Source organism: Sinohyriopsis cumingii, chromosome 9 (assembly GCF_028554795.1).
Source record: "Sinohyriopsis cumingii isolate HCF-2022 chromosome 9, ASM2855479v2, whole genome shotgun sequence".
Classification (NCBI taxonomy): Eukaryota; Metazoa; Mollusca; class Bivalvia; order Unionida; family Unionidae; genus Sinohyriopsis; species Sinohyriopsis cumingii.
Genome location: NC_142969.1, coordinates 109,441,808 through 109,585,986, shown reverse-complemented (window position 1 = coordinate 109,585,986; position 144,179 = coordinate 109,441,808). Strand labels below are relative to the sequence as shown.

Here is a 144,179-nt window from a genome sequence, read left to right as displayed (position 1 = left end):
TTGTTGTAGCAACATCGACATCCTTTTGAATTGATTCAATATTTTTTCCATCAATCATGTAGATAGCACTATCAAACAAGGCCATAATTCCGTTATTGACAAAACCGATTTTAATATTGGGTCCGTATTCTGTGTCATCGGTTTTTATAATTTCACCTTCTACCTCAATAAATGCTTCAGCGGGCAGGAAATATCTACTTGTATCCTGAACCTGAAGTTCAATTCGTCCTCGTTTATTTGGTTCTCGTGCGTCATAAGATTAATACTGATAATCACGCACTGATTCATTTTTAAGAACCGGTTCGTCTATGTCGAATGCTGGGTCGGATTCCCGTTTAAACATTTTATTACAGAAGTTATCGTCTAAAACGAAGACCACTTCCCGCAATCAAACTTGTGTTTATTTGTTCAGGATTTATCAGCGCTGCTAGTTTTTGATTTGCGGCTTCATTTATTACTTTACTAACATTTGCTGGCATGTCTGCGGTGGCTGGTAATTTTACCGGTGGAGGTTTTTTACGTATCAGTCGTGCTAGTCTGTCCTTGATTGCCAGGAATGCTTTACCGGCAGCGCTACCAACAGCGCCAGTAGCTTTATCTTTAATAACATCAATGGCTTTCATTGATAATTGTTTTGCGATCGGTATTGCTTTAGGTGCCATCCTCGCAAATAAACCCTGAACAACATCGCCTAATCCGTTTCCATAAGTCATCCTGTATTCAGGTACTCGTGAATTTACCACCCTGACCATGACTGGTCTACGATGAGAATTGTGTACAATCATTTTATTTAATTGTTATTTCTCTAATCACTGTCGACGAGTTTATCAATAAGTTCTCGATAGATGTGAGTATCCATGATGCCGCCGCGAAATAGTCGCTGACAGATATCAGCTGCTTCATTAATTATTTCTGGTGAGTTATTTCCGGCACGCCTTCCTCCTAAGAGAAGTTCTAGCCGTGATACATCATTGATGATATTATCAGGACAAGTAATGTGACCACCAAGACCACTACCAGTAGCACCGGGAGGTCCCCCTTCTTCAAATTCCTTAGCTAACTCCCGCCGTCGTTTTTCTAATGGTGACCGAGGGGTAGTAGGTTGATATGAAGACGGTAGAGGTGTATCAAGGTAGCTGTCTTTCTACTGATGGCGGAGGTGACTGAGTGGATAGTTGTTGTTCTACTTGTTTCACTTTCTCATTATAAAGTTTCTCTACTTTCTCAAAAAAAACTCTGAATTCTAAATCATCATCTCTGGCTTGCTTTTTATTTTTATATATACTATATATCCATTTGATAAGACTATCATCGTTTATTTTTTCAAAGCCAGGCTTTAAAATACTGGATTTATTAAATATACTAATTAATGTTTTTTCAGGTAGTTCTTCACTTTTAGTATTTCTAATATCTTCGACAGACCCTTCTCTAAATTTTTTAATCATTGCAACATTTTCTTTTATTGGTTTAGGTGTAAGTTTTTCTTTTACTCCAGCTACTTCAGTATGAATTTCACTGACCCCTTTAAGTATTTCTTCGCCGACGGGCGGAGGTTGAGCTGCAGCTATATCAGTTGGAAGCTCTCGTAAAATCTTTTTTGTTTGTTTAGTTCTTCTAGCAATCTTTTCAGTCTGCTCAGCGGTTTGTTTTAGCACTGGAAGAATACCCTTTTCATCTCCCAATAAAGCTCTTTCAGTGACCGCCGCAGCTTTCTCAGTAGCTGTTGTAACGGGTTTAAATAATTCTTCTGCACCTGTTGCAAATTCAACTTGTGCTTGCTGCCGTGCTTGTAATTTTTGTCTTACAGAATCTCTCACAGGAAGAAATTTTTTTATTGCTTCTAGTCGCTCTCGAGCCAGTCTAGCAGAATGTGCTTCTCCAATGTTGGCCATTATTGTTAACTTAAATTTTTAATTCACAGCAGAAATCCTAGAATTTTTAAATCAATAGCAGCAGAGAGACTAGGCCACCAAGTGTTTCGTCTAGTAGACCCCGGAGTCAAGAAGTATTTTTATAGTTAGTTATTTTTCATGAAATAACTCTTCTAGTCAGCAGAGAAGGCTTATTTATCATAGTTTTCTGAATAGAGGGTTTATTTTGTGAAATAAGACCCTCTATCAAGAGTGTTCTCGATAGAGGGTTCTGTTGGACGGAATAGTTGGTGGGCTCAGTCTCTCTGCTACTGCTAATTTTTAATTTGAGTGAGAAACGGTTGATTCTACAAAAAGGAAAAAAAACCCACAATATCCTAGTGTTTTACGTGTGTGCTAATTTTGAGACGTTTCTCATTTTTCATCGCAGTAATACAAGAGTGAAAAGGCCATATTCTATTTAATGAGCTGCATTTCTTTTACTATATATTCATCATGCTTCTCTTAATCTGCGGGCATAACCTTGTCTGTCGTCTTGAAAGTTATATTCAAACCTCCACACTAGTATGGCCAGACAGTTTAAATTTAGAATTTCGTGGCTTATCTGGAACAACCATCCCACGTATCATGCAGGATATTTTCCACTGGGAGGGTGCCCCGATGCCGTCTTCCTTCAAATCGGGGAAAACGACCCCATTTCGCCCCACCCCCACCCCACTTCTCCATCGCACTCAGCCACATAACATGCCTCACAAAAAGTATATGTGAATTGTAAGCCGTGTCATTCAAATCTCAGCGGATATGTTCCGTTTTTATCCCAAAGTTATCTTTTGCAACCATACGAATTCAAGTATTACTACCTTTCTCCAGATGGCGTACATCTGAGTCCCGCTGGGCAAAATTGGCTTTTATTTAGAATCTTATTTTTTTATTCGACCATATCTATTGTAGATGTTTCTTCCTAAGACAAGAAAAAAGGCTCCGAAAGGGCCTAAACTTTAAAAAAAGATTTAAAAAAAGATTTCGCTTCTATATTAGTTGGAGGCCGATACATCTGCCCTTCACCCGTGAATTTTCGGGTGAGGGGCTGATATCACCTATTCATTAAAAGCTGCAATTAAATGCATGCACATTTAGATGCACACATCGATGTACATGCTATACACTTACCGGTATTTCGTGGCTTGGCAGCTACCGTCGGCTGAAGGGTTCTTTTGGTGACATGTAGATGATATTTACTGAGCAAATCATTTGTTTGGTGACTTGTACATCCACCTGCAATAGCACAACCAATATGTCCTGTGGCCATCTTGAATTCGCGCTTGATATGGCTGTTACCAATTACCGGTATGTGTCTAAAGTGTACGCGGGTTTGTTCCGGAATCATTTGCATGCAGCAAAATTGCACATTTTAATGAACATGTGACATCATACCCACAACATCGTCCATCAGTATCAATACATATATGTGGGGTTGATTTATCGGACTATATTTGTTCTATCCCTAAACTTTAGTTTGGGTAACCCATTATTGTTAAGGTTAATCCTGTATCCCCGTCTATTTGTTATATTTGTCCGTTTCCTACATATGGGCTTTTCTGAGACTCTTTCGCGGGCCTGTTCACCTCTCGTAGCGCCCTGTAACTTAGCCCTGCGATGTCTGTGCCTCATACTTCTTCCAATGTGCAGGTTCACTGTATCCCTCTATATTTCTGAAGGGGGTGGAGAATGAAGAAAAGAGTGTTAGGTTTATTATTTTATTAGTCAACTATTTGGGTTTCCCATTTCTTACATATTGTTGGTTACATTTATGTTAGTTGTATTATTGTTAGAGGTACTGAATGACTCTATTCGTATTCTGCTAAGTAGGTTGTAATTAATTAATTTGTTCGTTTATGTCCACGAGGGAGGTTAAAGGTCCAGCCCGCGCTCAGGCCGGTGCATACCCCTTCTTGGGCTGTAAGCTGAATCCTCCCCCTCCCCCCTCGTTGTGATGTCATGTTTCGTCACGCTACTTCTTAATCGTAATCACCTGACCATATGCCATCATCGTTTTGGTGTGATAATCTGTAATTTTCAAAATCTCCATCCAAAAATAATAGGTTGTTCCTCCAGTACCTCTCCCTTTTATATGTTTTTATGATTAAATTTATCATTTCATTTTTTTTTTCTTTTTTCACACTGCGCTGTTGCACGATACTTTGTAAAGTTTGCTATTTTGTACGTTGGGCATTTCGGTATTGTTTTAATCATGTGCCTTCTAAGGGCTACCTCCCCTGTTAACCATACATTGTGCATATATTTGAAAATTAAACTTAGTATTTTTAGGGATCTGTTGTTGGCCCAGTACCCCCATGCCTTATAATAATAATAATAATAATAATAATAATAATAATGAGGACTTTGTATAGCGCCTAATCTTTAGAAGCTCTAAGCGCTTTACAACATTAGACAACACCTATATAGATAAATAAATATATAATGATATGAGTACAAACACAAACACCATTAAATTAGACAATTAGAAAACATAGAAAAAACATGCTGAGAATATTATAAGGTAGGAAACATTATTAGGTCTTTAAGTTTGTTCTTGCAGTCGAAATAAGTGAGCTTTGAGAGCACTCTTGAATGTGATCACTGTGTATTTGTGTCTAAGTTCAGTGGGCAATTCATTCCACGTTGCTGGGCCCTGATATGCAAAAGAACGCTGACTTTGTTTTCATAGTGGGAATGAGTATACGATTGTCAGAAGAGAAGCGTAAGTATCTTGTTGGTGTATACACATGGATGAGGTCGGATAGGTATGTTGGACTAGAGTTCGTCAGTGAAACGTAGCACAGAGAACAAATTTTGTGTTTGATTCTGGATCGAATGGATAGTCAGAACAGCGGGGAGGCGTACTCTGATCGTGGTACTCTAAGTGTAATACGAGCAGCTGTGTTTTGAACTTTTTGAAGTTTCTGGAGTAGATATTGAGATGAAGCAGACAGAATTAAGTTACAATAGTCCAGTCTTGAAAATACTAATGTTTTAGTGGCATCATCTGAAAGATATATATATATATATATATATATATATATATATATATATATATATATATATATATATATATATATATATATATATATATATATATATATATATGGATATGGTCTCCCATGGTGTTTAAGTTTTTGAGTCTATTTAACATATTTGTGCAATTTAATAGTATCGGGCTATGCAATGCTAGCCCCCGCCCCCTTTTTGCCTAATATAAAGTTTTGTTTTTTGCATCATGAGTTGTGTAGCCCCATATATATATATATATATATATATATATATATATATATATATATATATATATATATATATATATATATATATTAATTATTTCATTGTCTATTTTATCTAGCATTTTGTTTTCTATGTCAATTGATTTTAATGTATTATTTATATTTGAATACAGTTATGTCTTGGCCACTTGAGCCCGTTACATTATGCATGGTGCCCATATATGGATGTTTATTTGATATTTTAAAATCATGTTTCTATAGTTTTCGTATTCCTCTTCCCTTCCCAAAAAGACTCCTAATGCTGGGGGGGGGGGGGGGCAGGATAACTTGCCCGTCAGTTTCCTACTTTTAATAACTCGGTTTTATCGTGATTTTTTGTTGGGACCCAGTGGCTTTTCCGAATGATTCAAATTATTTTACTAGGTGCTTAAAGGATTTTGGGTCCCTTATAAAGTTTGTACAATCACCTGCATGCTGGAGCATCTTGAATTCTTCTTTTAAATTGGTGTTTTTTTATTCCCTCAATTTCTCTGTTGTTTCTTTTTTTAATACTTCGCTTTCAATTGATATCACGTATAATAGCATTGATAGTGGGCACCATTGCCTCACTGATTTCTGTATACCGAAGTTTCCCGTGACTGACCTATTTACCTGTACTCTTGAAGATATTTTATTATACAGGATTTCAACCTTCTTTGTAAGTAATTTCCAAATCCAATTTTTTTCCAGAACTTTCTGTATATAGTTATGTTCCAATCTATCAAAAGCTTTTTCTTGGTCGAAAAGTAACATGGCACCTTTCTGAGCCGTTTCCTGTATGAAATCTATCACTGTTCTTATACTAAAAGTATTATTTTTTTTATCGCGCCATTTTGCCCCACATGTTTGATTTATATTTATCATTTTATCCATTCCTTTCTTTATCCTATTTGCTAAAATTCTATATGTTCTAATATGTCTCATGATTTTCGTTTTCCCTGTTAACTGCATTTTATTACCCTTTAATTGTTCGAGATGTTTTCCCTTCCTCTCCTTAGTTCTCCTCTCTTGTATAAGCCCTCTGTTTTTGTTGTATAGTTTTGTTAATTTCCCTGCTGCTTGCTCTTATTTCCCTTCCTTTATTTTCTTCTTCTAAAATTACATTTGATCTTTCTTTTAGATTTTCTCCACTTTCTTCTGTATTTATTTTCCCTAATTGTTTTTTATTTCCTCCTTCTCCATTTTTGTAACTCCCTTCTTTTAGAATATTTACTGCCATTTGATCTTTCTTTTATATATTTCCCCCTTTTTCTGTATTTATTTTCCCTAATTGTATTTTATTTCCTCCTTCTCCATTTTTGTAACTCCCTTCTTTTAGAATATTTACTGCCATTTGATCTTTCTTTTATATATTTCCCCCTTTTTTCTGTATTTATTTTCCCTAATTGTATTTTATTTCCTCCTTCTCCATTTTTGTAACTCCTTTCTTCTTTTAGAATATTTACTGGCAGTGTTCTTAAATTTGGCCTTTAAACTGTCCCACTCTTTAATGATATCTGTATTTCCTTTTTGGTTGAATTCCACTACTTCTTAATTTATTATCTCTACCAATTCATTTTCCTCTCAAATTTTATTATTACGTTTCCAAATCCCTTTTCTTCAGTTGAACCTACTTTTTTGTAAAACTTTCTATATTTATTAATTTATGAACTGATATTTTAACCTGTGATTGCAGTATGTTTATATATATATAAACCAGATTATGTTTACCTAATAAGTTTAACGTTAATGGCCTCTTGTTCAATTCCAGGAGACATGGAAAATCATAAAGTATATTGTGCTCTGCTAAGGTAAAGTAGATGTTAACTTAAACTTATTACTATAGAATATGGGATACCTATTAATATAGAATATGGGATACCTATTAATATAGAATGTGGGATACCTATTAATATATAATGTGGGATACCTATTAATATAGAATATGGGATACCTATTAATATAGAATGTGGGATACCTATTAATATATAATGTGGGATACCTATTAATATAGAATATGGGATACCTATTAATATAGAATGTGGGATACCTGTTAATATAGAATGTGGGATACCTATTAATATAGAGTGTGAGATACCTATTAATATAGAATGTGGGATACCTGTTAATATAGAATGTGGGATACCTATTAATATAGAGTGTGAGATACCTATTAATATAGAATGTGGGATACCTATTTTACATAATCTCTTCGCCAGAACAGATTTGCTTGTGTTTCTTTTGTTGTATTTCGATTAAATAATTTCCCTGAAAGCACTAGATTATACCTGTTACTTTCGAGCTCAACGGTAGGCTGTCTGTAATGTAACGAGGTCAGTTAGTCGGATTAAAATCGACCGCGTAGGGGTAATGTTCTGGTGACCTTTGAATTAGCCAATGGAAATGCAGCTTTCAAAAATCTGAAAGTGAATCAAATTGTTCGGTACACATTAATGGTCTTTATCCACACTGCTCAGTCTCCAAACGCGAAGATGTAAGACTTCATCCGATTGGCTCATAAAATTAGTGATTATGGTAATAACATATGTTGCCAGAACATGACCGCTGGGCGGTCGCTGTCAGATCTTCATGTATAACAGTGGAGATCTGATTTTAATGAGATCAGATTGTGAGGTCAGTATGGCTAAATCTATTGCGTAATTGAAACTTGTGATTATTTCCCACCGGCAATAATCCGTTTTACTCCCTTTAACACCCGTGACCACCTGTGCAGAGATTATTTCATTTCTCCTGATACCCGTAAACCTGCTTAACCAATCAGCAATAACTTCCTCTCTCAACCCAGCAGGACCTCTCTTTCACCATCTGGGTATCTTTCATTGAATCCAGATCTCAGCGGTTACATCATCGTCATACCATTGCATTACTGTGTCAATTAATTGGCGTACTATGACTGTTTTCTTACATGCGCCACCCGTCTGTTTGATCCTGTTGACCATAAGCGATCTAACGCACCATCTTCAGTTTATAATCAGGAGCTATGGCAGTTACATTTCGGGCATGTGTCGTATTCTTTGGTAAGGTAATGGGAAAGTCATAATCGGTTTTAAATTTGGTTCTTTATTGAGGTGTAGGTGATACGATCCCGTCAATCCTGTGTAGCCTCTTCCTCGACCTCTACTTAGGGGAGACGAGTTCTCAGAGAAGCAGCCTCACTTGCGAAAAACTCAACTCTTGCAGACAGATGTGAGTCTTGTACAAGTTCCATTTTCAGTTGTTTCCTTTGAAATAATCAAGAGAAACATATTTTTTTCATCCGGGCATAATATTCTCTTCTATTTTCTTGTAAATGCTGAATAAGAAAATGCGGAATGCGGAATTTTTCCTATTTGTCAGTGTCTTTATAATCGTCTGCCGTCCGGCCTCTTAACAGCGCTGGAGGCATCTCCAGTTTTCAGAGTCCCTTACATTTTCACTCTTGCAGGAAAAATGCAGACTGATTAGATTTTTCGATTGGGGGCAATTTAAGCCCAAGACATTTCGTGTGGTAAACACGCCCCTTACTTAGCGTAACCAATAATGATCATATATATATATATATATATATATATATATATATATATATATATATATATATATATATATATATATATATATATATATATATATATATATATATATATATATATATATATATCGCTTTGTATAACATGCGCCAAAATTGCGGTCAGACTGCCTTCTTGATTTCCAAACCTGGTTCTGGTCAATTTCATATCTGACAGTTCAGATTCAAAATCGAAGTTAACCTTCCCTTTTCTAGTCGGTCTGACGGTTACATAAACGAAGGCTTAATTAAAAATCACTTCCTCTCCCGACACAGACATTAGAAATCATCGCAGTATAGCTATTTAACAAGCATCTGTCCCCACAAATCTAATTACTTGTTCTCTGGCCCCAAGTTAATGTGTTCTTCATAGATCGACAGAAATTTGCATCCTGCATATACATACATACATACATACATACATACATACATTCATACATACATACAGACATGCATACATACATGCATACATACATACATACATACATACATACATACATACATACATACATACATACATACATTCATACATACATACATACATACATACATACATACATACATACATACATACACCCTGAAAACGGACCCTGATATGTGTGCAGTTATTTTACCTATATTGGGCCTATTAGTAGTTTAACACATATACATGGTTTATTTAAACACAAGTAATTTTATCCACGGCATCCAGGGAGTCCCTCTTTCAGCCCCACCTTAAACCATCATTGAGAACATTAAAATACAGAACTTATTTATATACCACCATAAGCCTGGTCGAACAAAGTCTTGTATTGTAATAAAATTGTTTGTAGTTTTCCCCAGAGTTGTTTACCTTAAATAAAATATCAAGCACACACTACAGAACTAAATGGGCACATCCTCAGTATCATTCGGGTCTGGTGAACGCTTTACACAAACGAATTTACGAGATTATAGCACTGTTAATCCCCACCACCACCACCCCACCCCCCCCAAAGAAAAAGAAAACCAAGTGAAAAAACATGCTAGCTAATTTGTGAGTTACAAATAAAAACGTATATATCCACAGCGGCCACCGGGTCTCTCTTATGTATGTATCTCTTATTTGGGATTTGAGATTTATTTCAGTTCGGGCTCAACTAGCATCATCATGCAAGAAAGTTAGGTATAGGCTGTGAAAGAAACGGACAGCCATAAGAAAAATGCCCGTTATTAATGGAAAAGATCAGATCCGTGGCCATGTGGGCTTTTCAATTTGCACTCGGAATGACATTTTTGCAGTTCGAATTTGCATTCATTTGATCACTGTAAGGTTCAGTGAAACTGTATTAATTTACTGGAATTTAATTTTCCGTTCGATTACCTTCCTCTGGTAGAATTAATTAGCCTAATCACTAACGAAGACCGATCACGAGTACTTAGCGCAACATATACGATGACGGCGAAAGATTTTGTTGTCGTCGTCGTCGTCGTCGTTGCTGTTGTGTGTGTGTGTGTGTGTGTGTGTGTGTGTGTGTGTGTGTGTGTGTTTGAATAGATACCATCTAAACTTGCGTAAAGTCTAGTTCAACAGCAAACAGCATATAGTCGATTAATCAGAACCCCAAATCTGCAAACTTTTCCTCGATTTTATCAAAAGGTAGAACCATACATACAAGTAATCCATCAGTATAAACACAGATCTGGGGTATGATTTATCGGATTCAAAAAGATATAACCCGATCCGCTTCGCATAATTTTCCGGCATATCAAATCCTATGTTGTTTGTTATATTACACGTAACAAACTATATAGACCCGGATATGCTGGCACATTATCCGACGACAGATGTGCGTCTGCGCAGCTAGCATCTGAATTCGACTTATTAGTGAGTGCAGACGGTACTGATTCTTTATGACACGAGGGAGTAACCACTTTCTAGACATTTGCTCAATTCAGTTTGCTATAATGTAAATACAAATTAAGACCTTAATAGGGGACGCTTCTTACGTGATCAAGTCCATTGCAATGATGGCTACCTTTATTCAAACAGCAAAGTAATAACGTGGTAGTTTATTTAATTATAGATAAATCACGCCATAATTGTAACTAGCACGTATCTTTTTGCAGGTGCCATGACAGATCTGTATATCCATGAACACAAGTCGCGGGATCATTACTGCATTTTATCAGACGATGCATTTGATTTGATTTGATTAGATTTTTGTAGTTTAGCTTCATTTCCGCACTAGACTATACATTTAGGCCAGCGTATTTGGTGGAAAAAGAACTCCAGAAGACCTTGGAAAGAACCACCGACCCACAAGTCGTTTCTTGCAATTTTGTTCACACACCAACTTGGTCGAGGCGAGTCTCAAACTCGTGCGGACTGATGTGAAATGTATAAGTGATTTGTAAACTCGAACGCCTTAGAATACTTGGCCACACGGGGACTCGAACATAGGATGAAAGTACACGCAGCACAACTACTGTACCATTTAAATCTGTTCAATTCTTAGTTATCTCTATGCTAAAGGCAGATGGGTCGTGGGGAACGATTCGAGGTTACGATCCTTGGATCTAAGTATGGACGAAATTGGCGGGGGGGTGGGGGGGCGGGCAATGCATACAAAAATGTGGGAACATGCCTTGGTGAGTTGTGAAAGAATTTCTAGTTGGTTTAAAAAAAAGTATTTATTTGTAAACAGCGACCATAAACGTACATACGGTATCAAATTAAATGATACAGAAGAATGAGCAATGTGTTTAACCTTATTTCGGGCTCTCTCTTCTTAACAATAAGCTTTATTTAAATTCAAAGAGAACCAGACATTCAATATTTATAAGGTATCATATATTAATTTACATGTATTGATAGCAGAAACGTGATGGTGTATATTGATAAAACAGATATAAAAATGTTGGTATCGATGGGGATGGGGTTGGGGTGGGGATGTATGGAACTTTTTCACTTCAACTCAGGTGATATACGTAAAATACTGATACATACATGCCGGAATCATTTCAGGAAAACACAGAAAGGCAAGATTTTTTTAGGTGTTACTATGAGCATGTTAGGAATGTGCTAAATATATCCTACTTGGCTTCAGGGTTACCTAACAGTAACTACGATATGTCTGTGGGGATTTATTTGGGGTGGGGGACAATGTTCCTATTGTAGAGCCCCTGCTAATAACATATTTAGTTAAATTTGAAAGAAAAAAGAACTACCATTTGGCGGTGTCTGGTTTTCCACATGAGCAACTTTGTTCAATGACAAATACTTTTATTTAGATCATACTGCAATGATCAAAAGGATCGTCGAAGTCTTAAATATAAATCTGTGCTAATCGCTCACCGTAACAGACTGTAACCATCTATAGGATCGTCGAAGTCTTGTATATAAATCTGTGCTAATCGCTCACCGTAACAGACTGTAATCATCTATAGGATCGTCGAAGTCTTGTATATAAATCTGTGCTAATCGCTCACCGTAACAGACTGTAATCATCTATAAGATCGTCGAAGTCTTGTATATAAATCTGTGCTAATCGCTCACCGTAACAGACTGTAATCATCTATAGGATCGTCGAAGTCTTGTATATAAATCTGTGCTAATCGCTCACCGTAACAGACTGTAATCATCAATAGGATCGTCGAAGTCTTAAATATAGATCTGTGCTTATCTCTCACCGTAACAGACTGTAATCATTTAAAGGATCGTCGAAGTCTTGTATATAAATCTGTGCTTATCTCTCACCGTAACAGTGATATACTTTTCTAGATTCCTATTTAGGTGTAACTTCAAATAACACGAAGAAGCTTTGTTTGTTATTTTCAACAAGAAAAATCCATTTCGTAACAGACTTAAAAGTTTCAATATTTTTTATTTATAAGTTTGTCCTGACAAAACTCTAGTTTTAAAATGTATCAGCAGCAGCACCCCATCACCCGACCCCACCCACCCACTTCCACACACAATCCCCCACCCAATACTCACCACGTCTTCCTCATTTATCTGAAATTTATCTATAATGACTCTCGGACAGCCTAGTACGGAATGAAGATGAAACAGCAAATGTACGCATGCGTATCATGAAATAAAATTCCTAATACTAATTTATAACTCTGTAACGAAGTATACAACCTCCAGTACTCAACAGTCGTTACAACCTCCAGTACTCAACAGTCGTTCAATGTTTAGTGGTAAAGCCATGAAAATCAACATCACAAACACGTATATGAATATGTTTTTATAGCACATAAAGGCAGTTTGCTTTAATGGGTTACCTCTTATTAACTCTTTATGGGGATTTTGCAACAAAAAACCGGGACCTAACGAGGGTAATGCCATTTTATACTACATTTAATATTAAGAGCATACGACAAAAGCCTGATACCTGTAAGGTATAGCTGTGGATTTTTCAGTTAGGCCGATCGACTGGAATAAATTCAAACAAACCAGGAATAAAGAAACAAAACGTATGCTAAAAAAGCAATACATAGATAATATGTATGCGCATCTTTCAGATTCTGTAAGTAATGCTCCTAAACCATTTCGGAAAATTGAAAAATAACTTTTTAAATAGATACATTTTCAAAATTCGATTCCACCACTTATAATCGCAAGAAATAATGTTTCATTTTGCATTGTATAATGAAAAACGAAAAAGCTAACTTATTAAATGAATATTTCACTTCGGTTTCAGCTACTGCTGATAGTAATCATTCTCTTCCGATATATGTTTCAAATAAGAAGGCTCTGATACCCAAAACAATATCACTATCATTGAAAAAGTAATTGAAAAATAGTATTCATTCCATTTCTGTCAATAAAACCACTGTGCAAGATGGCTTAAGCCACAGTATGCTTAAAGGCTTCAGTGAAATAATAGGAGTACTAAAAACAATGCTTTTTAATCGGTCATTGAAGGAAACATTTCTACACAAAAAGAAACTTTCGCACATTCAACCCATTCATAAAAAGGTGACTCACGCGAGGTTTCCAAGTATGGACTAATATCTACTTAGCTGTGTCGCAATAATTTTTGAAAGATGCATTTTTAAACAAACATATAAGTACTTTCACGAAAACCGTCTTTTTTATAAGTATCAATCAGGATTCCTTCTTGGACACTCCACTGTTTTTCAAGTTACTGAAATTTGTCGTAATCACTAGAACAAGTCACTGGAACAATTTCTAAATCAACATTTTTTAACTGTATTTTTGTGATCTATCAAAAGCCATTGAATGAGTCTGGCACATTGGTTTGTTATTTAAATCGACCGAATACAGTGTTTCAGGTAATTTGATAAAATGGTTTGAAAGTTATGTAAAGACAACAACTAGTCATTTTGCACGATTCTCTTTCGCAAGAAATGATTATAAATTATGGTGTCCCACATAGATCATTGATTGGCCTCTCTCGTTTCTAATTTATGTAAACGATATTGCCGATTATATCAACTCTCTCAGTCGTCTTTTTACAGATGACTCATCTCTGAATTATTCATCCACTTATTACGTGGAAATTGTCATGAATAATTATTTAATAAATCATTGGTCCAATCAATACCTCTTGTAGTTTAATCTAGAAAAAACGATGGCTATGTTTTTCACAAAAAAACCTAAAAAATATTCCTGATCTTGTTATTGTAAATATTAATCTTAAGTATGTTGATTCTCATCGCCATCTGGGGTTCTGCTTTTAGCAAATATAAATTGGACTTGTCACAGATATATCATTTTACTAATTTATCTTTTACACCCTCTACGGTAGTCTTGTGGAACAACATCAAACAGGATACTCAGTGTAGCATGTCTCACTTTATCCTTGTGGAACAACATCAAACAGGATACTCAGTGTGAGATGTCTCACGGTAGTCTTGTGGAACAACATCAAACAGGATACTCAGTGTGAGATGTCTCACCGTAATCTTGTGAAAAAACATCAACAGGATACTCAATTTAGCATGTCTTACGGTAATCTTATTGAACATCAAACATGATACTCAGTGTAGCATGTCTCTCAGTAGTCTTGTGGAAGAACATCAAAGATAATACTCAATTTAGCATGTCTTACGGTAATCTTGTGGAACATCAAACAGGATACTCAGTGTATTATGTCTCACGGTAGTCTTTTGGAACAACATCAAACAGGATACTCAGTGTTGCATCTCACCGCAGTCTTGTGGAACAGCATCAAACAGGATACTCAGTGCAGGAAGTCTCACGGTAGTCTTGTGGAACAACATCAAACAGGATACTCAGGGTAGCATATCTCACGGTAGTTTTGTGGAACAAGATCAAACAGGATACTCAGTGTAGCATGTCTCACGGTAGTCTTGTGGAACAACATCAAACAGGATACTCAGTGTAAGATGTCTCACGGTAGTTTTGTGGAACAACATCAAACAGGATACTCAGTGTAGTATGTCTCATGATATTCTAGTGGAACACCATCAACAGGATACTCATTGTAGCATGTTTGACGGTATTCCTGTGGAACAACATCACCAGGATACTCAGTGTAGCATGTCTCACGATATTCTTGTTGAAGAATATGAAACCGGATGCTCAGTATGAAATGTCTCACTTTAGTCTTGCGGAACAACATCAAACAGGATACTCAGTGTAGCATGTTTCACGGTATTCCTGTGGAACCAGATCAACAGGATACTCATTGTAGCATGTCTCAGTAGTCTTGTGGAACAATATCAAACCGGATGCTCAGTATGAAATGTCTCACGGTATTCTAGTGGAACAACATTAAACAGGATACTCGGTGTAGCATGTCTCACGGTGCTGAAAAAACCTTTACATCCAAACGTTGTCTCTAGCACAATTCCCAGTTTTATTAACCGAACGCTAGATATTTCTCATACTAGACTACAACATAATGTAAGTTAATATAAAGCTGATCTTTACAGTGTTCAACTTAATGACACACCCTTTTGTTCCGGCAATGGAATTGAAACCGCCATGCTTTACGTCTTAAGCACAGTAGATAAAGAACTTAGCTGATAAAAAAATTACTCTCAGTATCATATGTAACTGCTTTGAGGAAATCGCGATATAACCGATACCGGACGATTTAAATGCCTTACTCAAACTGTGATTACTGGCATTGTGCTCTCTCTCTCTCTCTCATTTGACATTATGAGTCACTGTTATGATGTTGAATATGTTGTAATACTTGTATTATGTAGGGATCGGGCAATTTAAATTGTGAGAACTTGTGTCCAATCTCACTGTGACAATAACATATCTTTGAACTGAGCACGAAGTATTTGTTAGCTTTTGAAAGCACGAACCCATTTTCGATTCCAGGAATGCATGCAAGCAGTCTAAGACATTTCTTCTTTTTATCTTCTTTACCTACAGGTAGAAACTAAACACGTAAACATTCAGAATTAAAACCAAAGCAACATTAAACGAAGGTATGGTAGATGACAAGAAATAGAAAATAAACCAGGAAAGCCATTAAAATGCATACATTTTGCAATTGTTTTCTTAGTCTGCATACCAACAACAGAAAGTGATGAATGCTATTTCATCAAGTGTTGTATATGACAGCATGCACGGTAGAGAAACAACACAGAATGCGATGAATGTTATTCTATCAAGTGTTGTATATGAAAGCATACACGGTAGAGAAACAACACAGAAAGCGATGAATGTTATTCTATCAAGTGTTGTATATGACAGCATACACGGTAGAGAAACAACACAGAATGCGATGAATGTTATTCTATCAAGTGTTGTATATGACAGCATACTCGGTAGAGAAACAACACAGAAAGCGATGAATGTTATTCTATCAAGTGTTGTATATGACAGCATACTCGGTAGAGAAACAACTTGGAATAACAAATGTTACACTGTCAAGTGTAGTACATGACAGCATATACGGTAGATAAACAACATAATAAGCTTATCAGATAAACTACTCAAATTACATTGTAAATCTTACTCCGATGGTATCATCTTGACGTAAACAAACTCCAAGTAAAACTTGATTCGCACAGCACTAGATGTAGTTTATTTAATGTTTATGCAACGTAGGTCAAGTACCTTGCGCAAGCGCACCACGAATTAACACGGGTTGATTCGTAGGAAAGAGTGGAAACCATCCCCATTTGGTCTCAATCGGGCACGCTGACAACTCAGTCACAGCGGTTCCTGTCTCCAATAATCGCCTATTATGACATGAAGGAAAGTACTTGAGACCGCGTGGGTTAGAGAACATGCGGGATAGCCCACTAGGCATAATCTGCATCCCTGGACCCACAGGGGATTAGAGTACTTGAACATGATGCTAAGCTTCGGAAATCCACATAAGAATATTACAGGTGAATATCACCTTTGATTATATGGGGTGAATGCCGCATTGTAATAATCTCACCTGGCTAATTGATCTGAAGAAAAAAAACTATGTAAGTTGTTTCTTCCTGTATTTCTTTCTTTCGCCAATCAAAATGCCACTATCTCGCCCCCACCACCCACCCCTTGCTGGACTTGGGCTTGAGGTTGTAGAAAGGCCCGAGGTGCACACCTCCCCCACAACACACACACACACCGTTTGCATGCCGTAAAAGGCACCAAATACAAACATAGGCTAAAAGGCACCAAATACAAACAGTGGCTCAGTGGGTAGTGTGCCAAATTCGTGTGCTCTAAAGGGTACACGTTCGAATCCTACTAATGGAATCATTCATGAGAACCAGCGTTAATTCAGGAAAAGGATCCGGGACATGGTCTTTGGAGCTCGTCAACTCCAGAAGAAATGACAAGAATATAATTCCAACCTGGACACGACACTCGTCGACGTGACCTTTGACACAGTCAGGTCGTGGGGTGTCTTGGTAGGTCATTGCAATATTTGGTTGCCCAGAGAATTCGTCGTGATTATTTGGCAGTTCCATGATAACATATTTGCTCATGTCGTGCACGACGGTGAGTCCTCTGAACAATTCCAGTCACCAGTGAAGCCAAGCACGGTTGTGCATTGGACTCAACTCTCTTTAGTACGATTGTTACGGCTGCCTTCCATGACTATGACACTGAGATCGACACCGTTCGTGATCTTCAACAAAATGTGGACTATTTTGATTCAGACCAGGTTATTGTACTACTGACCACTTATTTGCAATAATGACCATGATGGGTCATTACTTACATAAGCGAAAGAAAACTTTTGTATTTCTGTTTTCTGATTTGGATTTTATACCATTCTTTAGCACATTCTTTAGCATACGTTGTTGCCGGTATATTTGGTGGATAAGGAACCCAGGAAGAACTATGGACCCAAAGGATGCTGCTGGCAAGTACCAATACTGGTCGAGCAGACGGGACTCACGCGGACCGTCGTGAGATGTATGAATGATCTGTAAGGGCGAGCACTCGACCATCCGGGTCCCATACTGTTTGGTTGACTTATTTTTGGTACAGTAGAGGGAAATGGTTTTTGCATTAAAATAGTATATCTTGGTATAGTCTGTAAGATATTTCAAACCTGCAATAGTATGAACCCTAACACAAAATAAAGAATAAATCAAAAATTCATATATAGACCCGATATAGATGCATGAACATGAGTAAAACATTTATATTTATAAATTATATTCAAGAAATTGTTATTGTGGAAATTTGTAAGCCTTTATTAGTTGAATACCTTACTATGCCATTTCTCGTATATGCTGATGACTTGTTGATGTAATCAGAGAGTTCAAAATGTCTAATGTCCTCTTTTGATGCTCTACAAAGTATTGTAGTAAATAAAACTCATTTTCATCCTAAATAAAAACATAATAACCATAAATTGTTTTTAAAGACGGACTTGTCTACTTGATTGTGTGTTAAGACCTAACAAGCGGAAACTATTTATGTTCGAATACCTTGGAATAAACCGATTATCAAAGGCAATATCAAAGAGTTCGCACATAACTTACCATTCGAATCAGTTAAGGCTTCTTGCTTTAAACTTTCAGGACTTGCCAAAAATGCTTCTTTAAAATTAACTGATACGCTAATTATACTAATTCTAGTAAATGTCAATACAAAACTAAATGGTACGCTAATTATACCAATTCTAGTAAATGTCAATACAATATGGTTTTCATGCTATACAATATGGTTTTCATACTATACAACATGGTTTTCATACTATGAGGTTAATTCCTTCAATGATAAGTTTCCCTTAAAATACCAAATTGAAGACAATATAATGCATGCGTGGTCTACGCAACAAAGCATGTATGTATGTATGCATGTATATATGAATGTGTGTGTGTGTGTAAAGCTAATGTATTACAGGGCCTGCTTGAGCCTCATACTAATAAATTTCAGTTAAAAATTATTTTAAAAATGAAATAAAGGTGGAGAATTGACTAATATAGACGTATTAGAAGGTCATGGTTCAGAGCTCTGAAGAGTTTAAGGGAATGCGTTCATTTAAGTTAGTTTGACAACGTTCCATTTTCGACTTTCATAGATGGATTAAGAGACATTCAATGTATCAGAGCTTAAGAGACACTCGATGATTAGATTGTAAAGTGTCGAATTTTCAGTAAGTATTGAACCTTAAAGTCTAATGCACTGAGCATTGAAATTGTATCACATTTAAGCCAGAAAAGTCTTTGTGAAGGGTCACTTCGACTTTTCTTCGCCCCCCCCCCCATGTTAGTGTTAAACTTGAAAGGCCAGCATCTACGACTCAAAGAGATTTGCCTGGGGCATCGCAACGCTATGCTGAGAAAGTAAACATTTGAGCTACCAACCATAACCGCTTGATAGGAACCTATATCAAATAGTCATGTTCAACGTGAAGTTGAGATGCAACGTAGTTCAGAGATTTTAGGCTGTCCAACATCTGACGAAAGAAATTATTATCTTGGGAAAAGGTTTAGGAACCGCTGTGTACGATTGGTCAGAGTAAATTAAGGCGTACGCTTTGGAAGTAATGTGACTTTAAAGTGAAGACCTTGGTCGAGATTCTTTAGTCCAAAAATTCCTGAGAGAGAAGTTTGGATCCGAGGAAGCCTAAAGAGAATAGTGCTTACCTCGTTAAGCAAGAAAAGGGGACCAGGTTGCTGTCTTGTAAGAAAAGACAGGTTCTAGTGCGAGGACGCACAATTTCTTAAAGAGAACAGCATGAAGGTACGCAATTTAAATTTTTCAGATAATTTTCTGTTTTTGATTGTTTGTTTATGCAAATGTGTTTGATACGAATAGGATCCATATTAGGTATCGTTTATTCCATTTCGAGGAATTCTTTTGATGCTAGAGTTGTTATGGACTGTATCTCTTTAATTTTACAGTTACTAGTTCATTGATAGAATTGACCGATTGCATGCGATCCAATTTTTTATATGTGTAGGACTTTGTAGGGTTATATGAAATAATTTCCTTTGTCTGTTAGAACGATACTGAGTATCGTGAGTTAACGATAATCATATATTTATATATATTTTCTTAATGTTTAAATAATTTTGTAAGTTAGGGATTGCTGTGAGCTAGAATTTTGTGAATTGTGTGCAATATCGAGCATGTGGTAGCGTAGGTAAAGAGATGCGGTAATGTTAGATACACCGCTCACGTGTTAATTTATAGTTGGTCGCTGTGAAGCGGGAGTGATGATCTACCGAATTAGGTCAGAATTTATGCAGTATTTGGATAGCTAGTTATGTTTCTGAGTAATGTAAGTAAGGGAATTTTATGTAAGCACAGAAAGTGATCCATACAGAGATTTAGGGGTAATTTTGTCCTTTAAGGAAATAGCTTTCTGGGAATGACGGGATAGTCCGAAGACGGAAGTCCGGAAATGGATGACATGATCAGAATAAAAGACAGAAAGTCCAGAAAGAGGTGAACCGTTCAGAATAGGAACACTAGAGAGAATAGGAAGACGTGTGATGCACGATCAGGAGGGGAAAGTGATGCAATCAGCCGTGGACATTGCGCTCTTTTCACCACTCATTATTATGATGAAATACATCCAAATTAGACACTGTTATTAAATTATGTTGACATAAGTTTGGTTGAACTGGAATTGCCGCTATGAATTGTTATTGATTAAAACTTTTCTTTTTTCTTTTTTTTTTCTTTTTTTTATTTTTTCTTATTCTTGTCTAAGGGGGCTCGTATTACATTATTTCATCCCAATAGTCTTGGTCAGTTCTCTGTTGATGTTCTATCTATCCACTCACAACTGGTTATATAATCGAGTCCGGTCATCTCCTAGATAATGCCAATTAAATCCAATTAACCACCCCTTTTACTAAGAGAGCGACGTTACACAGATAATATTGAAAAGCTAAGTAAAGCAAAGGATAACAAGTATTATTCTGATTAGGATATTTACCATTGCCAATTATCTTGATTGTCTAAATACTGAAACCGGATGATACCCAAACATTCAAATGTCATACTGGGTCATTAATTGTTGTCCTGTATTTATTAGTAGGATCATGATGGTGCATTCTACTAAAAGGTTTCAACTATCTTGAACTGATAAATGTATTACTCTTCATCACTCAGCCCTACAGAGCTCAAGCCAAGAGACACTTTCTGATTAAAAATACCCAACTTAATTCTGCATAGTATAATGTTAGACGCATGTCACACTTATATCAAAAAGGAATTAAAAGAAACTTCATTTATATAACATATTGTTTTCATTTCATTTTATGGCACGTTATCCGCTCCCCAAAACAAAAAAGGGACTAACTTGACTACCGTGTCTCAATCGAGCTTCCATCCAGATCATTCCTGCGAGACTAAACTCACTTTTATGTTTATCAATGGTTTAAAATTAAGTTTTATTCTTAGATCTATGAAAAGCGTATGATACTATTAATAATACAGTTTTACATAATAAATTATCATCATATAATATTGCAAAACCCTCTCATTTTTTCATATTTTATGTAAATGATTTTCCAAAAGCGCTTGAAGCGTTGTTCAGTCTCTTTGTATTGATCGTACATCACAATATATAGATGATACATCACAATATGTAGATGGTACATCAAAATACGAAGATGGTACATCACAATATGTAGATGGTACATCACAATATGTAGATGGTACATCACAATACGTAGATGGTGCATCACAATTTGTAGATGGTATATCACAATAGATAAATGGTACATCACAATATGTAGATGGTACATCCCAATATGTAGATGGTACATCCCAATATGTAGATGATACATCACAATATGTAGATGGTAGATCACAATACGTAGATGATACATCACAATATGTAGATGGTACATCGTAATACGTAGATGGTACATCACAATATGTAGATGGTACATCACAATATGTTAATGATAATACTAATAGCATTTTTGAGAGAAGGCTAGCAAGCCTAGTGGTTAGAGCGTCCGCCTTGGATGCGAGAGGTCGCGGGTTCGAACCCCAGCTGAATCATACCAAGGACTTATACAATTGGAACTAAAAGCTAGGCGCTTAGCATTAAAAGGTTAGTGTTAAAAGGTTTGTGTCGGGATGATGTGACTGGGTTAGACATGACGCACATGTCTGCGGTATGATGTCCCAGTGCTAAACATCACTATAAACTGCCACACTGCAGACATCGTAGCGGTATGACTGAAAAATTGTTAAAGCAAAGTTAAAAATCCACACACACACACACACACACGCACACACACACACACACACACACGCACACACACAGGCCATTTTTGAGAGCAGTGGCGTCATTAGGATTGGTGTCACCCAGTGCGGCATCTCATGGTGTCACCCCCCCCCCCCCCCCCCGACCGCCTTCCTGCACACAAATTCAAGAAGTTTAGAGAAAGACATTTTGGAGTCACCCCCTCTGATGGTGTCACCCGGTGCGGCCCGCACACCCGCACCCCCTTAGTGACGCCACTGTTTGAGGGCAAAATCTATGAAAATTTTAATGTACTTTAACATTCATATATGACAATAAACATACTTTACATTTGAAGAAAACTCAGTTAGCTTAGCTCTTATAAGCTCGGCACAGAAGGAAATGGTACAAAACTTTAAACCGTTAAATGCGCCCAACATTTATGTATCCTGACTGATAGAACCTCTACTTGATCGTCTTGATACGACTTGATCTTATCAGCCTGAATCTCATTATAAATGTTTTTTATATATAAAAAAACAATTTATTAATCTACTAATATTGTGTAGGAAGTACACCAAATTCCTCGTACACACAGAGTCTACACAGCTTACAGAAAAAAGAATGAGAAAAAAAAAACTGCCAAGGTGATTCCAGATATTGAGGATACCTACAATGCATTTTTGCAACTCTCTTAGGTGTATGAAGGTCAAGGATTGTATTAGTTTTAGGAAAGCTATTTTTAATTTCAAGGTCACAATTTAACGCCAGAGTATATTTAAGTAGTTTTAAGTTGTAAGGAACAATATGTACAAAGAGTTCACGACAGAGTATCAGCAGTAACCTACACATACGAGAAATTCAGACAAAGTATTTTAAGAAATCTTTTGCTTACACTACTACAGTTTTAAGGAAGGTATATACTAAACAAGCACATAATGTTTCAGTTTTTATGAAACTATATCCTAGTTTATGTCTTAAGGAACAGTCTCGATTTTATTAATGCATGACATTTGTAAATAGTAGTTGTGATTTATGGCTGTGATAAGATTACGTTAACCTTGTACAATCTTTATCATCTTATATTTGTTTTCGTTTTTGTTGTAGACGTCAACCTTGCAGAGAATGTCTAATTACACGTATATTTGTAATACATTTTTGTAACTGCAGGGTCAAAATGAAAACTAGCTTTTATCTAATCATGTCACACTGGATAAATTATTTATTATTATTATTATTATTATTATTATTATTATTTGCATAAACATGTCACTTAACATTTTAAAGCAGGCCCTAAGTGACTGATGCTATGAAATGCGTTATTTGCGACAAAGATTTTGGTTTGTATTTAAAAAGCAACCTGTCTGTAACAACCGCTTCTGTGTGATTCCCTAAGCGGTATGAAAGCAGAGGTTTATATATAAATATCAACCTGTCTATAAAGACTGTTTTAGCATGGTTCCCTAAGCGGTATGAAAGCAGAGTTTTATATATATACCGCTTTTGTGTGGTTCCCTAAGCGGTATGAAAACAGAGGTTTATATAAAGATCAACCTGTCTATAAAGACCGCTTTTGTATGGTTCCCACAGCGGTTGGTATGCACATATGTATATATAAAGATCAACCTGTGTATAAAAAACGGTTTTTGTGTGATCCTTTGATTATTTGTTGGACAGATTTGCAAATGAAGACCAGCGGGACTATAACGACAGCTTATATGTAGTCTCCTTGAGCTGTTTTATACACAGATTTCACTGAATATTTACTCCAGTTATTGACATTTCGCATGGAAAATTTTGCTGACCTAGCTCCTTTAATGGTGAAACCTGACACTAAATCTTGGGACGATACAGAAATGTAAACATATATATATATATATATATATATATATATATATATATATATATATATATATATATATATATATATATATATATATATATATATATATATATATATGTATCTGTATATGTATCTATATATATGTATATATGTATCTGTATATATATATATATATATATATATATATATATATATATATAGTAGGTGTCCATTACATGACATGATGCTAGATGTGCTATGATTAATAAACGATAGAACGATCTTTTTTTAATGCCACGAGGGAGTAGCTTTGATAATGAGGTATTGGATACATTTTTGTAGTATGACTGGCGAAAAATGGTGCGCTGGAGTTGCTGGTTTATTTCCTGTTCGTATCTGAACTCTTTGAAGAAGAAATGTCTCATCTCCTCTCAGTTCGTCCTGGTGTGCATATATACAACTATCATGTAGAGCACTGTTGCACTAAGTAGGTGCATAAGGGGTGTTTTGGATAGCCCATGTTGTAAATACAATTATCATATAGGGCACTGTTGCACTAAGTAGGTGCATAAGGGGTGTTTTGGATAGTCCATGTCGTAAATACAATTATCATATAGGGCAATGTTGTACTAAGTAGGTGCATAAGAGGTGTTTTGGATAGTCCTTGTCGTAAATACTATGATATAGGGTACTGTTGCACTAAGTAGGTGCATAATGGGTGCTTTGGATAATCCTTGTCGTAAATACAATTATCATGTAGGGCACTGTTGCACTACGTAGGTGCATAAGGGGTGTTTTGGATAATTCTTGTCGTAAATACAATCATATAGGGTACTGTTGCACTAAGTAGGTGCATAAGGTGTGTTTTGGATAATCCTTGTCGTAAATACAATTATCACGGAGGGCACTGTTGCACTAAGTAGGTGCATAAAGGGTGTTTTGGATAATCCTCGTTTTAAACACAAGCATTAATACAGTCATCTTGAGCTCGCAAAGACCAGTAAGTCTTGCAGCTTTGTTTTCGCCAGCAGGTTCTGTGATCATATTGTAAACATGGGTATGACAAAATGTCATTGTTTTTAGAAACAGTGGTTGACTTAAGAAGCCTGAAAAAAAAAAAAATGAAAAATTTTAAGTTAATACAACTATGGTGGATATCCACCGGATTTAAGTGGTCAAATGCAGCTGAAAGACCTGGTAAGAAATTAGTTCTAAAAATTCGGATCTCCATCACCGAAATTTGTGTTCAAAAACGTTGATATTGTCATTAAGACAATTCTCCTCTACACGTTAGAGATTTTGGGGATACAAGAAATTCCATTAACAGCTCTGTAATTTTTATTTGTCTCTTGGAAGACAATCTTCAAGCACAGAGCTCTCGGTGACAAAAAAGTGTCCATAGGGCATATGATAATGTTATTTATACGACAGCGGTGAATTTGAAGATGAACTCCAATTTTAATTAAAATGCCAAAAAACGCGCAAAATTAACCTTTAAGTTTATTCGAAATTACTTTTACCTATACACATCTTATGAAATGTTCTGTAATAAACCTGAATTGGTAATCAGAAAAACAACACTGTTTATGAATTTGGCACCAAGCTAAGGAAAAACATACTTTATAATTTGCGTTATTATGTATATTCTGTCAAATCTATGTGATCATATTATCATAAAATAGACTTAGAAATTGCCCACCCCAATTATATATTTTCTTTATTATATAAGTTTGTGCTTGAGACAATGACCTTATAGGAAAATAATAACTGCTCCGGTGGCCTAGTGGTTAGAGCGTCCGCCTCGGATGCGGGAGATTGCGGGTTCGAACCCCGGCCGAGTCATAACAAAGACTTATAGAAATGGTACTAACTGCTGCTTCGCTAGGCGCTAAACATTAAGAGGTTGGTGTTAGGGCTGGTCGGACTGGTGTCAGGATAATGTGACTAGGTGGGACATCATGCTACATGTCTGCGGCATGATGCCCCAGTGCTAGACATCACTACAAACTGCCACACTGCAGACATCGTAGCGATATAACTGAAAAATTATTAAAAGCTACGTTAAAAATCCAAATCACACACACATACACACACACATAGGAAAATAATGAAGTTTATCAGATAGTGCATCTAGAATACTCGGCCCCAGGCATCGCTGGGGTCTATAAAGAAGCGTCGGAGAAGGAGATGGTGTGGATTACGACCTACTTTGACATCATTGCTACTGCAATCATCAGCACCAGAACAGCGTAGTTAACAAGGTCAACGCAGGCGTATAAATCTGGATTAAGAAGAACACGCACAAGGGATCCGGCTAGATGTTTGTGCGCTGCACTGACCTGATTGTACAGGTATCGCAGTATCGTCCGTTCCACATCATCAGCTACGTACCAACCCCAAGACCATCCTAGCGGGGTTGATAATAAATGTCTAGAACAGCGACAACCGTGGATGAGAATGAGCCGTCTTGTGCGCCATCCAAACAGCAGCCGACAACGTGGGCTACCAAGACATTAAGAGCACTTGGGCGTGTTTTCCTGCAGCGGGATTGACATTCATGTCAGAGTATCAGACATCGGCAGCTTTAAGCGACTGAATCCAACGATCTCGGTCAATATCTCTTGATGTGGCAATGAGCACCACTACCCATCATGGTGAGTATTGGAGTTCTGTCACATGAAGCTGACCTTTTACTGTTGGTCGACGGTGCCAGAGCTGACTAAGCGTTCGCAAAGGTTCTTTCTCGCACGATCTGCCAACACAAACACATAGATAAAAAGCACACATGCAGGCAGTGCATGCACGTTTACAGTTGCGCTGAACTGCTTGTGGCCTACAAGGCTGGGATGGGTACACAGGTGTGCGGAAATATAGTTGAAGAGTTGAGTTGGGTTGGCATAAACAGCCATTGTCACATACGAGCAGTATGGACGTTTGAAGAATCTCTCCGAGGAGTGGACTTGAAAATGGGAGAGCATCGAGCATCGCACAGGACAAGTATCAAAATACCGATGCTTCAGCCCGCATCGCCGGGTTGCTAACGATAGTTTAAAAAGTTGATAAGGTCCTGAACCTTACTTCGGCTGGGTGGGTTCGTAAGTAACGCGGGCGTATGTCCCCGTTTTGCCGGTGATGCGGATTCGGAGATGTGTCCGCAAATAATCGGGATCTTGGTCGGCTATCTCGTTAACCCGGTCTCAGTGTTCAATGCGGAGAGGAGTCAGTCAGACACAGAGCTGAATTCCATCATTGCACATATCGCTTTTATGCAGTTTTCAGATGACAACGGGAGTCAGATCGCTTCGGCCCATGGCACTATGCAATCACCTCAGGAGTATGACCACCTTAGGCTAGGGACGCCACCTATCAGTGATTATACGCTTCGCTTAGTTATCAACAAGTGTGATATGCTTCAGGGTCGCAAGAAGTACCACTACCATACAGACAGCAGAACCCGCGAAGGTACAGCCCGCGGCACGCTGTACTGTACAGATGGCTGTAGTGTGTTGCACCGGGAACGGTCAGTGCCCGGTCTCCACCAGTTGTTGTGCGATCTCCCAGCCCGGTGCCATCGACCCAGCCCGTTAACGCGCTTGTTGGCCCTAAAAACTGTCCGATTTCACAGAGATCTACTAACGCGTCTACGTCCTCAGCTATCTTTTGTTTATATGCAGACAAGAAGATTTCACTCAGGGTGGCGTTTGTGGATGGCGTGTCCGCGTAGCTACACAGCGTTAGGTAAGGGCCGCGAGCCCAGTCGTGCGGGCCGTGAGAAATAAGCGCTTTACCGCCTATGCCTCCACGTACACTAGCAGTTTTTGTTCAGATGCGTTCAGTTGCGGCCCTGCGAGTAGTCGTACCGATCCAAGTCAGGTTTGCCATAGGTCGAGGCATATATTGGCGGCTGCCTGAAATATGTTCTCAAGCATTTTCTGGCTGTGGTGGTATTCTGTGTTCGAACTCGTCGCAGAGGTCGCCTTTGTCGTACCTGGCGGCATCATATGCGACAGCTTTTGTCGTCTTCAGACTCAAACCCCTGCTTCATGCCGCCATATGACCCACACCGATACATGTTGCCCATACTCATTATTGTTATCCACTGGCGTGTCCGTCTTCATTTGCGTATCTGCTGTCTACATTGTACAGGCCATGTTGTTCGATACTGGTTTTCTGCGTCATACATTGACGTCTGTGGTGGTGATACAGGTTGTAATAGTTTTATCTACCCTACATATGTTCCCCAAGTGGTTGAATTCCATGGTATGCAATCTGACACTAAGTATGTTGCACCAGTGGTTGAATTACATGGCTTGCAATCTGAGCCTAAATATGTTGTCCCAGTGGTTGAATTCCATGGTATGCAATCTGTCCCTAAATATGTTGTCCCAGTGGTTGAATTCCATGGTATGCAATCTGTCCCAAAACAGGTTGTCCCATTGGTTGAATTACATGGTTTTGCAGTCTGACCCTAAACATGTTGTCCCAGTGGTTGAGTTACATGTTTTGCAATCTGACCCTAAATATGTTGTCCCAGTGGTTGAATTCCATGGTATGCAATCTGACTCTGCTTTCCCAGTGGTTGAATTACATGGTATACAATCTAACCATACATGTATTGTCCCAGTAGTTGAATTACATGGTGTGCAATCTGACCCTAAATATGTTGTCCGAGTGGTTGAATTCCATGGTATGCAATCTGACCCTAAATATGTTGTCCCAGTGGTTGAATTACATGGTATACAATCTAACCCTACATGTATTGTCCCAGTAGTTGAATTACATGGTTTTCAATCTGACCCTAAATATGTTCTCCCAGTGGTTGAATTACATGGCATACAATCTGACCCTACATATGCTGTCTCCTTTGTTGAATTACATGGTATGCAATCTGACCCTAAATATGTTGACCCACTGGTTGAACTACATGGTTTGCAATCTGACCCTAAACATGTTGACCCATTGGTTGAATTACATGGTTTTCAAACTGACCCTAAATATGTTGTCCCAGTGGTTGAATTTCATGGTATGCAATCAGAGCCTAAATATGTTGTCCCAGTGGTTGAAATACATGGTATGCAATCTGTCCCTAAACATGCTGTCCCAATGGTTGAATTACATGTTTTGGAATCTGACCCTAAATATGTTGTCCCATTGATAGAATTACATGGTTTTCAATCTGACCCTAAAGATGTTGTCCCAGTGGTTGAATTACATGGTATGCAATCCGACCCTAAATATGTTGTCCCAGTGGTTGCATTACATGGTTTGCCATCTGACCCTAAATATGTTGTACCAGGGGTAGAATTATATGGTATGCAATCTTACTCTAAATATGCTGTCAAAGTGGTTGAATTCCATGGTATGCAATCCGAACCTAAACATGTTGTCCCATGGGTTGAATTACATGGTTTGCAATCTGACCCTAAATATGTTGTCTCAATGGTTGAATTCCATGGTATACAATCTGTACCTAAACATGTTGTCCCATTGGCTGGACTTACATGGTTTTACAATCTGACCCTAAATATGTTGTCCCAGTGGTTGAGTTACATTATCTGCAATCTGACCCTAAATATGTTGTCCCAGTGGTTGAATTCCATGGTATGCAATCTGACTCTAAGTATGTTTTCCCAGTGGTTGAATTTCATGGTATGCTATCTAACCCTACATGTGTTGTCCCAGTGGTTGAATTACATGGTGTGCAATCTGACCCTAAATATGTTGTCTCAGTGGTTGAATTACATGGTACGCAATCTAACCCTACATATGTTGTCCCAGTGATTGAATTTCATGGTTTGAAATTTGACCCTAAATATTTTGTCCCTGTGGTTGAATTCCATGGTATGCAATCTGACCCAACACATGTTGTCCCAGTAGTTGAATTTTATGGTATGCAATCTGACCATAAATATGTTGTCCCAGTGGTTGAATTACATCGGTTGCAATCTGACCCTAAATAGGTTGTCCCAGTAGTTGAATTTTATGGTTTGCAATCAGACCCTAAGTATGTTGTACCAGGGGTAGAATTATATGGTATGCAATCTTACTCTAAATATGCTGTCAAAGTGGTTGAATTCTATGGTATGCAAACTGTCCCTAAACACGTTGTCTCAGTGGTTGAATTACATGGTAAGCAATTCGACCCTAAATATGTTGCCAATTCCATGGTTTGCAATCTGAGCCTAAATATGTTGTCCCAGTGGTTGCATTACATGGTTTGCAATCTGTCCCTAAATATGTTGTACCATGGGTAGAATTATATGGTATTCAATCTGGCCCTAAATATGCTGTCCCAGTAGTCGAATTACATGGTATGCAATCTTACTCTAAATATGCTGTCAAAGTGGTTGAATTCCATGGCATGCAATCCGAACCTAAACATGTTGTCCCATGGGTTGAATTACATGGTTTTCAATCTGACCCTAAATATGTTGTCTCAATGGTTGAATTCCATGGTATACAATCTGTACCTAAACATGTTGTCCCATTGGCTGGACTTACTTGGTTTTGCAATCTGACCCTAAATATGTTGTCCCAGTGGTTGAGTTACATGGTTTGCAATCTGACCCTAAATATGTTGTCCCAGTGGTTGAAGTCCATGGTATGCAATCTGACTCTAAGTATGTTTTCCCAGTGGTTGAATTTCATGGTATGCAATCTAACCCTACATGTGTTGTCCCAGTGGTTGAATTACATGGTGTGCAATCTGACCCTAAATATGTTGTCTCAGTGGTTGAATTACATGGTACGCAATCTGACCCTACATATGTTGCCCCAGTGATTGAATTCCATGGTTTCAAATTTGACCCTAAATATTTTGTCCCTGTGGTTGAATTCCATGGTATGCAATCTGACCCAACACATGTTGTCCCAGTAGTTGAATTTTATGGTATGCAATCTGACCCTAAATATGTTCTCCCTGTGGTTGAATTACATTGGTTGCAATCTGACCCTAAATAGGTTGTCCCAGTGGTTGAATTTTATGATATGCAATCTGACCATAAATATGTTGTCCCAGTGGTTGAATTACATCGGTTGCAATCTGACCCTAAATAGGTTGTCCCAGTAGTTGAATTTTATGGTATGCAATCTGACCATAAATATGTTGTCCCAGTGGTTGAATTACATGGTATGCAGTCCGACCCTAAATATGTTTCCCCAGTGGTTGAATTCCATGGTTTCCAATCTGAGCCTAAATATGTTGTCCCAGTGGTTGCATTACATGGTTTGCAATCTGTCCCTAAATATGTTGTACCAGGGGTAGAATTATATGGTATTCGATCTGACCCTAAATATGTTGTCCCAGTGGTCTAATTACATGGTATGCAATCTTACATCTTACTCTAAATATGCTGTCAAAGTGGTTGAATTCAATGGTATGCAATCCGAACCTAAACATGTTGTCCCATGGGTTGAATTACATGGTTTTCAATCTGACCCTAAATATGTTGTCTCAATGGTTGAATTCCATGGTATACAATCTGTACCTAAACATGTTGTCCCATTGGCTGGACTTACATGGTTTTGCAATCTGACCCTAAATATGTTGTCCCAGTGGTTGAATTACATGGTGTGCAACCTGACCCTAAATATGTTGTCTCAGTGGTTGAATTACATGTTACGCAATCTAACCCTACATATGTTGTCCCAGTGGTTGAATTTCATGGTTTGAAATTTGACCCTAAATATTTTGTCCCTGTGGTTGAATTCCATGATATGCAATCTGACCCAACACATGTTGTCTCAGTAGTTGAATTTTATGGTATGCAATCTGACCATAAATATGTTCTCCCTGTGGTTGAATTACATCGGTTGTAATCTGACCCTAAATAGGTTTTCCCAGTGGTTGAATTTTATGGTATGCAATCTGACCATAAATATGTTGTCCCAGTGGTTGAATTACATCGGTTGCAATCTGACCCTAAATAGGTTGTCCCAGTAGTTGAATTTTATGGTATGCAATCTGACCATAAATATGTTGTCCCAGTGGTTGAATTACATGGTTGCACTGTACTGGCTAAGGTGACCAAGTTATACAAGTTCCTTGCTAATTTAATTTTTAGGTCCTTCTGATGACGTCTTCGGTAGACATATTAGAAGATAACTGAATGATTTTTGTAAAGATTATAAAAAGAATCTTATACTTCAAACGTTTCTTTTTCTTCATCTCAGTACAAGGTTATAAAGCATTCGTCAGTAGAACGGACATAATATGGGTTATATGTAGGTGTTTTAGTAATTTTTGTACTGATTTATTCTCAGTACATGTCATGAGAAGAGTAAATCTTGAAGGACTTGTATAGGACATCCTACAACTCATCGGCTGTGTCTAACCTTAAACTTAAGAAAATATGGCTAGTAGACGACTTATATTGATACAAAGCAAAGCGCAGCTCGTTTTCCATCATACACGTTTCCAAAGGTTTATATTAATGATATAGATTATATGTAATGCACACATTTATAATGCAGACAAAATTAAAAAGTGATACTCGGAAGATTACCATGTCAGGATTTACTGAGCAATATATTAAACTAGCTAAACCAAGAATATTCCGTTTTTTGTGTTATACCTGAAGTTATTATTTGTCCACAGCCCCATCCCACCTCATCATATTTCATATTTTATCCACTCTTTGACATTTTATGCCCCCACCCTAGTTTTGATTGGATTCTGTTATTACTCCCGCAACACAAGTACACATTCAGAAAAAAAAAAGGAAATCGAAACAACTTGCTACATTGAAAAAGTTGTGTATATATGGAACTCAGGTGGACGTAAAACATAGTTGTTATTCGTACAAGCTGTACTGTGCTCTCGATTGACAGTATTCAGATTCTTCCATTCATTGTAAGGTTGAATACCATCATCAATCTCAGCAATACCAATGGCGGCCAGAATTTAAGCGTTTTGAATTGTGTAGTTTCGCCAGAAAGCTGCTACATTTAGGAATCTGTGAACTTTCTGACAGAGAACAATGCAGAGAATAACCAAGATCAATAAAAGAGATCGATCGGTTCAAAAGAGTAATGAGGTTACAAGATGTTACACTGCAAGATGTTGACCTTCCGCTCCTACCGATAAACAAAGGAAGTAACACTAATCCTGTCAAGATATTTATGAAAGATTTATGCAGTATACGTTATCGAAAACAGTCCAGGTTCTGTTGAAAATTAAAACATAAATTGAAAAATATATGTAGGGTAGCTTTTGCAAACATGTACATTATATATTTCATAATAAGATAATGAAATATATCAGTGGTAGAAAAAATTAAATCGCCCTTACGTATGTTATTCATGCGTATATTTTGGCATTAGGTCTATTTTGTTCTCTCTCATCAAGATGCATAGATATCTTAAACTGAATCAAGACTGTAGACTCTCAGGTCTATGATTATGTATTCAATGAGAATGCTCCAAGCGCTATCAAGTATGCTGATATATAAACCCCGAACAATAAAATGCACTCGACTGGGGATCGAACCCCGAACAATAAAATGCACTCGACTGGGGATCGAACCCCGAACAATACAATGCACTCGACTGGGGATCGAACCCCAAACAATAAAATGCACTCGACTGGGGATCGAACCCCGAACAATAAAATGCACTCGACTGGGGATCGAACCCCGAACAATACAATGCACTCGACTGGGGATCGAACCCCGAACAATACAATGCACTCGACTGGGGATCGAACCCCGAACAATACAATGCACTCGACTGGGGATCGAACCCCGAACAATACAATGCACTCGACTGGGGATCGAAACCCGAACAATAAAATGCACTCTCTAGTGAATAAATTTACATTACAATATCATGTATTGAAAAATAAAAAAGTAAAACTTACAAACTAAATTGAAATAAATATATATTAAATCAGATATAATTGAATCAAATATACATAACACATAGTAGTAAAAAATAAACAACTCGAGATTACATAATAGTACAAAATAAACAACTCGAGAATACATATTAGTACAAAATAAACAACTCGAGATTACATAATTGTACAAAATAAACAACACGCGATTACATAATAGTGCAAAAAACAACTCGAGATTACATAATAGTGCAAAAAAAAAAAACTGGAGATTACATAATAGTACAAAATAAACAGCTCGAGATTACATAATAGTACAAAATTGTTTAAGTAGCATTTTCACTGTAGTCACCTTCATGTTATGTCTCAGACCGATAGTTCTACTTTCCACTCAAAATCATGGTCTCGATAGAGGATTCTTTTCTTTGTCTGGCCTGAAGACAAACACAGAGTGGGTTCGGGTCTCCGCGGACCATTGGGATAATCTGGACACTTTCGAACTTGGTTGATAATGCTAATGTTTCTCATCATGCACATCAACATAAAAGTGTAGACCTCGTTGTATTTATGCATTACCTGCTTAAGATCATAGGAACAATCACCGTGCAGCAGTTTGAGGAGAGAAAAAAACAGTGCAGCAGTCTGAGGAGAAAATAATAGTGAACACAAGAACAAAGTGTTAATTCCCACTATAACAAATACGTGTAAAATAAAATTTATTCAGTAACAATTAATGACTGAATAGACGTAACTCGGATGATTAGTATAGTGTTCAGTGTTATATTGTTATGTTTTCAATATCTAAACTATCTGATGATACCTGACATCGAATCTGAAAATGTGAAAAATCGCGTGATTAATCAATTAGTTTTGATAAACTTTAGAAACACATTAAGTGGAACCTACAACATCTACTACAAAAATGTTCAGTACTTCTGTATCACAAGTATGTGCAGATAAAACATAAATGGCTTTGATGTCCGATAACCCTCAACCCCTCTCTGATAAATAATGAGATACAGGTTGATCAAACTGACGCCAGATTCGTAATCGGTAATGATGTAAAAGGCAATAAAACAAGTTGGCTATTTAATATGTGCTGCTTTAGCGTCACGTGTAAACCTTTATTGACATTATAAAGCAAAGAAAATGAAGCTTATTGCATTACCCACGCCAATGATATACCAGAGTGGTTGAACATGCACCCTATGAATTGTGAATCTCGTGCTTTACCGAGTGATCCGAATTCCCCAAATATACTGTATCATGTTTCTTAAATTTAAGTTTAGACTTCAGATTTGTTGGTGATTTCCGAGGCTTAGTTGGCTAAGCTTTGTCATTATGTGTCAGTGGTACAGAGTATTTGAAATTCAAGGGATTACTCTAAGCTTTGAACTATGCTGAAACATACAAAAATGGCATCTTTTCGGGTCTCCTTTCCACATTCAATCACTTACAAATCTTAAATCTACAATCCATTATTTGTCCAGTTATTAGAGAAACATGACATTCTCATGCAATGTGGACAAAAAGCATTCTTTACTTTTGGCGGCCAGTGATATTCTCTGTGCTACGTTTCACTGTCCGACTCTAGTCCAACATACCTTTCCGACTTCACCCACGTGTATACACCAGCAATATACTTACGCTCCTCTTCTGACAAAAAGCATTCTTTACTGTTGGCGGCCACAGTGATATAAGGAGTTATGAGAAGGCAGATGATGCTGCCAAAGCTGCCTTTTGGTCACTTATTTCCAAAACAGATGATTGCATATACTGACAGTGCTAAAAAAAATCCGATATTCCGACGCTCGGGGCCCTTCTAATTATTGTTCGGGGCCTGTCCTGTATTCAAAGTGAGGTACCCGTCGGGCTTGTCGAAAAAAAACATAGTTTGCCAGAGGAAACTTTGATCGCACTGATGAAATGAATATATCTACTTTCAAGATGTTGACATACATGCCATAATCTAAGATTACCACTGTCCTAGGTGAAATTGAGATCTGATTTTAATCAAATGATACCTTCGCTAAAATTACAATTTTGTATTTCCAAACCCTCTGGCTGACAATAGCTAGTGAGATGTTTACAAGGTTGCAGTGGTTGAACCCATTGTGCTAATTTGCACAGGTAGGATCCGAAAGTGGGACAACCTATTATACGTACATCAAATGGATGATATATGCGTGAACAAAAGTTATTACATATCATTATGAGACTGTTTAAGCCATATGTATTATATTTTTAACACGTTTGTGAACAGCGGTAATTTTTTTAATTTTAATTTTTTTTAGTACTGCATATATAGAATGCAAAGCATGATCATTTCAGTTATCGGAATAGTGTTTAAATGAAATTCATTTTATTAAATTTATATTCGAATTGTAGCTATAACAACGTTGTGGGACAATAATAAAGAAGGGGAAATTTGTTGGCATGTGGAAATTGGAGTCCAACATACCTGTCAACTTTTCAAAATCAAAGTAGGGCGAATACCAAATAAAACAGCAAGATCAGGACCTAAATTGGGTAAGTCGTTACGAGGCATTTTTTAAGCGCCGGTTAAAATAAATATTCACCGATCCTCCAGGTCCAATAAAGTTGAAATTCTCAAATGACGCACAAGAGGCGCCCTTAGAAACCTTTTTTTTGTTGGGGGGGGGGGGGCAGAACGTAGCAGTCAGCCATGAAATTTGATGAATGCAGGCCAAAACAAATTTAAAGGTGAAGTTGTGGGAGGCGACTATTGCACCCAACCCCTTGCCCCAATGTGTGAGCGTCCCTGGGACGCGCCATTTCTCCCTGGGACACGCCATATTTTTCCCCAGGGCAAGCACCCTTTTTCATATTCTGGTCAGCTGTGGCTAAGCTGCGCAGATAGTTAAAGTTTAGACTTAAGTACACAAACAATAAAGCAGCCAGTGTGACTAATTACCAGTTAATCCTTGTCACTGCATTTATCTTGTGAAAAGGACTACCCTTTGGACAAACTTCAAAGAGACCATATTCTACAGTGTGTGTATGTAAGCACCAGCCATTGATCGGCAAATACACGATGCCCTATTTTGTTGCCATGAACTTCATTTTCACAGTTCAAATCTGCAGTCACAAGTTACCGTATATGTGGCAACTGTTTTTTCCCCCGTTTTATACCCCACCTTTTTTCCTTAGGTTTAACTCTTAAGGCATGTATCACTGTTTACTAAAATATTTACTCTGAATTAGTTCTTGGGGGGGGGGGGCACATTTACTGCGTGGTATATTTCGTTCTGTTCCTTCTTGTAATTATTTAATAATGGTAATTGAAGTTTACATATACAGTAGATGAATGCCAGTTGTTTTACTAGCTGAGTTTCTTTGGCGGAAATGGAGATGCGATTTTGTTTATTTAAGTCACCACCTCAGGGTCTGTGCCTAACACTGTTTCAAGCACTGACTGACTTTAAATATAAAAATCAGCATCTTTATCTTAACTGGCAAACTGTGTTGAATGAAACTTAACACTATCAAACATATGATATTGGGGAATGGTATCCCTTAATACCTATGCCTGACTCATGCATACATATTGGAGAATAGTAGTTAATTGAGGCTGTTTACGGACAATGGACAAATACATAACAGACCCCCCTTGAGCACGTTTACAGACAAGCCTTTTCAGTACTCCCTGGGCACGTTTACGGACAATGGGAATTCAGCATCGGGAATATTGGGCCTGTTTACAGACAAGGGAAAGTTGGGTTGAATAGGAATGGAACAGGTGAGGTGGCGTCACGGTACTGGAGATTGGTAACAAATGTGGCAAGAGTCTGACCTGAATACGCGCTACTGTATGGAGAGAGACAAACACAGTATGTGTGTGTATATATATATATATATATATATATATATATATATATATATATATATATATATATATATATATATACATAGACTGATGAACATCTATCTATCATACCTTACCTATAAAATTGACTAAAAAATGTTTTGGGCAAGAAAGCAAATTGTTTTCGAAGCAATTGGGTGGCCCTGAAAAGGGCCTCTGGTTTTTCTTGTTAACATCATTTTGTTAACACAGAGGGCATCGCATAGGTTTCCTTCTGTTCCTCAAACGTCTTCTAACTTCTGGACCGTAGATGGACTCGCTTCAGAGAGCCTTGTCTCTCCATATAAACTTTTCTTTTCCAAACGCTCGTATGATTATCCACGATGTTCTGGCATACCTGGGTAAGTCAGTGAGGAACAGCATCGACGTTACGAGGGTAGATGATTCTACTATGTTGACACCTGTTAGCCTCATCCCAACACATTTAATTGGTTTAGACTTAGAAGTGACACCCTGGTTTTCTAATAATGTTTTATGCTTTGTGTATCCCTGTTACACCCATAAGGTGTTATAAGTTTGTTTGTCTCCTATAAGAATAAAGATAAAAATTTAGTCAGGGTTAGTCTAAGTTTTGTTCATCATATGATAGAGTTTAAATTATCCCATTAAAGTTTGGTCGGTTGTACTCCCTTCCCTATGCCAGGGCTGGCATTGGGCCTGGTTTATATCCTTCCTTACTTTGAAACCTAGGGGAGTACTATCCACCATGGGGACTATTTAAGTCCCATGGTAGTTTTCCTTTCCTTCATCCTGTTATTTTAATATTGAGTAGTGACTCTACGTTATTCCACATCTTGTCATGAGAACAGGTTGTTGTTGTTGTTCTAGGGTTTAACGCCCTTTTCAGCACAAGAGACTATACATGGCGGTCAGTATAACTGGTGGAGGGTGTAACAAGATAACCGGGTGGGATATTTCGGATTAACAGCAGAACACGTAATGACGACACATATATATGATTTAATGTGGCGATTTATATGAATAGTGGATTATGAAGATGTGTGCGTATTTATAATCCAAATATTGGATCTATTTAACATAAAAAAACGCACAGTTTCAAAGATGGAAAAAATATACAAATAAATTAGTTCAGTAACCCTAAAATACAGGATAAATGATTTCACAAATGATTCAATAATGGAAAGATGAATATAGTTCACTCAAATAGTAAACAATGTAAGCCAAATGATTCAATAATGGAAAGATGAATATAGTTCACTCAAATAGTAAAAAATGTATTCGTTTACACATAGTAAAAAAAATGTATTCGCTCAGGTAGCGAAATTATGTCACTAAGAACGGATATACAATCTATCCTTCCAGTCCTGAATAATACGCTGGGTCTTACTAACCCAAAATTAGCATACAGCTAAAAATACATGTGTGGAGATGCACTCCGTCACCCGTGCACCTTATCCGCTCCACAGCTCCTCTGAATCAATTTCACAACCAATATAGACTCCGGACCCTCGGAATACTATGATCACTTGAAACATTAGACCCTCCGGACACTTGAAATATTAGACCCTCCGGTCACCCTGGTCCTTTGACGGCTCTACAGCTGGGTCACCTTAGTCCCTCTGGACACTCCGGACGCTAGACATTAGACGCTCCGGCACCTTAAACGCTCCGGACACACGGACGTTTCTATCCTCTGACAACACCGGACACCCCGGATATTCCTACCATCAAAAACTCACTCACTCAGCTGAAAATATACCCGATACAGTGTACTACACTTGTTACAGACATAACGTAAGGACGTTATACATGGTAAGTTAAAAAGATTATATTATAATGGCAATTACAAAACAGAGGTTCAATAGTAAACCTAACCCTGCTTGATAAGACAATAGTAAACAATTCTTTTAAAAAATGTAGCTTTACATTACCAATATAAATCTACGTCGCAACAAGAATAAAAAATGCACGCATTATGGTATGTAAAGAAAACTATAACATACATGCAAAGGCAAATATGGTAATACACTAGTTATCACTTAAAACCCAAAACATTACCTACCCCTACAGCTGGAGTTGTGCGATTCCTTTTAGCAGGCCGCTTGCTGACAAAACCATTAGTATTGTAAAGGTCCTTTACATGTAGTAACGTATTTATACCTTTAGAATTTTCGTTATTCTTTATCAAAAGCACCTTGCACGTGTGGCACAGGACGAATCGTACTCACGATTTCGAAATACACAGACCATATTAAAATCACCCTCGGGTATCGTTGTACAGAGAAAAGAAACGAAACCCGAGTACATGTATTTAATTAACAACATTTACACCATTCCGTGACAGAGGGAGAACCTAGGGAAGAACCACCGACCCACGAGGAGCTACTGGCAGGCTTTCCCACGTACCCACGCTAGCGGAGCCTTGGATTCGAACCTACGCAGACAGAGCTGGGATGGCAGTGATCCGGAATGGTGAGCGCTTTAGACCACTCGGCAACTCGGGGCCCCATGAGAACAGGTAAAGGGAATGAAGCGAACCGCTGTTATTTATAGTGGAAGAGCAGATCGAAACGGATTGAGTTTTTCACCAATCCTAACACGCGTTTCAAAATTCAGTTGTCGTGCTGTTCGGTATTCCAATTCCAAGAGAGTGGACTGTGACGTCACATTCTCTATATAGATGCGCTCTAGTCTGTGCAAGTGGATCAATGCGACAGAGTTTTCAAACACGACGGAAACTAAAAAGAAAATGAATCGGGGTCATTCTGACTTGAGAGATAAAAGCGATGGCATAGCAGCTGCTACCAATATTAACACAGGCCTATTTCTAGAAGAGACCGATTTTAATTGGGATTTAGTGGATTTCTCCTCTTCTTCGTAAGAATTTGTTACGAAACCAGTACCTTCGCCACCTTTTCCTTCCTTACCACACGTCGATGCCTGTAAAGAGACAGAAAGAATAATTTGAGAAATTTTTAAAAGAGCAGAAAGAAGCATAGCAAGCTTTTATCTTTCAACAACAGCAGCAACAGCGAGAAGAAGAGGCAAGAAGAAGGAAACAACAGGAAGAAGAAGCAGCAACAGAGAAGAAACAAGGTCCAGGAGGGAAGGAGGACTGTGAAAATCAAACGGTGATGGTACTCTTATAAATTTTGGCAGAGTTACGGAGTCTGAAACACATGTATCGGACTTCTTTAATACGACCCAAGAGAAAAAGAACATCTCGAGCCAAACAGCCCAACCCTGTTACTACGCCTGAGATACACACCTTAGTGATTTCTACCAAATCATCGACAGGAGCTAGTCCAGAAGCAGACCTTGGCCGTGGCAGAGGGATAAGGCAGTAAAAGCTGATTACATTCCGTTCATTATTTTTTTTTATATATAATAAAAACAAAAACAAGCACCAAATGGTCCTTTTCAGGGCCACCCACCTTCCTCGAAAAGAGATAGCAATTCATTTGCCAATATAAATTAAAACTCAAAATCCATTCTTTTTTGTCCATGTTGCACGTGTGTGAATGCGTGAATGTATGTCCTTATGCTAAAAAATCAAAACCAAGAGACAATTACTTTTTCTGTCTGGTCTATACTGGTGCAAATTTGACAAAGCAATATCACAACACAACCCTTTACAAAGTTCATAGGATTCTTCTGTGTTTTTGTTCACTCTCTCCGATTTTGAATTTCTTCACTTTCACAGATTTTCCTCTTCTTCCTAAGTTTGTTCTCGTCTTCCTTTCTTCTCTTTTTATTTCTCCTTCTGGACGTGTCTGGGTTCGTCCTTTTTGGAGGGAACCTCTTCTTCTTCCTGCTCTGAACCCCTCTCTTCCTCCTTCTACTGTTGTTTCTTAGGGCAATCAGAAGACCAATGTCCTTTCTCTTGACCATGATAACAGGTATCTTGACTTTTTTCTCTTCTGACACCTGTTTTGCAATTTTGACGGTCTGGACATTCTGTAGCCCAATGCCTTTTCGTCTTACAGATATAGCAAGTATCTTGACTTTTATCTTGAAAGGAGGGTGAGTAGTCCGTCGGCAGGTCTGAAGAAAACTTTCGTATGACACCTCGCTAAGCTCTAAGCAGACGTTCGATCTGTGATGGCTCTTCCATCGTTTTGATAGGTTTGAGAGTAAAATGAATACTGGAAGGAAAGACACTAACCTTTATATAGGGAAGACATGGATATGGAGCCAATAATGTTTAAAATGTAGTCATTTGACATTTTGCAGTCAAGATGAAACGATCGTATCGAACGTTACGGAGATTGTCGTCGCCTTGCCACGGTGATGGCTCACAATTTCTCGGGATACGATGGACAATTTCGTCTCAGATACTATTCCGAACAAAGTAACGAACGTCTGAATGTGACTTTGAACGGAGCAAAATCATTTCCATGCAGGTGGAACAAGTAAAGTTTAAACAATCGAAGATTTACGTGCCCATGCCTTTGAGTCGAATGCCTAAAACATTAGAAGTGACAGAAATGGCCAAAGCCCCCCCCCCCCCTTTTTCAACAGCGAAGCCAATCTTCTCGTCATTCTACCACATTTGCATGAGGATCACTAATACGATCCCGACAACATGCGTACTGAACACAGAGAAGTTTTCTACGCTTGGTACCAGACTCCCGCCTCGGACCCCTTCAACTATCAGGAAGAAATGTTAAAGTATTGTCGTTCCAACGTGAACACTTTACGACATTGCTGTGGAAAATGTGGATAATTGTTCAAAGAACACGGAGGATCGATCTTTTGAAAGGAGCCTGCACCATTGCAAAGCGTGTCCCTTAGTGTACCGCCAACGATTCATACCAGAAAACACCCTCGCTGTCGTAGGCCCTCAAACGAGGAACTTTGTCACACGTCAATACTCGATCAAAGCCCTACTCTGGCTACATTACTTATGTGAAAAGGAAGATAAATTGATCCAACACGCCCGCAAAGTAGGAGGCGAAAAGAGCATTCGATTGATGGTTGGGACTTAGAAAACCCCAAGATCGTGTAGGAGTTTAACGGATGCTTATGTCACGGATGTCCTATCTGCTACCCTCAATGTGACACTACAAATCAGTTTTTACAACGTACCTTGGAAGACTTGTACGAGGCCACTTGTTAGCGGCGCTTGAAAATAGAACAGCAAGGATACCAAGTGGTGTAAATGTGGGAACACGAGTACGATCACCGTTTGAAAATCGATCCCGAGTTTAAACGCATCGAGGAAAGTTACAAGCTGGTGGATCCACTGAACCCGAGAGACAGATCGTATGGAGGACGTACAAATGCTACCTCTTTGCTGTACCAAGCCGAAAAGAGAATAAAGAAGAAATCAAATACTTGGACGTGTGTTCGTTGTATCGTTACGTGTGCAACTATTGTACCGTCTCTGCAGGGAACCCGCAATTGCCGACGGAACACATTAAAGTTGACAACATTTGACAATAAAAATGGTTGATCAAGTGCAAAGTCTTGCCACGCACTGTCTTGTACCATCCCGTTTTACCCCACCATTGCGAAGGAAAACTGATGTTTCCATTGTGCCGTAATTGTGTCATTGCGTGCAACCAATACCAGCCTTGTCAACACACCCAGGAAGAACGAGCCTTGAAAGGAACGTGGCTCAGCGTGGAATTGTTAAAAGTTATGGACTTCAGATACAAACTGTTAGAAGTGTTCGAAATTTACCACTTGTCCTAATACAAAACAAACAAACAAAAGGGCGACGGGACTCAGAATGGCATTTTCGCAGACAACGTGGATACAGCCTGCGATTATTTTACTTGTTGCCACACTCCCGACCGAAGACCAAAATATATTTAAAGAGAAGTACTGGGAGCAGGAATGCATCAATTTAGACCACATCGAGAAAAAATGAAGGAAGACGATCACTTGCTAAAGTGATGTTGAACCTTTTGTGAGGCAGTATGACACAACAAACGTGTTTACCCAAGATAGAGTATTTGTTCAATCCTTCCCGCTACTTCCAGATAATTCACAACAAAACCATCTACATGAAACACGTGGGCGTCCTTCCTGAGGACTTGATTCTAGTCAATTACGAAGAAGAACTGGACTTTGTAGAAGCCGACGAATTTGGAAATGTCATCATTGCCGCTTACATGAGAGCCCATGCTCACTTAAAATTGTACGAAGTTTTAGAACTGTTAGGAGAACGTGTGCTGTATTTTGACACGGACACCTACATACACGTCGATAGCCTGGGTCACTGTTACCATAAAATCGAAGGAGACCGTTTAGGAGCCTGGACGGATGAGCACCAGCGACAAGATTTTAGGATTTGCTAGTGGCGGTCCAAAAACTACGGCTACGAATACCGGGACAAACAAGGAGAAGTGCAAAACGGAGTGTAAAGTGATACAATTGATTCTCAATTGTCGCATCAGTCGAGTGGTGAACTGTGGATTGATGAAAGAAGCTTTGTAGTCTGGACAGGATGGAAACTGTAAAGTAACCATCTAAGTGCCGCACAAGATTGTACGCTTACCCGCACACTAAACTGTCTGTCGGTCTTTGGAAAAGGTGTACCAAATCGTGTGCCAGAAGAGAGTGTGACTTCCCAACCACATCACTTTAGCATACCGTCACCTCGATATTAGTCAGCATATAAAAAGGGACAACGTTCAAGACCGATAGTTCATTGTAGCTACGAAGACCAAGTGAGAAAGATGAATACTTTTAAACAGACATCATTCAAGTTCGAGGATTCTCAAGTGGAGTGCGATGCTGTACCTTGTGGTTGCATGGATGACTTACGCTGTTATCTCAGAGATTCAGTACCACAACATGGGAACTTTGCGATGACTACTCCAGCAGTACATCATGGAATCTTTGCTATGACTACTACCACTACACTTACCATGGAAAGTGATAATGTGCGTGTTAAACTTCGCGGATGCGAAAGCGATGCTACTCGTTATCGGGGACTCTTTACTAGTTTTCATTGTCAATGTCATCCTCCACGTGAAACCATGCAGCTACCACCCTACAGATGTTATCCAACCCGAAGTAAACTCCTGCGGATGACACCGCACCCTCATAAAAATGAGCATGTGAAAGACAAATATTCGTTCCCTGTGCGTCTGCCTGAATACTGCAACTTTGAAAGTGGGTTCCAAACCTTCAAAGGAAAATGGCCTAAATATCTGGGAGGACATACCCCCGAAGAATTAGCCAGAGCCGGATTTTTCTGCTTGGGCAAAGGGGATAAATTCAAGTGCTTCAGATGATGTAGTCACTTTACGAATGGGAGAACAAAGATTCGGTTTACCTGGAATGTGCTCAATGGTCTCCGGATTGTCACTACCTACGTTTTGTGGGACGACCTAAGTAATCACTGGATTGATACTCTACAAGAGAACATTCGTGGTTTCCAACAGTAATTGCCACAAAATAAAATTTGAAAGTGGTCCTTTTAAATGTCAACGAGAGACTCATTCTGTTAAAAGCCTTGCGCTTTCATGTCAATACGTCTCGACCACTACGATAGAAAAAGATTCGTCAACTTGTAGGTACTGAAGATGTGTACGACGATGTGTTAATAGCTTATGACTAACACTGTCACTGGACAGATGTACTGACTGGAAAAGTTTGGGTTTCGAGGCTTGGACCAAACAAGTGGCCAATTATGCCCAAGAGTTCCGATCCTAAACTTCCAGTGACAAAAGTAACTTTTATAATGTGTTAGTGACAGTGCCAGACAAAGAACCCGACACCGAGAAAACCCATTCACTTCAGGACAGGAGTGTCATGGAGGACACCTGTGTGACTGTATCCTATGAAGAGACTTTAAGAACATTACACTCTGTCCCAAGGACACTTTTGTTACCAAAACCATGTTGTACAGTGACTTGTTTATATTCCATTTTGATCGTTGATGTTAATTTTATCGCTGTATTTAACCTTTTGGCATTTATATGTGTTTTTCTTTCGTGTTGTCCCATTTTTAAAATCAATAAACGTGTCCTGAAAAAAATTATACAGGTTTGTCTTGTCTGTCTTCGTGACGAACCTGACATTCTCGGCACCATGGGTATCTCTGCTGTCTCTACTCCCTCTTTATCTACTTCCAAAGTCATCGCGAACACTTTAGAGCGTGCTAGTTGGGAGGCCTTGTATTTTCGCCGTCCCATTTACATATTAATTGCCGGACTCATTGGTTCAAGCAAAACCGAATTTGTCAAAATGTTTGATCTAATATAAACATAATTTAATCGATTGCTCACCTCAGAGGATCGTGCGGTGTTACTAAGAGTGGCAATTGACGTACAGTCGCTTGCACGAAAGTCAGGGCGTTTCTATCGTGTTTGTGGAAGGCATTCCTGTCGACGACGACGACGCGATCGTGCCTGACTGCAGTCCAACCCATGTGGTCATCTTTGACGACATGTTAGGGGAAGACGAAGACAAATTAAACTCAGTTTTACGCGCAAAAGGCACCATCGTAATGCCAGTGTCATTTACATCACTCAAAATAAAGTCCATCGCGCCACCGGTCCCAGTGCTCATTACGTGGCCTTGTTTAAAAGCCCTAGAGACAAATCACAAGTGAATGTCTTAGCCGAACAGTTAGGAACGCCCTGGCTCATTCGTACGACGATGCCACTCAAATCATAAACACCTATTTACTCGGGGATAAAAATCTCGCTCACCCACCCGGATTAATTGCGATTTCGTACCCATCTGTTTTACCACTGGTGCCAAGACGGAGGGCCTGTCGTGTACATGTCTCCGTCGTCGACTTAACAACAACAACACAAAGTCACTTTGAGTCTGTCTCGCACAGTGTCAACGTGACGTACCTTCAGTCTTATCTTTCCGTCAACGTGATTCGTGCATTATGCGGAATCAGTCGCGAACAAAATCCACAAATACGTGCTCGTGTCTTAAAAGCCAGTCTGAAAGAAGTCTTACTATGGTTTACGGTGACAGCACGTCAATTACTGTAAGGCATGAGTCACATTCCACATCAAATCAATCAAACGCTTTTTTGTGAAAAACAAAGTAGCATTGACGCAACTGGCCGATACCCGCTTTGACATGCAAAGCAAAAGCAAATCATTTTGAAACCTGGAGGCAGCGGATCTCTATGAGGTGTTATCATTTCATCCCTCTTAAAATGGGATCCCAATCTCCAAAATGTCCTCCCCAAGAAAAAAGCCACTCCCAAGAAAGCCAAATAGACCCAGAAGAAGAGTAGTGGTGTTAAGACCAGGTCAAAGCAACAGAAAAAAGCCAAATTGGTGTTCAGACCAGGTCAAGGCAACAGAAAAACAAAAGCCCAAAGAAAAAGAAAACCCTCAGAAAACACCTACAGATACAGTAACCGCGTCTCCAGTAGCCTCATGTGTTTCCACTTTTCCGCTGCTAGTAATGGCAGCCAAGCCTACTTTGACACCCGTTCTTCCTTATTTGATGAAACCATGAAAACCCTCGTTTCCACGAACTTCTCCTCCATCGGTGACACCCTCCTCCTCTTTAGCTGCAGTAGCAGCTGCTCAAAAAATACCTGCCCCCACAATCAAAGTCCAAGAGGGATCTTTCGTGTTACAGATTTGACTGGATTCGCCCTAGCAAGAACTCCCCAGGACGTGTGATGCCTGCCATCAAGTTGACACGACGTAGAGACAATCAGTGTTGACGCATTCCAGTATAAAAAAGACCTTTAGTAAAATATGGGGGAATCAGTGTTTTTTGTTTTTGTTGTTGTTTTTTGTGCTCCAAATGATGTCATCTAAAAGAAGTGCACACCACTCTCTGGCAAAAACAAAAGGAAAGGAAAGAAAAGGACTTTCTCTTCTTTTAGCCAAATATTGGGACATGTTGTCTGTCCTGTCCTGTCCAAAGCTTCTTCACCCATGCGAAAACTACTCATTAAAACGGCCTCAAATTATATCTCATCGATACTGTGAGCGAATGTTCTCTGAATGTCTTGAAAGCATGATACCTTTGTCTAAAGATCAGAAATATTGCTTACCCAAACATTGACACGTTCTTCTCCAAATTGTCAAAATGAAAATCCCCATCCGACGAAAGAAAAAGACGATGTTGTCAAAGGATTAGAGGGAGCAAAGCTGGAAGGACTGTTGGGAGGTGTTTTACCCATAAGTCCTAGATAAAAGGAACAAGAAGATAAAAGGGACTTCTAGAGTCAGAAGATCTCAGATGTGACCTTTGGAATCGAATGGAGGACGAAAACTGGCTTTAGTACCTTACAAACGATTAATGGAATATCATCATTGGCAAGAAATATGGATCCTGCATTTGCCCTCCAATCCTCATCTGACCAAGATGTCCGAGAAACAACACGAACTGCAATTGTTGATGGGTCGCAACGATTTGTCCGATACAGAAAAATCACAAAGGTATGGTCAACAATCGCAACGACGGCAACTCTTTCACCAGAAAGCTATAGACGAAACAGCTCAGCCGATTCTGAAAGATTGTAAGACCCTGATGAAAAGTAAACTAACAACACAATCACCAGTGACCAGGACAGAAAAAGGAGAAGAAGAAGAGTTTCAAACACCACGAGGAAAAGTACGCAATTTAACAACAACGCCTACACATAGGAAAGGATGGTTTTTAAGTAAATGATGGCCACCCCATCAGACTGAAGTGAAACAAGAACCGATTACCCTTGTTCAGACATACTCCTCCTCCTCGACATATATCGCCAAAATACCACACGAAAAAAAGAGTAGCATCAGTGAAGAGTGGTTGACATTTTAACTAAAATGGATAAGGTGTTAGCCAGCATTTGCTACGATCCATTCCATCCTGTGGGATACTACGAAGTTTAGAAATTGTATCGTGCTACCAAAACCCGTCTGAAAAGTCCGTTTACCTTAATTGCAACGATGGTTACAAGAACAAACCATGTACGCTTAACACAAACCCATTCGACGAAATATTTTCCAGAAGTCGCACCCTGATAGTGGGCATCGATCATCAGTTGCAAGCCGATTTAGCCTAAGTGTCTCATTTGGCCACCTACAGTCGTGGCTATTTATTTTGTTGTCATCGAAACCTTTTTGAAAAATTTGCCTGGGTCGTGTCACTGACTTCCAAATCGAGCAGTGAGTTAATGCGAGCCTTAACACTGGTGTTAAAACAACGTGGTCGTCACCTTCTTCGATGGCAAACCGACAAAGGCACCGAATTTCTGAACCAAGCTTTCCAAAAGAAATGAAAGAAACCTGACATTCATTTTTTTCACCACCGCGAATCACGAAACCAAAGCCAGTACATCGACGACTTGCCACACTTTGTCAAAGCGTTCAACAAATCATAACATTAAGGCATCGAATGTGCCCCCCCCCCCCCAAGAAGTTATTCCCCACAACGAAGTAGCTGTTTTTGAGCGCCTGTTTGGTACGTTCCCGACGGTGACTGTCCCTAAGAAAGTTGGAGTGTTAGCAGCAGGAGATTTAGTGCGCATTGGCGAAACCAAACGCACTTTCGACAAAGGTTACTTACCCAACTGGATCAACGAACTCTTTCGTGTCACTCAACGGGTGCGTGGCCGTCATCATGCAGTATATAAATGGGAAGACATAAACAGGGAAGTTTTTAAAGGAACGTTTTGCTTGCCCGAGATACAACGTGTGACCAAATAAGATGAACTGTGCGACATCGAAAACATTCTCGAACGAAGAAACCGAAAAGTGGGAAAACGAAGTGTCGAAGACGTCAAAGTATGTTGAAAAGATATCCACCCAGTTTTGATTGTTGGATGGACGCTTCTCAAGTCATCGACTATAAAACTAAGTAACCATCATGCCCTTGAACACAGCTGCCACTACCACTGTGACCACTTCTTCAACAAGTTCCTGTCTGCAAGGTCTACAAAAGGAACCCATGTGGCAGTGGTGTGGAATACGTGTGCCTGAAATACAAATCGTCTTTTACTGTCAAATCTTTTTGGTGTAAGTGTCATCTGTGCGGACATTGCCAATTTGAGTTTGCAAAAAGAAGACAAACAATTCTGACCATTTTATTGAGCAGTTTCATCCGTTACCTTCTTCCTAATCCGTCCCTGAAATACTCCTCAAACGGGAACAACGGGAGTCTTGTGTCCAACATCAGTCACCAGTCCCACAATAACCACTCCGACAAGAATCCTCTTTACGGACACTCCTCTGACTTCTGACCCCTCGGACAGCAGCAGAACTCTGATATTATGAACAACATTAACCAATTTTACTTAACGTTACCCAGTGACAGTTCCATGGCGGTGTTTCCCATAAATATTTTGTGTTGTTACACGGCCAACTTACTTCAGGCCAGACCACGAAGCCCATTGGGAAGTGACTTCGGTGGAAATAATTTACCCTACACAAATCAAAAACATCAATGAAACTCAAACTCATTTTCAGGCCGAAATCCGGAACGTCCAATTGCAAGAATGGATGAATAAAATCGGGTTCACAGGTGAAACAAAACCAGAAAGCAATCCATTATTAAGCATTTATACTGTGAAACGTCCCTCATGCTGTTATTTAACATGAGCATTTGGGGTCACACTTGCTGACAAGTTCGAGGCACCGTTAGGCAAATCCCTGAACAGAGCCAAAAAGTGCTAAGATTGAGTACCATAAAGTGGCTCGTCACCTGCTAATGAAATGTCAGGCTACCGAAACTGTCATCAGGTTTAATGGTAGTTTAAAATTTTGGATGGACATCCTCAGATGGTACTACATAATTAGAGCCCGAAGATCAACAATACTCTAGACTTTTACAGGGCTTTTGGATCCCTTGTAGAACTGAACGAAGGACTCAATTTGATCTTTGTATCCTCGAATGTGGTGGAGTACAATGTGGTGGGACACACCACCGTACTGTTACTGAGTGTCATTCCTTCCAAAGTGAATTCTACCACGGTCGCTGACGAGGAAGTTGGAAACACCTATCACGCTCACCTCGAATTTGTACATCCTCACTATTTGCCCGTCAGTAAGTCGTATCTCAACACTGTCACATTGATATGAAAGGAGATCTGGGACAAAATTATCCAGTCTCCAAAGGGAAAGTCACGGTGAAACTCGATTTTTGAAAACGATTCTCTAACGAGTTGTAAGGCATGTATTCAGTGTACCAAGGAGTCTATAGACAGCGGGGACATGGTTTAGGAGTTATGTTAAAATCGGCCTTTTGTTCAGTGTCACCCGTTTTGAAACCGTTGTTGACACGAGGATAGCATACCTTGAAAGATGCCGCATTTACGCACGGCAAAAAGAAATTCTCCAAAATGCCATCATCGGCAAACAAAACCCTTAAGAAGCTTTCTTGGGACCAGGCAAAAATGTCATGCTTCAAACGGGTAAGGAAATTTTGGGTCTGTGAGAAACTACTATAAATGCCCTGGACGGTGCCGAATCAGGCATTCCTGCTTCCCTGACGCCACAGCAAGGATAATGCAGACATAGACGACGAATACACCCATCCATAGGACTTCACACTCCCAGAGCTAGAAAGAGTGAGAAACGAAGAGCTATCTGAGTCTAAGAAGTTTTTGATTATTTAAAGAATCACTGAGAAAGAAAAAAAGACAATGATGCACCGAGAGACTTGCGTCTGTTCCAAGTCGGAACAGGATCTGTTTGCCATGCCACCCACCATGATGACGATGTAAGAATCAGCTCCCGTCGAGTTTGAAATCAAATTACAGCTCGAAAATTACATCTATCTGAACAGCAGTCACATGTACCTGACAGTCAAAGTGAACGAAACGGATGGTATCGATCTAGATGCCTATGAGGCAGTACCTCCCGTCAACAATTTCACGCATTCCTTGTTCAGAGAGGTGGATTTCTACTTTATTAACAAACTGGTCAGCAGCAGCATGGATGCTTACCCTTTACGAGCATACCTGGAAAATCTCTTGAAATAAGGAAAAGAAGCCAAAACACCCATCTGGATTCTTGCGTGTTATGGAAAGCTGACACTGCGGGAAAGTTCGCTGAGATGGCAGATAACGATTGCACCAGTAAGGGATTCAACGCGCGTCTAAAGAAAATTGCTGAAAGCTGAAGTTTAGAACTGATGCACCGCTTACATTTGGACATGTGGTTAAAAGAGAAGAATTTGCTGAACGGCGTGGATGTTCGCCTGAGACTCAATCTCAGCAGCACCGCTTTCCATTTGATGACTGAAGCTGCCGATTACTAAACCATCATCGAGGAAGCCAGACTCTACATGCAACGCGTGGAAGTGTTACCTAAAGTGGGAAACGAGTTCAGCCACACTTTGAGCAGAGAGACCGCCAAGTATCCGATACGACGCGTGGAAGTGAAAACCTATCATTTGCCACTGGACTCCGACCTAAGATTGAAGATCATCTGTTCCATCCAAGGACGGGTACCTTAGCGATTAATCATTGGTTTTGTTAGAAATGCAGCCTTCAACGGATCTCCCAATCAAAATCCTTTCGAATTTCAGCACTACGACGTGTCAAAAATGTAATCCAGTCGCGTTGGCAAAACCATTTGTACCAGACCCTTTGAACGTAACTTTAATATCAAGATGAACTCCTTGAGGTCGTACTTATCCATGAACGAAGCCACCGGACAGTTAGGAACCAACACCAGTCACGGTATCACGTACGAAGATTATGCAGGAAGCTACGCGTTGATGTCTTTTGATTTCCCTCCAGACCAAAGCAGCGACGAGGGACATTTCCACTCTATAAAATCCCCCCTGACTTGTGTGGAACTTCAGTTTGATAAAGCTCTACCTGAGGCGATGAACGTCATCCTGTATGGCGAAGTTGATAATACGATGGAAATTAACAGTTTGAGAAAAGTCATTTTAGATTATTAGAAGCAATGGAAGACTGTAATCTCTCTTTGAATAGTGGAGAATCTTTGGAAATGGAATGGGAGGAGACCGTGGAAGCAGAACCCAAATGCAAAGACGAAAAGGACATGATGAGGTCTAGATCGCCAGAAGAAGAACAACATTTAGTCTCCTGTTTTGCATCGATTGGCCCAGAGTGTGGCGATGAAGCAAAGAGACGATTACTTGACAGAGATTTGCAAGCAAGAAAACTCAGGATTGAAATGATGACTTATCATTATCTTTGGGGTAAAAAACAAGGGAAAAAACACAAAATATGGATACCTTGAAACTTTATTTCCTTATTGGAATCCTGTCGTGTGTGCTAAAGATGAACTTCCTCATCGCAAACCTCAAGACCATCAAGCTTATGTCATCAACACAGACGACTGTCGTGTCCCAGGAACCCATTGGGTAGCCGTCTACTTTCCCCGTGATGGTTGTGTGGAGTATTTTGATTCACATTGATTGCTACCTTAGGAAGACAACATCATCGACTTTTTGATAAGAAATGCCCAGACGACACGAATCAATAATATGATATTACAAGGCACAGATTCCATGGTGTGTGGACAATATTGTGTGTATTTTCTTCATCAACGCAGTCATGGATATTCCTTATAGCATTTAGTGACTTATTTTGATCGTCACTCTTCAAGAAACGATGACAAAGTGGACCTATGGTTTGGATACCGTTATGGTTCTCTCTTGTCTTTAGCTAGGAAACGTTGTGTACATCAATGGTCTAATGACCTACCTCAGTGGAAGTCTAGCTTGACTTCACAACGTTGTCAACCTTGTCAAAAATAGTTTGTTATTTGAAAAATTGTTTGTTTGTTTGAGAAAAAAAATGTTTTATGGTTGATTGTTTGTTGTCTGTCTGATGCCAGTCGGGGATGTAATTTTGGACCATAATTGATTGCCATAACTCCTCGTCAACAAAAACAGTCCTTTTCATGGTTCCCCAATACTCGAGAAAAGACATACTAGTTCAACAGCCAAACATTTGTGCATTTGTGTTTGTCTGTAAGTGAAACTATTGAACTGTGTCTTCAAGCACTTCGTTTCTTTGTTTTACGTCGAAACATATGTGTGTATAAGCACTTAGGTTTCTTAGCTTGGCAAATAGTCCGTATGTGTTGGTGTTTGTAGTTAGTGTTTGTAGGTAAAAAGTGAGTGAGTGTTTCCTTTAGGTCCGCGCGTTCCATATTATTTCGGTGATGATATGGGCAATGTAAGTCTTAGTATTAGTGAATGTTTTCCCCTTCATATCTTTGCTTCACAAATATAAAGGGAAGCGTTTGTCAGTCTGGCTATGCATCATCAACGAGACAAAGTGGGCAACAGAATAGCGAAACTATTAGAACTCAAAAAAGACCTGGATTACACCAGGTGTATTTTAGATGAGCTGGCTATGGAGGCCAGATCCCGACAAGCTAGGATAGAGGAGAAAGAAGAGGGAAAAAAGAAAACAGAAGATGAAAAGAAGAGATGGATCCTGCCTCACCTCATGCTGAGACCTATGTGTGAGTTGAAGCCTGAGGTGACGACACATCCACAGGCAATAGCAGCAGCACAGCCACAGCCTATACCACCAGCACAAAGACCAGTGGTTCGCCAGACTGAAAACTGGGTAGAGAAAATAAGGAGGCCACAGCATCCGCGCGTGTGGCATAGGAGAAGACTGGGGGAATTCTTCACTGTCCGTGAATGTGAAGACAGGGGAGCGAAGCCAGTCAATTCCCCTCAGCGTTACCAGCCAGAACATTAAATCTGGAGCAGGACTGTGTCTTTGGTGCCAGGCCTGGGAGACGTAACCATTAGTCAAGTGTAATTGGAGTTTTTTAAATAAAAAAACAGCCCTTCTTAGAGCTAACCTAAGAAAGGAAGATATTCAAGTTTCTGGGAGTACATGACATCCATGGCCTGCTTGCCGAGTTCCTTGCCGGAGTTCACTGACGGAGATGTGGAACCATTTCCACCTGTCAGATAACCAGGTGTCATAATGTGACGTAATCGCTGCCGACCTATCGTAGCGGATGTTACATACTGCTTGGGTTGACACTTGGTGCTTTCAATCGAAACTGAATACTAACATCCTTACCATGAGTGCGTGTTGGGTTCATTCCCACTCATGACTGCCCTACATTCAGGTCATTAGGGACTAATTCGACCCACGACCTGATGGCCAAATTAATCAGTGTTCTTTGAACACATGAATGCCTGGGGGATGCTGCACCAATTCCTTCCCCCAGGAGTAATTAAACATCCAGCTTTGCTGTAATAAAGCGTCGTACATGCACAGTCGGGCGAAAACGACGTAAATTTAAATAATCAATCAATCAAACTATCGCAATTCAACATTGAATAATCTAGGAAGATGGCTTCTAACACAATGGATAAAGTGTTGACGTTGCAGGAAGTTGTGGACATTTTGGGGATGATAGAAGAGATGCTGGTCAAACTGGATGGGGATTACTATTCTTAATGCCCACATCGAGTTAAAATGAAAATAAACAATTTGAGAAAATCCATGGAAAGACTAAGGGAGCTGATGAAACAAGAAAAGGAGAAAAAGGAGGTCGAAAAAGATAGAATAAGAATGAGAGCATGGAACGAAACAAATATAAAAAGAAGAGAATGAGAGGACGAAGAATGATGAAGAGAAGGAGAAACAGGAAGGGAAAATGAATGAGAAGAAGAGAAAAATGTGATGCACAAATTGAGATGCTGGTGGAGAAAAAGAAGGAATTAGAAAATAGAAGAAGACCAAAGGCCCATTTCAGGGCTGCACATATGCCCCGAAGAGATTTGCTTTCTTGTCTAAAATTTTGTTTAGTCGATCTTCTAGGCAAGGTATTAAAGACTGATGTTCATCAATATATATATATATATATATATATATATATATATATATATATATATATATATATATATATATATATATATATATATATATATATATATATATATATATATATATATATATATATATATATACTGCGAAGCTTAAAGTGGTAAATGTGAATTTCTCAATAGACATTTTCATCCTTCCAGGAGGGCTGGAACATATAGGTGGAGCATATTCCTAACTTTAATGGTGAGGTAAGTTTTCACAGGTAAGTTTGCACATAGAAATATAATCAAATATCAGATTTACATTCCATGGAAATTGGAGCTTTGTGTAAATACATCACTCGCTTTATAAACGAAGTCTTTCTACACCAATAAAGGTTTTATATTAATTGTAGTTATATCCCCAGTACTTTCCTATATGATGTTGTGTCTAATTATCTTTTTTTTTATAGTATTCCTTGTAAACTGAACTCCTGTGCAGATGCGGATGGAATACTCACTACCATAAACATTTTGCATGCTTTGTTTATTTACAGGGCCATGAATGGTTTGTATGTCTTTGTTTGATTATATTTTGGCCCCAGTTGCTTGAAGTGAAATCGGACAAACATATATTTGCACATTAAATCTAGTTTTCAGCTTTAAGCTAACTTTCATCTCAGTTTGTGGTCCTTTTTGTAAATAATCCAAAACAGTGTTCTATTCTCTGTGTCAATTAACTGAGGATTTTCTGCAGTTCTCTTCATTCTTGTGGTTGTGTGGGCATAACTCACTTCAAAAAATAGATGAAAATATTTCAGCTGTTTGTAAGTGTCTGTCACCACAAGAAGCATACTTGTAGAATATTACTTATATGTAGTTAAAACTGACTGAACTCCCATTAAGACCAAGATGTTAATCCCCACTGGTTGTATAGTATGTAACTGTTAGATGATATCAAATTAAGTTCTATATCTAAAAACAGTGCTGCTAGAGAGAACTGGATCAGATTAAAAATTTCCTTTATCTGATATTTAACACAATAGATGTTGTGGTCAGATAATATAAAATGCTTAGACAAGATGGAATCTATATGATTATAGATATCCCTAAAGTGGTTTTTTATTCTCACTTGGAATTCCCTTTTAGTCGCACATATATTTCATGCAGATGAGTAACTTGATGACATTGCGTGTGGTACAGTGTCCTCTTAGTTTTGAAACTTCTCGGAGGATAGTGTTTCAATCAATGACGAAATCGGGAGAATTCATTGCGTGTGGTACAGTGTCCTCTTAGTTTTGAAACTTCTCGGAGGATAGTGTTTCAATCAATGACGAAATCGGGAGAATTAGGGAATCTCGTTATGAAGTTTCCTAATGGATTTTCCACATACTTTGGATCAATCATCATGAATTCATTCTTAAGATTTATACTTGAAGACAAGGTCACAGAGAAAATGAGCACTAATTATTTTGTTAAACTTTTTTGGTTTTCGTATATCTGAGACGAATAATTATGAAGCTAAGATAGTTCATTCTGTAGCATGTTTTCTTGTCCTTTTGTAATTTGACCCCATCATCATAAAATATTTGCACTACAGTTTTGCCAACAGGTGTTTTATTTGCTTCTGTTTCCAATATGCCTTGATGGGTTGTCTTCATACATGCTATGGAGCAAATATGACGGTAAGACAATTACGTCTGCATATTGCTCATTGAATCTTGTGACCTTTGGGTCAAGGTCACATTTTAGGGCGGACCTTCTTCATTGAAAATTGTATTTTTACTTCACATCTCTGTAAGTGTTTAAGTTTTCTTTATCATGCTTGTTATGCTATTATATAAATTTTAAAACAGACATGTCAAATTATGGGTTCTGTTTGATTGGTCAATATAAAAATTAAAAAAGGATGGGTTTTGTTTGATTGGTCAATACAAATTTAAAATAGAGACATTTACATGTATGGGTTCTGTTTGATTGGTCAATATATCCTGAACCTTTTGACAAATCGAAACGAAACGTTGCATGCATTTGTGTCATGACCAGAGGTCATCACATATAAAAAGTGTATTTTCAGAGTATTACTTTTAGAACTATATCTCTCTGTCTTAATTGCCAGCCATAAGGCAGACTATATTATGTTACGAGGTCTGTATGCCATTGTTATTAATTTAGTTTCCACATAATAACTCAAAATGTCCACTAGATAACATTATCAAATTTTGTGTATGGCTTGCACTTGGGGCAGGGAAGAAGCTCAAACGTCAGAGTTGATGTTGTTGTTGTTGTTGTTGTGGGGTTTAACGCCATTTTTCAGCACACTATACATGGCGGCTGGAATTAATGGTGGAGGATGAACCGGGAAAACCCGGAAAAGAGCAACCGACACACGAGAAGCTACTGGCAAGCTTTCTCACATACCCACATTGGCCGAATCCGAGACTCGAACCGGCGCAGACAGAGGTGAGATGGCAGTGATCAGTAACGGAGAGTGCTTTAGACCATTCGACCACTCGGGGCCCCCAGACGTTAGTCACTAATAAAACAAAGCTTATTTCTGGACATCAATTCGAGTTCTCTATTATGTATATTTATCAAACTTTGTTGATAACTTGCATTTGGGGTAAGGAACACAGTCAACAGGGTGGCGGTCGAGATCAATCTGACTGAATGAAGAAAAATGATTTTTGCACACTGAAGAACTAGGAGGTCAAGGTCACTGACTGAATTGTTTATGACTGGTTAAATTACGTTTTTAGCACATGAGAAGCTATATACAGCAGCCAGCATATTTGGTAGAGGAAGAACCTGATTTGAACCTGTACAGACAGAGTTGAGATGTCAGTGGCCTCTAAAAGTGATGCCCTAAGCACTCAGCCACCTGGCACGCCATCACTGCCTGAAACAATGTAAACGGTGTTTTCATAATAACATCTGCTCAGTACCTGATACCTGAACCAAATGGCTTGCTTTTGGGATAAGGAAGAAGCTACTTATCTTTGAGAAAGGTTAAATTCACTATGAAAGAAAGAAAAAAGTTTCAACACAATAACATTTAGGATCAAAGGTCAAATGTTAGGCTCACTGTGGCTAAAAGAAGAAAATGGTTTCTACACAAAAATTAAGTTATCTAAATAAAGAACTTGAAATGGCACAAAGTACACTAGCTTCGCCATTTGGAATATAGAAAAGGATATTCACAATTAGGTATTGCTATTTTCACAGTTAGGTACTGCTTTGTTCTGAAATTGCACCTATGAAAGTTTAAAATATGCCAAGACTATACAATTAAAAGTATCGTCTCGCTATTTTTTCTTTCCATTTAGTAATTTACCTCCTAAGTTCAGAATGTGAAAATGGTTATTCTGTTATAGCTGTCTTCTAGATGCACATAAAACTTAACTCTGTTATAGCTGTCTTCTAGATGCACATAAAACTTAATTCTGTTATAGCTGTCTTCTAGATGCACATAAAACTTAACTGTTATAGCTGTCTTCTAGATGCACATAAAACTTAATTCTGTTATAGCTGTCTTCTAGATGCACATAAAACTTAATTCTGTTATAGCTGTCTTCTAGATGCACATAAGACGTAATTCTGTTTTAGCTGTCTTCTAGATGCACATAAGACGTAATGCCTAGTTGTGTAATTATGAACACAAATCAATCCCACATCATTTAGATATAAAAAAATAACATATACGTTAATTAAACACTCTCGTCTTCCGATTGCTACTTCTTATGAAAGGAGGTATATACCGACTTGGAACTTTCGGCAGGACATGTGACTAACTGCTCTAATCCAACGTTCGATAGGATGCCATCGTGGCCATTATCTGACATCCACCATAGGCGTCACTGTGGCCATATTAAAACTCTTGCTATTGCTGCTTCTCAAAGGGCAGTTGCATTGCGATGGAGTTTTCATCAAACCACTTCCTACGATACGTAAAGGTTCCAAAATGAAAACGGTGCTGATTTTATGTTACTTATGTTTGCCATGGTAACTATCTTGAAACTGGATATTGTCTCATTTCCTCCTCTTAATATCGATGTGGGTTTTAGGTGTTAAATTGACACACGAATCTTAAGGCAGGATGAAACAAAGTTATCTCTGTTATAACTATAGTGCTTTCTGAATCAAAGATAATCTAACATCTCCAGGCTAGTTGAAATAATACTTAAATGGTTACTCGCTGACGTGGTCGGGTAGTCTCCCTCCTGTTCAGTTCCCGTTGCAACCTATCGACGATATCATATTTTCCATAAGTATCTTTGTTGACCGTGCGAATGTTTATGTCCTATAAAACGGTACATTTAAAAAATATTCTGCTTCACTTGCATGCACCTGAAGTATAAGGTGAACGTTAGTTCATAGCAGAAAAAATATGATGGTTGACTCTGAGTTCCAGAGGTTTGCTCTTTCCGCTACCTATCCTGATTAGCACAAGAAAATCGATTTTAACATATCAATTATGTAAAACCTTTCCAAACATGTTACTTCACGTAAAAGAATAGAAACATATTCATTTAAACTTAATTCCAGTAAGTGTTTATACAAGTTTTGTTATATTTTAGAGCTGGGACCTCTGGCTAACAGGTAGGACCACCATGCTAAAATATCACTAATGGGACATATTGCTAACAGCTAGGACTAAAATACTAAATCATAATCCTTCGGACATGTGACTGACAGTTACGACTCACATATTAGGGGCCATCCATATTAGGCGCCATCCATTTAGTACGTACGCAGACATCTCACAAATTTTACCCTCCCCCTCCCTGCACATATGCGTACCTTTTCACACACACACCCCACCTGTCTACATACGCTTGACGCACCACCACCCGTCCACCCGAATTCTATAGAACGGTCTATATTTAATCCACGCAAAAACGACCAAGGATTAATAATATTAACGTGTTTAGTAAAACAGATAGTCCACCGACGTTGAATTCTGGCTGCATCAAAGAAATAAGCTTCGTAGCTTTAAAAAGTTTGTCTAGTGTCCGCTAAAATTCAAACGCCAGTCGAATAAACAAATTATTATCGAAGTTTCACCCCCACCCACCGTTTCCTATGCGTACGTACATTATCAGTAGACCCCCCCCCCCCATACGCAAGCGTATGCATTTGGGTTAACTCCTCCCACCCACGTGTACGTATTAAATGGACGGCCCCTTATGTCATCCTACTTGGCTAACAACTAGAACTAACATACTAAATCATGTTCCTTGGGTGTCAAAGACAGTCCAGTTCGTAACAATAAGATAACTGCATTTTCAGAACACGTTTATTATTATTATTATTATTATTAGTAGTAGTAGTAGTAGTAGTAGTATAAGGGCTTTAAATAAGTGAACTCATTGTTTCACGAGATGCCACATCGATGGGTAGTCGTTCGCAGACCCAAATATTGTATATTGTTTCACGTGATCGCATGCGCGGAGTGTGTTTGTATGTGTGTTATTTAAGCATAATGTCTATTGGATGGGGGGGGGGGGGTGAGATTGCAAATTTAAATGGGTGGATCCATCATCCGGTAGACTGGTGATGGGTACATTGCGACTTGGATGGAACAGCAAAAACTAATCTATGAACCAAAATAATAAGGTTTCCAGCAATTTATGCACTATAAGAATAGCAGAATTGTATTTAAACAAAAATAATCTCTGATCGTATTTCATAAGATTAATACTGTAGCTATTGATACATTTACTCTCCATGTACATGTATTTAATGTTGTACTGACAAGACAACACACTTGCCAAGTAGCAAAGCAATCATGGTAAAGCTTTCAGAACATAAACACTTTTCTTAGAATCCGATACTTTTCTTCAGTTAAATTATTATCTGTAAGTAAGTAATAATAATAATGATTATTGATTTTTTCCTTAAGAGGCTACAAAGGTAGCATGGAAACCTCTGTTCCTCCAACCATCTACTCTCCATTTTGCCACTGCGTTAGTCCATCATGCCATCCTCTCCAACATTATCCTGCAGAATAAAAAAAAAAATGTGATAATACATTTTCTCACGTTCAAATATGGTATAGAGATCATGCATTTTTCAAACCCTTGACAAATTTTCCCCCTTCCCTCCCAGTTTGTATCCCGTCCATTTTGTCGGTCACTCGTGCCGAATTGGCAGCAAAATTACACTAAAGGTTTTGATGACTGAAGCAAAATGCAGACTTTTTCATGATTCCTTTCGAAAAAGGTTTCGTTACATGTGACTAATTGCATTACAGATTCCATGCCAAAACAGAGGAGCATCGGTTCAAGCCACGAACAAAATCCACCATCTCCTTTATCAACCATGGCTGCCTGCTGAGATTTTCATACGTACGCATCAACAGAACTACATCGTAAAGAATTTAGAGCTACAGTCTCCTACATATTAATGAGAGTACGTTATATCGATCAGTACGTGGTTGTGCCTGAAAGAAAGACTTTGATTGGTTCATTCAAACAGCGTGGAAGGGGTTATTGGGTCACAATGCCTAGAAAAATGTGCTCGCGTTCGCAGTGATTGATTAAACAGGTTCATGCTTATTGATTAGAAACGAGAAATTCTTGGCACATGACAGTCACGGGTGATAAAAGGAGTGTAGTTGATTATCGCTCGTGGCTTGAACTATGACAGAAGGAACGTATCGCCTGATCCACCTATAGAAACAGAAATGAAGCTATATAGAAATTCTTCATTATCTTTAAAAATATGAAACATATTGGATAGCTATATTTTGTCGCTCAACAGTAATATATCTATGAACCCAGGTCCCAGCTTATCGTACTCTCTCTCTCTCTCTCTCTCTCTCTCTCTCTCTCACACACACACACACACATGCACACGCCTATCATGTTTTCATTCAATATGGTTAATTTAAAACGGGTATAAATATGAAGATTTCATATTACAGATGACCAACGTTCCCTCTGAGCGAATGGTAGAAACGCGCTATTTTTGCTGCAATTGTACAAGCGTTATGGTGACTTGAGCACATTTTTTAGATCTTCTTCGATTGCAATGCGCGGGGATGTCTGAGCAGCTGCGCGGCCGCGCGCGCGCACAGCTTAGAGGGAACGTTGCAAATGACTCGAAAAATCACCTGTCTTAATATAGTGGTATTCTGCCCCATTCCTTTTTTGTGTTTCCTCACATAGGTGTATGGAATATATAATTATTTACGATTTATGCACGTATAATATGACGCCCCATCGATGCAACTAATTTCTGAAATGAAAATATGTCATAACGAGGAAATACACATTAATAACATTATTAGATAATTTTTCAACCATGAAAGAATATAAGATGGAAAGACATTTAGTAAAGTCGTTGACTGTGAAATACAGAAATATATATTAGCAATTTTCATAGATATTTTTCTAACGGGGTAGAACCAGTGAAACAAATGCTTTTAAGCAATTCGTTGCCTGTGAAATTGCATTAGACGGCGAAATTGCATTTAACGGTTATTAAATAAAACATTAAATTTTAATATCTTTATAATTTTCATTTTTTTATATATATTCTTCATGGGAATGAAACTCATTGTCTATGTACAACATGTTAGAAAATTATATTTTTGTCGCCCACCTGGATTATAGCTAATAACCCAAGAATGAAGTTATTGTACTCTCTCTCTCTCTCTCTCTCTCTCTCTCTCTCTCTATATATATATATATATATATATATATATATATATATATATATATATATATATATATATATATATATATATATATATATATATATATATATATATATATATATATATATATAAGGAAAACTGCATTAAAGCAAATCGTTGTCTGTCAATTGAACGCATGAATATGCATTAGACAGTTATGTAAATACATTGTTTTCGTGATAACATTGAATAATATGGAATATCATAAATAATTTTTCCATATTGTGTACAATGTCGCTCAGAACATGTACTGCGAATCCAACTCCAGTTCAAACACGTATTGGAACGATAACTGAAATCTTTGTTTCTTTGTGGAGCAAAGAACTTATGTTTATTATTTTAAAGTCGGCGGTGATATCGCGGTTGCAGTAACAAAGTTACCAGAAAGACTGTGGAGTAAATTTCACCGCGAAAAACACATACAATTACTATGGGCATGGTACATGATTGAATATAAGACTAGATTCTTACAGCCAACCAAAGCCTGGTGAAGTATCTGTGATGCTGTGTGTTACCGACATGGCCTTGCTTATCCATGACTAGTCTGGTTCCCTGACCTCTCTTCACTCCTCATAACGGAGTGGAGAGAGGTCAGGGAACCAGACTAATCCATTACCTGAATGCGATTGAGGGAACAGGTACTAGAGAACGAATCGCAAGATGGATCACCCAAAGAGGTATGAAGGCCAAGATTGTACCTAGAGAACCAAAGATCATCTCGTAAAAAAAAACTCCAATCATTAAAAGTAAATCATACTGATAATAACAAACACTGGAAACAAGCCGAACATTATCAAAATTATTCTACAGTCAGGATGGGTATTGGAGACGTGAAGCCGATGTGGATAGTTAGCAAGTGTGGCAAAGGTCACTCATGTGGTAGCTCGAACAAGGTTGGTCAAGCAAGTGTTGTGGCAAATTTACCTACCAGTATCAAGAAAGATGTCATGGGATTGGTTTCATGTCCAAACACGGAATGAGATTCATCTAGCTGATCTCATTTCTTTCGCATGATCATGTTCGATTGCCCACATACAAATTTACGTTATCCTTCATTGTCATCAATGGCATCATTGTCCACTGCGGTTTCTCACTGATACCACCACAATGCAAGTCATGGTTGGTGAGCAGTTGTTGCTTGCTACATACATGCATGCAACGTCTACATGAATATTCATTTCTTACTTTAGTTCTTACTGTGTCGGTTGAGCAACTGAGCAGGAGTTTTTATCTGTAATTACTGCGATACTGACTTCGATGTTTTCACTGCACTCAGCAACATCAAGGCAGGTCTTGGTTATCACTTGCCGGATATAACGCTGACAAAATTATCCATTTAAAACAGCTGTTGTCAAAATTATTTTTGTTTTTCTGGATCAACAAAACGGGTGATATGGAGAGATATGTACGTTAACATGGGGGCATCTTTCGAGAGTTCACGGCGATCCTCCTTGGTGTATTTTTCTAATGTCTCAAGAACCTTTTCGATACGTTTGTCAATTTCGTCACTGATGGCGCTGGTGTCGATCAGGTCAACGATTTGCGGGCTTCGCTGTGGATCCAAGGTGTAGTTTTAAATCCATCCTTGTCGCGACTTCGCAGCATAACCAGATGCGCGCTAAGGAAAATGCTTTAATTCCAGTGTGGCTAAAGTTTTGTAAAACCGATGTGATTCCAAGAATCGTATTTGTTAACCGATGTCAAACACATTTACCTGGGTTGTTTGTGGATGGAATAATTCCCACGTGGTTTTCTAAGTTACTACTACGTGTGTGAAATTTATGTTCAGGTACTTGTGATTACTGTGTTTTTGCACGACTATACTTAACCGCTTCAGTAGCAGCAGGACATGCAATGCGTTTTTGTTCACCATTAATACGACAACGGTTTTGTCCATCCTCAATACGACAACGGTTTTGTCCATCCTCAATACGACAACGGTTTTGTCCATCCTCAATACGACGACTGTTTTGTCCATCCTCAATACGACGACTGTTTTGTCCATCCTCAATACGACAACGGTTTTGTCCATCCTCAATACGACGACTGTTTTGTCCATCCTCAATACGACGACTGTTTTGTCCATCCTCAATACGACGACTGTTTTGTCCATCCTCAATACGACAACGGTTTTGTCCATCCTCAAGACGACAACGGTTTTGTCCATCCTCAATACGACGACTGTTTTGTCCATCCTCAATACGACGACTGTTTTGTCCATCCTCAATACGACGACTGTTTTGTCCATCCTCAATACGACAACGGTTTTGTCCATCCTCAAGACGACAACGGTTTTGTCCATCCTCAATACGACGACTGTTTTGTCCATCCTCAATACGACGACTGTTTTGTCCATCCTCAATACGACAACGGTTTTGTCCATCCTCAATACGACAACGGTTTTGTCCATCCTCAATACGACGACTGTTTTGTCCATCCTCAATACGACGACTGTTTTGTCCATCCTCAATACGACAACGGTTTTGTCCATTCTCAATACGACAACGGTTTTGTCCATCCTCAATACGACAACGGTTTTGTCCATCCTCAATACGACAACGGTTTTGTCCATCCTCAATACGACGACTGTTTTGTCCATCCTCAAGACGACGACTGTTTTGTCCATCCTCAATACGACGACTGTTTTGTTAAAGTCGTCTAATATCGCAAGCATATCAGCTGTTATTGAACCTCTTGGTATTTGTATATTATGCTCACGTGCAAAGTGCTCCAGTTGTTGTACTGTTGAGTTGCATTAATAACCGTGGTGTATTACTGCCCCGTGGTGGATCAGGTAAAGTCTCCATAATTCAAGCATTTAAAGGTTACTGCATTTGTATGGGAAAATATGAACGAGTTTTTTGGATGGAATACTGCACGACCTCGTGAGTGCAGTATATCCATCTGACAAAACGAGTTCATATTTTACCATACAAATGCAGTAACCTTTATATTATATGCTCATTTTCTGATTCTACCTAAGGCTTAATTATATAAACAAAATACACTACAAGAAACAAGGTAAATGAATGTATGCCGTATTCCACGCTAAATACACAAGCGCAGATTCGTCACTAAACAACAACTTTATTAATGAGCACATAACTCCGTCCAGATAAATTTGAACTTAGTCGCGCGCTCGACATAACTTTCGAAAGAAAATGGCGTGTCTAGTTAAAATTGAAATTTGCAGCCATATTGTGAATCAATGCGCATTGCAACAACTTTTCCATTTGATCTGGAATGAATAGATTTTGGTATTTTGTTTCGAGTCGACGAAAGTTTGTGATTTTGGACTGGGTTCATTTGTGTAAATTGTACATGAAATACATCAGATTGAAGCGGCACGGGAGAAGCGTGTTTACATCTGCAAGTGTGTTTGTTCTATCATTGACTATTTGAAATCATAATGTGGGAAAAATATGAAGTGTTTCAAGTGCAATTATCAAAAAGACGCTATTGAATTTAATGTTTATTTCATTTTGAGTGTAGTAAGGAAGATGTAATTGCACTTGGAATATAGTCGAAATTACAGTACTATTTCGAAATGTGTAATCAAGCTTGATAACTCATGACATGGCTCATGTAATTCGGATTTGCAAAACTAAGAAAATACATTTTGAGGAAATTCTGGATGTAAAACTGTAAGTATATTTTTTGCCATTCTTATTACCAGCTAAAGGAGACAGTTTATGCCTTTATTGCTTGCATGTTTTTTTGTAGGTACCAAGCAATTTTATGAAATCTGGTGTCTATCGCAAAATCTGAAACAATATATCAGAAAGTTAACGTGGAATGTAGCAAAACAGTTGGTATGTTGCAGTCCACGAAACATCTGCTTTTGTTCATTCAGAAACAAATTTAATCAACCAAAACGTATTGCGTCTACTATGCAGATGTACATGATTTGTTTACAAAGTAGTTCCTAATACGCTATTGGGCACACGTGTCCTGCGGGTGGGTGCAATACGAAGGTGTGCAATATCGTAAAATACTGAACGATTCTGATAATGTAAAGTTAACGGAGAAACAAACGAGCATATAATAAGTCAGCTTTTTGCATACGACTTGGTATTTGTATTATATGCTTTTGAACTTCTTTGATACATATGTTTGATGCATTCATCGACTCAGCGATAACAAATTTTCTGCCACATTCCTTATATCCCAATCATTTGGTAGTTTAATGCCATTTCTAAAAACCTCAATAAACTCTTTGAAAATAGACCTTGTCCAAAATGAAGGTCGTTGTTTATGTGACCTGAATAATTGTTGTTTTTTCTTTTATTCACTAACCCTACTAATACTTAACTACTATTTTCTCTATGAGTGTTGATTCAATATTAGGATCATTATCAACAGAAGTAAAGAAACTTATCTTGGTCAGCGTCAAGGACATTATATTTTCCTTGTTCCTTTCTATACTTTTAGTAACAGACCTTGTCTAACTATAGCTTGAGTCTTTCTGGAATTGAACTTTTGTCCTGCATCCTGGCTATATATATATATATATATATATATATATATATATATATATATATATATATATATATATATATATATATATATATATATATATATATATATATATATATATATATATATATGTATATATATATATATATATATATATATATATATATATATATATATATATATATATATATATATATATATATATATATATGTATATATATATATATATGTATATATATATATATATATATATATATATATATATATATGTATATATATATATATATATATATATATGTATATATATATATATATATATATATATATATATATATATATATATATATATATATATATATATATATATATATATATATATATATATATATATATATATATATATATATATATATATATATATATATATAGATACATATATAGATATATATATACATATATATATATATATATATATATATATATATATATATATAGATACATATATAGATATATATATACATATATATATATATATATATATATATATATATATATAATATATATATATATATATATATATATATATATATATATATATATATATATATATATATATATATATATATATATATATATATATATATATTAAATGTTGCCACGCGAGACTAACTATAAGCATGATCCATGTGAGGTTTTAAGGCCAACTAATGTGTTGAGTCCATATCAGTTTCAGGTACGATTCAAGGATTTTACGTGCCACGTATCTGTTACTGAAGGCGACTTTATAGCATAAAACTGACTTTTAATTTTTCACCAGCTAGTCTTCCTACTTATTAAAGAAAACAATTCTCTGAAGCTTGGAATTGACCCAGCAATGTTGTGTTAGACAGTACGGTGCTTTAGCTGTCACGGCCGTTGTTAAGAGTGTAACCAATAACCACGTATTAGCTTTAAAAAAAAATTGTTTGTAAAACACTTGATTGACTACTCCCTTAATACACTAAAATCCAAAAATACGCCATTACTCTTTATGCCTCGTGCAATGGTAAGCACATATAGCAATTATAGGTCGATCGGATATTTCCAGGTCTTTCACTAGAACTTTTTAGGCATTATTCATATTAGTAAAGCTGTTCGGTGCTGATTAAATCAGATTAGCTTCTCTCTCTCTCTCTCTCTCTCTCTCTCTCTCTCTCTCAATATAAGGCAACTAACATCGACTGTTTTGATCAAATCTGCATCGGTTGTAACTAGATGGTGTAATCACGCAGTGAGCTTTAGTAGCCTGAGAGTATTGATCCAACACTGGCTGCATGTCTCTCAACTGTAATGACACCGTACACAGCCTCAAGAACGTAGATTATTAATATTAATCATCCACTGGTTGCACATTTTTGGTAGCTTGCCTGCCATATTATGGAGGATAGAGGCTATGACGACAACTCAGGGCCGAAATGGGACAAAAGAAAGGCAAAACAGACAATTTGTTGCCATAAATTTATTACTAGAAACCGTATTTATTGTCACTTCAATATAGCCAGAACAAATGTCCTAGATACGGTGTTCCATACCCGAGTCTTCGACTTTGTTATGCACCAAATAAAAAAGATGTTGCGTGCGTGTGTGTGTGTGTGTGTGTGTGTGTGTGTATGTGTGTGTGTGTGTGTGTGATTCGAGGCGAGCTCGGGCTATATTTGAATGATTTACGTTTTCTCCACGGAAAAATGTCACTGTAAAGATCGAGGGCATTGTTTGTGGAGAGAGAAATGATATAGACAGGGTGGGATGGTCCGGTAAGTCGATGGGATGGCTTTATATACTTTTATGTTCATACTCTTCACTCATGTCTCAGCAAACATATTTAATTATGTTCTTTTAGTGTAAAATCCTTGTCTGTGTACACATTTACACAGCAACAAACAACATAAAGCTAATATTAATAACAACAATACGAAACAACTGCTACAAAATCGATGCTAGCTACAACTTCCAAGGTTCGCCATTGATACTCTCCTCGCTTTCAGTTGCATTTTCCAAACCTGCCACCATTCGTACCACTTTCCGGTGTGCATATTCACCCCAGGACCACGATCCAACGGTCAAAATTACAAATTGTTGTTTTTATTGTGTGTGCTATCGCCAGGGCTAAATACATAGTGTGCTTATAAACAAAATGTTTACACATTACATTTATTTTATATATTATCTACTCAATACAATCTGATTATTTATTCGGGGTATCATTAGAGGTAAGCCAAGAAATACTCATACTATACAAATCTGAATTTAGTAGTATGTATGGTATTCCTTAATTTAGACCTGACACAGCAGCACATACAACCATACCGATCTCTCCCTTTGACTAGATCGTAATAGCTAATGACCGGTCACACTAACAGTCGGAGTACCGTTTTGGTGCTACGACCATACAACTGATTCGCATGTGTACATAACCTGCTCTGTTATGAAAAGAAACTTCATCGATGTCATTATTCTATATACTAGCCACATCCAAAGTATATGCCGTATTACTTAACTAACCTGTTATAGATTGAAAACCTGAAAAGTTGAAGTGTAAGGCATGCCTGTCAAAGGTTCAAAGTATGCATATCAGATATATGTTTGTCTCCATAAGGCAGCTTAATTAATGAAATTATAGTGTCTCCCAAAGGTTGCATGTCTCATGAAATTATAGTGTCTCCCAAAGGTTGCATATCTCATGAAATTATAATGTCTCCCAAAGGTTGCATATCTCATGAAATTATAGTGTCTCCCTACGGTTGCATATCTCATGAAACTATAGTGTCTCCCAAAGGTTGATGCTTTTCGTGACAGATGTACAGAATCTCCAAAAGGTTGACATTTTTTTAAGTTTGGCGGATGTACTTTGGGGGACAAACATATATTCTCACTGACTTCCAAGTTTATATAGCGAAATCCGTACGTAATTCTGTACATTACTTATATTATTATTCAAATGAGGAGAAAAAAAAATCACATATATTAGCGATTTTACGTGTTAGTCATATCAGTATAATGAAATTAGCTTGTATCATGTATAACTCCACCAGGACATGGTCAATTTTCTCCATAATTCCAATGTTTTGCTGTGCACTCGCTGCCTGATACGTACTAACCCGCCATTTGCACTCTTTTGGTCAGCGAGCGCTATGGAATCTGATTGGCTATTGGTCACATGATTCTTTTCTGTAAACAGTACCACGTACACATAACTGTTATCTTGTTTAGCGTTCGGAGCAGACGGAAGTAAAGCATCGGGTGACGTTGTAACCATTTCATCTATTCTATAATGTTTCAAGCTATGTTAGATAAACATAGTCAAATTGCATTGGTTAGTACCTAATGAAGTTTGATATGCTTGCTTGACATTACGGGGAATTCCAGAATCTATTTATTATTCATCAGGTGACGTCTGCTACCGTATTGGTTGATATGGTTTCACCTTCAGTGAATTATCACCCCGATTAACCTATGCAAGTGAAGGCTAGAGATCATTACGATGTATATAATCCTGGGAAACATACAAAATGTTCTCTCAGGAACTGATATAAAAAATATTAACGTTAAGTCGCTACTAAACCTTCACTATTTACCTTCGTTAGAAGGCGAACTCACGTTGCACCTTCACCTTACGATACTCATCACCTTCAACACCTGAAGGTCAGTACTTCACCTTCACCTTATTCACCGCCCCAATTTAAGCAACTCTTTCTTGTACTTGCATAACGTGAATTCTGTGTGATATAAATCATTACAAATATATTCTTAAATCCACTCAGAGAGAGGTGGAGAAGGTGCAATTATATTTGAAGCTCCATTGCACCTTCCCCCACGGGAGTCAATCACCTTTGTCTCCCGTGATTCTCTGGTTTACATAAGTCTGGTATTAAATCATAAATGTTTATGTACATGTAACTGTATTGACATTCAGTAATTGCATGTTTACCTGCTCTTGTACCTAAGGTAATTTACAAATATATACTTTCGATGTTGATTCTATACGGTCTTGTATTATTCTTTCTAATCAAAAGCTAGACAGGAGGACCCAAAGCTAGTATAGCCCGGACACGGCGTTACACACACACACACACACACACACACACACACACACACACACACATATATATATATATATATATATATATATATATATATATATATATATATATATATATATATATATATATATATATATATATATATATATATATATATATATATATATATTTCGTGCGATCAAGAACTCGAACCCATGCCATGAGTAACGGCATCAATCTCTTTGCTTTCATGGATCGGCACCCTGACACACTTAGCCATATACATACACTTGACAAATCGCTGCCACCTCACCTATGTCGGCGTGGGTTCGAGTCTCTGGCCCAGCCTGTATGGGTATGATAGAAAGCTTGAAACCAGATTTATATCGAACATTACTTAGATACATGTAGGGTTACCCTGTGAATTCACATGAAGGATTTGCATCGTCTCATTAATTCTGTTTTCCGCTGAAAAAGTGACCTGAAAATAACCTTGATTTAAATATGATTTTACGTCTGCTTTCTTTTTTGCATTAAGAAACAGAAACAATTCCGTTTAACTCTTGTCGGAATTTTTTTGTTGCTCTTCTTGTATTAGAACAGCACGACTGCTACGATTCTCGGGTAATGTGGTGTATTATATGTCACCAACACCAAACACATTGGAATGCATAATACTGTATTAAATTTAACATAAACAAATGAACCGGAAATGTAGGGTGCTTTCGGTAACAGGTGAAAGAGTATATCTTACTAGACTCATTGTAGACAAATCCTGGTTCAACCCTGGTACAAAGATTCTTTATTTTATGATGAAAGGATCCCTGTCTACAAGTTGTAAGAGTCGGTGAAGCGTACGAGGAAACAAGCGATCATTCGTATTAAGTTTATTACGCAGTCATTGGGCGATGAACTTTAGGCTATACGACTCCAAACTGAACTATACAGAACTATATATTGTAATTAATTATAACTTCTATTAGTACCAAAATTAACAAACAACTGCCACTAGAACAAGCAATTATTTTTTGTAAATTTCTATAAAATAAAAAAAGCAACAAAACAAAGAAACAAAAAAAAAAAAAAAAAAGAAACCTTAAGAGCAGGAGCGCCAAGAGGGCCTGAGATTGCTCACTTGCCTGGCAAATATCCTTAGCGCAAATGGGGGTCTTTTTGTTTAAAAAATCGTTTCATTTATTTTTCTATGTTTTGATCAAGAATGGCCACTTTTGGTGACAGATCGGCATCATTGGTATATAACTGAAAAACCTCTACGCCAGAATGGTTTCTTTCGAATCTGGTCAAGTTATGTTGGTCAATTTTAGTGAAGAAGTTGTTACTTTTTTCAGTACCTGCGGCTCTATTTGATGTCGGATTGACATTATGACTGTGAATTATAAGCTTTTCGTAACAGAATGATCTCTGTCATGCATTGTTAAGTTCTAATCATAGGTTTTTAGAATAAAACTTGAGAATTTTTTTCTTGTCATTGGTAATGGCGGCCATATTTGATTGCATTTATTAACAGACAACGGACTGTTTTTAAAATAAAGATATTAACTTTTAGTAACGGCGCCCATATGATAAGGAAGATTGACAGCATGGTTACAAACTTCCAAGGTCGTCATGCCAGAGTACTTTCTGTCGAAATTTAATCAAATTTTAGTTCAGCATATTTTTAGAAAAATTCGTTTAAAGATCAGTTCTATTTCAAATAACAGTGGCCATGTTTGAGAGCATCGGCATAGTTTTCAAATTGTGAGAGCCATTGAGTCAGATACTCTCGTCCAAAAGTCACAGTCTATCAGGGTTTAAGAAGAAGTTTAAATTTGTCGACGGATGCTCGAGGCATTACGGACGCGGGACTGGATCATCATGGTCCGGTAAGCTGAAAGTGACATAGTCCTGAAATGGACAATCTGTTTTGAAACGGACCTTATAAATGCATCAGTGTCTTTACACTCTAGTGTCATCTAGTCAAAGCAGTGTGAATAGTTCAAACCGTAGTGTTCACTCACGTTAGTGATCACATCACTTAAGCTTTACAATTTCGTGATTAAGGGACAAAAATGAGGATACATTATCGAATCAAACTCGTCCAATAGACCCCATTAATATCTTAAGTTGCACATTAAATACTAGTGACACTAATGTTACGAGACACTTTTATTGGGGTAGAGGGGAATTTCAAATTATCCATGCCCGACGTAAGACAAATTGCAGTTCACTTAATCGTCATTTATTCACAGAGAATATAATCGGATGTAGATGTGGATCGGTAGAAAGTACACAGCACCGCTTACTATCTTGCGTTTATTACCAGAGCAACACATCGTTTCAATCACGTCACACCTTATGGTAATTTAAGTTTAAATACCTTCTTGTGTGGTGATAAAACACGTAGGAAGTAAACATTCGTTTATTTGATGTCGTTTATAATCTGATTGATAGGTCAAAAAGATTTACTTTAGGACACATGTTAATAGCACACATGCATTTCCACGGGTCAGCTTCATACAGCAGTGTCCACTATTTTGAGTATAAAGGTCACAAGTTTTTTGCCATGGTAAGTATCATTCGCTAATAACTGATGTTTAAACTAAGGTAATTTTGGACTTGTCAGATTTTGGTGCTGCTTAGAAACTCATCCCTCCCATTTCCAAAAAAAAAAAATATATTAATTATTGTAATGCATATTTCTGCGAAACATCAAACGGTGAGGCGTTTCTAATCGAACTATACATTTTATTAATGAAAATTCTTTGTATGACATATACTTCGCTATAAGTAGTTCACTTTGTGTTCAGTAAGAACTCAGTCAACGAACATTTTTTTTAAAACTACTCAGACGCTGAACATTTTAACAACAACCAGTATATGACCAATTAAATATGAGTTACAAATGGGAATGGCATCTTCATATTTAAGGCATATATACGATTAAATGATGGCATATATACGGTAAAATGAATCAGAGTCCTGAAAACTTTGTAGAGGAAATGAGTAAAATCTAATTTGGGCCATAACTCCAAAATGACAAAATTTTCACAAATTTATTTTCCTCATGTTCAGTCGTCTGATGCTGAAATAATTATGTCATTAGCGGAAAAGGGACTAACCGTCATTACCACGTATTTAAGCGTGTTGCTGATAATCTTTTAACATCAAGGGCGAACCCAAGATTCGATTCCTTGACGGATAGTTATTTGTTTTATATTAGTGTTGGTCTGTTCTATACCCAGAAGCAAACTCCCAATTTGACATGTGACGCGTACTGACTCCACCAATTTCAACATCCGACAATGAACGCTTTACAATTAAACTGTAGTCGATCTGTAAACGGGAACTCCAATAATCATTCGATTTTGTTTTTTAATAGTAATAATAATAATAATAATAATGAGGACTTTGTATAGCGCCTAATCTTTAGAAGCTCTAAGCGCTTTACAACATTAGACAACACCTATAAGATAAAAAACATAACAATATTATTACAAACACAAACACCATGAAATTAGAAAAACATTAAAAAATAAAAAAGCATGCTGAGAATATTTCAGGTAGGAAACATTATTAGGTCTTTAAGTTTGTTCTTGCAGTCGAAATAAGTGAGTTTTGAGAGCCCTCTTGAATGTGATCATTGTGTCTTTGTGTTTAAGTTCAGTGGGCAATTCATTCCACGTTGCTGGGCCCTGGTATGCAAAAGAACGCTGTCCATATGACTTTGTCATTATTGCATTTTAACGACAGGTGTCTTTTAATATAAAGAGATATAATATGTAAGCAATGATTTTGTTTATAAGCAGATATACTTTGCATAGAAGTGTCTGTTATGCAGGCATCACTGTTACTATTGGTTAAGTTGATTGTTTTAGTGAACCTTGCCAATGAAGATCAAGGGATGGAACGTGTAATTGATTTCACTGCGTGGTCTTGTTGTGAATACAAGTGATTACGTCCCTTACATTGCATGAAGACGAGTATAGTGTTTTGTATAATTAATTCTGCGTCGACAGATCTGCTCAATAAAATTTTTGCATTTTAAGAATTATCATTGATGTGAAATCCATATGAAATCCCTCATTGTTCTGTTATCGTCAAAGTATATTTATTTTAAGGTCAGTTCAAAAGTATATAAATCTTATGACCCATTGATTAAGTCCAACATTATACCATCTTACGTAATTTAAACAAAAAGTAAAGATTTTGGTTTTAATGTTGTTTAATAAAAAATTAAAATGGTGTTAGTTATTTGTTATTATTATTATTATTATTATTATTATTATTATTATTATTATTTTAATGCACAGGTAAAAGATTTGTTCATACGTTCTCTTGGCAGGTCTGATATCCGTTGGTACTTTGCACAATGATTACTTATCAAAACATGGTTTATTCAAAACCGTAAAATGCATACATTTTGCTAACTAACGTAAACTAACAAGTATCAGGGAATAATATGAGAAACTTAAAACCATAAATGTGCCTTTCTCTAGAGTACCAAATGAATCAGAGCTTTATTTCGTACAAAAATGATTACAATTATTTGTATACAACTTAAACTAAGAAACCTTACGATACATATATATATATATATATATATATATATATATATATATATATATATATATATATATATATATATATATATATATATATATATATATATATATATATATATATTCACTAAATCTAGTGTTTTAGGAATGTTGGAGCTGTATGAATTAAGTGTATTAAACACGGAGATCATTTTTCGCTCTCACATAATTAAAACCTGGTGAAAGGTAAATGTTCAATTTGTTCATTGTTTCCATCTATAGTCGATGTATAACTGTGTTCTGTCATCGCAAGGTTTCCATTCGATACTGGCGGTTCATCATTCTGAAATATCAGGAAAGAAATATGTGTTTGTGTAATGTGTATTTCTGTCTAGCCCTTTTCTCGTTTCTTACATATTGCTGTCCTTTTTTTTTTAACAAATGACAACAATTCCAAGTTAAAACATATTTTGGAGTATTTTACACCGTATTGAAGTCTGTTAAATCTTACAGGAATAGTATTTAGCATAAACAAATTTTTGACTGTTCTATACATCAATCTGTCATGCATCGATCTGTCAGGCATCTGTCACGCATCGATCTGTCATACATCAATCTTTCATGCATCTATCATGAATCTAGCTGTCATACATCAATCTGTCATGCATCTGTCATGCATCTATCTTTCATGCATCTATCTGTCATGCATCTATCTGTCATTCATCGATCTGTCATGCATCGAACTATATTTGTGATAATAAGCTACATAAAGTGGGCAGACTTAAAAAGTATTTAAGAAACAAAATTGTCGACTTAAGTTTAAAGCAAATGACCTCTTGAATTTGATTATACAATGTGGGGTATTTTAAGATTTTAAAGTCGCCATTAATGGTCAGAAACTTTTCAGTTTGAACATTTATTTATTATTTTAATTATTTATTTATTTATTTATTTATTTATTTATTTATTTATTTACTTAATGATTTATTTATTTGTTTGTTTGTTTGTTTATTTATTTATTTATTTATTTATTTCAACAACCCTTCAGCTTGATTTTTTTCAATGAATATATTTATTTTGTTACTGAAGCAAACTATGTATTGCTGTATATATCTAATGAAATACAAAATGTTCTTCGTAATAAAGAAGGAATTCGAGTTATAAACGGAATCGAGTTATATATGTTCTACTAAAAGAGATCTCTGCTTATGAAAATAACAGCTTTGCACACTTTAATAAAAATATTCTGTACAAACGGCTTAATAAGTTACATCTAATCTATATGAAAATATGTATGGAAATATTTGGCACAGAGAGAGAGAGAGAGAGGTATATTGAAGGATCATGAAACTAATTATACCACTATGTATATGCATGTATATGTGCATACTGGATATATGCATGCATATGTACATACTGGATATATGCATGTATATGTGCATACTGGATATATGCATGTATATGTGCATACTGGATATATGCATTTTTATGTGCATACTGGATATATGCATGTATATGTGCATACTGAATATATGCATGTATATGTGTATACTGGATGGATATATGCATGTTTATGTACATACTGGATATATGCATGTATATGTGCATACTGGATATATGCATGTATATGTGCATACTGGATATATGCATGTATATGTACATACTGGATATATGCATGTTTATGTGCATACTGGATATATGCATATATATGTGCATACTGAATATATGCATGTATATGTGTATACTGGATGGATATATGCATGTTTATGTGCATACTGGATATATGCATGGATAGATAAAGGAACAGGATTTGATAACTACTAAATATACGCTCACTGGGTTTGCTTGTAAGAATATTTTAAATAATAATTACATAGTCCAAATATTTTATGTTTTCTTCCTCTTATTTTTATATTTGATGTTTTTGAAAACTCGGACAAACGTTGAAACAAATTAGATGAATTACAACTGATGTTTATAATTTAGAAGACACAATGTAAAACTGATTCTGAATATACTAACTTTTCTTTATGTAAACGGCGAGTCCAAGGCTACCAAATTTGACAACGTTATATGTCTAAAGGTAATTTTTAAACAAACTTTTAAAAGTTATGAAAATAAGGTGATCATTTAGCGTCAGTATGTGAATGCTTTTAATGCAGACGTGATTGGTTTAAAGAACACACAGCAAAATGTATTGTATATGATGCATAAATGCAGCCATTTTTTAAAATAATTTTTTATTCTACTTGCTCCACTTAAAACATAGAGAAAGACTGTGATGTTAGCAGATTAAATTTGGGCCTCATCAAGAAACAGACCATTTTCTCAGTCTTTGTCCAAAAAGGACAGTGCATATTTCAAATCACAAATATTGAAGTTTTCAAGTGTAGTTGTTACTCGTTATGTTCCTTGTCATAAAAATTAAATACGACAGACTTGTATTAATGTCGATATGCTAACCAGCCTATCAGGAAATCGGGTTAAATGGTCGACAAAAAAAATATATCCCATCATAAGCAACTTTCTTTTCATTCTCGGGTATCATGTAACCGATGACAGTTCTAAAATATTTAAGGAAACGAGTTTCTTTTACGCAGAAGAGAAGAAATATAAATTTATAAATTACGAGTGAATTGTGAATGACATCTTAACCTAACAATGCTTACCACGTGTTGTACTTTTTCGCTCACTCCTCGTTTTCTGCAGACGCAATGACAAATCCTCTTCAAAACATTGAGCTGCAGATCGGGATCGACGGGATGCTTGTCTGCTTTAATACAATCTGGAGGAAAAAAACGAGTGTTATATTTTATCCATAATTATCAACTTTGTTTTTTCTTCAAACTTCAAGTTTATATATTTTTACGCTGCTAATATATACTGCCAGTAGTCACATTTTAAGTCGAGTCCAATCGCAAAATGCAGATCCGGGTGTATGCAACTTGTTAGGACTAATCAACGTAACAAACTACATAGACCCTGATCTGTCGGTGCATTATACGAAGGCAGATCATGGTTTATGTTGTTTTCATTTGTACTCGACTTATAAGCAAGTATAAACTGAAATAGCAAGGTTTCACTATCTTGAGATTCATTCTGATACACTATCTTGGGATTCATTCAGATACACTTTCTTGAGATTCATTCGGATAATGTTCGCGGACATACCACGATAGTAGAAGGCGAGGAGATTTATTATGGTGAAAAATATGAAAATATGGCACTTCAAAGTAGAATTTTACACTTACAATTTTCTGATGAGCTATGAAATGCGTTTAGAATAGAATCTTAAAATACTCATACAATTTTTCCAGATACATATCTTTAGCAGTTGTTGTAGACTCGGTTGGGCATTCGGTTACTCTTTCTGTAGGAGATTTCATTCCTACCCATTTCCAGCATTATCTCAAAACGTTACAAAAATTGGAAGATCGTCATACAGTCTAAGAAAGCATTCAACAACTGCACAGGTTAAGGTATGGGAACTTGAAAAAGGTCGCATTTAGGATTGTAACAGAATGCTCGTTTAAATATACTCTGAAAATAATTTTAATGAAGTAGTGACGTCATCTTGCTGTATGTAAACCTGACGGTACTATCTTATATCTCAAGTGGACGAGTTGTTTTGGCACGTGACCAGTGAGCTTGTGAGTACACCAAAGCAACATGTCCTCTCGAGATACGAGATAGTTCATATGCAATCATTTGTTTATTAGGTGTTGTAATTTATATCAGCACCAGTCAGCGTCTCTTAAAAGTATTGCAGGGAAAATGTGAAATATAAAAATATACTGTTTTTAATTCTTTACCCAGCATCATAGTAATTTAATTTATGATGAACATGAATACATAAGGCGCTTTAGATGACTTCATAAAGTAAAACCTTGGATGGTGCCATATTGTCATATTGCACGTCCTTATCGATGACGTAAACAGTTCGAACACAACGTATAATGGGAAATATATTACAGTTAAGTAACAGAGGACGTAATAATGAACATTTGAGCTATCTTTACTAACTCTCTCTCTCTCTCTCTCTCTCTCTCTCTCTCTCACACACACACACACACACACACACACACACACACACACACACACACACATCCTAGACATTTATATTCATTACTACCATTTTTATCTTTAACAGTTTTAGTCTTGAAGTGAGAAAAGATAAAAATGTAATTTGAATTGCAAAGGTAAAGGCGGACACAATGCATATTAAGGATTTATATTCCATACCTTGTATGATGTGTACCGGACACAGTGCATATTAAGGATTTATATTCATACCTTGTATGATGTGTACCGGACACAGTGCATATTAAGGATTTATATTTCATACCTTGTATGATGTGTACCGGACACAGTGCATATTAAGGATTTATATTCATACGTAGTATGCTGTTTACCGGACACAGTGCATATTAATGAGTTATATTTCATGCCTAACATGATGTGTACCTGACACAGTGAATATTAAGGATGTATATTCCATGCGTAGTATGCTGTGTACCGGACACAGTACATGTTATGGGTTTATATTTTATACCTACCTAGCATGATGTGTACCGTGCACAATGAATATTAAGGATACATATTTCCTCCCTAACATACTGTGTACCGGACACAGTTCATATTTGAACGTATATTCCATACCTACCATGTTGGTTACCAGACACAGTGCATATTAAAGATGTATATATCATACCATGCTGTGTACCGGACACAGTGCATATTAAAGATGTATAGTTTATACTTATTATGTGTACCGGATAACGCATATTAAGGATGTGTATTCTATTCCTACCATTCTGTATACCGTACATAGTGCATATTAAGGATGTATATTTCATTCCTAGCATTTTTACTGGACGCAGTGCATATTAAAGATGTATATTTTATACCTAGCATGTGTACCAGACAACGCATATTAAGGATTTATATTCCATACCTTGTATGATGTGTACCGGACACAGTGCATATTAAGGATTTATATTCATACCTAGCATGCTGTGTACCGGACACAATGCATGTAAAGGTTGTATATTCTATATCTAGCACGTTCTTTACCAGACAATTTTAACATGGACAGTTTGGATAATAACAATGTTGATCTAGTCAATCGCAACACTGCGCCAATGATCGGAAAAGCATCTCAGAAGTATTACAGCCGCCGACACTACCTTGGGTACTTTTACGTGTGACCGAATTTTCTAGCGATTTGCCTCATCGTATGCTGTACCGCTTAATTTAAGTTTTCCGGGAATTTAATTTGCAGAAAAGTCACAAGATGTTCCGATTCCTAATCTAGATACACAAAAGATGGTTTGCAATATCTACTGATATGAAATACGGAACGATTCCCTTTTTGGGGAAATTATCTGCTTCTACAAGATAGGGAATTATTCACTTTATACGCATTTGTCTTCTTTTATGACATAAGAATAATTACAGTTTGCGTAATTACCTACTTCCATTAAATACGGAATATCGCTAACGTGCTAATTGTTTTGCTCAATTTGCTTCTCTTGCACTGTTTCTATTTGATCAGCAAACTCTATTGGGATTTCAGAATCGTAATCAATAGGTAATTGAACACTCGTCTGATTAAATTGGCTATCAACTGGAGTTACTGTACCACAACTCCATTACAGATGTAATTTTTAATTACACCTGAATACACACCTGACAGGAGACTGACCACTAAACCAATTATCACCACGGTCAAGATGCCCAGTACGCTGAACCAGATGTAGGACAATCCATACAGCTTGTCTAACCCATACCTGTAGGAGAGATTGCAGGAGAATCTTGATGTCAGCTGAATTAATTCGGTTACATTATTATGTTCCTTGCATCAAATAGATCCACGCGCTCATTGTGCACTTGTGTGACCTTGATTGTGCTTGAAACCAAGATTAATTTACAGCTTTTTTTTTTTTTATTTCGAAAAACGTGAAACGTAATTTCAATTGATTATCTTCGTTTTACTGAATTTAATTTAAAACTACACATCAAAAGAACATTTGCCGATCAACTTACCGGATGAAAATTGGGTCTATTTCGTGTACACTGTTCGACGTGTGCTTGATTTTTAACATACGTTATAATATCTGAACATGTATGAGTGTGCGCGTGCGTGTATGATTGACTATATTGTTAGTTTCTCATTGAATCCTACAGTTCATTATTCACAATAAAATAATCTGATGCCATACATTCGGATAATAAGTACATGTATACAATCTGTTTCAGGTATCTTCTTTCAAACATTTCTGTCTCTGCGAATTTAGTCAAAGAAAATTCAGGTCAACAAAAGCCAGATCATGAGTATGCTTTTAATAATTCTAAAAAAATCCACCGTTTATAACATTTTTAGCAAAAGTATAGAAGAAGAAGGAAAAAAAAAACATTCAAACTAATTCGTGCATACTTTTGAAATCATAATAATTTACCATATCAGAGATCTCAAATAACGTCTAACCGTCAATAAAGTTGTGTAATAATCACGAACGAGCGTTTGAAACAAATATGAGCGGATACATTTCTGCAAAAAAGAATAATGTTATTTTAAATTCACATTATGGTTACCGATGGTAACAAAATGCGGTTCTAATAAAAGCAAGACTTACATTTCTTGGCTACTGGCTCCATTTGCCAACGTTGTTAAACTTGCACTTGTTGAATCTGTCCAGGGATAAACTGTTGTGGAATTACTTGCTGTGGAAGTGTTAGTCATCGGACAGTTTTTTAGAGAGATAGGTGTGTCATGAAGCTTGACTGGTTTACTCATGTAGGTCCCAATACTTACCCAAAGAGAGAACGCAAAGCCAAGAACACCACCAACCAGAGCACCCTTTTAAAAAAGAGAAACATCGTATGAAGTAAATGAAGATTGTATCTATCCAGTGCATAGTGTTTTGTGCAAATGCAATGAATATCAAATGAAATCGGTATTGTTTTGTAAGCTAAAACATTCTTCAACATATTCGTCATATTTTTATAGATTCTAACCACAGCCTTCAGCATTTTCTCGTTATATACTCATTTGCTTGTTCACCCGTTTGTTCAGGTGGTTCATTTCTTAAAGAAGGACTGCAAAATACGGAAAATAACACTTGGCATTTTCTTTGCTATAGTTTAGTCAACGTGCATGCGGGGTAGGATGACAACATAAATATCGGTCATTTTGCGATATGTTTATGTTCTTTAATAGGAAATATTTCACCATGAGTAACGGAAAATGAAATATCAGAACCTGTATTCATGAAGCTTCTCAACCGGATAAATTGTCCCTTCCTTTGTGATGATATTGATTTTCGGTTTAGGAGCTGATATCGCTTTTCATTAAAAGCTGCAGAAATCTGTAGTTGATTTTGGCTGCAAGCATTGGTGTACATTTTATATACTTACCGGTATTTCTCGAGCCTGTGGAACAACATGCGGTTGAAAGGTTCTTTTGGTGATATTTGCATTATATTTCCGGAGAAAATCCAATATTTGGTGACTTGTAAATCCAAGTGGAATAGCACAACCATCAGTCCGATGGCCATTTTTAATTTAGAGCCATAAAATGGCTGTTAACAATGACTGGCATGTGTATAAAGTGTACGCAGGTTTGTTCCGTAAAGATTTTCATGTAGCAAAAGTGCACATTTCGATGTACATGTGACATCAGGCCCACATATCGTCCATCAGTTTCAACATAGATTAGGGGAGGGGATTTATCGGACTAGCTAGAGCTCAGTTTGATATGAGGGGGCCCCGAGTGGCCGAGTGATCTAACGCGCTCTCCGTTACAGATCACTGCCATCTCACCTCTTCCTGCGTGGGTTCGAGTCTCGGATTCAGCCAATGTGGGTATGTGAGAAAGCTTGCCAGTAGCTTCTCGTGGGTCGGTGGTTCTTTCTGGGGTTTTCCCGGGTTCTTCCTCCACCAATAATACTGGCCGCCATGTATAGCCTATCTTGTGCTGAAAAATGGCGTTAAACCCTACTACTACAACAATATCAGTTTGATATGAGCCGTTGGATAAGTGATACCTTTAGAGACAGGTTGGGGTGGGGGGGTTGATACCTTTAGAGACAGGTTGGGGGGTTAATACCTTTAGAGACAGGTTGGGGGGTTGATACCTTTAGAGACAGGTTGGGGGGTTGTTGATACCTTTAGAGACAGGTTGGGGGGTTGTTGATACCTTTAGAGACAGGTTGGGGGGGATGATACCTTTAGAGACAGGTTGGGGGGGTTGATACCTTTAGAGACAGGTTGGGGGGGTTGATACCTTTAGAGACAGGTTGGGGGGGTTGATACCTTTAGAGACAGGTTGGGGGTTGATAACTTTAGAGACAGGTTGGTGGGGTTGATACCTTTAGAGACAGGTTGGGGGTTGATACCTTTAGAGACAGGTTGGGGGGGTTGATAACTTTAGAGACAGGTTGGGGGTTGATACCTTTAGAGACAGGTTGGGGGGGGGTTGATACCTTTAGAGACAGGTTGGGGGGGTTGATACCTTTAGAGACAGGTTGGGGGTTGATAACTTTAGAGACAGGTTGGGGGGGTCGATACCTTTAGAGACAGGTTGGGGAGGTTGATACCTTTAGAGACAGGTTTCTGATAATACGCATAGCTTACTAAAAAGTTAGCAAATATAAGTCCCATGACAAATACCATTTTAAACATGTGTGAGCACTGAAGTTGAGGAGTTTCATACACATGTGACCAGATCTTCTGTATTGTTTTATCTTGTATATATTTTGCTTACTTTCGCCTGCTAAAGTACCTTTGCTTCCCTTCGCCTGACACCCAAAATAAAAATTGGAAAACACATTAGGAATCCTATACTTTCTGTGGTGTTCTTTTATTTTTTTCTTCTTCTTTTCTATATGACGCAAAGGTTCTGTCCTTTGACCATTAGATGATTTTGTCGTTTATTTAGAGGCGAGTAAGCTAGCTCGTTAAAACGCGATAGTGTGTCTCAGGTTAAAACTAGCGGAACCGTTCCAACGCTAGCCAACAATCTTTGCAACGATATCCAGTATCGTTGCAACGCTAAATTTTGCTAATGCAACTGTAATAATAACAGTTGCAACGAAACTTGTTTTTCGTTGCAATGGTTTCTTTTTAGAATACTAGTGTCGTTGCAGTCGCCCCTTTATTGTCTTTTCCCTCACATATGCCCAGACACAGACACAGACAAAGACACAGACACAAACACGCATACAGACATGAACAATATACATAATTTCAGCTGAATAACATCATTACACGTGCTAATGTTGCGAACATTCATAAAGCCTGCACATAGTGCCCTCGAGCTTGACATCACAAAACTGTGACTATATCCCCATTTAGGATTAGCAAAGAAAAAATATCACCTGTCACTGCTGAGGTATGATTCAATTTTTGATAGAGGAGTAAGGTGCAAAGTTAGATTCGTTATTTTATTGATTTTAATTGCATTAGAAATTACAAAATTACACGTGCGAACGACGACAACGACTGACATTGTGAGTGGTGCTGTGGAGGGGTGTTGCAGTGCAACACATGCAAGTTTTTAGCCATAGCAAAGGTACGTATACGAAACTATGCTACATTGCACTGCATATAGCTGTATCTCGTTTTGCAAATATAGTCCACTGTTTTATAAAAAGAATATAAATATGTGTTTATTTAAAATTGTTTGATTCTTTTGTAACTATTTGCGCTATATTCCTCTAGTCAAGACTCAAGAGTACAGATTGAAATCAGTCTAACTGATGGGAGATACTTGACTTTTGTTTCCTTGCTTCGACATTTTGCTTTTTCCCGAAGATCAACTCTATTCCTACTTTTCTACAAACTTCGGTTAACAAAACTTTTTCAAAGCAAGTACAATTTAATTTCTGTAAACTGACATGTGTGTTATCATAAAAGTTCGCTTCGCTCGGTAGAAATACCGTTGCAATAGTTAAAAATGCTATTGAACAGTACATTTCATTGTTGTAATATCAAAAATTACTATTACTTTGACAACATTTTGCGTCATAACGAAAACTGGATGCCATTGCAATGAATGTTGGATACGATTTCAACGGTACGGTAGTTATCTCCCTTAGGTACACAGAGTCGTAGGGGTCCCAGTTCTCATGAACGTGATTGAGGGATAACTTTTAATGATAGTAATTGATGATAGAGAGTGGTCTAACTTATAATGTGATATACATCAACCAACAATATGATAAAAATATTTTTGACGAAATCCTTCAAACTAATTGATATCTTACATACAGAATTCAAAGACAATGCTGATATTGAACTCTGTATTTATCTCTAATATTTTGTAACTATAATGCAATACTTACGATCCAATTGGCACTCGTGAAACACGCCCCTAGGATGAATAAACCAACCAGTGGCGCCCCCGCCGCACCATTAAGCGTCAGTGAAGCCTTTAAATGAAATATAAAAAAAATTTAAACAAATATCAAAAGCGTATTTGGTACTCACGATATAGTGATTTTTAAGGGATACATTTGTTTTATTCAAATTTTGATTTCGGCCGTCAGAAAACAGATAAGCGCATGCAAATTGTTAAAACGTTCTTAAAATTGTATCAACATGTATATCTAAAATATGTAACGCCTTGATTATAACATACAGACTTGCGTGGTGTATTGAGCATCGTTTAATACTTGCATACCGAAATAAGTGGGCAAAATAAGTGCTAACAATGTGAAAGTATTCAGGACGTTCGGAAAAAATAGTTTAGCTCACAAATATGTGATGCGTGTAAAACAAATCAAGTAAATTCATGCCAGTGGAAGACAATAGTCTGGATTACCATCACCCGATAACAAGTTACATTCTGTTTATACAGTGTCAAATTCCTTAATTGTTCATCAAAGGTAATATTGACATATGAGGCAATACATTTTTGAGCATCAACAAAAATTCAGGCTCAAAGTTTTATATAAAAAAAGATAAATAAAACTCTTCCTTGATGTCCACTAATTGCTTTTATTATATGTATCATAATGAGATACTGAAATTTATAATTGTGAGAAAAATAGTGTTGCCACATTGGCAATGCCACTTTTATCGCCACAGTGGCGATATCACTTATGGAACTACTTTCTTTTTCCGTTTAGAAAGTGTTACGTATCTATGGTGTTAAACTGGGTAAAAGAAAAGAGAGAAAACCAACAGAGAAATATTAGCTATGTATTATCTTGTTTACAAAATCAATGTCCCTAGTCAGGTACACAGTGAACTTGATTTTGGATCAGTTGAAGGAAAAAAATACAAATGTATATAAATGCATATAACATAATCATTAAGAAATTTAAAAAAAAATACAAAATAAACATATATAACAAAAGTATTTATGACTTGATGTATATTCTTCGGAAATGTATTTTTATATTTAAGTCTCTCTCTCTCTCTCTCTCTCTCTCTCTCTGGCCCCGAGTGGCCGAGTGGTCTAAAGCGCTCTCCGTTACGGATCACTGCCATCTCACTTCTGTCTGCGTGGGTTCGAGTCCAGGATTCGGCAAATGTGAATATGTGAGAAAGCATGCCAGTAGCTTTTCGTGGGTCGGTGGTTCTTCCCGGTATTTTCCCGGGTTCTTCCTCCACCATTAATACTGGTCGCCATGCATAGCCTATCGTGTGCTGAAAAATGGCGTTAAACCCGACAACAACAATTCTCTCTCTCTCTCTCTCTCTCTCTCTCTCTCTCTCTCTCTCTCTCTCTCTCTCTCTCTCTCTCATGATCAATCAGTCTTAAAGACAGTTGACCCTCTACTATACGTTATAAAGGAATGAAAATGCATAAAAACGAGCCCCCAAACAAAAAAATGTAGGCTTCAAGTATTAACGTTCTTATAATTAGTTTTCCACATGAATCCTGCAAATGGCCAGTAAATGAACCTAATGTTGCCTTTCGATATTCTGTGTCACACATACGTGCAGTATACCAGTTACACTCAAGGACAACGGTAGATATTTTTAAGAAAAAAAATCATCTTGATTACGTACAGTAATAAAATTGTTTAAGTAGCGATTTTACCTGTCACCACAATCATAATCATGTTTGAAAACGATTAGTGTCGATTGCAAGCCGAAATTAAATGACAATCGAAATTTGGGTGTAACGTCTGTTAATCAAACAGACTGCGTTCCAACAAACACAAATTAAAGTCTGAACGCAAAAGTAAACGAAAATGACGGTCAAAATCCTCGCAAATAAAATTATTAAAATGTGTTGCTTAATGATGCTTTTATCGAGTCTGTTGGAGCATTTTGTCTTGTTTCTATAGGACGTCCAACCCAGCAGTGTCACTGTATCAATCCGTGCAAGAAATGTTATAACGAAAATAAAAATTTCTTAATTTTCTCATGAAAACATTAATTAATTTGACGAGACACGCAATTTGAAGCATGATATTTACAATCTAACTGTATAAAACGTCGCTATCCTAAATGTATTGTAAAAATTCGGAGCTTCATTTTACCGATGTAGTAATTCAGCCGTTAGTGAGATTGATACAGAATGGAGCAACAAAACCAAGCACATCGAAGGATTTTGCGCTTAGAATATATACTAAAACTAAAATCTACGTTGTGTTGCTACTCATTGCTTCCTCATGTTTTCCCCGGGAATGGTGATACGTTTACGTATTCTAATCATGACAGTTCTAACGCTACAAGAGGTCTAGGACCCAAGTTTGAGTCTCAGTAAGACACTGAAAGATTTATCGATTCAAAACCTGGGTATCGTGAAAATTCACCACTTGAAATTGAGAATGAAATTGCGCTTGCGTTCTTTTACAAAGTAGTTTACGTTTCACAAGGGTTATAATGGATCTGAGTTTGAAACTTAAACTCAACTCGAGGAAATGGATAAATGAAACCAAAACTACTGATATCTCTGAGATAAGTTTATCATAATTTCTTTGGCATTGCCAAACCTCTCTGAACTGAGCCCGTTTGTACCTGGAGAACAGTGCCGCCCAGTCTCTCCACCACAAATGCCATGCCAACTCCAATACAGCCGTACACCACAGCTACAAGGAAAAGAAGAGCTCATAAATATGTGTATTTGTCGTTAAATTAAATTACATTTCAAGTCTGAAAGTAAGACTTTCATTTGTAACAAGGAAAATTAATCTCTTAACTCTCAATAATACTTTCTTTGAATTTTAATATCTGACAACTCTTTGCCGCTGCATTTTCCTGAGAAGTCGAAATTTTCTCTTGAGTGGTATTTAACATGCGAGCATTGCGTAAAAGTCTCCGCGCGCGCGTGTGTGTGTGTGTGTGTGTGTGTGTGTGAGTGCGTGAGTGTGTGTCTGTGTGTGTCTTTTTTCTTTATTTCCATTTATTGGACTGACGAGAAAACAAAGTCACGAGTAGACTTGAAGTTTGCCTTGAAGGCATTGTTTCCAATTTTAGCAATTAATGAACTTTCAAATTATTTTAAATTATGATAATTATATACACTTAAATTCATATCAATCTACAAGTTTTTAAATATAATACACATTATCTTCTGAAAAGGCCAGTTTACTTTGCTGCATTTGAATAAACGTAAACTAAATAATACGAAGTTCAAATTATCCCAAGCCATAACCTATGTCCATTTATTTTAACCATCCTATTACTAACTGACCATCCTCGTCTGCAATCATAGTAGAAGTAGTTACACATATTTGTTTCTTAGATCATTAGCACCGCATATATGGGGTCCCGGGTGGCCGAGTGGCGGTCTAAGGCGCTGGCCATTACAGATCACTGACATCTTACGTCAGCTCTTATGGCTTTCCGTCTCGGCTTTGCCAAGGTGTGTATGTGAGAAAGATTGCCAGTACAGTAGCTTTCCTTGGGTTGGTGCTACTTCCTGATTTATTCATCCATCCCATATTGTGAAGATATATATATATATATATATATATATATATATATATATATATATATATATATATATATATATATATATATATATAACAATACTGACCCAAAATCTTAGTTACAAAAGTGGCTCTTTCGTCTGGTACGTTGGAAAATTTCCGTTTTAAGAAGTCCTCCCAAGTTACAGTAGCAAGCGAGTTCATCATTGAGGAAATGGAACTGAAAACGTTTAATGGAGATTAGTTTATATTGATATCATGAAAAACATATCATTGCACATTTAATGCATGTCTAAATATTTTACTATCTCTCTTTTCCTTTCCTTTTATACTTAATGCATGAGTGTAGTCGTACTACTGGAATAGTGTCGATATTAGTACCGCATCCTAATACAGCAGTCTTGCACAACTGGCTTTACTTCTTTTTAAAATATAAGTTGAAAAATTAAGTAACTGTACCGGTACATACAATCTCAAGCTTGGTAGTGATAAAACGTTTTGTACATATTTGTGTGTGATATCTAGTATATAACACCACCATAATTCTTGACATCAATAAAATAATATTCAACTCCACAACCACTATCACCACCTCTACTGCTACGATAAATTTTATTACTACAACAAGCATAAAAAGAACCGTCATAAAAACGACAAGGGATTCAAGCACAAATGGACAACAGAAAGCAGAGAAAATGACGAATAATTTAGGTACATACCAAACGCAGAGTTAACATCAATTTGGATTTAAACAAAAGATCAAATGTGACGTTACGTCGAAAATGTCAGGTCAATTGACTTTTATCATAAATTATAAAGCTAACTAGTCTCTAAGGTGTTGGTGATGATTTAGATCAGCAGTGAAAACGTTTCACTGGTCAAATAGTATATATATGAAAGTCAGTGAAAACAAGTAAAAAAAAATAGATAACATTCGTCATGAAGATGAAATACAAGAGCACAAGAAAACGTCTGAATCATCTATGTGTCGAAATCGTACATAGTAAACATTTTGTCCCGAACAAAATGCCTAATTTGTGGTACAGTTACTATATCTTTTTTTATTATAAAGTTTTGAACAAAGTTAAAAGTATCGCAACATACGCCAAATTCAACATGATTTTTATTGCCCCTTATGTGGTTTAAACTCCCATGCCATGAACTGTTGTTGTTTAGGCTGTAACTTTATATTCTTGGTACTTCTATATATATATTGTACATTTCCCTCTCCTTTGGATGGGTATACTTTTGATACATCGTCTCATGTGAAGAGGTGTACATTTCCCGTCTCCTTTGGATGGGTATACTTGTGATACATCGTCTCATGTGAACAGGTGTACATTTTCCCGTCTCCTTTGGATGGGTATACTTTTGATACATCGTCTCATGTGAAGAGGTGTACATTTCCCGTCTCCTTTGGATGGGTATACTTTTGATACATCGTCTCATGTAAAGAGGTGTACATTTCCCGTCTCCTTTGGATGGGTATAATTTTGATACATCGTCTCATTTGAATAGGTGTACATTTTCCCGTCTCCTTTGGATGGGTATACTTTTGATACATCGTCTCATGTGAAGAGGTGTACATTTCCCGTCTCCTTTGGATGGGTATACTTTTGATACATCGTCTCATGTAAAGAGGTGTACATTTCCCGTCTCCTTTGGATGGGTATACTTTTGATGCATCGTCTCATGTGAAGAGGTGTACATTTCCCGTCTCCTTTGGATGGGTATACTTTTGATACATCGTCTCATGTAAAGAGGTGTACATTTCCCGTCTCCTTTGGATGGGTATACTTTTGATGCATCGTCTCATGTGAAGAGGTGTACATTTCCCGTCTCCTTTGGATGGGTATACTTTTGATACATCGTCTCATGTGAAGAGGTGTACATTTCCCGTCTCCTTTGGATGGGTATACTTTTGATGCATCGTCTCATGTGAAGAGGTGTACATTTCCCGTCTCCTTTGGATGGGTATACTTTTGATGCATCGTCTCATGTGAAGAGGTGTAACATTTCCCGTCTCCTTTGGATGGGTATACTTTTGATACATCGTCTCATGTAAAGAGGTGTACATTTCCCGTCTCCTTTGGATGGGTATACTTTTGATGCATCGTCTCATGTGAAGAGGTGTAACATTTCCCGTCTCCTTTGGATGGGTATACTTTTGATGCATCGTCTCATGTGAAGAGGTGTACATTTCCCGTCTCCTTTGGATGGGTATACTTGTGATACATCGTCTCATGTAAAGAGGTGTAACATTTCCCGTCTCCTTTGGATGGGTATACCTTTGATGCATCGTCTCATGTAAAGAGGTGTACATTTCCCGTCTCCTTTGGATGGGTATACTTTTGATGCATCGTCTGATGTGAAGAGGTGTACATTTCCCTCTCCTTTGGATAGGTATACCTTTGATGCATCGTCTCATGTAAAGAGGTGTACATTTCCCGTCTCCTTTGGATGGGTATACTTTTGATGCATCGTCTCATGTAAAGAGGTGTACATTTCCCTCTCCTTTGGATGGGTATACCTTTGATGCATCGTCTCATGTAAAGAGGTGTACATTTCCCGTCTCCTTTGGATGGGTATACTTTTGATGCATCGTCTGATGTGAAGAGGTGTACATTTCCCTCTCCTTTGGATGGGTATACTTTTGATGCATCGTCTCATGTAAAGAGGTGTACATTTCCCGTCTCCTTTGGATGGGTATACTTTTGATGCATCGTCTCATGTAAAGAGGTGTACATTTCCCGTCTCCTTTGGATGGGTATACTTTTGATACATCGTCTCATGTGAAGAGGTGTACATTTCCCGTCTCCTTTGGATGGGTATACTTGTGATACATCGTCTCATGTGAAGAGGTGTACATTTGTTCTTTACATGATTGCTTTAAATGGCATACTATTTTCAGGTGGACCCCAAATGCTACACTATTCATCATCTCATTTCCATTTAATCTGTAATAATCTTTTTCACTGTTCATTCGTTTTGTTTTTAAGCATCTTCTCAACTATGCATATGTCATCTTGTTTGTCATATAGAGATATGTTTTGTCCGTAAAACATTCCCTCTTATCAAATCAGCTAAACGCATCGTCCGATTTTAAAAATTTGTTTCGTATTTTGAAATTGTGACTATTCAACCAATACTAAATTAAGTCTTATAAAGCTTTCGACCATATATGCTTTTGTTCTAAGGTGTAAAAATGTATGCAATGTTTTTTTTTCTCCAGAAGTTAAACAATGTTCCTGCGTAAACTTCGTTTCCTTCATCAAACTGTATCATTAGTTTATGTTTTTAGGACGTCTTTAAAACCATCACGTTTATCATTTTACCGTTTATGGATTGTCAGTGAAAAAATATTTTGAGAAGAAAATGAAATACTGCTGTCAATATGTATTCGTGTCCATGGTTGATGTTTTGTTTTGTTGTCTGTGTGCATGTCAACAGTGTCTGCCGGCCATTGGGAATCCACGTGATTTATATAAAATATATTGTACAGAAGTATTGTTCTCGCTTGGTTGTGTTGCTGTTGTTGTTGTTGTTGTGGGGTTTAACGCCATTTTTCAGCACACGATAGGCTATGCGTGGCAGCCAGTATTAATGGTGGAGGAAGAACCCGGGAAAAGCCCAGGAAGAACCACCGACCCACGAGAAGCTACTGGTAAGCTTTCTCACATACCCACGTTGGCTGAATCCTAGACTCGAACCCACGCAGACAGAGATGATATGGCAGTGATCCGTAACGTAGAGCGCTTTAGACCAATCGGCCACTAGGGGGTCCCCGCTTGGTTGTGTAAGTTGTAGGTAGTTTGTTTTATTTCCATTGTTTTTATAAAAATCTTTCCATTTTGTCTGCGTGATTTAATCCCATAATTGCTTGATGTAAGCAACTAGACTCTCGTGATCGTAGTACATATGTCTAAAATACTGCTCTTTGTCGACAAATAAAACTAAATAAATCACTCACAGAATACTTGATGCATCATTAGTTGTCTCTTGATGTTTTCAGTAAGCAAACAGAGCTACATCAAAGCAGGTACTTTTATTTTCTTTCATTTGTTTTTGTCACAGAATAAGGAAAGAAAACCTGGTTTCGCCTTAGAACGATTAGATCATTTTTCGTCACACATGCGTACAAAGTTACCTAGAGTGGATAATAAGTTGCACCGTATATTTAACTAATTGCAAATACACACACACACACACACACACACATATATATATATATATATATATATATATATATATATATATATATATATATATATATATATATATATATATATATATATATATATATATATATATATATATATATATATATATATTGCACCGTTTTACATTTAATGCTTTTTGCATTAAAACTAATTTCTAAATCTGCATCTTGTAGTATAAGATTGATTTATTTTACATGTTTGAAATCAGCAAATTAATTTTCCCGGATGTTAATTTGCACCACAGCTAGTTTGCATTATTTTTTGTACCGTCTACAATTTGTGTAAATAGTAGGCAATATCTCCAGGTCACATTCATCTCGTGAAATATTTATGTCATCTCTCTAAATTCTCTTAAATCAATACAATGTAGATTTGGAGCATTATTTATAATATATAAAGAAAAGAAAATGCTTTCCCTAATTATCTTCATAATACGGCTTTTGTAGCAATTTATATTATTTGCAGAAAGCTTAGGTCACATTTTCCTAATATTTTTTAAAGTAGCACGCATGCGCTTTTGTGATAAAAGATCGTACAGCTGAGATTTTACACTGATCCTCTTCTGACCTTGACCCAATGTACTAAAACTGGATAAACAGTAAAGGTTTATGAATGTAATCAACAGTAGGGGGACTAAATTTACCACCGTGTCTTACTGTCCCAACCAGTGTTTGAAATAAAATTGTCTGTATTTCCATCGGAAGGGAGCAGGGAAAGAGCATACCTGTCCAATATTTTTTTGTAAAAGCGCAGCAATTACCCAATATCAGAAACTCCCCCCCCCCCACCAACACGCATAGTATAGGGTATCGGAAGGTATGAAGCGGAAAATGTATACCTGAGAGCACCGCTGAAAAGACACGCCACAAAGAGTCCAGGAAGACCAGGGTATTCATGAAGAAGGTCCATAACGAAGACTGGTAACAGCTGAAAGAATGTCAACCGGTAAGAAAGTGTGTGTGTGTGTGATTATGATTTTAAACGTAGCTTTACCAGTTTGTCAGTCATATCGCTACAATGTCTGCAGCGTGGCAGTTTATAGTGATGTCTAGCACTGGGGGATCATGCCCCAGACGTGTAGCATCATGTCCCACCCAGTCACATTATCCTGACACCAGGCCGACCAGTCCTAACACTAACCTCTTAATGCTGAGCGCCTAGCGAGGCAGCTGTTAGTACCATTTTTGTAAGTCTTTGGTGTGACTCGGCCGGGGTTCGAACCCAAAACTTCCCGCATCCGAAGCGGACGCTCTAACCACTAGGTCATTGGAGCGGTAAGAAAGTTAGTAACAAGGTGGATTGTCATGGAAAATAGTTTTATTATCAAATGAGTAGGTAAGAGAGAGAGCAATTTAAAACATTATTTTGTCTTTGAAAATATGAATCAAACACGGTTTGTTGTGCTCAAACCTTACAATGAAAGAACTAGAAACTGAGGCTCCAGAGACTTTTCTGAGTTCGCTGGCAAAACTTTGTTTACAATTTTTGTTTAAAACATCATTATTCAAAAATGATCAACAAATAGGAATATAAATTATACCAAAATAAAAATATAAAAAGGAGGTTTTACAAACGAGAAAAAGACAAAACAAAACAATATTCGAGTACGGTGACCTCATATAACCGATGACTCGTCATGTGATATTTATTGTAGGGCACATCAGCCAGAAGCGGCTCCATCATACAGAAATGGATGTGTTTGAAAGAAATACAGTATTAAATGCAGGCAACAGAAGTTCATTTCGGTGTGAGCATAAAGTCTTCGAAAGTCATCCAGTCCCTTAATCACTCATCCGGTGAGTGGGTTACAAAGCAAAAAATATATATGTGTGGATAAGCACATGAACCAAAATACTGTGTGCTTCATATTTGTAAACCTTTGTTGTTGGTTTTGTTTCTTCTTCCTTTCTTTCCGTTTTTCTTTCATTGAAAATCCACTCTCATGGCCAAAATTTCATTGTTCGTATGTTTCCAACGTATGAGATAGAATAATCTCTTATACTGTGGACAGGAAAGTCATCGCCCAGATAAATAAGAAGACGATGTTGATTGATGAGAAAAAAATGGAATAAGTCAGCTATATTCAAGTGGAAATGAAAGAAAGGACTGATGCGATTCTGACATGAATTTAAAATCTGTTTGAAATTGGAAGGCGAGATAATGAGAAAGATATTAGAAAAAAAACTGTAATGATTTGCATAGTTTTTTCTGAGAAATCTGACTAAAGGAGGCTTTGCAATAAAAGTGAATGATATTTTTTAAAGTTGACAGTTGGTGTTTCTGTAGGCACATCTAAAGCTGAGCAATAAAACATGAATCAGAAAACATCAGTGCCCTAGAGTTAACATTATAACGTTCAAAACTGAGGAAATATTGTATTTGGGAAGAAACAAATTAAAAAGTCACAGTTATTCACAGTGACCAAGGGGAAAAATCTTTGGAAAATGCTTAACAAACACTACAAGAAAGCATTCAGAAAGAAACGCTGTGAATCTGTAAATGAAACGTTCACGAGTGGTGCAAGGTGATGAAAGAAGTAAATACAGGGATGCGCATGAAAATCACGAGTGTCAGAATTAAAATGGACAACGATAACTCAAAATGTGATATGTGGACGTGGTAGCACTTTAATGAGGGAGAGAGGAAAGTGAATGGAGAACAGTAGGACATCGTTACGGGTGCTCGGTGAGTGGATTTTCCAATGTTACAATTTGTAGTATATACATAAAATTGGACAACGTTATACTGAGGAAAACTGTATAAATTATATTGATGTTCATTATTTTTAGGCCGTGCAGAGAAAATCGCTTTAAATGGTTTTGTTTGGGCAATCCAAAATGGAAACTATTTCTATCTGAGAGCAATTCACGGTTCTGGTAGAGGACATTTTTTATATTCAACAACAGACATCAAAATGATTTTAATTATGAAGTTGTCCAGGCAGGATTAGAAGGCACATACTGGTTTAAATTCAAGAGTAAAACTGAACCGGTTCAGATTTTGTGTGTTACTTACCGCCAATAAGTTCTCAAAGGCTGATGGATTTCGGTAAAATGTTCAGTTCTCACTTGTTAGATACATAGGGATCAGTCTGTGTCTTTTTTTCTGCTTATAATCTTCACAGGTATCAGTCCTCGTCTCTGGTCTGATCATAATATTTACAAATATCATTCCGAGTCTCTAATCTGCTAATGAGTTACATGTATCAGTCCGAGTCGCTAGTCCGCTCATAATATCTACAAGTATCAGTCTGAGTCCCCAATCTGCTAATAAGATTCACATGTATCATTCCGAGTCTCTGGTATACTTATAAGTGAAAGGTATAAGTCCGAATCATTAGTCTAATTATAACATTTACATGTATCATTCCGAGCCCCTTCTCTGCTTGTAAGATTTACACATGTCAGGCGAGTGTCTAATCTATTTATGGAGTGATTTTAATAGCTATTCTTCGAATAAGTCGGGCTTTATTTCCAGTCTACTCTTTACCAGAAAGAGCCGTCATGCATTTTTCACGACATTCATATGGTAATAATATTACTTAACTTTCCAGTGTTACTTTTATGTGTATATCGAATTGTAGAACCAATTTTAGAAAATTATTATACTTTCTGTAGGTCCTCAAGTATTCAGTTGTTTGTATTGCTTTGTGTCGTACCAGTATATTGCAAAATTTCTTGAGTTCCAAGCCGTTGGGACAGCTAAACTGATGCAGAGATTGATGCGCTGTTAAACGTTGGTTCCCAATCAATCAGACTCGATTATGTTTGTTTCTGAGGTGGAAACATAATTTAGGTTTGGAATTCTAATTCTGAAGTGGAAACATAAGTTGGAATTGGAATCCTATTTCTGAGGTAGAAACGGTTTATAATTCGAATCATATTCCAGAGATGGGAACACTGTTAAGCAATGAAACAAATCCTTTTCCTGAGATGGGAACATAACTTAGGAATGGATTGAAATCCCATTCCTGAAACGGGATCATAGTTTAGCAATGAGATCCTATTCCTGAGATGGGAACATAGTTTAGTATTGAAATCCTATTCCTGAGATGGGAATATAGTTTAGCATTGAAATCGTATTCCTGAGATGGGAACATAATTTAACACTGAAACCCTATTCTTGAGATAGGAACATAGATTAGCACTGAAATCCCATTACTGAAATGGGAACGGTTTAGCACTGAAATCCTATTCCTGAAATGGGAACACAGTTTAGCATTAGAATCCTACTTCTGATGTGGAAACATGTTAGAATCAGACTCTTATTTCTAATGTGGAAACATGTTAGAATCAGACTCTTATTTCTAATGTGGAAACATGTTAGAATCAGACTCTTATTTCTAATGTGGAAACATGTTAGAATCAGAATCATACATGATGAAATCAAAAGCTGTAAAAGACTAGTAAAAATGTGCATCATTTGTTTTAAGCGAGGTAAACGTTACTGACACGTTGAAAAGTGCCATGGAGAGATTCTATTTATACATTTGAAGAATGTATATGATTGTTTTCGCCAAGCCTATAATACGCTGATACAAGACCAAATGCATTATACATTAGAACATAATAAATTTCCACAAGACATACGGGTAAAGTCTGTACGAAAAATAAAACATGCGGTCAGATGTGACTGAGGGGGAGAGATTGTGATAAATAGCGTAAAGCCTGAGAAAGACAAAGACATATTTTTCAAAGGCTAAAATTTATAACAGTTGAGTTCGGAGGAGTGTCAATCAGCATCTATTAAAATATCAGACCGAACTAAAGTAATTAATTAGAAATAATTAAAAGGTATTTTAGAAAGACGTTTTAAGCTGGCATTGAAAGTGAACTGCTAAAAATAGAAGTTGTATTGCCAGACGGGACAAAGTTCGGATACAAATAATTTATTAGTAATCACAGCTCTTGATAAGTTGTTGTTGTAGGGTCTAACGCCATTTTTCAGCACACGATAGGCTGTACCTGGCGGCCAGTATTCATAGTGAAGGAAGAACTTGGGAAAATCCCGGAAACAACCACCGATCCACGTTTAGCTACTGGCAATCGGAGACTAGAACCCACGCAGACAGAGGTGAGATGGCAGTGATCCGTAACGGAGAGCGCTTTAGACCACTCGGCCACTCAGAGCCCCTTCTTGATAAGAATGATGATGCTAATGATTTTAAGTAGAGTTACTTTGATTGTGAAACGTCTGCTGATGAACGTCAGCTTGTGGCGGTAAAATCGGGAAAAGCTTCTGGTACACCAACTTATCTGCTTAAGAACAATGTCGTAACATTCATATAGCACGTTCGTTTGAAATATTGTTTTCCCACTTGTAAATAATGTAATTCATCACGACGATAATGATTTTATTAGAGGCAGGATAATTATAAACCACGTTGACTTAATACCTAGGTTAATAGAAACGACGAAATTAAGCCAGTAGCGAACATTTGCCGCCTTCATTCCGCAATATGACTATCGATTGTAAAGAGAATTTAACTTGCAGAGTATGCTGTTGAGAAAAATGAGAGCATTTGGCTTAAAGGGTGAACCGTGGAATAAATTTAGAAATTTGACATAAAGGGTAAACCGTGGAGTAAACTAAGAGCATTTGACTAAAATGGTAAACCGTGGAGTAAACTCAGAGCACTTGACTTAAAAGGGAAACGGTACTAAGCTGTTGTCTCTCTATTAAGACGTCAAATGCTATAAAAGACTAACCATCTTTGATTCATCGTGTTTTTTTGTAAGATGTCCTTTGTTTCCTATTCTATTTTATTCGCTTATTAATAACTTGGTGATCTATATAAGCTTTAGGTGTCAGGAATACATTCAAACAAATATATCTTTTATATTTTCATTTGCATTCATGACGTAATTTCAATCGACAAACGTGAAGATTGATTTGTGCTTAATATAGTAAAGACTTGGTGTAATCAGATGCGTCTCCTTATTATATAATTCTTCTAAGTGACAGGTTACCTGGATATTTACTTACTAGATGTTTCGTATATGTGCATGGTTTGGTGTTTATGATTATTTTTAAAATCTAAGAATTACTTTGCAGTTATCAATATAAAATAATTATTTGTATTCAAATATTAATTCTGCCTACTATTATCAAGCTTTCTTACATAGGAATTCAGGGATAGCACTTTCCTTTCTGTGGTTTATATTTATAATTCTCTATAATGAATTCTATATACATTGATTTCTTTCATAGGAATCCGGAGCGACTGTGTAAATACATGATAATTTATTTGTAGATCGTCATGCGAGTGTGTCTGCTACACACAAGTGCATATAACACTGATTGAGTAACATTATTTTTTGGTGATGTGTGCTTAGTCGTGAGGGAATATGGGTTAGTGTATGTATACAAGGCGATGTGTGCCGTTTACCCGCGGACCTGGGTTCGAATCTCCGTAGAGTACGAATTAAAAATTCTCTAACCTGTATAATAGTACTATTTGTACTAATATATAATTGTGTGTTTGACTATTGTCTAATATAGAAGATTGTTGATAGAGTTTTTGCGTACCTGGCTTTTATCGTGATTATGACTGATAAACAAGATCTTTGTTTATTTATAGAATTTGACTTCAAGGCCTATTTATAGAATTTGAGTTCAAGGTCTATTTATAGAATTTGAGTTCAAAGCCTAATCTTGCTTAAGAGGTAATGGAATTTTCCATTAGTTTGTTAAAAAATGCTATTGCATGGTAGGTTAAGTGAAACATGTATAAACAGAGGTTTGATAAATAAATTATTCATACCTGTGTTAAGATCAGTATGTGGAATCATTAATAGTTGCGTCGAGATTAAATTTGAAAGAAATTGTTTCTTTTAATTATTCATTCAAGTCACAAAGTGCTCATTGAGAGAGAGAGAGAGAGAGAGAGAGAGAGAGAGAGAGAGAATAATAAACATTTGACTGTCATAAAAACAAACCTGGTTAGGGTTGCCGGCTCTTTTAGACCCCGTCAGTGGGTCACATCCTTCGGCGTAATACGAGAACATTACCACTCCTGTAAGGCAGCACAGGGAAATTAGAAGGAACATCCCGGGTACGTTCAGCAGAAGAGCCCTACAAAGATTTAGTTCACTTTTGAAAACAAAATAAAATTTTAACAAAATCACAGGTTTCTTAGTTATTTACATCATATTCCGCAATCGAAAAGACCATAGTTTTTCTTAGAATGCTAATTTATATATGATGTATCATTATAAAGATTTAAGACGAAGATGATACGGTGCATCGGCAATAGAAAATTTGCCGATATCCTCTTTGGTTTGTTTGTATTGAATTATGTGAGCGCGATTACTTCCACAGATCGTATTAGGATTTTGTTTATCTTTAATTCTGCTGTGTTGATCCGATGGAAGATGCAGTTTGCAGACTGAAAGATTAAATGTCAACAGCTTAATTTGTACCCTTTTCCAAACAATTAGGTTTTTTCAGTTCTGTACGATTGTCACAATATTTCAGGAGATAAAGAATAATTCCTGCAACTTATGATTACTTTGAAAGTTGACATTTAAGCCATAATCATACATTTTGTCAGAGAGAAAATTAAAGTGTTTTGACTTTAATTTGGAGGTATTTGGGGATCAACATGTCTTACAAAATTCGAATATTTTCTTTCTCTCTTGAGATTATGAATAATGGGTTGAATATAAATTACTTAAAAGTATTACAAATCGTCTGCAAGTAACAAGTAAAAAATTTAAGTTACGTCAATGCTGTGTGGGAAATGTTTGGCTAAAAAATGTGATTTTGAACAAGGTATTATATATAAATAGTATTAAGAATAATTGCATACATTTCCTCTTCAAACGGGGCCCCGAGTGGCCGAGTGGTCTAAAGCGCTCTCCGTTACGGATCACTGCCATCTCACCTCTGTCTGCGTGGGTTCGAGTCTCGGATTCGGCCAATGTGGGTATGTGAGAAAGCATGCCAGTAGATTCTCGTGGGTCGGTGGTTCTTTCCGGTATTTTCCCGGGTTCTTCCTCCACCATTAATACTGGCCGCCATGTATAGCCTATCGTGTGCTGAAAAATGGCGTTAAAACCCCACAACAACAACAACAACAAAAAATCCTCTTCAAACTATACGGCATATAGTGGCGATTACAATCATTACTACTGAAGCTCGGAAGGGACACAATTCAGTTTTTGTAATCCGAGATCTGAACATACCAATACTAGATTTCGATGAATTAATCTGAGATCGCTGTTTAATAACCAGATATCTCACTTTCTTGATATTATATAACACTTTCTGTTCAAGCTGTATAACACTCAGTGATATCTACTATCATTACTGTGGACGCTCTGAAGGGGTACACTCTACAGGTTTTCTAATCCGAGATATCAATTTGCTGATCTAATGTCACTGGTTATTAGAGATCTGTGATTAATAAACTCATATATGGGATTAGTTTTCTGAGATCTAGTGATAAGTAAATCGAGATAAAAGATTTTAAACAAATGTGCAGTATGTCCCTTCAGAGCTTCCTTACATTAAATTTCCTAAAAATACCTACAATTTTGCCTGTCTCAGAGATCGCGCCGAAGAAAACCGCTGAACCATCTGTTGATCCACAGTGTAAGGCGGAAGCCAGACAAAGTATATTCCTATTACCAGGGACCAGAACGTGTGTCGCACATGCGGATCCGGGTCAAAACTTTTAAAACAAAATACAAAATGGCGGTCATCGAAATTAATGATCTTTCGAATATATGAGGAAGATTCTGTATTGAATATTTACAGATTGCTCTTTTTGCAAACTGATAAATGTTTTTTTTTTTTTTATATTATTTTAAAAAACCATTAAAACCAAAATGATGTATAGGTAGACAGATATTAAACAATATGCAATATCAATCAATATTTTTAAATCACACAGTACAATTAAAAATGCAATACGATGAATCATAATAGAGCTTTAGACGTAAACGCCGAAATATAAATTATTATGGTTCTTAAATATATTTTAATAATTTAATTGATAAAATAGAACCCACAATCTAGAGAAGACAAATAAAGTTCGTGCATTCTTCAATAACACACACACACACACACGCGTGTATCACTTATCCAGTAGTCGCAAAAATCATACATTTTGTAGTACATCTTAATATCTCTCATTTAAATAAATAACGCAATTAATCAAGTATTGTTAAACTCGTTTAGGTTTTACGACCTTGGCAAAATTGATCTTAGTGCAGTAAAAGAATTTGAAGAATAAACAAGACCATATATTTATCACTACATTTTAAAACCTGGCCTAGAAACTGCATAACTTTGAAATGCCAATCAAAAGTGACGTTACAAAGGTTTACGCTCTTTTTGCTTGGCTGACACAGATCTCAGACTCATTATAGGTACATGTTGATTCACCGAAGAAAGCAAACCTAAGTACTTGCTCAGTGACTAGGTCCGGAAAAGAACACAAGACCAGACCATCCACTTAATCCTGAGCTGGTACCCATTCGCAGCTATCACTCAGCCGGATTACATGTCGAAACTTAACCAGAACAATCACACGGCACGGGAAACCAAAACCAAGACCAAAAATCAAAACGAATTTTAAAAACAGAATTGAATGATCAAAGGGTTCAAGGAGAAATACAGGTGAAATTAATAGATTTAAATATAGAAGTTTTTTGGGGTTTTTTTTCCAGTGGTGCAAGTAGATTTTAGCTCTTACGGGCACGGTATCGACCCCCCACCCCACCCCAACCATCAACACGTCTTGTCGGTACGGTGGTACCGTTAATAAGTTTATTACTTGCACCGTTTGGTATTATTCATATTCCATGTCACGCCTGAAAGAAATGAATTTCCTGTTCTCTAAAGCTGTATCAAATTCGTATTAATCATTAATTAAATAAATGTAGAAATTCCACGAAATCCGTAATGGTATCTCGTACATGTAATTAACAACTGGTTTATCTTTTATTAATTCTATTCATTTTAAAACAGTATATGGGTATCCCCTTTGTCTGAACGATACACGTTACAAAAACGCAGTCGAGGCGGGAGTATACGAGGCGCCTGTGGGCAATTAACTTTAGTGGCGTCTCTACTTTGCGACAGAGAATAGTTTTTATATGTGTTGCCAACCTCTTCCTCTTCCCCCCCACCCCCCAGTATATTGTTTGTGAAGAATTGTCTCCCTTACACTAGGGTGAAGGTAAAATACCATGAGAATTTCAGCTGAAGAAAAAAAATCACGACGGCCCTTCAGTTCGCCAGGCACACTATGGCAGTTGCTCCCGCCCCCCCCCCCCCCCCCGCGCCACCTATGCAAATACGGTTTTTCATATTCGATATATTTACAAGAGCCATCGAATTTACCTCCCTTACTCAACGGCAAACAGCCATGATAATGTCGGGACTTAAATCTTTCACATCTGAGCCAGTATCAATCGTACCAGCCCTATGTTACAGTCACTGTGTCTGATATTCGTGGTATGTATACAGTCATATAACGAAGACAAATAACCAATTGACATTACGACGGTGAAGGTCAACATTTATTTACTACTAAAAAAATGTAAACTTAAAAATATCGTATCCAACTTACTTGAAGAATTCTATTCTGTCGCCTTTGTACGCGATTTCCCAGACTCTTTCAACGCCACCAATAACAATGCAACCCTAAAATAATGACAGATTTGTTATACATAAAACAACCAGTCAGCCAGCCACATAAATGCATGCACACATACATAGATACATATTACGACAGATTGTCATAAAACTATTGCTAAAGATAATACAAATGTTAGTAGTATAGTGGGCCACTTTAGCGTCACCGGGACTTTAATGTTAAAAATGGGTATATCAAAATTGGCGTCAATGGGAATTTAACATGGGAATGTCACTTGGAGGTCTATGGGAACTGAACATTGGGTGACGTCATGATGTTTATAGGGTCAAAACCTTTTATAGGGTGAAATAGGTTTGTTTCATGTCCAGATGTTTATGTATTAAATGGATAGTGCTTAGACCAAAGCACAGGCCAGAGAGCCCATGTATATACTTGAATAAATGTTTGAACCAATACAACAGACTTTTCTATTTTGAGTCTCTATTCTATCTGTATTTCTTTAGAACATTTATGTTCTCTTTTCTGTGTGTTTAGATGTGTATTTGTATGTTTGTCCCTATCAGCCCTTTGTCCTTAGAAATACATTTCACCCTATAAAAGGTTTTGACACTATAAACCTCATGACGTCACCCATTCTTCAATTCCCATTGACCTCCAAGTGACATTCTCATGTTAAATTCCCACTGACGCCAATTTTGATATACACATTTTTTAACATTAAAGTGCCGTTGACGCTAAAGTGGCCTACTATACTACTAATGTCCCTTACAGAAAAAATGCAACGATACATTGTTAAGAATGGGCGCACTGGCCTGGTTATGGACTGATAACCAAAACATGCGTTGTTTCTAATAAAATCATGTAATGCCTTGGTAGAAGTTTGGCGATGAGACAGTCAAATATGTGTTTTCATCTCCTCTCCCCATGATATATATATATATATATATATATATATATATATATATATATATATATATATATATATATATATATATATATATATATATATATATATATATAGCATGCCAGAATACAGCTGCGTACTTGGGTTTCTAAGTTCTCGCAGCGAGAAAAGAGTACTTTAAAATAGATCTGGGACAGGTGTTTTCGTAGTTATGTACCACGATAAACCTGTTCCTCTTATCATCCAGACGTAGTTACTACAGCTCGGTAAAATCTCTACAGGTTAATAAAAAACATCGCCCTTCCGATATCACAGCTTTATCGCTGTTTGGTATTTATATCTGAATTTATTTTTGTAATAAATAAGTTTTAGAGTAATGTTTTTCACAGTTGGTTTCTTTTTTGAACTACTTATTTATCGCGGATGAATCTAAATTAAAATCCTAATAAAAACAAAACGGAAACAACGCTATGCAGCTTTGTATTGGCTTTCTCCGCGTTGATGACGCACCTTAATGAGTACAGCCAGCATCCCTGCAAACATCACAATCGTCTGAAAAACATCAGTCCATATAACCGCTTTCAGGCCTCCCTGTTGTAAGTAAGTGCAAACTAAATAATTAATCTGTTTGGCTCTCTCGTTCTTAATCACTGAATGATGAGAAACAAATTAAACTTGAAGCACACAAACCAAGTACAACTAAAATGATATCAAACGAAATCAAATAATAACAATAAATAAATAGAACAAAATCTAAGAGATTAACATTTTTTACAATACTTATGTGAGATATGATCTGAAAATGTTCACTGCTTACCAGTTCCGTACCTGGACATGAAAGCTATAATACAGTGCATATTAGGCCCAAAGTTGGGGACAGTTGCAAAGACATAAAACTTTCTCTTAGATACGTAAACGATTTATTGATCTTTATTTCTTTCTTAACTTCATTCTTGTAACTTATTGCCTTTTCGCTATACGGGTCAGTTGAGATATCACATCCAAAAGAGAAAGCTAGGTCTTATTGCCTTTTCGCTATACGGGTCATTTGAGATATCACATCCAAAAGAGAAAGCTAGGTCTTATTGCCTTTTCGCTATACGGGTCAGTTGAGATATCACATCCAAAAGAGAAAGCTAGGTCTTATTGCCTTTTCGCTATACGGGTCAGTTGAGATATCACATCCAAAAGAGAAAGCTAGGTCTTGTCCACATTCTTGTGCAACATTCTCCTGGTGCTCGTAAATCTGGAAGATCGTTGTTAGCGAAGAGCTTTAGTCAATGCGTTAGAAGAAATAAGATCCCTAAGGAAGATATGTATCTCGTTAACGTCTTCAAGAGCTAAGGGAATTGGAAGAAGTATAGAATATCGACTAGCTATGATTGCAAGCCCGTTGATGGCTGTATGAGGTGGAGTGGGATCTCTCTCTCTCTCTCTCTCTCTCTCTCCCTCCCTCTCTCTCTCCCTCTCTCTCATATATATATATATATATATATATATATATATATATATATATATATATATATATATATATATATATATATATATATATATATATATTCACTCACCAAACCGAGCGGAAAGTGCTCATGTGATATCACTGGTTTCTACAGGTAAATGCTTGACAAGACTATATATATATATATATATATATATATATATATATATATATATATATATATATATATATATATATATATATATATATATATATATATATATATATATATATATATATATATATATATATATATATATATATATATCATATACAGAGAAAGAGAGAGAGAGAGACAGAGAGAGAGAGACTTACTAGGGTTGTGTAAAAGGTGCAGACAACTCCAATGAGAATTATTACTGACCAGGTTGGAAGTGGCGTCACTAGAAATAGACATTTGAAAACGAATTAATTACTTGTAGTATGCTCTCATGAACCGTACACCCTGTCATGTATCTACAACGCTAGCAACATGTACATATATATATACATCTCACACGACTACGTTAATGGAATAGCAAAACACTGTGTGTGCCTTAGTACCTTCGTTTGTGTATTGGTGGTATCTTGAACGCAAATTGACTAATTGTATTTGAAGTTGTGTTTCACTTATTGCAGCGTTTATCCAACCTCATATCACAAAATTGAGTTTGATTTATAGGTGTACGGTTTCCTGTCAACCAGCCTGGTATTTTAAACACCGATAAAATCAGGAGGAATATTTGAAACGGATTATATTTTTGAACGCCTAGGGATTAATTGAAAAGATATCGGAAATTAGTTCCCTCCAGATTAAACATGTATTGCTACAATGTATTTTGTGTATTTTGTATTAATATTAGATAATCATTCAATTCATTATTATGAAATATACAATTATCTTTATTCTGAAATAAATTTATAACAGACGTGATTGGATACCGTATTACGATGAGTCAAAATATTGGACACCGTATTACGAGTCAAAATACTGGATACCGTATTACGATGAATCAAAACATTGGACACCGTATTACGATGAATCAAAACATTGGACACCGTATTACGATGAGTCAAAACATTTTTATTGTATTTAAAGGTGCAATCATTTTGAAAGAGCGACTGTCAGCACAATTTATTTAATATTTGGTCATACGTAGGAAGGCAAAGTGGAACTACAAATATTCACGTTAAAATGATTTATGCTCTGAACATGAATATTTAGAAACAAAAGTGCTTATTTACTTATCAGTTAATCTCGGGTATATTTTTCAAAAGGACAAAACACGGGACAATGTATTAAAAATGTATTTGAATAAAGCTAAATGTTTGTGGGTTTTCATCGAATATATTGAATAGACCTACCTGAATTAAGTGCAGTCGACGGACCATACAGAACTATTCCCATACCAATAGTCTAGCAAAATAGGAATAAAAATAATTTCATTGCATTTTTTCTTCAACTGATATCACAACATGTTTGATTCAAAACAACAAAACGCACCCCACCCCTGCCCCGTTTGAAATTACAAATGAATGTCACAGACAGAATCTGTGGGAAATGTTGGCCTTCCACCTGTTGGCCTTCCACCTGTTGGCCTTCCACCTCATTAACTAAAAACTGTATTACAATTCTGTATTTACAAACTTGTTATCGGTTTCGATTTTTCTAAAAATGTTTACATCTGAAGTCCCTAAGAAGCCATTTAATATGCATGTCCCAATGAAGCCATTTGATATGCAAGTCCCAATGAAGCCATTGGATATGCAAGTCCCAATGAAGCCATTGGATATGCAAGTCCCAATGAAGCCATTGGATATGCAAGTCCCAATGAAGCCATTTAATATGCATGTCCCAATGAAGCCATTGGATATGCAAGTCCCAATGAAGCCATTGGATATGCAAGTCCCAATGAAGCCATTTGATATGCAAGTCCCAGTGAAGCCATTGGATATGCAAGCCCAGACGAAGTCATTAATATGCACCAAGTATTTTCAAAGAATACCTAGTAGCCAAGTTACGGACTTATTCATATGGAATTATTAAGAGACGGGAGTAATTTAATTTTACTTTTTCAAGTCTTACAGATTTCACGTGAATTTTAGCTAAATATGCACGAACGTTTACAGTTCTTAAGAGAATGAAGGCGGTTCCATACAGAGAACTGTCAGATGTAGTGCTCACACTTCGGTCATCAGCGAAAAATGATATTTTGTACATAAAACCCTTGGGCCGCAATTTTCTCTTCACGGGTTTAACACAAAAACTTGTGAAGCGGCCTTGAAGGCAAACTAATATTGGAACAAATTAGCTTGTAAGCATAAAAATGACAGTGCAAGTATGTTCATGTTTGTTTCAATCCTTGATGTGGTTCACACACATATTACATGACGTGTCTTGCGTTCGATAATAAAAGCCTACTGGTAACGTCATTTATGAACTGAAATGATGTCATCAAAGTTGAAAATCTATTACATAATATACCTCAAATAACTGCTGCTACCGCTCCAGTGGCCTGGTGGTTAGAGCGTTCGCTTCGTCTGCGGGAGGTCGTGGGTTCGATCCCCGGTCGAGTCTTACCAAAGACTTACAAACATTGTTCTAACAGCTGCCTCGCTTGGCGCTCAGCATTAAGAGGTTAGTGTTAGGACTGGTCGGCCTGACTAGGTGAGACATGCTACATGTCTGTGCCATGATGCCCCAGTGCTAGACATCACTATAAACTGGTACACTGCAGACATCGTAGCGATATGACTGAAAAATTGTTAAAGCTACGTTAAAAATCCAAATCACACACACACACACACACACACACACACACACACACACACACACACACATAACTGCTAGTTTTCTGCGTCACATGATGCCACTCTATATGACTTTTACAACTGCTATCATATAATGTGACTTTAGCCAGTCGATTTACTTGGTACAAATGCTTTGTAAAAAGAATCTGTTATTTTAATGGAATGTACCTTATACTCACCGTCCGAATTATGAACACAGCTGCACCATATAGACGAACAGATTTTGACTCGTATCTCGTCTCCAAATACTGAAAATAGTAAGACACAAACGTTTCACACACTTAATGTCGTTCATAATTTCAAGCATAGGGAACATTTTCTCTAATTTATTGGGAACTTAGGATTCACTTCAGCCATTCGTGCGCTCGTTAATCGGTCTCTACTTCGGTCCTGTCTATCGCAGGTGCTTCATGTATCTATTCTGCAACGTGACCGCACTTGAGAAAGACAATAATGCACATTACACACCGAAATTGCTCTCATGTATGCGTTGTTATTATTTCACATCATTTATTCAACCGAAACTGGTATCAAATCTATATTGTTACTACTATACAGTATTTACCCCACCGAAACTGGTATCAAGTCTATGTTATTTTTACATTACAGTATTTACTCCACTTGATACCAGATCAAATCAATATTGTTATTACTTTACAATAATTACCCCACAAAACTGGTATCAAGTCTATAACGTTATTACATTACAGTATTTACCCCCACATAAACTGGTATCAAGTCTATATTGTTATTACTTTACAGTATTTACCCCACCGAAACTGGTATCAAGTCTAAATTGTTATTACTTTACAGTAATTACCCCCACAAAAACTGGTATCAAGTCTATATTATTACTTTACAGTATTTACCCCACCGAAACTGGTATCAAGTCTATATTGTTATTACTTTACAGTAATTACCCCACCATAACTGACATCATATCAGCATAGTTTATATTTACAACATTTGCTCAGCACGTGGAAAATTCGATTGTTCTACATTTCTATAACCACCACCCCACACAAAAAGAAACGCAACATACTTAGAATTTTAATTTTCTAATTCATATTTGATACTTTTACCAAAAGATATTTTGCAAAAGAATGTATTTACTTTTACTTGCATGCCATTTTCAGCATGTAAAGACACAAACATTGCTTTCACAAAGTTAAAAGGGTCACTTCCGCATACAACATGCTTTAAAAAAAGCCAGATTCATTGTGGAAGAGGATCTACATATTCCAAAATGATGTTTAGATTGTTTATGGTCTGTATATTTTCGAATTTTGCTACCAAACTTTCAACGTATGTCCATCTCTACATCAATATGTGTGACAAGCGTATCGCTACATCAGCATGTGTGACAAGCGTATCTATACATCAGCATGTATGACAAGCCTAGCTACACATCAGCATGTGTGACAAGCGTATCTCTACATTAGCATGTGTGACAAACATATCTCTACATCAACATGTGTGACAAGCGTATCTCTACATTATGTGTGACAAGCGTATCTCTACATCAGCATGTGTGACAAGCGTATCTCCACATCATGTGTGACAAGCGTATTTCTACGTCAGCTTGTGTCACAAACACCAAAACTTGGTCGCCGCAACCTTCTTTATGCCGCTGGCTAAATAGTATTGAAGAGTTGTGTCCAAACCATGCTGCTAATTTGACACAATGATAATATGGGGATGTATCTACTGATGAGGGGACTCAAACCCGTACGATTATCGCTAATCACTGAATTACACAGGCTCCTTGGTGCCTCGGAGTTGTTTTGGATGAGTATTGCGGAGTGCATTAAATCTTTGTCGCTGGTACGTCGTCACATACTGACTCATCGTCACTCAACACGCCTGTAATCTTCTTGCTGTGAGAGAACTCTATAATCATGTCGGTGAAATAGACCTATCGTTAGATCACCGCTCAAGACCAATTTTACACATTTAAACAGAAGATAATAATCAGGAAAACAGGTGCAGTTGATCTATGTTCTACTGCTATATTTGTTTTAAATAGATCCGAAAGACATGGTTTACTGTATCAAACCAATAATGGTTGATTTAAAACATCCCGGAGTTATGTCCTGGATATAAAGTAAATATCAACCAGAAACAGGAGACAACAAAAAAATGTTCGAAAAGTCTTGGTTACTAATATTCTTAGAAATATGCCAGATGTTATGATTTTGGAACGGAAAGAAGAAAAAAAACCCCAATAAAGTAAGAGGATATATCAGACAATCTGATCAATATCTTCACTTCGTAGCTGAGCACTTTTTAATTTCTTAAATAAATAGCTGGCAGAAAAACATATAGAAGTTATAAGTCACGTGATGGTGACATGCTTCTCATAGTGGTGCTGGTATGCTACCCCATCAAAGATACCCTATCAAACATTGATGGTTTGGCATTCTCTCTCTCTCTCTCTCTCTCTCTCTCTCTCTCTAAATTCTGTTTTTCAGCTGTTCTGATTTTATAATGCAACTATTTTAATGAAATTAGGTAACAATTCTTTTTTCCTTTTCCTCTTCACTCTTTTCTTTTTCTTGACTTTCCGCGATAGAGTCTACGTCATTTTTCCTATTACAACAATATATTCCAATATTTTATATTAGTCTTCAGCACCGCTTTGTACAGGGAACTTAGCCCGCCCACCCACCCACCCACAACCCTAACAAAAAAAAAAATCTTTGGAGAAAATTAAAGCTAGCTGGATTAAGGGGGCCTGAGGTTAATAGGAAGTAGGGAAGTAATGTATTAGGTAATGGAATAGAGGGCCTAAAACAGGGCATACAAATTAATGATGGTCTAAGGCCATAGCAATACTGGTCTTTGAGTTTGTCTGGTAATGCCTACAGAGGACTGCCTCGATGCATCCTCCGCTCCCATGTCCTCGGCAAGTTGTAGTCAATAATATGTTTCAAGTGCCATTAGAACAGTGGTAGCGGTGGATTAGTATAATCATCGTCAACATTTACAATTCTTCCATCAGATTCATTGTCACTTTCGTAATGTGGATGTCGTTGTCATCATCATCATCATCATCGTCGTCGTCGTCGTCGTCGTCGTTTTTAATCTTAGTCTTCCTGACTCATGCTCAGAATATGACTCATTATTATTACATTATATTCAACGTATTAATGTACATAATTATCGTGCATAAGTATAAGTCTAAATATACGTATCAATAGAAGTTAATGTACTAGCAGTAGAAATAACATACTTAATTTAAGTGAGGAAAGTTAGAAGAGAGAAAGGACAAAGTTATTACTGGCAATCTGTTAAGATATACTTGAAGATAATATGCAACATTTTTGTCAAATAAAAGTCGGTGACAATTATGAAAAGTGTCATAAATGATAGTGGTGGTTTTCTTTTTCCTTTTTTATGAATCTTTTGACATGTCATACCTGAAATACACTCACAAGCTTCAATCGAAAGAATAAAGGACCAAATAAAAATGCCCCTGTTACAGGGGCCATAATGGCCCCAAATACAGAGATCCAGTACTGAGTCCCATGCTGGTAAATCTCCGCTGGTGTCCCCAAGAGCGTGGAGGCAGAAAAGAAACTAGCCAAAACAGACAGTGCTACTGGAAGTGACGCCATATTCTGGTCCGCCATAAGAAATTCCTTGGTGCTCTTCTGTTTTCCTCCTGCAAATGCATGGTATATTCCAATTGCGGCTGAAATTACCAGTACTCCTACAAACACAGCATAATCAGCAGGATGGAAGGTTCTGACTTCTTCAGACGGTTCCATGTTTTACTTGTGATATATAACCTTGACGATGGTAGAGTACCTACTCTTGGAAAAGTTTTACATGTGTAGATTCCACTTTTGCGTCTATTGGAAATGGTCGTGATTCCGTTATACCTTTGCTGTAGAAATGTTTAATCCACCATTTTACATAAATATCCAGGCTTGAAAGGGCAAGAAAAACGCATTATTTCAAAACGTAAATTTTGTTATGTAGAATCCTAACCATACTCTATCTGAACACCTTTGCCACTATGTACATCCACTTTAACGGGAAATTGAAATATCAAAGTACGGTTGTTTACATAGATAGGAAATGGTAGGTTCAGCATAAACCTATCTTATCTTTTTCTGTGCAACCACTTGTAATGTTGGTCACGAGATACTCGTTTTAAAGAAATATGTCATGGCGTACCTAAGTGGTGTGATAACCTTTTGTGACCTTGGAGTAAAATTTGAGGTGGTGAATAGAGGACCGATAGAGACAAAGTTAACATAAAGCGAACAAATGCCTCGCCCAATGATACTATGCAAGGGGGAAATTGACGTTGTTTCACATAGCATTGAAACGATATAGTCTGTTTTAGAATATGATATTAAACGAAGCACAGTCAGGAAAAAAGCATAACCTTATTTTAAAAAAATGCCTTTTTGAAAATTAGGAGCGCGTTTGGGATGCTTTAGGTAAACATACTATAAAGAATGTTCGCTACCAGTTTGATGATATTTATTATTGGGCGAATCCAAAATACTTTAATTCTGTAATTGCCTTCTCTCCAGGGTACTGTTCTCCTTTAGTGTTGTCTGGTGGGTAAAGGCACCGACCCGAAGGCAAAAGCAATATACCCAACCAGACAAAACTATAGGAGAAGAGTTTTGAATGGAAAAGGCTATAATCGATATAGTATTTTGCTAGACGTGGTGTGACGTCGGCACGTGGTAGAATTGCCCCTCTGCAATGGATGTGATGCAGAGTATTCTTCAGTCAAGTAAAAACGTATTCGGTCTTAAAATGAATCCGTTAGTTAGAAAATCTGATCTAGAGACGGTATCATGCGATGCACTATTGCCTTCTTCCAAGGGAACTGTGTCCCTATAGTGTTTTCTTTCGGCTTAGGTACCATGCCCAAGCAATTTATTTAGGACGACAGTGCCAGTATGACATATACTATCAACTCGTGGCAACTCGAGAATTTATCACGTATTGTATTAAGTCTTTGCCCTGGCAAAATAGGATTACATTTCGAATTAAAATGTTGACTTTCTGGTTATCTAAGATTTTGAACCCCAATTAATGGTCTTCCTAGATTTGGCATGCTATCCAGAGTAGGAAACAAATACTATACAAAGACTGCAGTATAGTTTGACTAATAACACGGTTGCAGTAATATCAATTGCATTAGTGGTACGATCAGGATCAGTAGTGGTAGTACTAATAGTATTAAAAGTTACAATAGTAGATGTAGATATAGTAGCAGCAGTAGTAGTAGTAGTAGTAGTACTGATATGATAGTAGTGATATTTAGAGTAGTAGAACTGTGTAGTACTAGAAGTTGTAGTGGTGGTATAGGTTGTAGTAGTACATGCAGTAGTAGTGTTAAACGTTGTAGCAGTGGAAGCAGTAGTGGTGGTATAACTTGTAGTAGTAGATGTAGTAGTGGTGGTATAAATTGTACGTCTAGTGGTAGTAGATGAGGTATTGGTGGCATAAGATGTACGTCTAGTGGTACTAGATTTAGTAGTGGTGGTATAAGTTGTACGTCTAGTGGTACTAGATTTAGTAGTGGTGGTATAAGTTGTACGTCTAGTGGTAGTAGAAGTGATAGTGGTGGTATAAGTTGTAGGTCTAGTGGTAGTAGATGTAGTAGTGGTGGTCTAAGTTGTAGGTCCAGTGGTAGTAGAAGTGATAGTGGTGGTATAAGTTGTAGGTCTAGTGGTAGTAAATGTAGTAGTGGTGGTATAAGTTGTACGTCTATTGGTAGTAGATGTAGTTGTGGTGGTATAAGTTGTAGGTCTAGTGGTATTAGAAGTGGTAGTGGTGGTCTAAGATGTAGGTCTAGTGGTACTAGAAGTGATAGTGGTGGTATAAATTGTACGTCTAGTGGTACTAGAAGTGATAGTGGTGATATAAGTTGCAGGTCTAGTGGTAGTAGATGTAGTAGTGGTGGAATAAGTTGTAGGTCTAGTGGTAGTAAATGTAGTAGTGGTGGTATAAGTTGCAGGTCTAGTGGTAGTAAATGTAGTAGTGGTGGTATAAGTTGTACGTCTATTGGTAGTAGATGTAGTAGTGGTGGTCTAAGTTGTAGGTCTAGTGGTATTAGAAGTGGTAGTGGTGGTCTAAGATGTAGGTCTAGTGGTACTAGAAGTGATAGTGGTGGTATAAGTTGCAGGTCTAGTGGTAGTAGATGTAGTAGTGGTGGTATAAGTTGTAGGTCTAGTGGTAGTAAATGTAGTAGTGGTGGTATAAGTTGTAAGTCTAGTGGTAGTAGAAGTAGTAGTGGTGGTATAAGTTGTAGGTCTAGTGGTAGTAAATGTAGTATTGGTGGTATAAGTTGCACGTCTAGTGGTAGTAGACGTAGTAGTGGTGGTATAAGTTGTAGGTCTAGTGGTAGCAGAAGTAGTAGTGGTGGTATAAGTTGTAGGTCTAGTGGTAGTAAATGTAGTAGTGGTGGTATAAATTGTAAGTCTAGTGGTAGTAGAAGTAGTAGTGGTGGTATAAGTTGTAGGTCTAGTGGTAGTAAATGTAGTAGTGGTGGTATAAGTTGTACGTCTAGTGGTAGTAGACGTAGTAGTGGTGGTATAAGATGTAGGTCTAGTGGTAGTAGATGTAGTAGTGGTGGTATAAGTTGTACGTCTAGTGGTAGTAGACGTAGTAGTGGTGGTATAAGATGTAGGCCTAGTGGTAGTAGATGTAGTTGTGGTGGTATAAGTTGTAGGTCTAGTGGTAGTAGATGTAGTAGTGGTGGTATAAGTTGTAGGTCTAGTGGGAGTAGATGTAGATTTGGTGGTATAAGTTATAGGTCTAATGGTAGTAGATGTAGGAGTGGTGGTATAAGTTGTAGGTTTAGTGGTAGTAGATGTAGTAGTGGTGGTATAAGTTGTAGGTTTAGTGGTAGTAGATGTAGTAGTGGTGGTATAAGTTGTAGGTTTAGTGGTAGTAGATGTAGTAGTGGTGGTATAAGCTGTACGTCTAGTTGTAGTAGATGTAGTAGTGGTGGTATAAGCTGTACGTCTAGTTGTAGTAGATGTAGGAGTGGTGGTATAAGTTGTAGGTTTAGTGGTAGTAGATGTAGGAGTGGTGGTATAAGTTGTAGGTTTAGTGGTAGTAGATGTAGTAGTGGTGGTACAAGCTGTACGTCTAGTGGTAGTAAATGTAGTAGTGGTGGTATAAGTTGTAAGTCTAGTGGTAGTAGATGTAGTAGTGGTGGCATAAATTGTACGTCAAGTGGTAGTAGATGTAGTAGTGGTGGTATAAGTTGTACGTCTAGTGGTAGTAGATGTAGTAGTGGTGGTATAAGTTGTAGGTCTAGTGGTAGTAAATGTAGTAGTGGTGGTATAAGTTGTAGGTCTAGTGGTAGTAGATGTAGTAGTGGTGGTATAAGTTGTAGGTCTAGTGGTAGTAGATGTAGTAGTGGTGGTATAAGTTGTAGGTCTAGTGGTAGTAGATGTAGTAGTGGTGGTATAAGTTCTACGTCTAGTGGTAGTAGATGTAGTAGTGGTGGTATAAGTTGTACGTCTAGTGGTAGTAGATGTAGTAGTGGTGGTATAAATTGTAGGTCTAGTGGTAGTAAATGTAGTAGTGGTGGTATAAGTTGTAGGTCTAGTGATAGTAGATGTAGTAGTGGTGGTATAAGTTGTAGGTCTAGTGGTAGTAGATGTAGTAGTGGTGGTATAAGTTGTAGGTCTAGTGGTAGTAGATGTAGTAGTGGTGGTATAAGTTCTACGTCTAGTGGTAGTAGATGTAGTAGTGGTGGTATAAGTTGTACGTCTAGTGGTAGTAGACGTAGTAGTGGTGGTATAAGTTGTAGGTCTAGTGGTAGTAGAAGTAGTAGTGGTGGTATAAGTTGTAGGTCTTGAGGAAGTAGATGTAGAAGTGGTGGTATAAGTTGTACGTCTAGTGGTAGTAGATGTAGTAGTGGTGGAATAAGTTGTAGGTCTAGTTTTAGTATAAGTGGTTGTGGTGGTATAAGTTGTACGTATCGTGTTAGTAAATATAGTAGTGGTGGTATAAGTTGTAGGTCTAGTTTTAGTATAAGTGGTTGTGGTGGTATAAGTTGTACGTATCGTGTTAGTAAATGTAGTAGTGGTGGTATAAGTTGTAGGTCTCGTGGAAGTAGATGTGGTAGTGGTGCTATAAGTTGTAGGTCTCGTGGAAGTAGATGTGGTAGTGGTGCTATAAGTTGTAGGTCTCGTGGAAGTAGATGTGGTAGTGGTGGTATAAATTGTACGTCTCGTGGTAGTAGATGTAGTACTGGTGGTATAAGTTGCAGGTCCAGTGTTAGTAGATGTAGTAGTGGTGGTATAACTTGTAAGTCTAGTGGCAGTAGACTTAGTAGTGGTGGTCTAAGTTGTAGGTCTTGAGGAAGTAGAAGAAGTAGGTGGGTATAAGTTGTAGGTCTCGTGGTAGTAGATGTGGTAGTGGTGGTATAAATTGTACGTCTCGTGGTAGTAGATGTAGTAGTGGTGGTATAAGTTGTAGGTCTAGTGGTAGTAGAAGTGGTAGTGGTGGTATAAGTTGTACGTCTAGTGGTAGTAGATGTGGTAGTGGTGGTATAAAATGTACGTCTAGTGGTAGTAGATGTATTAGTGGTGGTATAAGTTGAAGGTCTAGTGGTAGTAGACGTAGTAGTGGTCGTATAAGTTGTAGGTCTAGTGGTAGTAGATGTAGTAATGGTGGTATAAGTTGTACGTCTAGTGGTAGTAGATGTAGTAATGGTGGTATAAGTTGAAGGTCTAGTGGTAGTAGATGTAGTAGTGGTGGTATAAGTTGTAGGTCTAGTGGTAGTAGATGTAGTAGTGGTGGTATAATTTGTAGGTCTAGTGGTAGTAGACGTAGTAGTGGTGGTATAATTTGTAGGTCTAGTGGTAGTAGACGTAGTAGTGGTGGTATAAGTTGAAGGTCTAGTGGTAGTAGACGTAGTAGTGGTGGTATAAGTTGTAGGTCCAGTGGTGGTAGATGTAGTAGTGGTGCTATAAGTTGTAGGTCTCGTGGAAGTAGATGTGGTAGTGGTGCTATAAGTTGTAGGTCTCGTGGAAGTAGATGTGGTAGTGGTGGTATAAATTGTACGTCTCGTGGTAGTAGATGTAGTACTGGTGGTATAAGTTGCAGGTCCAGTGTTAGTAGATGTAGTAGTGGTGGTATAACTTGTAGGTCTAGTGGCAGTAGACTTAGTAGTGGTGGTCTAAGTTGTAGGTCTTGAGGAAGTAGAAGAAGTAGGTGGGTATAAGTTGTAGGTCTCGTGGTAGTAGATGTGGTAGTGGTGGTATAAATTGTACGTCTCGTGGTAGTAGATGTAGTAGTGGTGGTATAAGTTGTAGGTCTAGTGGTAGTAGAAGTGGTAGTGGTGGTATAAGTTGTACGTCTAGTGGTAGTAGATGTGGTAGTGGTGGTATAAAATGTACGTCTAGTGGTAGTAGATGTATTAGTGGTGGTATAAGTTGAAGGTCTAGTGGTAGTAGACGTAGTAGTGGTCGTATAAGTTGTAGGTCTAGTGGTAGTAGATGTAGTAATGGTGGTATAAGTTGTACGTCTAGTGGTAGTAGATGTAGTAATGGTGGTATAAGTTGAAGGTCTAGTGGTAGTAGATGTAGTAGTGGTGGTATAAGTTGTAGGTCTAGTGGTAGTAGATGTAGTAGTGGTGGTATAATTTGTAGGTCTAGTGGTAGTAGACGTAGTAGTGGTGGTATAATTTGTAGGTCTAGTGGTAGTAGACGTAGTAGTGGTGGTATAAGTTGAAGGTCTAGTGGTAGTAGACGTAGTAGTGGTGGTATAAGTTGTAGGTCCAGTGGTGGTAGATGTAGTAGTGGTGGTATAAGTTGTACGTCTAGTGGTAGTAGATGTAGTAGTGGTGGTATAAGTTGTAGGTTTAGTGGTAGTAGATGTAGTAGTGGTGCTATAATTTGTAGGTCTAGTGGTAGTAGACGTAGTAGTGGTGGTATAAGTTGTAGGTCTAGTGGTAGTAGACGTAGTAGTGGTGGCATAAGTTGTACGTCTAGTGGTAGTAGATGTAGTAGTGGTGGTATAAGTTGTAGGTCTAGTGGTAGTAGATGTAGTAGTGGTGGTATAAGTTGAAGGTCTAGTGGTAGTAGATGTAGTAGTGGTGGTATAAGTTGTAGGTCTAGTGGTAGTAGACGTAGTAGTGGTGGTGTAAGTTGTACGTTAAGTGGTAGTAGATGTAGTAGTGGTGGTATAAGTTGTACGTCTAGTGGTAGTAGAAGTGATAGTGGTGGTATAAGTTGTAGGTCTAGTGGTAGTAAATGTAGTAGTGGTGGTATAAGTTGTACGTCTAGTGGTGGTAGATGTAATAGTGGTGGTATAAGTTGTACGTCTATTGGTAGTAGATGCAGTCGTGGTGGTATAAGTTGTACGTCTAGTGGTAGTAGATGTAGTGGTGGTGGTATAAGTTGTAGCTCTAGTGGTAGTAGATGTAGGAGTGGTGTAATAAGTTGTACGTCTAGTGGTAGTAGAAGTGATAGTGGTGGTATAAGTTGTAGGTCTAGTGGTAGTAAATGTAGTAGTGGTGGTATAAGTTGTACGTCTAGTGGTGGTAGATGTAATAGTGGTGGTATAAGTTGTACATCTATTGGTAGTAGATGCAGTCGTGGTGGTATAAGTTGTACGTCTAGTGGTAGTAGATGTAGTAGTGGTGGTATAAGTTGTAGCTCTAGTGGTAGTAGATGTAGTAGTGGTGGTATAAAATGCACGTCTCGAGGTGGCAGATGTAGTAGTGGTGGTATAAGTTTTAGGTCTAGTGGTAGTAGATGTAGTAGTGGTTTTATAAGTTGTAGGTCTCGTGGTAGTAAATGTAGTAGTGGTGGTATAAGTTGTACGTCTCGTGGTAGCAGATGTAGTGGTTGTATAAATTGGAGGTCTAGTGGTAGAAATGTAGTAGTGGTGGTATAAGTTTTAGGTCTAGTGGTAGCAAACGTAGTAGTGGTGGTATACGTAGTAGGTCTAGGGGTAGTAGACGTAGTAGTGGTGGTATAAATTGTACGTCTAGTTGTAGTAGATGTAGTAGTGGTGGCATAAGTTGCAGGTCTAGTGGTAGTAGATGTAGCAGTGGTGGTATAAGTAGTAGGTCTAGTGGTAGTAGACGTAGTAGTGGTGGTATAAGTTGTACGTCTAGTTGTAGTAGATGTAGTAGTGGTGGCATAAGTTGCAGGTCTAGTGGTAGTAGATGTAGCAGTGGTGGTATAGTTTTAGGTCTAGGGGTAGTAGATGTAGGAGTGGTGGTATAAGTTGTAGGTCTAGTGGTAGTAGATGTAGGAGTGGTGGAATAAGTTGTAGGTCTAGTGATAGTAGATGTAGGAGTGGTGGTAAAAGTTGTAGGTCTAGTGGTAGTAGATGTAGTGGTTGTGGTATAAGTTGTAGGTCTAGTGGTAGTAGATGTAGGAGTGGTGGAATAAGTTGTAGGTCTAGTGATAGTAGATGTAGGAGTGGTGGTATAAGTTGTAGGTCTAGTGGTAGTAGATGTAGTAGTGGTGGTATAAGTTGTACGTCTAGTGGTAGTAAATATAGTAGTGGTGGTATAAGTTGTACGTTTACTGGTAGTAGATGCAGTAGTGGTGGTATAAGTTGTACGTCTAGTGGTAGTAGATGCAGGAGTGGTGGTATAAGTTGTACGTCTAGTGGTAGTAGATGCAGTAGTGGTGGCATAAGTTGTACGTCTAATGGTAGTAGATGTAGTAGTGGTGGTATAAGTTGTACGTCTAGTGGTAGTAGATGTAGTAGTGGTGGTATAAGTTGTAGGTCTAGTTGTAGTAGATATAGGAGTGGTGGTATAAGTTGTAGGTCTAGTGGTAGTAGAAGTAGTAGTGGTGGTATAAGTTGTAGGTCTAGTGGCAGTAGAAGTGGTAGTGGTGGTATAAGTTGTTGGTCTAGTGGTAGTAGATGTATTAGTGGTGGTATAAGTTGTAGGTCTAGTGGTATTAGAAGTAGTAGTGGTGGTATATGTTTCAGGTCTAGTGGTAGTAGAAGTCGTAGTGGTGGTATAAGTTGTAGGTCTAGTGGTAGTAAATGTAGTAGTGGTGGTATAAGTTGTAGGTCTAGTTTTAGTAAATGTAGTAGTGGTGGTATAAGTTGTAGGTCTATTTGTAGTAGAAGTAGTAGTGGTGGTATAAGTTGTAGGTCTATTTGTACTAGAAGTGATAGTGGTAGTATAAGTTGTGCGTCTAATGCTAGTAGATGTAGTAGTGGTGGTATAAGTTGTAGGTCTAGTGGTAGTAGATATAGGAGTGGTGGTATAAGTTGTAGGTCTAGAGGTAGTAGATGTAATAGTGGTGGTATAAGTTGTAGGTCTAGTGGTAGTAGATGTAATAGTGGTGGTATAAGTTGTAGGTGTAGTGGCAGTAGAAGTGGTATTGGTGGTATAAGTTGTAGGTCTAGTGGTAGTAGAAGTAGTAGTGGTGGTATAAGTTGTAGGTCTAGTGGGAGTAAATTTAGTAGTGGTGGTATAAGTTGTAAGTCTTGTGGTAGTAGATGTAGTAGTGGTGGTATAAGTTGTAGGTCTAGTGGTAGTAGAAGTAGTAGTGGTGGTATAAGTTGTAGGACTAGTGGTAGTAGAAGTAGTAGTGGTGGTATAAGTTGTAGGTCTAGTGGTAGTAGAAGTAGTAGTGGTGGTATAATTTGTAGGTCTAGTGGTAGTAAATGTAGTAGTGGTGGTATAAGTTGTAGGTCTAGTGCTAGTAGATGTAGTAGTGGTGGTATAAGTTGTAGGTCTAGTGGTAGTAGAAGTAGTAGTGGTGGTATAATTTGTAGGTCTAGTGGTAGTAAATGTAGTAGTGGTGGTATAAGTTGTAGGTCTAGTGGTAGTAAATGTAGTAGTAATGGTAAAAGTTGTAGGTCTATTTGTAGTCGAAGTAGTAGTGGTGGTATAAGTTGTAGGTCTAGTGGTAGTAAATGTAGTAGTAATGGTATAAGTTGTAGGTCTATTTGTACTAGAAGTGATAGTGGTAGTATAAGTTGTGCGTCTAATGCTAGTAGATGCAGTAGTGGTGGCATAAGTTATACGTCTAATCGCAGTAGATGTAGGAGTGGTGGTATAAGTTGTAGGTCTAGTGGTAGTAGATGCAGTAGTGGTGGTATAAGTTGTAGGTCTAGTGGTAGTAGATATAGGAGTGGTGGTATAAGGTGTAGGTCTAGTGGTAGTAGATGTAATAGTGGTGGTATAACTTGTAGGTCTAGTGGCAGCAGAAGTGGTAGTGGTGGTATAAGTTGTAGGTCTAGTGGTAGTAGATGTAGGAGTGGTGGTATAAGTTGTAGGTCTAGTGGTATTAGAAGTAGTAGTGGTGGTATATGTTTCAGATCTAGTGGTAGTAGAAGTCGTAGTAGTGGTATAAGTTGTAGGTCTAGTGGTAGTAAATGTAGTAGTGGTGGTATAAGTTGTAGGTCTAGTTTTAGTAAATGTAGTAGTGGTGGTATAAGTTGTAGGTCTAGTGGTAGTAGAAGTAGTAGTGGTGGTATAAGTTGTCGGTCTAGTGGTAGTAAATGTAGTAGTGGTGGTATAAGTTGTAGGTCTAGTGGTAGTACAAGTAGTAGTGGTGGTATAAGTTGTAGGTCTAGTGGCAGTAGAAGTGGTATTGGTGGTATAAGTTGTAGGTCTAGTGGTAGTAGAAGTAGTAGTGGTGGTATAATTTGTAGGTCTAGTGGTGGTAAATGTAGTAGTGGTGGTATAAGTTCTAAGTCTTTTGGTAGTAGATGTAGTAGTGGTGGTATAAGTTGTACGTCTAGTGGTAGTAGATGTAGTAGTGGTGGTATAAGTTGTAGGTTTTGTGGTAGTAAATGAAGTAGTGGTGGTATAAGTTGTAGGTCTATTTGTAGTAGAAGTAGTAGTGGTGGTATAAGTTGTAGGTCTTTTTGTACTAGAAGTGATGGTGGTAGTATAAGTTGTGCGTCTAATGCTAGTAGATGTAGTAGTGGTGGTATAAGTTGTCGGTCTAGTGGTAGTAAATGTAGCAGTGGTTGTATAAGTTGTAGGTCTAGTGGTAATAGATGTAATAGTGGTGATATAAGTTGTAAGTCTAGTGGCAGTAGAAGTAGTAGTGGTGGTATAATTTGTAGGTCTAGGGGTAGTATATGTAGTAGAGGTGGTATAAGTTGTAGGTCTTGAGGAAGTGGATGTAGTAGTGGTGGTATGAGTTGTAGGTCTAGTGGTAGTAAATGTAGTAGTGGTGGTATAAGTTGTAGGTCTAGTGGTAGTAGAAGTAGTAGTGGTGGTATAAGTTGTAGGTCTAGTGGCAGTAGAAGTGGTATTGGTGGTATAAGTTGTAGGTCTAGTGGTAGTAGAAGTAGTAGTGGTGGTATAAGTTGTAGGTCTAGTGGTAGTAAATGTATTAGTGGTGGTATAAGTTGTTAGTCTTTTGGTAGTAGATGTAGTAGTGGTGGTATAAGTTGTAGGTCTAGTGGTAGTAGATGTAGTAGTGGTGGTATAAGTTGTAGGTCTTGTGGTAGTAAATGTAGTAGTGATGGTATAAGTTGTAGGTCTATTTGTAGGAGAAGTAGTAGTGGTGGTATAAGTTGTAGGTCTATTTGTACTAGAAGTGATAGTGGTAGTATAAGTTGTGCGTCTAATGCTAGTAGATGTAGTAGTGGTGGTATAAGTTGTCGGTCTAGTGGTAGTAAATGTAGCAGTGGTTGTATAAGTTGTTGGTCTAGTGGTAGGAGAAGTAGTAGTGGTGGTATAAGTTGTAGGTTTAGTGGTAGTAGAAGTAGTAGTGGTGGTATAAGTTGTAGGTCTAGTGGTAGTAGAAGTAGTAGTGGTGGTATTATTTGTAGGTCTAGTGGTAGTAGATGTAGTAGTGGTGGTGTAAGTTGTAGGTCTAGTGGTAGTAAATGTAGCAGTGGTGGTATAAGTTGTAGGTCTAGTGTTAGTAAATGTAGTAGTGGTGGTATAAGTAGTAGGTCTAGTTTTAGTAAATGTAGTAGTGGTGGTAGAAGTTGTAGGTCTATTTGTAGTAGAAGTAGTAGTGGTAGTATAAGTTGTGCGTCTAATGCTAGTAGATGTAGTAGAGGTGGTATAAGTTGTAGGTCTTGAGGAAGTAGATGTAGTAGTGGTTGTATGAGTTGTAGGTCTAGTGGTAGTAAATGTAGTAGTGGTGGTATAAGTTGTAGGTCTAGTGGTAGTAGAAGTAGTAGTGGTGGTATCAGTTGTAGGTCTAGTGGCAGTAGAAGTGGTATTGGTGGTATAAGTTGTAGGTCTAGTGGTAGTAGAAGTAGTAGTGGTGGTATAAGTTGTAGGTCTAGTGGTAGTAATTGTAGTAGTGGTGGTATAAGTTGTAAGTCTTGTGGTAGTGGATGTAGTAGTGGTGGTATAAATTGTAGGTCTAGTGGTAGTAGATGTAGTAGTGGTGGTATAAGTTGTAGGTCTATTTTGTAGTAGAAGTAGTAGTGGTGGTATAAGTTGTCGGTCTATTTGTACTAGAAGTGATAGTGGTAGTATAAGTTGTAGGTCTATTTGTAGTAGAAGTAGTAGTGGTGGTATAAGTTGTCAGTCTAGTGGCAGTAAATGTAGCAGTGGTTGTATAAGTTGTAGGTCTAGTGGTAGTAGAAGTAGTAGTGGTGGTATGAGTTGTAGGTCTAGTGGTAGTAGATGTAGTAGTGGTGGTATAAGTTGTAGGTCTAGTGGTAGTAAATGTAGTAGTGGTGGTATAAGTTGTAAGTCTTGTGGTAGTAGATGTAGTAGTGGTGGTATAAGTTGTAGGTCTAGTGTTAGTAGATGTAGTAGTGGTGGTATAAGTTGTAGGTCTATTTGTAGTAGATGTAGTAGTGGTGGTATAAGTTGTAGGTCTATTTGTATTAGAAGTAGTAGTGGTGGTATAAGTTGTCGGTCTAGTGGCAGTAAATGTAGCAGTGGTTGTATAAGTTGTAGGTCTAGTGGTAGTAGAAGTAGTAGTGGTGGTATAAGTTGTAAATCTAGTGGTAGTAGAAGTAGTAGTGGTGGTATAAGTTGTAGGTCTAGTGGTAGTAGAAGTAGTAGTGGTGGTATAAGTTGTAAGTCTAGTGGTAGTAAAAGTAGTAGTGGTGGTATAAGTTGTAGGTCTAGTGGTAGTAGAAGTAGTAGTGGTGGTATAAGTTGTAGGTCTAGTGGTAGTAGAAGTAGTAGTGGTGGTATAATTTGTAGGTCTAGTGGTAGTAGATGTAGTTGTGGTGGTATAAGTTGTAGGTCTAGTGGTAATAGATGTAGTAGTGGTGGTATAATTTGCATGTCTAGTGGTAGTAGAAGTAGTAGTGGTGGTATAAGTTGTCGGTCTAGTGGTAGTAAATGTAGCAGTGGTTGTATAAGTTGTAGGTCTAGTGGTAGTAGATGTAGTAGTGGTGGTATAAGTTGTAAGTCTAGTGGTAGTAGAAGTAGTAGTGGTGGTATAAGTTGTAGGTCTAGTGGTAGTAGAAGTAGTTGTGGTGGTATAAGTTGTAGGTCTAGTGGTATTAGAAGTAGTAGTGGTGGTATAAGTTGTAGGTCTAGTGGTAGTAAATGTAGTAGTGGTGGTATAATTTGTAGGTCTAGTGGTAGTAGATGTAGTTGTGGTGGTATAAGTTCCAGGTCTAGTGGTAGTAGAAGTAGGTGTGGTGGTATAATTTGTAGGTCTAGTGGTAGTAAATGTAGTAGTGGTGGTATAAGTTGTAGGCCTAGTGGTAGTAAATGTAGTAGTAATGGTAAAAGTTGTAGGTCTATTTGTAGTAGAAGTAGTAGTGGTGGTATAAGTTGTAGGTCTATTTGTACTAGAAGTGATAGTGGTAGTATAAGTTGTGCGTCTAATGCTAGTAGATATAGTAGTGGTGGCATAAGTTGTACGTCTAATGGTAGTAGATGTAGTAGTGGTGGTATAATTTGTAGGTCTAGTGGTAGTAAATGTAGTTGTGGTGGTATAATTTGTAGGTCTAGTGGTAGTAAATGTAGTAGTAATGGTAAAAGTTGTAGGTCTGTTTCTAGTAGAAGTAGTAGTGGTGGTATAAGTTGTAGGTCTATTTGTACTAGAAGTGATACTGGTAGTATAAGTTGTACGTCTAGTGGTAGTAGATGCAGTAGTGGTGGCATAAGTTGTACGTCTAATGGTAGTAGATGTAGGAGTGGTGGTATAAGTTGTACGTCTAGTAGTAGTAGATGTAGAAGTGGTGGTATAAGTTGTACGTCTAGTGGTAGTAGATGCAGTAGTGGTGGTATAAGTTGTAGGTCTAGTGGTAGTAGATATAGGAGTGGTGGTATAAGTTGTAGGTCTAGTGGTAGTAGATGCAATAGTGGTGGTATAAGTTGTAGGTCTAGTGGCAGTAGAAGTGGTAGTGGTGGTATAAGTTGTAGGTCTAGTGGTAGTAGATGTAGGAGTGGTGGTATAAGTTGTAGGTCTAGTGGTATTAGAAGTAGTAGTGGTGGTATATGTTTCAGGTCTAGTGGTAGTAGAAGTCGTAGTGGTGGTATAAGTTGTAGGTCTAGTGGTAGTAAATGTAGTAGTGGTGGTATAAGTTGTAGGTCTAGTTTTAGTAAATGTAGTAGTGGTGGTATAAGTTGTAGGTCTATTTGTAGTAGAAGTGGTAGTGGTGGTATAAGTTGTAGGTCTATTTGTACTAGAAGTGATAGTGGTAGTATAAGTTGTGCGTCTAATGCTAGTAGATGCAGTAGTGGTGGCATAAGTTGTAGGTCTTGAGTAAGTATATGTAGTAGTGGTGGTATGAGTTGTAGGTCTAGTGGCAGTAGATGTAGTCGAGGTGGTATAAGTTGTAGGTCTAGAGGAAGTAGATGTAGTAGTGGTGGTATGAATTGTAGGTCTAGTGGTAGTAAATGTAGTAGTGGTGGTATAAGTTGTAGGTCTAGTGGTAGTAGAAGTAGTAGTGGTGGTATAAGTTGTAGGTCTAGTGGCAGTAGATGTAGTAGTGGTGGTGTAAGTTGTAAGTCTTGTGGTGGTAGATGTAGTAGTGGTGGTATAAGTTGTAGGTCTAGTGGTAGTAGAAGTAGTAGTGGTGGTATAAGTTGTAGGTCTAGTGGTAGTAAATGTAGTAGTGGTGGTATAAGTTGTAAGTCTTGTGGTAGTAGATTTAGTAGTGGTGGTATAAGTTGTAGGTCTAGTGGTAGTAGATGTAGTAGTGGTGGTATAAGTTGTAGGTCTTGTGGTAGTAGAAGTAGTAGTGGTGGTATAAGTTGTAGGTCTAGTGGTAGTAGATGTAGCTGTGGTGGTATAAGTTGTAGGTCTAGTGGTAGTAGAAGTAGAAGTGGTGGTATAAGTTGTAGGTCTATTTGTAGTAGAACTAGTAGTGGTGGTATAAGTTTTAGGTCTATTTGTAGTAGATGTAGTAGATGTGGTATAAGTTGTAGGTCTATTGGTAGTGGAAATAGTAGTGGTGGTATAAATTTTAGGTCTAGTGGTAGTAGATGTAGTGGTGGTGGTATAAGTTGTAGGTCTAGTGGTAGTAGAAGTTGTAGTGGTGGTATAAGTTGTAGGTCTAGTGGTATTAGATGTAGTAGTGGTGGCATAAGTTGTACGTCTAGTGGTAGTAGATGTAGTAGTGGTGGTATAAGTTGTAGGTCTAATGGTAGTAGAAGTGGTAGTCGTGGAATAAGTTGTAGGTCTAGTGGTAGTAGAAGTAGTAGTGGTGGTATAAGTTGTAGGTCTAGTGGTAGTAGAAGTAGTAGTGGTGGTATAATTTGTAGGTCTAGTGGTAGTAGAAGTAGTAGTGGTGGTATAAGTTGTTGGTCTAGTGGTAGTAGAAGTAGTATTGGTGGTATAAGTTGTAGGTCTAGTGGTAGTAGAAGTAGTAGTGGTGGTATAATTTGTAGGTCTAGTGGTAGTAGATGTAGCTGTGGTGGTATAAGTTGTAGGTCTAGTGGTAGTAGAAGTAGTAGTGGTGGTATAAGTTGTAGGTCTAGTGGTAGTAGATGTAGTTGTGGTGGTATAAGTTGTAGGTCTAGTGGTAGTAGAAGTAGTAGTGGTGGTATAATTTGTAGGTCTAGTGGTAGTAAATGTAGCAGTGGTGGTATAAGTTGTAGGTCTAGTGGTAGTAAATGTAGTAGTAATGGTAAAAGTTGTAGGTCTATTTGTAGTAGAAGTAGTAGTAATGGTAAAAGTTGTAGGTCTATTTGTAGTAGATGTAGTAGATGTGGTATAAGTTGTAGGTCTATTGGTAGTGGAAATAGTAGTGGTGGTATAAATTTTAGGTCTAGTGGTAGTAGATGTAGTAGTGGTGGTATAAGTTGTAGGTCTAGTGGTAGTAGAAGTTGTAGTGGTGGTATAAGTTGTAGGGCTAGTGGTATTAGATGTAGTAGTGGTGGCATAAGTTGTACGTCTAGTGGTAGTAGATGTAGTAGTGGTGGTATAAGTTGTAGGTCTAATGGTAGTAGAAGTAGTAGTGGTGGTATAAGTTGTAGGTCTAGTGGTAGTAGAAGTAGTAGTGGTGGTATAAGTTGTAGGTTTAGTGGTAGTAGAAGTAGTAGTGGTGGTATAATTTGTAGGTCTAATGGTAGTAGATGTAGTAGTGGTGGTACAAGTTGTAGGTTTAGTGGTAGTAGATGTAGTAGTGGTGGTACAAGTTTTAGGTTTAGTGGTAGTAAATGTAGTAGTGGTGGTATAGGTTGTAGGTCTAGTGGTAGTACATGTAGTAGTGGTGGTATAGGTTGTAGGTCTTGAGGAAGTAGATGTAGTAGTGGTGGCATAAGTTGTACGTCTCGTGGTAGTAGATGTAGTAGTGGTGGTATAAGTTGTAGGTCTAGTGGTAGTAGAAGTAGTAGTGGTGGTATAATTTGTAGGTCTAATGGTAGTAGATGTAGTAGTGGTGGTACAAGTTGTAGGTTTAGTGGTAGTAAATGTAGTAGTGGTGGTATAAGTTGTAGGTCTAGTGGTAGTACATGTAGTAGTGGTGGTATAGGTTGTAGGTCTTGAGGAAGTAGATGTAGTAGTGGTGGCATAAGTTGTACGTCTCGTGGTAGTAGATATAGTAGTGGTGGTATAAGTTGTAGGTCTAGTGGTAGTAGATGTAGTATTGGTGGTATAAGGTGTAGGTCTAGTGGTAATAAATGTAGTATTTTTATTATAAGTTGTACGTCTGGTGGTAGTAAATGTAGTAGTGTGGTATAAATTGTAGGTCTAGTGATAATAAATGTAGTAGTGGTGGTATAAGTTGTACGTCTCGTGGTAGTAGATGAAGTAGTGGTGGTATAAGTTGTACGTCTAGTGGTAGTAGATGTAGTAGAGTAGTGTATGTTGTAGGTCTAGTGGTAGTAGACGTACTAGTAGTGGTATAAGTTGTACGTCTACTGGTAGTAGATGTGGTAGTGGTGGTACAAGTTGTACGTCTCGTTTTAGTAGATGTAGTAGTTGTTGTATAAATAGTACATCTCGTGGTGATAGATGTAGTAGTGGTGGTATAAGTTTTAGGTCTAGTGGTAGTAGATGTAGGAGTGGTGGTATAAGTTGTACGTCTCGTGGTAGTAGATGTAGTAGTGGTGGTATAAGTTGTAGGTCTTGAGGAAGTAGATGTAGTAGTGTGGGTATAAGTTGTACGTCTCGTGGTAGTAGATGTAGTAGTGGTGGTATAAATTGTACGTCTCGTGGTAGTAGATGTAGTAGTGGTGGTATAAGTTTTAGGTCTAGTGGTAGTAAATGTAGTAGTGGTGGTATAAGTTGTAGGTCTAGTGGTAGGAAATGTAGTAGTGGTGGTATAAATTGTAGGTCTAGTGGTAGTAAATGTACTAGTGGTGGTATAAGTTGTAGGTCTAGTGGTAGTAAATGTAGTAGTTGTGGTATAAATTGTAGGACTAGTGGTAGTAAATGTGGCAGTGGTGGTATAAATTGTAGGTCTAGTGGTAGTAAATGTACTAGTTGTGGTATAAGTTGTAGGTCTAGTGGTAGTAAATGTAGTAGTTGTGGTATAAATTGTAGGTCTAGTGGTAGTAGATGTAGTAGTGGTGGTATAAGTTGTAGGTCTAGTGGTAGTAAATGTAGTAGTGGTGGTATAAGTTGTAGGTCTAATGGTAGTAGATGCAGTAGTGGTGGTATAAGTTGTATGTCTAATGTTGGTAAATGTAGTGGTGGTGGTATATGTTGTACGTCTAGTGGTAGTAGATGTAGTAGTGGTGGTATAAGTTGTACGTCTACTGGTAGTAGATGTAGTAGTGGTGGTATAAGTTGTACGTCTAGTGGTAGTAGATGTGGTGGTGGTGGTACAAGTTGTACGTCTCGTGGTAGTAGATGTTGTAGTGGTGGTATAAGTTGTACGTCTACTGGTAGTAGATGTGGTAGTGGTGGTACAAGTTGTACGTCTCGTGGTAGTAGATGTAGTAGTGGTGGTATAAGTTGTACGTCTACTGGTAGTAGATGTGGTAGTGGTGGTACAAGTTGTACGTCTCGTGGTAGTAGATGTAGTAGTGGTGGTATAAGTTGTACGTCTCGTGGTAGTAGATGTAGTAGTGGTGGTATAAGTTGTAGGTCTAGTGTTAGTAAATGTAGTAGTGGTGGTATAAGTTGTAGGTCTAGTGGTAGTAGATGTAGTAGTGGTGGTATAAGTTGTACGTCTACTGGTAGTAGATGTAGTAGTGGTGGTATAAGTTGTACGTCTCGTGGTAGTAGATGTAGTAGTGGTGGTATAAGTTGTAGGTCTAGTGGTAGTAGATGTAGTAGTGGTGGTATAAGTTGTAGGTCTAGTGGTAGTAGATGTAGTAGTGGTGGTATAAGTTGTAGGTCTAGTGGTAGTAGATGTAGTAGTGGTGGTATAAGTTGTACGTCTACTGGTAGTAGACGTAGTAGTGGTGGTATAAGCTGTACGTCTAGTGGTAGTAGATGTAGTAGTGGTGGTATAAGTTGTAGGTCTCGTGTAGTAGATGTAGTAGTGGTGGTATAAGTTGTAGGTCTAGTGGTAGTAGATGTAGTAGTGGTGGTATAAGTTGTAGGTCTACTGGTAGTAGATGTAGTAGTGGTGGTATAAGTTGTAGGTCTAGTGTTAGTAAATGTAGTAGTGGTGGTATAAGTTGTAGGTCTGGTGGTAGTAGAATTACTAGCGGTGGTATAAGTTGTACGTCTACTTGTAATAGAGGTGGTAGGTATATAAGTAACAATAGCAGTATCAGCAGTAGTTGTAGAAGTCTAGTGACGGTGTTCATGGTGGACCTGATAATGACATCATGAATAGGTAAAATACACGTGCTCTTTTTCGTATGAATTTATAATGTTTGTTTGAAATAAAAAATATGTCATCGGTATGAGAGGGTCATCGGTAACTGCTTATGAATGACTGTGTTTCAAAATTGATTTATTTTCTACTGCTGGTACCATATCGCTACACTGGACACGCCAATTGTGACATTACACGCCAAATGAGACATTGCACGCCAAAAAGAGACATTACACGCCAAATGAGACATTGTACGCCAAAAAGAGACATTACACGCCAAATGAGACATTGTACGCCAAAAAGAGACATTACACACCGAAAAGAGACATTACACGCCTAAAAAGAGACATTACACACCAAAAAGAGACATTACACGCCTAAAAAGAGACATTACACGCCAAATGAGACATTACGTAAACCAGGAGCAATAATTCCGGGATGAAAGGGACAGGAGCTACAGAGAGAATCAACCAGAAAGAGTCTACAGGAGTAATTCATATACTGGCTTCGTCTCCCTTTTTCATCTTCGCCATCTTGGTCGTCGTATTATTATAAATAATATTAGTGTATAAATATATAGATAAATTAACTTTATCAGTTGGACTGAATACAAGCCATGATGAGATAATGACCTCATGATGTTCTGATATCTGTTTAATGCTTCAAGGTCACGACGCTATTCTAGAACAAAACATCTGAGAGAGAGAGAGAGAGTACCAGATGTTCGTATGTTGTTACATAGATTTGAACTGATGTATTCACTCCATTTTGTCACTGTTTTTTAACCACCTCCATTATTTACATATTCTTGTATAGCTAAAGAATTAAAATAAACAAGAAAATAGTAAGAAAGAAAAGTTTGTATCACTGTTAAGTTCTTTCATCTCGCATTTTGTTCTTTTTCCCAATGTTCTGATACTAGCATTGTCATTGTGTTGTTGTCTTTTTTTTTTTTTTTTTTTTTGTCCCGTCAGATGTGTCCTGAAAGATGGACAGATTTATAAATGGCTAGATGGATTGAGAAACAGGGTTAAGTAATCACATACAGGTAGATAGATAAGTGCTTAGTTTTCTTGGTGACACTTAGACGTGCTGACCTTCATAATTAACATGGATTTTTTCAAGACAGTTATCCAAGCAAAAATCAATAAATCGTGTTCTTTCATGTAAAACAAGGACTCTAAATCCAGGACTTGCCAAGTCTGTTCACTGTATAAATACATATTTAAAGAGGACGGTTCTTTATTGAAAAGATAAGTCCTGTATTACCTATTTATGATCCATTTTGCTGTTTATTTCAGGCATATGATCAGTTAGAACAGGAGGTTCACAACAGAGATTGCGGTGACTTTGAAGAAATTTGGGTAAACTAAAGCGTGTTGACTTTATTATTACGTGACCATTCGGGCGAAATTAACTTATCTTGACAAAACTTGCATTGCTCATAATATTAAATACTGCTATAATTAAATGTCCAAAACAATCTAGGTCACGATGATTATAGATAATAATAATAATAATAATGAGGACTTTGTTTAGCACCTAATCTTTAGAAGCTCTAAGCGCTTTACAACATTAGACAACACCTATAAGATAAAAAACATAATAATGATATGATTACAAAAACAAACACCATGAAATTAGAAAACATAAAAAAAAGGTTGAGAATATTTAAGGTAGGAAACATTATTAGGTCTTTAAGTTTGTTCTTGCAGTCGAAATAAGCGAGTTTTGAGAGCCCTCTTGAATGGGATCACTGTGACTTTGTGTCTAAGTTCAGTGGGTAATTCTTTCCACGTTGCTGGGCCTTGGTATGCAAAATAACGCTGTCAATATGACTTTGTTTTCATAGTGGGAATAATGAGTATACGATTGTCAGAAGAGGAGCGTAAGTATCTTGCTGGTGTGTACACATGGGTGAGGTCGGATAGGTATGTTGGACTAGAGTCCGACAGTGAAACGTAGCACAGAGAACAAATTTTGTGTTTGATTCTTGATCGAATGGATAGCCAGTGTAGGGTACAGAGCAGCTGGGAGGTGTGCTCCGATCGTGGTACTCCAAGTATGATCCGAGCAGTTGTGTTTTGAACTTGTTGAAGTTTCTGGAGCAGATATTGAGATGAACCAGACATAATTGAGTTACAATAGTCCAGCGTTGAAAGTACTAATGAACACACAAGTGTTTTAGTGGCATCAACTGGAAGATATTTGCGAATGGAGCTGATGCGAATCAGCTCAAGATATGCAGCCTTGCATATGTTCATGATATGTTCTTGCAATGTGAGATTACTGTCCAGAGTAACACCTAGGTTTCGTACTGATTGTGTGAATTTAATGTTGGTATTGCTGACATTTATTGTTTGAGGTAAAAGATGTGAATGAGAAAGTCTTTGTGATGTGATCAGAATGGCCTCAGTTTTATCACCATTCATCTGCAGCTTATTACATGTCATCCATGATTTCACATCAGAAATGCACCTCTTTACACCTTGAATGGTAGCATCAACTTCAGTTGGATGGCTAGATTTGTATATTTGGGTGTCATCAGGGTACAATTGGTTAGACACTGGATGATGATCTATGACACTTAAGAGTTGCTGAGTGTATAGAATTAAGAGAACAGGCCCAAGAACAGACCCCTGTGGAACACCACAACATAGATCAACTGGGCTGGAGTGTATTCCATTTGCAGACACAATTTGTGTCGTGTTGACTAAGTAGGACTTGAACCACAGTAAGGCTGTATCATGAATACCAAATACATACTGGAGACGATGAAGTAATATAACATAGTCTATTGTGTCAAATGATGCAGACTAATCAAGAACGGTGACGGATTCTGAACGCCTAAGTGCAATCACATTGCCGTATTGCAACCTATACTGGCTATAACCGCGCCAGTTTATTCCAAAGGTTGCTGCGCTCTCATACGGTGAACACAACTGTATAGTGCAGACTGTGGCTTCAAGGACTATCATTGCCAATCAAATAACCTTTCTCATGAATATATAACTAGAACGATATTGAACTACGCACTATGCGATATGGGCGATTCATCGTAAATATTCAGAATTATACCCAGACACAAAACGGTACATACACACTGTAATCATTAAAAAAAATTACTTCTTTATACTTTATATTCTATTAAGGCATAATTATGCAAGAGATACGTCAAAATTCTTAGCATCTTTTCAAGTCATCACCTTGTCAGTACCATGAGCAGATATTACTAGGAACAGTTCATTGCATGCTAAATCAATTCATTAGTGCAAAATGTTGCAATCCGGTTTAAGTCAGGCATTCGTTTTTTGAAATTTAAAGTCTCATATACGAGAATATTTCTGAACCAGTGAACGTTTTTGCAAACAAAAATACTTAAAGCTCTTGTACCATAGAATCTATTGGTGGTATCTATAACATTGGCATGCAGAGACACTGATATTCCTGTTTTAAACAATACCATCAAGTCCCAGGTTGATAGTACACGTTAGTGGTATTAGTAAAGGGGGCTCCAAACTCACAATTGTCACTATTACAAAGACCCTGCGAACTCTTTTACTGTAATCTGACATGCGCAGACCTGATATGATTGCACAGCCGTCAGATCACATCATGAAACGAATTTTGTCGGCACATTTTCTTATCGGAAGAAAAGCTTGCTGGTTCCTTGTAATAATATCACAGGTAATCCTGGTAACCCCCCTCTCTAACAACTACCAATTAAACGACGCATGTCTATGAGAGCAGATGATGGTTAAATGATGGATTTAGAATAAAATGATGCTTCAGCTGGCCTGGTACATGATTGTGGTTGTTACTTACACAAATGATATCACTCAAGATTACTGATTTTACTGTCTAATTGATGAGACGATATATTATAAACAATGGATCTGACAGCTATTTTAAAAAAGGATAGAAGCAGGCAGAATGGCACTCAGCCATGCCAACCACAGCTAGTGGTATGTGTCAGCCATGCCAACCATATCTAGTGGCTATGTGTCAACCATGCCAACCACAGCAAGTGGTATGTGTCAACCATGCCAACCACAGCTAGTGGTATGTGCCAGCCATGCCAACCACAGCAAGTAGCTATGTGTCAACCATGCCAACCACAGCAAATGCAGCTAGTGCCTATGTGTCAACTATGCCAACTACAGCTAGTGGCTATGTGTCAGCCATGCCAACTACAGCTAGTGGCTATGTGTCAGCCATGCCAACCACATATAGTGGCTATGTGTCAGCCATACCAACCACAGCAAGTGGTATGTGTCAGCCATGCCAACCACAGCTAGTGGTATGTGTCAGCCATGCCAACCACAGCTAGTGGCTATGTGTCAACCATGCCAACCACAGCTAGTGGCTACGTGTCAGCCATGCCAACCACAGCTAGTGGCTATGTGTCAGCCATGCCAACCACAGCTAGTGGCTATGTGTCAGCCATGCCAACCACAGCTAGTGGATATGTGTCAGTCATGCCAACCACAGCTAGTGGATATGTGTCAGACATGCCAACCACAGCTAGTGGCTATGTCTCAACCATGCCAACCACAGCTAGTGGCTATGTCTCAACCATGCCAACTACAGCTAGTGGCTATGTGTCAACCATGCCAACTACAGCGAGTGGCTATGTGTCAGCCACTGTCGTTATTGTCCGCCAGATTGCATCCGTAGAAGAGGTATATAGCAGAAAAGTTTGCCATCAGTAAAATTATGTAATCTTGTATTACATCTGGAGAACATTATTTGAGCCAGTAATCAGAAAGATTTTTAAGATCACTCCAGGCGAGAATGTCATAGCATTGACACCTGCATCAGAAATATCAAAGGCCTTATATACAATCCAGATGGCTACAGAGAAAAGGAAAGTAAAAGATAACTTTTCACATTCAAATGTCTTTTTACTAAAGCTGCTTGAGTATTATTTGCCGCAAGTACTATGTGACCTAGAGTTTTCTGTCATGGCATCACTTGGTTGGTTTGTCGAAATGGTTTTTCGCATGTGTTCATTAGATTAACTTGGGTTACATCTTGAGTATGAGAAGAACTCATAACAAATAATATGGAAGTTACGAGGAAGATGCAGTAACCTATAAATATTAAATGATTCTTTGGTGACTAAGATGATTTGGTAGATTTATGCGAATCTCATGAAATAGAGTAATCATTGGCTTCCTTTGAAGAAAGATCTGTATAGAGAATACGATGACGTTATCTTCAGTGCCCAAGACTAGCCTGATTGTATTGCTCCTGCGACATACGATGCCACCAACAGTATCTTGAAGGAAAGCTAGTCGACGTGTTGCTTTGGAAAACTTTCAAGATCACGTATAATTATACTGCCCGCATGCCTAACTACTGGCCAGACAATAGCTGGGACACATATGACGTAGTTGGATGATATGAGAAATCAAGTCGTTATATAGTGCATACAGATTTGTTGAGAACACCCCTCAAACTAATTTACCAGACGTCAAAAGAGGGTATGAGTCACTCTTTTTACCCAAATATTGCTATCAACTAGAGATGTCCAGATGCATCCTAGGAAAAGAGCACAATTCAATTTGGCAGGATGAAGTAATTATACGATTTCGTCAAGAAAAGGATCAATTGCACGAAGTTTTAAATTCACGTGGTATTTTTTTCTTCTCACTTTAGTTTAGTCTCTAGTAGCAATAATGTTTAGTGCCACCGCTCTTATCGTAAGAGCTGCGGTGCTGATATGTTCTGCATACATGTTTTCGTATTTGTCAACACAATGGACTTAGTTCGTCAATTTCTTCTTGCATGTTGCTGTAGTCCCAGAAAATATTCATAATTTTTTGCGTCTACTCTGATCACTGCTGGATCCCGGAGGAAGTCTCTGTATAATTTGTTTGCGGCGTCTATGTTTCTATAGTAACCATTAGCCAGCTCACCAGCAAAATCATCAAGCGTTTCCTCAAACATCGGCTTATTGAGTTCGCTCGAAATCATCACGAATTCTGCCATGATAATTGCAATGTTGTCTACAAAGGATTATCTAGTTTAAACATTTGAAAGTATTTCAGGGCAGAGTTTGTTGGCGTTGCAGTAACACTATAATTTGTGTATTGACACACCAGTATTCATTATGTCAAACGTACTCGAAACATTTTCCTATAGTGTCTGTGTCAGCATGAAACGTGGTCCAGGCATTAATGCTTCTTTATTCAGTTTGTATCCATTGTTGCAACAATTGCAGATTTCGTGTTTGCCCTAAGTTATTCCAAAAAGCCTTTTCTCTGTCATTTTCCTCCTTTACATATTCCTAACAAATGTATACAAATGTATCCAGCGTTTACATATTCATAACGAATGTATACAAATGTATCCGGCATTTACATATACGTAACAAATGTATACGAAGGTATCCTGCGTTTATATATTCCTAACAAATGTATACGAATGTATCCGGCGTTTACATATTCATTACAAATGTATACAAATGTATCCGGCGTTTACATGTACGTAACAAATGTATACGAAGGTATCCTGCGTTTATATATTCATAACAAATATATACGGATGTATCCTGCGTTTACATATTCATAACAAATGTGTACAAATGTATCCGGCGTTTACATATACGTAACAAATGTAAACAAATGTATCCGGCGTTTCCATATTCCTAACAAATGTATACGAATGTATCTGGCGTTTACATATTCATATGGGCCCCGAGTGGCCGAGTGGTCTAAAACGCTCACCGTTCCGGATCACTGCCATCTCACCTCTGTCTGCGTGGGTTCGAGTCCAAGGCTCGGCTAGCGTGGATACGTGGGAAAGCCTGCCAGTTGCTTCTCGTGGGTCGGTGGTTCTTCCCTGGGTTTTCCAGGGTTCTTCCTCCAGCAGTTGTATTTGCCGCCATGTATAGCCTATCTTGTGCTGAAAATTGGCGTTAAACCCTAGAACAATAACAACTACATATTCATAACAAATGTATACAATTGTATCCGGCGTTTCCTTTGGTTCAGTAACTATTTATATGATTGTTCTAGAGGTGCGTTTTATAATGTATTCCAATGTAGCCAATCGTTTTGCGTGTTTTTTTTAAAAAACTAAATCTGCTCTTTATCATCATCAGACAACAGAACGGCTACCATTCCAGTAATCCATTTTGTTGATGCCACAGTTGTTTCGTTCTCCTGTTTTAACCTCTCTTTCATTAGCCTTTGGAATTCCTGCAAACTTTTCTCAAGATGTGTCAGGTTCAACTCTACGGTGAATATTTCTCTCTACTGACGAATCCTTCAAGTTATTCAAATAAAGAAAAGAAAAAGTTATACTCACTGAAACTACACAGTCATCCCATTGAAAAATGCTTGGTGTTCATTATGTTGACTTTTACTGTAGATGGTCAAACTTTACAAAGACTGACGGTATGGGTGGCTACATTTTTGCTAGAAATGAGTTCGTTATTTTTGCTTCTTTTAATTTGTCCGCACTAGAACAGATTATAAATTAATTTCACTGTCAAACAAGCGATACACGAAAACCAGTGAAATCAGATTAAACGAATGCTAAAATACCATCGAAATTATAGACATGAGAACATAACATAAAAGTAAAACTATTGAAGTCTATTTTATATTTTCTTTTGTCTCCCTGAAAGACTTTAATTACGTAACAGGCAAATACTTTATTAATAACAGAAGGTTTTACTACTGTTGTCCAAGGCACGAATACATACGATAACTAAGCAACCGGTACACATTAATTCAGAACTACTTTCTCTTGACATTTTACAATTTCCGTGTTTAAATGTTATCAATCTGATGCTTAGTGCTGATAGAGGTAATCCTATACTATAATATACAGTCCGGTAAAGTATTGAATGCTCTTTGATATCAAGAAATCTTGTTGTATTTATGTTTGCAATTTGTTCAAATTATCCTTATGTAGAAATGGACAAATCAAATATGGCACAGATATTTTTGAGAAGACACCTAAAAATCACGCTTATAATGAAGATAATACGAGTCATGAGTTGTAGATAGAAGAATTGAAGTTGATTTCACTGAAATTAATTTAATTTATAGGGATTTGCAAACTGATTTATATTTAGTTGTCTTTGGAATTGGTCGAAAGCTCTTTTAAATTCGATTATGTTCATTATGAATTAAGTTACACTTATAAATTGAGTATATAACATTGTCTTTCAATACAGGAGGTGGATAATCAATATAAATTGTTACAAAGTTATTCCAAATAAGATCTTAACGCCAATCTTGTTACAACGGAAGGTGAATGTAACGCCCTTAAGTATTTAAGTTGGAGAAATGATCAAAATAAATGGATACAACATCACATATGCTAGTAAATCTCAAGCCGATACATGCGCTTGAGGAAACAGAGACGCAAACAATCAGTAAAAATATTCAACCTCCAGCCAATGCATGATCTTAAGGGAAGTGAGGTGCAAACAATAAAACAAATGGTTAACATCCATCTGATAGATACAGGTTAGGAATCAGAAATGCAAACAATCAACACATATGAATCATTTCACAAGAAAGTAATGAATGCAGACACTTTAAAGGATGGTTACGTCATAAGAGTTCGAAGATATGTAGTTACATCTATGAAGGTTAGATTATTTATTATACAAGAAAAATAAAATTTATATGTGAAATAATCTGTCTCATTGTAGCAGATTTGTTTCTATTAGTACAATTTATTGCCAAACTTGAGCATACTATTGAGTTGATGAAGCGTTCATTGACTTGCAGGAGCGTTCGTTAAGTTGGAGAGTTGTAGGAGCGTTTTATCGAGTTGCAGTTGTAGGAGCGTTTTATCGAGTTGCAGTTGTAGGAGCGTTTTATCGAGTTGCAGTTGCAGGATCGGTTTACTGAGTTGCAATACAAAAATGTGCAGTGCTTGCTAATTTCTTAAATCTGAAGTCAATTATTTCCTTGTCACATATCTTCATACATTAAATAAATCAATATCTTTAAAAGAGTTGCATCATTGCTAGATAATGTCTTACGTGGTTTTGCATGTTTACATCCCAATTTACAAACCTCATCTTTGTGTTGCATATATTCCTGTTTGCGACCCTCAGTTTCCTTTTCCATCTTTCCAAGTTTACGTCTGCGTGCCTTTCGTGTACTTCTATTTTGTAACGCGTGTATATACATATACGTTTAATCATCCAAATCACGTTTGCATCTATGCATTTTATCATCCCACGTGTAATAATGAGCCATCGAATATTCACGATCATATTCACAGCTGCGTGCGCACCTTTTACAACACGGCTCAAGAAAGCTTCACTTTTCAATGTCGTTTGCTGGTCTTACACTTTTACAGCTGTCGCACTTTTCCATTTGTTTGCAAATTGTGATTTAGGTACAGTAATTAAAATAGTACGATTGTTTATGATACTGATAACAAACTCTTTCCATTTCAAAACTTGTATATTTCCAAGGGAGCTAGCCCTCTTAATAATCTATCACAAATAGTTACATAGAATTGGCCAATTAGTATCAATAGTCCCACAAATGACTGTGAACCATAATGTATAGCAGTGAATTTCAATCATTATCCAGACGTTCGTGAGAAATACCTAAGAAAATTGTGTCCTTGACATCGATTGCCATTTCTTCTTCAGTCCAACGATACGGAATAAATTCAGAACAATTCTGAGTTCATCTGAGACCATTTCTGCTATCACGTGTATTTGTTTTATTTATTGATCTATTTATTTATTGATTTATTTATTTATTTTATAACTCTAATCATTATCACATCTCATTGTGGGGACACTGGCTTTTGAGGCACGCTGTTTTAAACGCTATTGCTTTCTATTCATTACCTCAGTGCATATTAAATTTTGGTTGGATGGGTATGTCTTCCTGACAAGGTATATTTACGCAAGGGATTTCACTCTTTAGCTAACGAGCATTTGCTTTCCACGATGTATATATATATATATATATATATGCCATTAACAACTGTGCATACAAACATATATAATGTCCAAACACTATGCATACAGTTATAATGTTCAGTCAATATACATACATTATACACACATACAGATGTAAAGATCAAGTTGTGGGTTCTATTTATTTTGAATTTCTAATAGTATCTTAAATTTGGGGATAATGTGGAAGGGTGTGGGTTGTCTTACATTTTCACCAAAAACTCGCCATAAGTAAACTGGCGACTTAACCCATTTTATAAATTAGAACCTAGTAGATTTGATTTGATTGTATAGTTTTGAGCAAGTAGTGTGCATGATAAGACCTGATGTCATTTTTATTTCGTACTATGCTTGCACAAATCGCGTAATGTTTATTATTCGTCCTGGTGTCATTTTATTTCGTGCGATGCTTGCACAAAGCACATATTGTGTATGATTGGCCCTCGTGTTATTTTTATTTCGTGCGATGCTTGTACACTGCACGTTTTGTGTATGATTGGCCCTGGTGCCATTTTTATTCCGTATGATGTTTGCATAAATCACATAATGTGTATGATTGCCTTGATGTCGTTTTTATTTCGTACTATGCTTGCACAAATCACGTAATGACTATGATTGGCCCTGGTGTCATTTGTATTTCGTACAACGCTTGTACACTGCACGTTTTGTGTATGCCTTGATGTGGTAAATATTTTGTGCAACGCTTGTACAATGCATGTATTGTGTCTGCTTCGTCTTGACGTCATCAATTGTTCGTACAACGTTTGCACACTGCAAATATCGTGTATGATTGGCCATAATGTCATAATTAGTTCGACTTGCACACAATGCAATGTGTTGTAAGAAATATTCTACATGACTACAAACTCAAACATGATACTTATGCCCAGCTTTCCGATATTCTAACACAAATCATAATTTCAAAAAAATATGTTAATTTACAACAAGTAGAAGGCCAAGTTATCTGGGCGATGTATATGAATCTGTGATGTACTTAACAGTACCTGTGCAATAGATTTCATCGATCATAAAGGAAATATATGTTCAGATTATTTAAATTTTTACGATCTATGGAAAACATAATTCCGCAAGGGAATGGGGACAAATATAAATAATACTATCATACAGGTAAGAAATTTTTTATTCGTACTCTACGAAGATTCGAACCTAGGTCCGCACACACGAGCCCACGACTAAGCACACATCACCAAATAATGATGCTACTCAATCGGTGTTATATGCAATAATATTTTCATTATTATTAATTATGCCTACTATTATTCAGTGTTCTTCTATAGAATCCAGGGATAGCACTTTCCGTTCTGTCTGGTATATATTTATAATTCTCTATTTTCTTTCATAGGAATCCGGAATGATTGTGTAGATACATGAGAATTAATTACTAGGTCGTCATGCGAGTGTTTGCTACACACGAGTGCACATAACACCGACATATATATATATATATATATATATATATATATATATATATATATATATATATATATATATATATATATATATATATATATATATATATATATATATATATATATATATATATATATATATAATCTCACCAAGATGTGCCTAAAATAATTTGACGCTACTATTGATGAAGTCAATAATTGTTATTTTTATTTTTATGAATTTTAATTTTTTCTCCTTCACACAAATGGCAAATATACCTACCTCATTTATTTGATTGGTACTTCAGTATGACATATAACAAGACCACATTTGTTATCTGTATTTGATTTATATGGTGATGATTGTTATTTAAGCAGGGCATATAACAGGACCACATTTGTTATGTATATTTGTTACGTATGGTGATGATTGGCACTTCAGTATGACATATAACAAGACCACATTTGTGATGTGTATTTGTTACGTATGGTGATGATTGGTACTTCAGTATGACATATAACAAGACCACATTTGTTATGTATATTTGTTACGTATAGTGATGAT

General features: G+C 37.4%; 2 protein-coding genes across 2 annotated transcripts; both read right to left on the bottom strand.

Annotated features, from left to right (window-relative positions):
* Positions 1-76,450: 76,450 nt before the first annotated feature.
* Positions 76,451-114,307, bottom strand: LOC149792458 (sodium-coupled monocarboxylate transporter 1-like). The gene is made up of 16 exons (XM_089969392.1): positions 113,599-114,307; positions 110,359-110,427; positions 108,734-108,785; positions 107,705-107,772; positions 106,402-106,482; positions 104,961-105,034; positions 102,915-103,055; positions 101,320-101,455; positions 95,220-95,308; positions 90,269-90,381; positions 89,248-89,318; positions 86,616-86,702; positions 82,908-83,131; positions 81,961-82,061; positions 78,942-79,057; positions 76,451-76,615 (listed from the first exon to the last, which is right to left on the bottom strand). Exons 1-16 carry the CDS (start codon positions 113,947-113,949, stop codon positions 76,502-76,504), a joined length of 1,887 nt encoding a protein of 628 aa, XP_089825518.1. The 5' UTR covers positions 113,950-114,307; the 3' UTR covers positions 76,451-76,501.
* LOC149792457 (uncharacterized) lies at positions 114,168-135,234 on the bottom strand. The gene is made up of 7 exons (XM_089969577.1): positions 135,140-135,234; positions 128,152-128,260; positions 125,328-125,447; positions 120,997-121,037; positions 117,429-118,018; positions 116,799-117,296; positions 114,168-114,211 (listed from the first exon to the last, which is right to left on the bottom strand). Exons 1-7 carry the CDS (start codon positions 135,232-135,234, stop codon positions 114,168-114,170), a joined length of 1,497 nt encoding a protein of 498 aa, XP_089825703.1.
* Between the last annotated feature and the right edge of the window lie 8,945 nt (positions 135,235-144,179).

Excerpts from the sequence above, each read along its gene's own strand:
- LOC149792458 (XM_089969392.1), bottom strand. The coding sequence starts at position 113,949 with ATGGAACCGTCTGAAGAAGTCAGAACCTTCCATCCTGCTGATTATGCT. Across the intron at positions 107,773-108,733 it reads GTCGACTGCACTTAATTCAG|TGACGCCACTTCCAACCTGG; the intron begins GTAGGTCTATTC and ends GTCTATTTCTAG. Across the intron at positions 101,456-102,914 it reads TCTCTGAGACAGGCAAAATT|GGCTCTTCTGCTGAACGTAC; the intron begins GTAGGTATTTTT and ends AAATCTTTGTAG.
- LOC149792457 (XM_089969577.1), bottom strand. The coding sequence starts at position 135,234 with ATGATAGTCCTTGAAGCCACAGTCTGCACTATACAGTTGTGTTCACCG. Across the intron at positions 128,261-135,139 it reads AACTGGCGCGGTTATAGCCA|ACCTACAACTTATACCACCA; the intron begins GTATAGGTTGCA and ends TACTACCACAAG. Across the intron at positions 118,019-120,996 it reads TACATCTGCTACCACGAGAC|ACCTACAACTTATACCACCA; the intron begins GTACAACTTATA and ends TACTTCCTCAAG.